The sequence below is a fragment of the Scleropages formosus genome, chromosome 23 (genome assembly GCF_900964775.1).
Source record: "Scleropages formosus chromosome 23, fSclFor1.1, whole genome shotgun sequence".
In the NCBI taxonomy this organism is placed as follows: Eukaryota; Metazoa; Chordata; class Actinopteri; order Osteoglossiformes; family Osteoglossidae; genus Scleropages; species Scleropages formosus.
The window spans coordinates 19,254,796-19,363,342 of record NC_041828.1 but is presented as its reverse complement, the minus strand read 5'-3'; the positions used below and the strand labels follow the sequence as shown (position 1 = coordinate 19,363,342).

The following is a 108,547-nucleotide window of genomic DNA, read 5'->3' as shown; positions in this document are numbered from 1 at the left end:
AAATTTCTTACATTTATCTATTTATCTGATAATTTTCTCCAAAGTGACTTGCAGTATTAACCTGCTTTCTGTGATTTATCCATATATAAAGCTGGGTATTTTTCTATAATATTGGATATAGAAGGAAAGCTTTTATTTTTCAAATGTACTGTTCTTTTCATTGTGACGGGATCCACTTTTTTCCTACTCCTGTTACATGCAAACAAAAGTGGATCAGTGTGGCCTTCCCTTAAAAAGGGGCAGCAGTAATGGCTGGAACATGATGTGCTGAAGGTTGCATACGGAAGTTGGAAAGTTGCAACTTAAAGTTGTATTTAGTTCACGTTTTCAGTTCAGCTCTTTCTTCTTCCAACACTCCCGCATTCGCTACACATATCAGCAGTGATTTGCATCCGCTGTAGATTCTCATTTAAAAATGGAAGCAATTCAGCCTGAATGCCCTCCTTAAGAAGAAGTTGAACATGCGTGTCTTGCTACTCCACGCTCTGCTCCTTTGCTGATATTCCGCCTCGCTAATCATTAGGACACCACGAGGTACTGGGTGCACAGAATGTGACATGATGAGGAGTGAAATATTTGTAGACCGTAGCGCCTCTCTATGCGCTACCTTTTCGCCATACTACTCTGGTACACAGTGATGGTCACTGAAGGACCGAACAGGGAACACCTGAAACCAGACAGGGTGCTCGGATTCATGGAAATGGAGGAGGAATTGCAGTGAAACGTACAAATGTCATCCAGATCAGCCAGAATTCAAGTGTAGAAATCTGGCGCTGCAGTCATAACAGTACTACACAGCAGTACTGTTTATTGTAAATAGCCACTGGTCCAGTTCAGGGACACCGAGCCTATAACAGAAACATAGGGTGCGAGGCCTGGAAGGGCCATCACGGGCAATCAGACACTCTCATTCACTTAGATTTACATTTATGTTTATTTATTTAACAGATGCTTTTCTCCAGAGCAGCTACCAGTTTACACTATGTAGTGTTATCAGCCTACACACCTTATTCACCAAGGTGACTTACACTGCTAGATACGTTACTTACAATGGGTCACTCATCCACTTAAACACACTGCATATACACTAAGGGCTATGTAAAGTGACCAATTCATCTGAAACACATGTCTTTGGATTCTGTGAGGAAACCAGAGCACATGGAGGAAACCCATGTGAACACTCGGAACAGATGAAATCTGCAGTCTGAGCTGGTTTGAAGCCACAGCCCAGGAGCCATGAGGCACCACCTGCTGTGCCCCTGCGCCACCATGCCGGCCTTCAACGCAGCATTTATGTTATGATCCAAGATTATTTATGGAACCTTCCTAGACTGTCCAAATTCACCGTCGTTGAGTATGAGCTGTCGAATCTGTATGCAAACTCTTCCCAAGCGGTCTGGAAGTTCTGAGTGCTTCTAGAAGAAAGGGGCTTGTAAGCAACTGGTTTGTTTTAGTTGTTGCCAAGAAAGCTCATGGAAATGCCTAGATGAAGACATGCTGAGATGTGGGAAGGAAGGTGTGTGTCACTGTACCAACATGTGGAGTAACACGGAGATGGCAAACGCAGGGAACACAATATTAGCACTGCTAGTTCTGCGGTTTTCTGCCCTCTCTGTCTGTGTGGCTCATAGCATTGTTCACATCATGTGTGAATTCGTCACATTTACTTTCGAAAGGCAGGTTGCATAGTGGTTAAGAACACTGGATTATAACTTGGAAATTACCTCTCTGAGTAATGAGAGGGGCCTTAGTTCAGCACACTTGAGTAATTGAACCAAACCAGTGAAAATATCAAGGTAAAACTTGAAATCACTGTAGAGTCAAGTGTAATCCATTTTTTCATCATTCCTTCTTGAGGATTTATCAACATGTTGTATATATGGTCTGAGCTCATGGGGAGCCAGAGCTGGTGACCATTCACCCAGGGAGGAGGGAGGGTGGTCAGCCAAACTTGGTCAGTCAAATCTACATTCCGATTGACGGTCCCCCCCTGAGGTTTGTCTTCTTTTGTTTTCCTCTCCTATGTTGCCAGCTGGCGACTTCATCAGTGTTTAATCATCACTCTCTCACCTTAATAAATATCTGTGTTGAACTCTACGATTTCTAATGGACAGAGCGCTGTATAAAAATGCATTCTATTGTATTGTATTGCAATAGAGAGACAGGTATGGAGGACCAGGGGTTTATGGCCCCGCTTTTGTTGGCTTTTTTGGTTTTGTTCTTTTTTTTTCCTGTCTAGTTTTAGTCATCTTGACTATAAAAGCACAACTGTTTTTGGAAAACCCACCTGTCCTCTCCATGTGGCCACCTCCACCCCACAGATGGTGGCAGTGGTCAATAAAAATGTAATACTATATACGTACAGCACAAAAACATAGAGATGTTTCAGTTTAAGATGGAAAAATAGTTGAAAAACTGTATCAGTGACATTAGATTCTCTTTAAATTCTGCCTGTTTCCAACTACTGCAGGGTTATGGGAATCTGTGCCGCATGCATTTACTCATTTAGCTGACGCTTTTCTCCAAAGTGAATTACGGTGTTAAGCTGCTTACAGTTATTTACCCATTTATACATCTGGGTAATTTTACCAGAGCAATGTAGGGCAAGTAGCTTGCTCAAGGGTACTACAGCCAGAGGTGGGAATCACACCTGTGACCTTTGGGTCCAAAGGCAGTAGCTCTCGATCCTTACCGATTACAGTGTCCTATTAGTCCTTACCAACCTAAGGAGCTTTCAGTTTGACCTCCCATTTACCACATGGCAAAAAAAAAAATGTTAATTCAGGTTCCTTTCTCAGCATCAAAGCTCCAGGGGATCTGCTCCTGGGTTGTGACACCCGATGGCCCTGTTGTCAGAGGAACAGCAGCAACAAGTCATTAACACAAACAAACCGAGCGGCAATAGCCGTAGCCACTATACTTAATTATCAGTTACATAGCTAGAGTTACGGTAATTAAGTGAAGCCATGGGAATAATAGCAGTGAAATGCATGTACATAATGTATGTGCATAATTATAGCAATGATCAAATGGAAATGTCCATTCTTCATGTTGGTTTGTTTAACGACTAGAGGTGAGATAATATGCAAAAGTTAAGCTATGATGTTTTCACCTGCAGAAATTATAACGCTCATCACAATACAATGTTTTCCTCATAATGACACACACACACATTTTCGGAACCGCTTGTCCCATACAGGGTCGCGTCGCAGGGAACCGGAGCCTAACCCGGCAACACAGGGCATAAGGCCGGAGGGGGAGGGGACACACCCAGGACGGGATGCCGGGACGCCAGCCCGCTGCAAGGCACCCCAAGCAGGACTCGAACCCCAGACCCACCGGAGAGCAGGACTGTGGTCCAACCCACTGCACCACTGCGCCACCGCGCCACCGCCCCCCCCTTTCTCATAATGACAAAATATTAAATATGTTCTTAAAGAAGAATTAACATATGTATATTCTCATAGTCTGTAATCCATGTTAGTTCACTTATTTTCCGAGTAATAAATCTGTTCTATGAACGGCATCAAAACATTTTTTCAATTTAGGTTTGTAAACTTCAAGAGAACTTTACTTTGAGAATTTAATGTAATGAACAGCACTCAGTGACATAATAAAATGACTGTTTAAAATGTTCGTCCTGGTTGTGATCCCTACACTTTTTGTCTTGAATGCGTTAGCAGTTAAAGCCTTGAGGAAACATTACAAAGGAAAAAATTGTCATAATTTTATCTCTGTATGGGGGGCATGGTGGCGCAGTGGGTTGGACCGGGTTGGACCGGGTCCTGCTCTCCGGTGGGTCTGGGGTTCAAGTCCCGCTTGGGTTGCCTTGTGATAGACTGGCGTCCCGTCCTGGGTGTGTCCCCTCCCCTTCCAGTCTTATGCCCTATGTTGCCAGATTAGGCTCCGGCTCCCTGCGACCCCGTATGGGACAAGTGGTTCAGACTGTGTGTGTGCATTTTATCTCTCTCTGCAAAGAATTAATACTGTATTTTTAAGCTTTTTTTTTTCAGGGAAACCTTTGTTTGAACTATAACCCCTTATAGAAGAAAGTGTCATTCAATGAGTACTGAAGTAGCAGTACCAGAAATTATGGACAAAAAACATTAGACATATGACCACATGATCCTTCCACCCATTACTTGAATATTACTGATGAAAAATGTGATGTCCGAAAGGGTTATAACTCTGTAGTTCTTTAAAAAAGTGTCTCTTAAATATTCCATACTTTGATACAGATTTCTAGCTTGAAACCATGTTTTGTGATGCATTTATATTTCAGTATTGAAGTTATCTATATTTTATCTTCATGTTTAATAACATTTAAAGAATCCAGTTTCTCATTGCCGATTTTGTCTTGTCAGGGTTGTGGTGGTCTGGAACCTATCCCAGAAGCATAGGGTACAGTTTACCTGAAACACATGTCTTTGGACTGCTGGAGGAAAACAGGGCACCCAGAGGAAGACCATGGAGATTCAGGGAGAACATGCAAAGCAGACTGAACCCATGTCTAAGCGCAGAGCCCAGACCCCATAGGGCACCGGTGCTACTTGCTGTGCCACCTCACTGGCACCGAAACACTGCGCTTGTAAATGACAGTGGGGCATGACTACAGGTGAGCACAGCACAGGTGATGAACACATACAACGCACTTCAAAGTGTTTATTTTCATGTTTTACTGTTTCTCTGCTTGTCCTCACCTTAGTTCCTTAGTTAGATGTTTCACCAGCAACACGGCAAGTAGTGCTGCTGTCTCACAGTGCCTGGGTGATGTGAGAGGACATGGGTTTGATGCCTGCTCAGCCTGTGTGGAGTGTGCATGTTCTCCCTGTGTCTGTGTGAGTTTCCTCCGGGTTCTCTGGTTTCCTCCCACACTCCAAAGACATGCTGTTCAGGTTCCCCCATAGTGTGAGTGACAGAGAGAGTGTGTGTGTGTTCCGCTGATGTATGGATGAGTGACCCAGTGTAAGTAGTGTATCTAGCAGTGTAAATCACCTTGGTGAATAAGGTGTGTGGGCTGATAACACTACATAGAGTTCATTGGAAGTTGCTTTGGAGAAAAGTGTCTGCTAAATGTAAATTATGATTTTGTTTATTGGAACAGGTTATTTCAACAAGGAGATTCAGGAAGGTGCCTTGTGCAAGAGTACAGCATCGCAGTCCTCCAGAGATTTATAGCACCCTTCATGTTAAAAGTCAATATCTGTATGGTATAATATACTGTATATGGTCCAATAAATACGGTACAGAAGGTGAGGTAATCCTGTAGCTCCACTGCAGCTTAAATCAACATGCTTTACATACACGTGTGTCATTCTCAGGTAATAAATACCCCTCTTACTGCGGATGGTCTCACGAGGAGCAGCGAACTGCATCACCTGCACACTCAGCCTGGTGAGAACGTGTGACATCCCACACAGCCCTCATCGCTGCCACAATATGTTCAGTTTTCCCTATTTATTCAGAGACAAAGTGCTTTGCGACAGTTGGTTGTTTATCAGCTGCAGTTATTTATTTGCTGTGAGTAACACGCAGGAGTTTCTTGATTGCTTTTAAAGGGTTTTGGTTTATCTGCCTCTTTTAATCGCACAGATGGGTTTCTTCGTTTAAATGGGGTCCCCAAATCCTCTTTATGTCCAGATATGCTCTTTTGTATGAATGGAGCCTTCGCTACTTATTGGCAGAGTTGCGGGTGTCTTCCTGGAGACAGACTCATTGTTGGAGAATTCCGAGGGCTGATATTATGGGTTCCTACAAGTAGAGCAGCGGCTGAAGAGCTGTGCAGAAAGGCTGTGCGATCAAATCCTTGACGCAGCTGTCGCAATCAGTCATGAGTCACGATTCTCCGAAAGTGTGAGCACGTTGTTGAGGGCTGCAGAGTGGAAGCTCCTCCTGTCACAAGAAAAAACTCTCTACTTTTAAATTTATTTATCTAGCAGATGCTTTTCTCCAAAGCAACTTCCAATGAACTCTTTGTAATGTTATCAGCCCACACACCTTATTCACCGCGGTGACTTACACTGCTAGATACACTACTTACACTGGGTCACTCATCCATACATCAGTGGAACACACACACTGTCTCTGTCACTCACACACTATGGGTGAACCTGAACAGCATGTCTTTGGAGTGTGGGAGGAAACCAGAGCATCCAAAGACTTACACTGCTAGATACACTACTCACACTGGGTCACTCATCCATATATCAGTGGAAGACACACACTCTCTCTGTCACTCACACACTATGGGTGAACCTGAACAGCATATCTCTGGACTGTGGAAGGAAACCAGAGCACCCGGAGGAAACTCACACAGACCAAGCTGGGATCAAACCCACATCCTCTCCCACCACCAAGGTGCTACTCGCTGTGCCACCGTACCACCCATAGAAAGCAAAGCACTCTCAGGGTTTGCAGTGAAAAATATTTTCAGTTTCTGCACTTATTATATGTTCAAACTCCCAGCAAAAGTCTTGTTGTACCCTGAAGCTAAGTGTTGTATTCAAATCCTCAGATGACTATCTTGTGGCCAGGTGTGGCAAGGTGATAACAAACAGGGCTTCGGCCAGAAAATACTCTTCCTCATGCAGTTTGTTCCAATGGGGCAATTCCAGGTGACAGACAAAAGAGAAAATAAAAACAAGAGCAATGTTGAAGAAAAGAAAAATGTCACCATGGGTGTCACGTGGACTGGTGTTACAGAGCAGCCAACGGGTGGTCCGTTTCACACATCTGCACGTTGCACACGGTATTTACATCAAAAATCCCGATGGAGAATGCAGGCTGTTTCTCACCATTTTTACAGGTCTTGTTTAGGGAAACCCATTCAGAGTGTTTATGTATTCAGTGATGCATAAGCACGGCATTAAAATTATTAATGTACGAAAGAATAGAGAGAAATGACGGACAAACCCTTCGAGTGAACAAGACACCCTTGTGCTCTAAAAGAGAGAAACTCTTTTCGGTATGTTTCAGACTGCCCGATTCGTGTTTTAAAAGGGAAGGGCTGTGCAAAAATATACTAAGGCTGTCACAAGGACCCCCACTTATTAATAAGAAGTACTTATAATAAAAATAATTCTGCTGAGTCCCTCTCCGTATTCAAGATGGGTTTGAAAACAAAGCGGGAAAAACGTGGCTCTGAAAAAGCTATTTTGGACCCACTTCCCTCCTCTTCTCCCATCTTACGCCATGAACTTGCATTTGTTTAAAAAAAATAAAAATAAATAAATAAAACAGTACTCTACCAGTTCGACATGCAAGTCCTGTAATGTATGGTGGTTAAATGGTGGTTTTGGACTCTGAGAGTTTTGTGTCTCTAGCTGTGTCCCTCCGTCTGCCGATGAAATGGAGCAAAGTGCTTTTGTTTACTCTGAGATGTACATCACTTGATTTTATATTACATTTCACACGATTTTGCAATGAATAAATGCAATTTAAATGGGAAAAAAAAAATAAAAATAGAAAATAATCAATACATATGATTACTTTGACCCAGGACAGAACCTTAAGATTTAACATGTATAGAAAAAAAAAATGCAATCGCACATGTTCACTTTCCAGATGTGGATGTTGAAATGGATTTGTTTGATTTTTTTTCCAGTGTTTTTCAACAGCAGAAAAAAAAATTGAAAGGCAGGTGCTAAATTTTTAGCAGCATGTCACATTTAATTCAAGGTACAATGGGGGGGGGGGGGGTGCTCTGTGCAGGGTAGGTTTATGCTAATGTGTTTGGTACCCAGGATCAGTCAATGCAGGTAGCACCTCAACACCCCCTCCACCCCCCCCCCGGCTGTAATTACAGTTCTGGGCTCAAGCACTGATTGCAAATGGTGCTCCATTTCACTTCCCATCTTGCTCCCTCACTGCAAATTACCCACTGGTTACCATAGAGACCAGTGTACAAACCTGCCTGTTCTCTTTCAGTGTCCTTTTGCTCTATTTTGTCTTTGCTGTCCCTTCCTTCCATTTCCTCCTCCTGTGTCCCTGAACTTACGTCTTATTGTGTTTCTGTCGTCTTCGTGGCATTTATGTCCCAGTCAAGAGGTTCTTTCTCCTGCTCCTTCCATTGTAGGGCATCGTTTCTCACAGTTTCTCCTACTCTGTGGTGTTTCTGGATGTCCCCCCCCCGGTCCTCTTGTTGCTGTTCCGTCCCCACCGTCTTTTTTGTTCACGCCACGGAAAAGTTTCTTTCTCATTTATTTGGAGATACTTCTTTCAGGCTGCTCAATAATCCCCACCCCCTGCAGTGAATTGCCTGAGGTCTGCAGCTAAACCCCTAAAAGTATCTGCTTCCTAGATCACAGATGTCACAGATATTTTTTACAGTTTTTTTTTTTTTTTTCCCACATGCACATTCTGGTGGAAGCTCTATTTGGCAGAACAGCATCCAAATAGCACCTCGTAGTACAGCCCATCCATCCATCCATCCGTCAGTCAGTCAGCCAGTCTATCTATCTGTCTGTCATTATGCAAGTAAAACAGAATTAAATCTGTGCAAGTTCCAGAGTGGGGTGCAGTATATAGATACAGAATAACTATATTTAAATATTGCATTGATGCTAAATTCTAGTTAATGAACATTTTCATATTAGACATTTTTGGTGTTTTTGAGATTGTTACCTATTTCTGAGCGGAGTTACATTTGATAACCGTGATTTGGACTCCGTGTTGACAGTTCTCATCTGCCCTGTCAAAGGGCTTTCTCGATCTCCTGCTTATGAGGGCACCAGGCTGATGAATTTTGGAGAAGAGGTACAACAGATGGAGCTCATCAGCTTGTGCTTAGTCTGAATGGGAGCTGAAACCGTTTACTATCTTTTTCCTTCATTCACCGCAATGTTAAAGGGAGACATGCCAGTAGAGTTAAGGTTACGGTTAGACCGTATTAAAGGTGTACTGGGTTTCTGCACCTGCTTTGACCCACATCGCTGCAAAAAATGATAATTGCTGGACATCCTTCACCTGCATCTACAAGTGACACCTGAGGTGGGTGCTGCCTCAAACCAACAGTCTTGTTTGTTCATTAATATGTAACACCATGTGGGGTTCTTGCTGTGAAGAGCTGGTACGATTTCTCATTGGTATTCAGCTGACTGTGGGACATTTGACACTTTTGATGTACAGAGCCTGGACAACCTGGACCTTGGGGGCGGTATGTCCAAAACATTTAGCCTTCCAGTCAGGAGATCAGTGTTACTCGTATAGTATTTCCCTCCGTTTTAAAGGGCAGAGTGAAGAGAACAGATTTGTGAGAGAGGAACCCAGGTTGATGTCGGTGGAGAATCAAATGCATAGTAGCTCTTTTGGTGTTGGTGTAGTTACTTCCTGTCATAATAATCTCCCGTTGGTGGTGGGACATACATACGCAGTCAATGGCTAGGTGAGATCCGTCCAGCAGACCCCAAACCAAAGGCTGTGCTCGCTCTAAGCAGTCCACCTTAGATCAGCAGACTCGCACCCCGAGTGGTTTAAAAACTGGCAACTACTGAAATATTATGAGGAAGCAATGCACAGCATCAGCTCTGCTCAGGATGGCCTGTGGCAAGAATCACATCCCCATCTCCCATGGCAATGACAGAAACCTTAACTACATCAATAGGCTAAGGCCTCTAGCAAGGCTTGTAGGGTTGCTGCACTGCTTCCTCCCATGTGGCGCCACCACCTGCCCCCCACATCGATCTTACATCGGATTAATGTCGTCGGCAACCGCGAGGTACGCAGAGCGCAGCGTTCCCCGTGGCTCTTACTTCCCACCTATAGAGCTGCCAGGCATGGGCTCATTTTATCGTCCTGACACCAGTGTAGCAACTCTGCCGGGGGCAACCTGTTGGGAGAATGAAATCCTGCGTTGCCACAGCAGCAGGTACCACAGTGGTTAGTCTAGCTTCCTTTGGGTCTGACAGTTATTGGGTTTGAATCCCACCTTTTAATGTAGTGCCCTTGAGCAAGGCTACTACTCTCATGCTCATCTCACCTGCATGAATAGGTAAAGCACTGCTGGTCCCTCAGCACGGTAAGTTGCTTTAGAGAAAATCATCAGCCGAACAAATTAAAAAATGTGGGCGATTCAAATGATTCACCCACAGGCGGAGGCTCCCAGGAACACTAGAGCGTGTTTGCAAAGATGTTATCACGCAAAATAGTCGACATAAGCGGTGCAATTTTGTATATTTACAAATGATTCATTTTAATTCGGGCAGAGTTTGACTGAAAAAAAATCACTGCAATATACATATAAACAAAATACGCAAAATACACCATCAAATGTATTTCTACTGATCTCGGATAGACAGGCGTTGTGGAATTTTACGCTTATCCTGCTGCTGCTAGAACAACATTTTTGCCATTACTTGACTACTGAGGAGAGAAAATGTTTTCTTCTTTGGTAACTGTTTGGCTTTTGACAGGTATATGATGAATGGCCTGGTTTGCTGGACAAGAGGACACCGACTCGGGGTTTCTGGGTTCAATAATTTTTAGTTCTCGAGCCCTTAGGTTGGATGAGGTGTCAGGGAGAAGGGAATCAGACGGTCTTGATCTTTGGTTCTTCTCGGTCTCTGGCTCCAGGGCAAATAGCAGTGGCTTGAAACGGGGAGTCGTGACAACTAGGTGTATGTCTTACATTTACATACATTTACATTTATTTAGCAGACACTTTTCTCCAAAGCGACTCCCAATGAACTCTATGTAGTGCCATCAGCCCACACACCTTATTCACCGCGGTAACTTACACTGCTGGATAGACTACTTACACACACTCTCTTTCACTCACATGATACTTAAGTGTGTCTTAAGATGTCTTACGGTAGCATGGTAACATTTAACATTTTTGTCATTACTGGACCACAGCAGAAAGAACCTGGCTATTTTTTTGGTAACTTTTTTTTTTTTTTTTTTTTCCACAGGCATCTTACCTAATTTTGAGGATTTTTTTGAGCAATGACGATTTTTTGGAACTGTTGTGAGAATGGCAGGTTCGGTTATTATAAGAGGAGGTCAGTCCGCGGTTGACGCCAACATTTGATTGTTAGACGGAAAAGCACAGTAGTGGGCAGCTGAGCTCCTGGACTGTCGACTCGCTTTGTTTTCCAGGGAAGGGAACATCGACTGCTAAATGAAACGAGTCTTTATCGGTTCCACCGCACCGCTGCTCTGTTCCAGCAGAAGAAAAATGCCTTACATTTGCTAAATTAAAGGAAAACACAGTGTTCTCTTTTAAGGTCATCCTGTTTGGTTATTCTATTTGGTTTCTTTTTCTGTTCTGGGTAATTACTGGGGAGAAAAACAGGGTTTTATAGAAAACTCATGATCAACCTTGTTTTTAAACGGCATTATTTGCGCCAGAGGGTTTATTTGTTGCGGACAAAAGCTGTGATTCACGATGGCGTCATTTGGCGACCCGCATGTCACCTCCTTTGTTTCCCTTTGATTCTGGCCACCTATTTGGCCTCCAGATCCTCATTTCCGCTCCGAGTCCGAGCTCCGTCGGTCCTCATCACGTGGGCGCCATCCTCCTTTCCCTCAGCCCTCAAGTTCATCATTCTGTCCCTCTGTGTCTGTCCTGCTTTCCCTCCCTCCCACACTCTGTCCCTTTCTCCATTTAGGAAAGAAAATCTTTTCTGATTTTAGAAGGAGATGCATCTTTACTCCTTGATGCACGTGTAGGCGGTCTTTTTTGGTCTTTGCCTAGTTCTGCCATTTTTATGGTTTCATTTTATCACTGTCTTAGATTTACATTTATTCATTCAGCAGACGCTTTTCTCCAAAGCGACGTACATGTCATAGAAAATACAGTTTATCCGTTACATTATGAGAAGGAGACACTTGGAGGCCGGCGTGTGATTCGAAAGTGCAGTTAATTTGTTTCTTTCACCATATGAGCCAATGCTGATCACACAAGTTTCTGCAAAATTAATAGGAAGGTCATCAGGAATCGTCGATATCAGAATCGTATTAATTTTTTTTTTTTTTTTGAGATACGTATTAACATTTACGTTACATTACAGGAGTAGCAGCATAAAGGTTTATCCGGGCACGATCTTAAAGTTAGAGTGCATGAATATTTACACCTTACATGAACTTAAGAGATCATGGGCAAAGTGAGTCTGGAAGAGGTGAGTTTTAAAACCTTTTTTAGATGCGGACAAAGATTCAGCAGTTCTGAGTGAGAGGGGGAGGTCGTCCCACCACGACGGAGCCAGAACCGAGAACCTCCGTGCTTTACACTCTGCAGAGTTTTAACTGGATGCTCCTCACAGTCTTTTTTGTATCTGACAGAAATGATGCTCTGCAAAATCTTTTTTCTGACCTTCACACACACACACACACACACACACGCACACACACATTGTCTGAACCGCTTGTCCCATACAGGGTCGTGGGGAGCCGGAGCCTAACCCGGCAACACAGGGTGCAAAGCTGGAGGGGGAGGGGACACACCCAGGATGGGACGCCAGGCTGCCGCAAGGCACCCCAAGCAGGACTCGAACCCCAGACCCACCGGAGAGCAGGACCCAGGGCAACCCACTGCGCCAACCGCACCCCCCCCACATGACCTTCAGTTCTGGTTAAGAAAAAAAAAAAAAAAGTACTGTTAGCGTTCAGATAGGTTTAAAGTTGTGAATATATTGGGACCTGAAACAGAAATATAATTTCTTCAATAATGTTCAGTTTAGCTCTGCATACACTGTCAGTTATTATTTTCTCTTGTAAGATTTCTCACTCTGCAGCGTTTTAACTGGACGCTCTTCACAGTGAGTGTGTGTATGTCTGTATGAGTCTCCAAATCTCACTTTCATACAGTCCAATTGGCTGGAGGACAAATCAGACTTAGCAAGTATCCGCATTTCTATCTGGGCTTCTTTTGAAGGATAATACACTCTTTCCCTACCTTACGAAGGGGACGTGTTCCTGAAAAACCCTCCATAAGGAGAATTCTCGTCACTCAAAAACGTAATTACCGTTACTTTGAATGGTAACAGTTTTTTGTCGTCGACATGGGAAGCATCTAGAGGAGAGGGAGGATGAAAGATGAATGAAATAAAAGGAATATGTTGTGCAGAAATGGACTGTAAGAGAGGTGCATAGTGGTGTTGCAGTTAACGTCTTGCCTGAACACATTCACACTCGGTATTTTCTATGAGATGTGCGTCGCTTTGGAGAAAAGCCTCTCCTAAATGAATAAATGTAAATGAAAATGTGTCGCTCACAGCAGCTGGGTTGCACGATCGGGTTCGATCCCTGCTCAGTCCATGTAGCGTTTGCATGTTCTCCTTGTCTTTGTACTCCTGTTTCACACCCCCCCCCCCATCCAAAGAAGGGTTTCAGGTGGCTTATTCACTCAAAGTTGCCTGTATAGCATGAAGGTCATTACCCTACAATGGACTGGTACCTTGTCCCAGGGTTACCCCACCAAGCCTTGTGCCCCCTGCTTCTGGGACCAGCTCTGGATCACTGGTGACACTAGGATCATGGGAGCAGCTGGTGGCTTGTTGTGAGATCTAAAGACCACCCTCATTTACATTTATTCACTTAGCAGACGCTTTTCCCCAAAGCAACTTCCAGTGAACTCTATGTAGTGTTATCAGCCCACACACCTTATTCACTGTGGTGACTTACCCTAGTAGATACCCTACTTACGCTGGGTCACTCATCCATACATCAGTGGAACACACACACATGCACATGCTATGGGGAACTTGAACAGCATGTCTTTGGACTGTGAGAGGAAACCAGAGCACCTGGAGGAAACCCACACAGACAGAACATGCAAACTCCACACACTGAGCAAGGATCGAACCCACATTCTCTCGTACCGCCCAGGCGCTGTGACACAGCAGCACTACTCGCTGTGCCACCCACTTGTAAAATGCTTAAAAAGTGAAACTTAAAAAGCTCGAGGCTTAAAAAGCTTGACATAACCTTCCATATCATACATTTTCTGGAAGCCTAAATTTTGCACATCAACATGCACTTGTAGTCACAATGGTCATTTTAAATATTCAATTGTAAGGTTTGTGTCACGACAACTTCCAGCGCTAAATTTATTTGGCTTTTTCCAGGTTTTACCGGTATTCCGATACGTGGCCAACGCCCGCTGACTGGGTCGAAGGAAACAAAGAAAGGCTGGAAAATCCCAAAATCTGGAGTGTAACTCCAGCGCGGCTCTGCGATGCAGCTCGCAGCGGCTGTGACCATCCCCACGGTGCGGAAGGACGTGAGTAGGTCATACCTGATGCCAGTCTTTGATATGCTAATGCTAACGTGAGCGCTCACCTAGCCGCCCCCCCCCGCACCCCAATACCCAGGGTGATTAAAGCATCAGCAGGGGGCTTCTTTTAGCAGATATGGATCTCTTTTTAATAAGAAGCTTATTAATTTACGAGAAAACTATTATTCTCTCACAAAATTAATACATTATTGCAGTGACATACATGCAAACAGTTTCCAAACAGGAACTTGCTTGAAATATTAAGAATAACAATAACAATTGTTTTTTTTCTTTTTACACGCCATGAATTCTACATGTGGTAAAGGTGCAATGTGCGCTAGCAAAAACAGTTCTTTTGGACTATTTGACCATGTCTGTAGCTCTGTGTCCGTGTGTGGAATGCACGTTGGTTTACTCTGAGCTGTTTGTCATTTTGGAGGGATTAGAAAAATAACTGTAAATGTACCCTTACCAGTATGTCCAGGACACATGAGCACACATTTTGCCCAGAACTGAATTTGAAGTGTTTTTTTTTTTTCTACTCTGTTGCTCTCTGAATTTCTCTGGCACTAATCTACATATGGACTCATGCATTTAGAAAGAAAATATAATGAATGGACTTAAGTTTTAAAGGTTCATTAAAATATTACATACGGATGAGAGGTACAGGATCAGTCAAACACCATATTGTGTAAATGAATGTGTTTATTTTACCCTGTTTACTTACACACACAGAGTCTGAAACTGCTCATCCCAAGCAGGGTCGCGGTGAGCCGGAGCCTAACCCAGCAACACACAGTGCATGGCTGGAGGGGGAGGGGACACACCCAGGACCGGACGCCAGTCCATTGCAAGGCAACCCAACCAAGACTCGAACCCCAGACCCAGCAGAGAGCAAGATCCAGCCAAACCCACTGCACCACCACACCACCGCATCCCCCACAAAAGGAATAGTGAGTCCAATTAAATCCAAAAGCCTGTTGTAACATTTACCAGGGTCTTGTGGTGTTCAGTCCATAGCTGCACAATCCTGGACGCCTTTGTGTGTGACTGTGCGAGTGTGTGTGTGTGTGTGTGTGTGTGTGTGTGTGTGTGTGTGTGTGTGTGTGTGTATGTGAGAGTGTGCACGTACTCTATTGTTGTACTGAAAATGACGACAGAGGTTCCAATGACAAATAACAAGTGACATGCATGAATAGCACAATCTGAGCAGTGAGGCCCAGAGCAATGACTACAGCAGGTTCTTCAACTTTTATTACACCTCTGGGAACTTAGAGAAGAACTTAATTGGGTTTAATTAAGACAAAAAAGATGAATCTGGTACTTCACTGCCTGGCCAAAGTAAAAATGGAAAAATTGTTCCGTCTTCAGTTAAAGTTTCCCTTGTTCGTGATGAGTCCTGATGGACCAAATCAAAGGGAAAGGTCTTGGGTGGCAAAGAGTCTCAGGGGCATTTCTGCACATGATGGCAATGGAAGTGGAATCCAAAACAAGCCAAAAATCAGTGCATGGTCTTGGCTGTACAGTACAATATATAAATGTATGTATTAAAGCACCAGGACAGAAAGTGTAGCAGTGTTTTATCTCCAGTATAAAAACTTGCACTCAGCTCCATCCATACAGGACATCTATTTGTCCTTTATTACCATGACACTTGCTCTTGTCAACAGCATTTTTAAACTGTGTGTGTATCTTCGTTGCATATTGTTTGCTGCTGCAGCCAAGTGGAACTTTCCTGTGGATAAGTCTCTTCCATTGATTGATTGATTCATTCATTCATTCATTCAGGCAACAGAGGCAAAGTCAATAATAGGGAATGTGGCAAAAGTTGAGTGAAGAAGAAGGGGAGGATGAGGAGGATGAGGATGAGGAAGACGAGTTTCCACCGTGTTCAGAAGTAAAGCCTGGTGTGAATCTGCGGCGCCAGCAGCGTTACAGCACTACTGATGCCAGAGTAAGAAGAAGGACCATCATCCACACAACGAACATCACGGATCCTGCTGAGGATACCGAGGCAGCAGATGCTTCGGCAGAAACTGCCAGCAGCAAAGCTGTCACCACAAAGGGAAAGAGAGACGAGTGGTGACAGAACGGAGCGCCACGCGAGGACTCGTTCCTCCTGACGACAACGGCGGCGGCCGCACGGCGCTCTGCCCGCCAGCGTCTCCAGATATCACCAGACACGTGCCGTGAGTCCTTATAAGGGACGATTTTGTATGAAAAGGAGTCGTCTTGACTGTTCGCGTCACATTGGCGTTGGCCTAATCATTTGACAGTTTCCTCAGGTGTGAGGAGCTGTTCTTGCTTAAAGCTCATCAGCTAAACCTGGGAAAGTTTGACTTATTTAGTAGTAAAAGGAAAAAAATTCTATGAACTGCTCTGGCTTTGCGTGGATCTGCGTGTGGGAGTGTGTGAATTTGTAGCCATGTGTGCAAGATAGCAGTCAATGGCACAGCGCTCATCATTTTTTCCCCTCTTCGTGCAGCGTGTTTTTCTACAAGCGCAATGCAGCTCGTTCATTGAGAGATGTAAAATCACTCACTCGCTTTCCTTAACTGCCTGTCCAAGTCAGGGTCCCTGCAGTCTGGAGCCTGTCCTGAAAGATCAGGGTACCAGGCGACACAGGATGTTAGTCCATCATAGGGGCGCCGCTCCTGCACGGATTCACACGCTACATGATTTTCAGTCCCGATTTCACCTAAAACATGTGACTTTGGACTATGGGAGGTAACCAGAGCACCCAGAAAAAACTCACAAATACGGGGGGAACATACAAACTGCACTGGATTCAAACCTACACCCCACCAGCCCGGGTGCAAGGAGGCAGCAGCACTTCCATGCCACCTGACATACGGCATGGAACTTAAATACATTTGTCATCTAATTCATGTTTTTCTAAGTATATTTTCTGTGCTGTTTATCGATACCGTAAGCCGTAATGCAGCTGAATGTGTAGTTTGGAAAAGGGCTGTTGTCTCTGAAAACACTGTAAAAATGTTTTCTTCTTGCTCTGAGGAGGCTGGTTTTACCCAGGGCCCGAAACCATTAGGAGTAAATCCAGCGAGTTCAGTGAGCCCTAAGGTTCCACCTGAGGTACGAGTGATGTCATCCTTCAGCGCACACAAACGATAGAGGATCAGTTCTCGCCACTCTTGTTGTTTCTGCATCCCCGCCTACGCAACTCCCCTCTAATGCACCTGTTATGTAAGTAGTCCTACACAATTACTGTACAAGCAAGCTGGTGGAAGCTGCTGTGAGGTGATGGACGTACAAGGGACGAGAACATAAAAACCCTGATGCTGGTGTTGCTGTGCTGATGCAAATATGTCATCTTACTACTTTCCCATGTTTTTTTTTTTTTTTTTAAAGTAAAATTGAGTATGGAACATGTGGCTTGCATACAAAGAGTAAGTGGTGGTATGGGGGCGGAGGGGGTGGCACTGCCAACTCGCAGGACCCAGGCTGCTGAGGCGTAGGTTCGAATTCACCTCAGTCTGCAGAGTTTGGATGCTCTCCCTGTGCTTGTCTGAGTTTGCTCTGGTTTCCTCCCAGAGTCCAAAGACATGAGGTCAGGTGAATTGGTGGTGCTAAATTGCCCGTCGTGTGTGTGGCTACTCTCTGATGAACTGGTGTCCCGTTTGGTGAGTACGAGATGGGATCTGGACCAGCACAGCAGCCCTCATGAGGAGGAGTAATTATTGAACGTGGGTGAGTATATCGTGAGCGAAATTGCTGGGCATAAAAATAAGATTCCTCCCCAAATTCCTTTTCAGTTCTGACTGTTCGCCGATTTCAACGCCGTGACCACGCGTGAGGATGTCAGCATCATCTCGTTATTGCGATCGGCACGCAAACGCCAGACACAAGGTGTAAACACTGCAGCAGCCAGTACGAATTAACCCGGACCCCCGTTCCTGCTCTGTTTGGGGGCTCTGTACTGCCAACTAACGCTTGGATGTGGAAACAAGTGACGCTCGCTCTACGGCGCAAGAAATCCAATTAAAAATAATTAAATAAATGGGAAAATGTTAATATCGTTGAAACTTCGCCACTCAGATGTTTAAGACAAGGGCCAAGTGCATGCAAATTATATCCTCCATACTATTTGAATGATTAACTTTCCTTTACTGTCATTCATGGCATTCAGTATTTTAGCCTAGAGTGCTCTTATGCTCACCTGGAGAACAGGTGTCAACTCAACCGTCGTAAATTAGAGTTAAGTAGCACCCTCACACAGTATCCGAAAAAGCGTTTAAAACTCTTAGATATTACTGTTGAAACGAATGAGAATTTACCTAAATAAGAAATTTTGGCATTTTGCAATCCATAATACAATTTTTATAATGCAAATGAGAATTTAAAAAAAATTACGACTTCAATATACAAATTAATGTTGTAGATAGCATTTTTCAAAGCACTTTAGTTGAAGTGAAGTCTATGTAAAAATGACACCAGGCTAAAACGTATCGCATTCTGATCCTCTTTAGCTCTCAGATCTCCTCACCTGTACAAAGACCTCTTGACTCGTGGAAAAGTGAGAATTTCTTGCAGACTGATTGCAACAGCACTAAAACTGCTGGTTCTGCTCGGCGATGCTTTTAGTTACAACACCTGTATTTTCCTCCCTCTTAAGCAAAACCGTTTCAGTCAAACCAAAGCACATTCCACACCACAGTATTTCAGTGTAAGTCAGAATTGCCATTGACTCATGGTCTCACCAATGCATAACAGGAGCAGCAGCCAAACAGAGCTGCGGGTGACATAATTTATGTTTTTATGATCGATGGAGAACCTTTAAATGGTCAACTTTTAGGAAACAGATATGGATTAGGTAGGGGGCGATATGGAACACATATAAACTGGGTCTTCAACTTGCAAAGACAACGGGACCAGAAGTTTGTTTGTAACTCTATTCGCTAAATCCAAATATACCACGATATCACAATCAATAAAAACACGCAATGATACAGACATCCCTTCATCGATTCGTGGCTTAGTTCTCTAAAATCTATACTGAATGAAAAAAGACTTGTTTGTATTTCATGAACTGATCGTTGCAATAACGGGGGATGCAGTGGCGCAGCGGGTTTGGGCGGTGCCTGCCGTGTGGCGGGTTTGAGGCTTGAATTCTGCTTGGGGTGCCTTGCAGTGGACTGGCGTCCCATCCGAGATGTGTTGCCAGGTTAGGCTCTGGCTCGCCCTGATCCCACTCAGGACAAGCGGTTGTTGACATTGGTTGGTTGTTTCAATAGTCCAGAGCCTATTCCAGAACGACAGTGCAGGCTACACCCCGAACGGGTTATTATCTTTACTTCAAATTAGATTTAATTAGAGACTTTCCAACAGCATCTTTTTGTCCAATACAAATTTCTCTGAGAAATATTTTGTATTCAATTTTGCCCATTCCTCGTCAAATTTGACTTCTGAACTTTTTGAGTAACGAAGCAACTCTTGGCCCCAGTTGAGTGCGTGAGACTGGAACCAGCTGTATTGTAAATTCTTTAACACTTTCAATATCCAACACGTCACACTTCCAGTGTAAGCAGAAGTACTCGTATGAGTTTCGTGGAACATATACGTACACGGAAACATATATGTGCCGTGGTACCCTTGAGCAAGGTACTTACCCTAAATTGCTGCAGTAAAATTACCCCGCTGTATAAATGGGTAATAACTGTAAGTAACGTAACACCGTAAGTCGCTTTGGAGAAAAGCATCAGCTAAATTCATAATTGTACATAAACATGATCTGTGTGGAATGTGTACTACATGCTTCACTTTTGTTTAAAATCAGTGCAAATGTTTAGTTGATTGGAAGGTTCCAGACTTGCAGTCACAAATGAGCTGCACTGGCCCTTGATACAGCACATTCTCTTGGCTCTAGCTGTGCTTTCCTGCTGTTTGGACCCAGACCGGCATATGCGCACCGCACTTATTTTGGGTCCTTGCCTCTGTAAGAAAATGCAGCCTGCATATGCTCCGATAACACATCACAGCTGGGAATATATTTCACCCGTGACCCCTTTATCTGCAGGTTTTCGCTGATCACAGCGAGGTCTTCCAGCCATTGGCGGGTGGTGGCGGAGGGTAACGTCTGTTTTTTGCTGAGGGTCTGAGAAGGAAGGAACATCATAACTAGGCGATAAACATCATAAATGGATCGGGGGGGATAATCTCTCCTATTTTGGCTAATATAGCAGGCGACGCACCCCGGGAGTAATCTGTGCGCAGGGAAAGCACATGCGGTACAAAGCCGGCTGACCAGGAGCCGTGCCGTCGTTGCCGTGCGCGCACTTTGAAATGATAACCCGCGTGGTGCTGGAAGGAGACGAAGATCCAGGAAGAGAAGCGAAGACACAACAATGCGGTAAAATGGCCAGCGCTCGTCCCACATCCGCAGTGCTGACAATGAAAGAGAGCTGTGGGTTCGAAAGCTGGCGACCTCATTACGCCATGCTGCTGTCCGCAGCGTGGCTCTGGATTGATCATCCGGTAGGGCGGCGAACAAAGGAGCACAGACAGCAATAATCTCCCGTCGGCCGGGGGGAGCGGCCCTCTCCCCTCGGGGGGGGGGAGGCTGCAATTATCTGAATGCCTAATGAGGTCACACAGCTGATTCCCCTGCTGAAGCATGGATGTGCCAACCCTAACTAAATTACATCGTTCAAAATAGGACATTAACTGGGTTCGCTGACAGCTCGTGACTGGATCAAGCGCAGAAGTAACATGTTCTTGGTCGTTAGCCGCCCGGTGAAAGCGAGACGAGTGACGCTGGGCTGTATGGCTCTTCGCCGCTCACCATGGGCAACCATCCTCTTATAGACACGCCAACAGTTTTTTCCTTAAATTCATAACATTGTTCTGTCTCCTTAATTCAGGAAAATGATGTCTGGTGTCTCTGTACTATATTGTCAGACTATTACACTATTATTTAAATTTACATTTACATTTATTCATTTATCTGACACTTTTCTCCAATGCGACTCGCAATGTTAAGGTTACAATTATTTACCCATTTATACGGCTGGGTAATTTTTTCAGAATAAATAAAATAATATATATTACACAATAATATAAAAAATAATTAATAGAAAAAAGAAAGAAAAATTGTACAATAATATAAAATTATTTAATTATTAAATTATTTATACAATTCTCTTAATTATTAGGGGCGCGGTGGCGCAGTGGGTTGGACCGGGTCCTGCTCTCCGGTGGGTCTGGGGTTCAAGTCCCACTTGGGGTGCCTTGCGACAGACTGGCATCCCATCCTGGGCGTGTCCCCCTCCCCTCCAGCCTTTTTTCCCTGTGTTGCCGGGTTAGGCTCCGGTTCCCCGCGACCCCGTATGGGACAGGCGGTTTCAGATGAGGTGTATGTTTTATTTATTAAAAAACATTATGCCTTTCACTGATTCTTTTCTCCAGAGCAACCCACAATCAAAAGGTCGTACACTAAGTTTCTTACACTGATTTACCCATTTATACAATCTGGGAAATTTTTACTGTTTCAATTCAGGGTAAGTACTTTGATCAAGGGTAGTACAGCAGGAGGTGGGAGTTAAACCCAATGATCTCTGATCTGAGAAGCGGCTGCTCTGTTACTGCATTACCTGCTGCCCGCATGCAGTGTAGTTAAGGGTCTCCCTTGACGCTGTCCTCCTTTGTCCTGCTGACTTCTACCAGGGGAGGGGTGAGAATGCAGTAAACGGTTTATTGGTTGCCGCCATCCTGCAACCTCGATCGATCAACTGTCACTGCTTTGTGAGGGAGGTGAATAACTCAGGTGACTGCCCTCCGAGAACATAATGAACCAGTGGGAAAATGTGGCCAAAACAGGCTTGTAGCTTCAAATTAAAATTTCATTTCCATGCCTTGTTGGCCTGTCATGTGTTGGGGTGTTACCAAAAAAAAAGAAAACCTTGTGCTCATTAATCATGTAGTTCCCCACAGCTTTCACCTCACCGCCCTCTCAATGTAAAGAGACCCGATGTACCAGCGCGTCGAGTGTACGCGCATGTTACGTCCTTCCGTTACAGAACCGGAATATTCCACTGCACCGCATTCATATTTATTCCATCAGCTGATGATTTTCTCCACAGCAACTTACTGCGATTCACCTGTTTGAACAGCTGGGTTATTTTTACTGCATCCATTCAGGGTAAGTACCTTGATCAAGGGTACTTCAGCAGGAGGCAGGATTTGAACTTGCAACCTCTAACCATTGCACCACCTGCTGCCCTCGGGGGAGTGTCCGGAGTTCCCAAGGTCCCCTGCGACACTGATGCCTTCACATTGCAGTGCGCTGCCAATTACTGTGTTTTTACATCAGCACATGTTTGGTCTGAACATGAAAAATGTCTCGTGTACAGTTGAACATGTCCAGTGTGTTTTGCGCAGTAAATCTGTGCCCCAAGTGGCCATAGACACAAATCTGGAATGGAGTTGTGTTAGTATACACACACACACACACACACACACACACACATACACACACACACACACATTTCCTTTAGTCTTTTCTTTCAGTCACAGAAACGAGAGAAAATATTCTCGATATCCCTCAACGATCCTGCCGACTCGGATGTGTCCTCTTGACTCTGTCCCCCCAACAGTCACTTTTGTCCGTCACACACTGATCTGTGAGTCACACGCGAGCCACAATTATATTTTTGTTTACTGAGTACACACCCTGAGCCTCTCTCTTGTTGTCTAGATCTATTGTTTAAAATTTTATGCTGTTGAAAGTGCTGCTATTCTAGGCCGTCTCTCCCTGCACCCTCTGCGCCCTCCTGTCTAACACAGAGAACGCATTCCGCTCACTATCGTTCTTTCTGTCTCCGGCTCTGCCTTTGTCTGTCACTGTTCTCTCGATTCATGTTTAATATTCCGAGGCTGTCACGGGCTGCTTTTGCTCCGCTAACTCATTTGCTGACTCTCGCTATCCCTTTCAAAGTGATACGAAACTGCTGTAATTGGTCCCTCGTTGTCCTTTACCTTATTTCTCTCTGATACACACCTTCTTGACTATACCTGGGAACTCAAGTGCATCTGTCAGCCTCATAACTTCCCTCATTCTCCTCTCGATATAACTGTCCTAACGACTGGACGTGTCCATCTTTGGGTATGGGGGGCAGGGTTGCCACTAGTGGGGTGAATGGTGGTGATGGCAGGTACATTAAACATAAGTTATGGCCCACAAGGCCATCAGTGTATCTACTCCGCAATATCAAGGGAACCTGATCACTCACTATGCCCCAACCAGACTGCTACACTCCTCCTCCTCTGGCCACTTTGTGACCCACTTCTCAAGCGGTCCAAAGTCAAAAGCCTGGATGTTCTGGGTTTTGGCTCCAGTGTGATGGAATGAGCTTCCTCTGCCCCTCAGAACTGATGAGTCCCTTTTACCTTTAAGGAAGAGTCTCAAAACACATCTCTCAAATCTCGATCTCCTATCTGCTCCATAATCGTGCTCTAAATTATCTGTAAAAATCATCCTACCTGTCCAAACCATCCTACCTGTCCTATTTGGAGGAAAGTGTCTGACAAATCAGTAAATGGAAATGTTAGCGTAAGTAGTATAGTCACCCAAGAGACATTTGGAGGCAGAGCTGGGAAGGGGAATGGAGAAATCTGGAGAGTTGTATGAGTTACATGGAGGAAGAGGATGGGAGGGAGAGGAGGGAAGGAGGCTGAAAGTAGAAGGTCGTAAGGAGAAGGCAAGATGGGAACAGGACCAGAGGTCAGGAAGGAATAAGAAAAAGTTGGAAAGGAAGGGAGCTGGATGGGGAGACGGCAAGGGGGAAGGAGAAGCGAGGTTGGCAAGGAGAAAAGGAAAGAGTTGGAAAGGGTGAAGAGGAGGGTCTGTAATGGCAGAGGAAGGGCTCGCTGTCAGAGGTGTTAGCACCGGTAAGGAAGTGGAAAAAAATGAGCCATGCTGCTCATTGTAATGCACCGCATAGAAAGGCTTATAAATCATACGCAAGTTTTTAACATTTCAAGCACATGCTGTATCTTCAAGAGCTCAACCTTTGAGATCTGTGTGCACTTTTTACAGAGAGCAAGAGAACATAAATTATAAATAGACAGCAAATACAAGTATTCAAGTGTCATTTAAAATGAGTTTCTTAAACCTCCAATGTTGATGCACATCTAATTTGGTGTAAATAATTCTAAATCATCTAGTTTGACCGAAACTTTTTTCTGGCGACAGACATCAGAGGTCAGATATAATTTAAATGAAAACATTTCAAATGGCGGAAATTCTGCGGTGAATAATCGGGGAAGAAAAACGTAGACATATTAAAATCAGGTGTAAAAAAGGTGAGTGCTGTTTGTGGCTGATAGTGTGGTGGTTAGAACTGTTCCCTTTGGACCCAGCAGTTACAGGTTTAAATCTCACATTCAGCTGTTGTGCCCTTGAGAAAGGTACTTACCCTAAATTACAATAGTGAAAAGTTACTCAACTGTATAGATGGATAAATACTTATAAGTTGATGCACATCTAATTTGGTGTAAATAATTTTCTGCCTTTCTCAACTGGTGTCCCGCAGGGCTCAGTACTGGGTCCTCTGCTCTTCTCAATCTACACGTCTTCCCTCGGCCCTGTCATCACCTCCCATGGATTCAAATACCACTGCTATGCTGACGATACCCAGCTCTTCCTCTCCTTTCCACCTGGACCATCAGACATTTCCCCACGTATCGCTGCCTGCCTGTCGGACATCTTTGCATGGATGTCTGATCATAAACCACAACTCAACCTCTCCAAAACCGAGATCCTATGCCTCCCAGCTGGCCTGTCTTCCTGTCACGATCTATCGATCAAACTGGACAACTCACTCATTTTGCCTACCTCCTTGGCTAAGAGTCTGGGAGTGATGATCAGCTCAAGTCTATCTTTCTCTCAGCACATGGAAGCTACAACTCGGACCTGCAGATACATCCTGTATAACATCCGCAGGATCTGTCCCTACCTCCCAACAGACTTTGCCCAACTACTTGTCCAGGCCATGGTGGCATTCCGTCTGGACTACTGCAACTCTGTCCTGTCTGGTCTTCCTGCTACTGCCATCAAGCCTCTACAGCTGATACAGAACGCAACTGTCCGAGTTGTGTTTGACTTGCCGAAGAGTTCCCATGTATCTCCTCTACTCGTTTCTCTGCACTCGCTTCCTATAGCCACCCAGATCAAATTGAAGACCCTCGTTATAGCCTACAAATGCATCAATTAACTGCTCCCAGATATCTACAAGACTTGATCATTCGCTACACATCAACCAGACTGCTACACTCTTCTACATCTGCCCTCTTGGTGGTCCCACGCACGACAGGTAAAGCACGGAGGTTCTCGATCCTGGTTCCGTTGTGGTGGAACCACCTCCTCTTTTCACTCAGAACTGCTGAAACTGTCCACATTTTAAAAGGGTCTGAAAATTCACCTCTCACGTTTACTTTATTCATTTAGCAGATGCTTTTCTCCAAAGCAACGTACATCTCAGAGAAATGTAATTTATGTAAAGGGAGAATCTTTCAGACTCACTTTGCCCATGATCTCTTAAGTTCATGTAATGTGTAAATGTTGAGATCATGTCTGTTAAACAATAGGTAAACCTTTAAGCAGCTACTCCTGTAATGTAAGATAAATGTTTTTAAATATATATATATATATAAAAATTATTACTAAGAAGGTGATAGGAAATCGTCGATATTTGGATAAAGTTTTATGCAGCTACTCGTGTGATGAACATCAGTTCATATGGTGGAAAGAAAAAACTAAGTGCTCTTAAGAATTGCATGTCTGCATCTAAGTGTTTCTGCTAATGTGATGAACACATTGTATTTTCTATGAGATGTACATCACCTTGGAGAAAAGTGTCTGCTAAATGAATAAATGTAAGTGTAAATGTACTTGTGTGACGTATACTGGATCATTTGGTGGAATGTGACAATATAACTGTACTTAGGAATCAAGTGCCTGCATCCACATCTCTCCTTTTGTTCATGTAATGTACTTTTTGTGTTGTTCTGTGATGTTTATGCTTTTCTCCAAAGCAAAGTACATCTCAGAGAAAAATATGAAGGGTGCATTACATCAACAGAAGGAGAAATCTGAAAATGCACATTGTTTGGAGAAAAGCATCTGCTAAATGATAAATGTAAATACTGTGAAGTATTTGACCGTTTTCCCATAGGCCACATTCAGGTGGACCCAGGCTTCACCCTAGAAGTTGACCCCCTGCAGAGCATAGGCGGCATCACGGGATGCTTGGGAGGGAGTGGGAAAACTGTCACACTCTTGGATGCCACTCCATGCTTGTACCTCTAAGGAGGAGGAGGGTGGGTGGGAATGGAGGTGATAGCATCGCCAGTGCAACACCATGGCCAAAAACAAATGGTTCTTGGAAGAAAGACTGGATTTGGCACATAAATTTTGATAAAAAACAATAGTCCAGCATCCCCATTGTTCACAAGTGGATGTCTCCTACTGAGGTCTAGGCCAGGAAAAACAGCACTTGAGCTACTTTGTGTTCTTTTTGAAAATTGATCCGGAGTGCTTCGGCACACGTGGCCTTCAGAGAAGAGATCAACAATATTGTCTGACGTTATTGAACATTGATACTGTGCTTCTGATGAAGCTTTGTTACATAATTTACATATTGCCAACTATTAGCAATAGGTAGAATTTCGTGTGTTCGTGTGCACCATGCATTTGAAATGGTTTTCATTTTTTTTTGCACATTCCTCAACTTGACTCATGACACTTCAGAGTCATAATATATTTATTAATTATTCCCTGTAAATAAACCACTGCACTTGGATGCACCAACTTGCACTAGTCAGTGTCGTTACATCTGGAGGGTGTTTTGAGAAGAGAACAATTCCGCGCTTTTGCTCTGTTGGAGTTTGTGTCAGTTGTGCTTATAATCGTTAATTTCTCGTTACTGTCGTCGGTTGCTTCGTCTAACTGAAAAGCCATTTCCACTTTTGACTTATTTCATTTTGAAAGGAGACGTCTGCTTCGTGAATATGTGAATGGAAAATAAAACAAGCACAGACAGTAATCTCCAGCTAGGCACGTAGCAGAGTGACATAACATAAAAAGACAGCATTTACTGAAAAAAAATGATGTACTAGTCTGTCATCCTCATGTACTTTTTGTTTCTAAAACTGCTTTTCCAAAGAAAGAAATTTAAATATCTGAGGCAGGGCTGTAGAATGTTATGCTCCTATTATCTGCTTAATTTGATAATAAGGTCCCAGAGGGCCACAAATCATACTCATAAAAATGGAAACGATCCCAAAAGTTACTTAAGTATGCATGGAGACCAACATCTAGGGTACATTTTCTGTATTGCAATAGAGTAACAGATGATCAGAAACCTTCCTCATGGAGACCAATTACTTAATTCAGTGTGGATTTCTATCAAAAGTGAAATAAATAAATACACTTAAGAAGAAGTACCTTAAAGACAATTTACGTTCTTACTTTCATGTTTAGTTGTTTACAATAAACCCATTTTTCTGCCCAAACAGGACACTCCCCAGTGACACAGGTTGTTACAATACTATAAATTGTATAGAGTAATGTGATTATACAGTTAGACACACACCTGAACACACATAGCACTAGTGAGATAAATCAGAAGTTTTCAGTTTAGTCATATAAGATTCAATGTGTCATGTACTGTGATTTAAACACACATGGGCCTCGGAGGAGTTTACAGTAATGATCGTAGCCCTTGGCGAGGAAAGGTTCGAGGCCCCCTGGTCTCATGAATGCACTGCAGTGTTAGTGCAGAGCCTGGTTCCAGACCTCCCAAAGCAGGACAACAACTTCCAGATCATGCTGTGTGAAGATGACTCAACCTAAACAGTAAGTCGCCTGAAACTCGGTTCATTAACATGTTATATAAACATTGAAGGACTGTGTTCTACCGTGTATGAATCACCTTCAAATCATGATCTGTAAACCCAACATTTTCATCTTCGGCTTCAGAGCCAGTGATCAGGCTTTTGGGCCCCTGGGCAAGAATCAATCAGCACCAATGAGACTTCCATCTCCAAATCTGTGTTGAAATATAGGACAAAAAACATCACAGCGCCTCGGTGGTGTGAGAGAATGTGGGTTCAATCCCCGCTCAGTCTGTGTGGAGTTTGCGTGTTCTTCTCGTGTCTGCGTGGGTTTCCTCTGGGTGCTCCGGTTTCCTCCCACAGTCCAAAGACATGCTGTTCAGGTTCCCCCATAGTGTGTGTGTCATGGAGTGAGTGTGTTTCACTGATGTATGGATGAGTGACCCAGTGTACAGTAAATAGTGTATCTACCAGTGTAAGCCACCTTGGTGAATAAGATGTGTAGGCTGGTAACACTACATAATATCCGTTGCAAGTCGCTTTGGACAAAAGCGTCTGCTAAGTGAATAAATGTAAATGGATACAGACACAGATCATGAGGAAGGGCAAATAAAAATCAATTTATAGGGTATTTTTTATGTGATGACTTATGAAGATCCAGAAATATCCATCCATCCATCCATCCATCCATCCCGCTTGTCCTAATAGGGTTAGGGTGGACCGCGATCCAGAAATATATGAAACAATGAATATTTATACTTGCACAGAATGCAAACTTATGCGGAAATGCTGAAAATAAAAGTTATTTTCAAGACTGAAGTTAAGGGAACAAATGATATTCCATTACTCAACTGTGTAAAGCGACATGTCATTGGGTTTCATAGAAAATGTCAGCGTTTCAAAGATGAAATTTCTTACAATGTTTACATCAGGGCTCGATTTTCTAACAAAATCTTTTCTTATTGAGCAAGATTTTATGGTTCGATTTTCCAAGATTTCAATTCATTTGTCCTTTGCAGAATTCGGCACCCCCACCCTCCCAGCACTGGACCACACGCAGCTTCGAGCTCCTCCTCGAGCGGGACGCGCGCCCGACACGGAGAAACGGTTAACGGGAGGGGGCGGAGTCAGCGGCCGGACAAGTGGAGCACCTGGCGGGGCGCCGCAGCAGACGGAGGCGCGCGCGGACGGGATGGAGCGGCGGCGGCGGCCGGTTGAAGGTGAGACGCTCCGGGACGCGTAGCGCGAGCGGCGGACGCACAGCTGAGCTGAGACTCTGCCGCACGACACATCCCGGCGGCGCGGTGTCAGGCAGGGACACGTGAAGACAAGACCGCACGCGATTTTTTTTTTGGTTTTCAGGTGTGACCCCCCCCGTCCGACCGACCCCCGCGCTGCCTTCAGCATCCTCATTCTCTCCACATCCTGACACCTCCTTCTGCTCGTTTCTGGACGCGGATCATTATCAATGATTATGATTATTTTTCGCCCATCGCCGCGGCTCGTGAATCTTTCCAAAGACCCTCTTATTTTTCAATAAATAATTTTTCAATAAATGTTTGCGCGTTGAAGCCCCGAATCAGGTTTTTGCGGGCGATCGCGTTTCCAACAGGACTTCCGATGGGGGGCTTCGCGGGGGGGCGTCGCCTCCATGGGTCTGGAATACCAAAGTGAGACCCTGAACTGGCCTTCGAATAAAGGGGCGGGGGGGGGGCGCTGGGCTGCGCGTTTCTCTCACCTTCTGCCTCTCCTGGCAACTTTTGAATGGACTGCGCCGCGGCTGCGGGGGGTGGAGAGAGACGCGGGGGGGCTATGGCTCTCGCGCCCGTCTCCCTTTTCGTCATGACGCTCACCTGTGCGAACCTCTACCTGGCGCACGGCAGCAACAGACACGCCGTCCACTGGAACAGCTCCAACGTACAGTAAGTAAGATGCGCGCGCACCGCTCACACGCACTGCAGCGCGCGGACAAGCGCTGAACCCTGTTTACACTCACTTGGCGTTCGAGGCGCTGTCCGAGGGACACTCTATTCCATGTATCTACATATCTTGCACGTTTTTCTCTCTCTAATATATCTATATTCCATCTTCCGCGAGGACACTTCCATCTGAGCTGCTCCTGGGTGTCTCGCGCTCACTTTACTCATATTCAGTGATTTGTGTTTCCTATTGCTTCATCATTGTGGTTCTTTATTTCACTGTACAGTACTGTGCTTTTCAGTGTACACTGTATTCCAGTTGCTCAAGGGTACTACTAGGTGGGGATCAAACCTGCACCCTTTGGCTCCAAAGGCAGTAGTTCTAAGCAGTATGCTCCCAGTTGTCCCCATTCCAGTAATTATAACACACGCACGCACGCACGCACGCACACACACACACTTGTCCCAAGCAGGGTCACAGCAAGCCAGACCCTAACCCAGCAGCAGAGGGCATAAGGCTGGAGGGGGAGGGGACACACCCAGGAGAGGACACCAGTCCATCACAAAGCCCCACCCCAGCAGGACTTGAACCCCAGACCTGCCAGAGAGCAGGATCCAGCCAAACCCGCTGCTCCACCACACCACCCATAGTAATTATAACTGTGATCTAAGTTCTGCTTTATATCCCCAACAGCCCCCCCCAACTGCCCTTCCATAGTGGCCATAAACCCCAGCTTCAATACCTGGCCCATTTTTTTTTCATGCAGAAGGACTCTTAGATCCTCTCATTTGTCGTGTCCAAATTTTTTCACATTCTCTATCTTTTCTGATCCATACTGACACCTTCACTCTGATGTCTTCCATCTGTTTCTTCCCTCTACACACTCCATTTCCCCTTCCCCCTTTCTGACAGCATTTTCAACTCAAATCTTTTAATTTTTGCCCTTTAATTTATTCCAGGCCTTGTTACCTGATTGGTTGCCACAGTTACATCAAAGCAGGCGCATACATTATAGAGAATTTAACTTAATTTTGCACTTAAGTGTTTTTTGTAATGTCCGTGTTTTGTGGTGTCTCTTTGCTATTATGGCTGCAAGGATTTGTAGCGCTTTTCTGCAGCCTCACCGAAATCATGTCACTGAATCTCATGAACTGCTTCGTTTTATTTTATATTCCATAAGGAACTGGTGTCCAAAAAGTAACCACTTACACATTGCGTGGTTGTTTGCTGCTGTGGTTTATTTTTTCCTTTCCACCAAAACAGGATGGGCTTCCTGATACTGTATACAGTATTTGAGAATAAATGTTTATACACTTTTTTGTGGTATCTGTTCACACCGATACTGCAGATGGTGCTTGAAATGTGCGCGATGCTGATGTCCACGTGTTTTACCCTCTTGCAAGTGCTTTTGTTTTATTCTGCGCCCGTCTCGTCTCGCTCTTTGTCTTCCTCCTTGATAGAATCCGTGAAATAATGAGGAAATTGCCCTACTTTGCAGCAAGTAGACTAACTCAGCCAATTCATCTAAGAGACGGCAGGAATAGGAAAAAAGGTCAATGTTATAGAACGGTTAGGGTTTCGGCATGTTGTAGCTCAGGATGGAGCAGTGTGTGAATCAACAAAGCAGTTGGCTGAATCTTGGTAGATAATAGATAATAATCAATTAAAAATTCAGTTTTATGGACTTGTCTTTACAGTGGTGCGATATTTTACTCAGCAAGCTTTTCTAGAAACCTGTAGAATGTGATTCTGTGCAAGAACTAAGACGTTGACTATTTAATATAGAAAAATACTGTAACTTCTCTTTCGACTGGGTAACAAGTACAAGTAAGTTGTTTTTTTTCTCCATTGAAACAAGTTCCCTTTTGACTTTAACGTGGAAGAATTTTGTGAGATTTTAGGCAAGTGTGGAGAACGTAAGTAGAACAACATATGAATCGGGATTAGCAATCATCGTAATACTAATAGCATTAATCTTCATCATGAAGAATTTAAACTGTCACCTGAATGGTTTTGAGCTGAGATTGTTGTCAGATCCTCACTTGTAGTGGTGTGAATGTGCTGCTTGCATGGAGTCTTCTGGGTTTTCATGCTGCCCACACACAGGACAGGCTCATTTATCAGCATGTGGCATTTCATAAAATTTGAAAGTGATGTATTAATTTTTTCAGGGAGAGTATACAGAATTTGTATGTTGACTAGGGTGCAGGGGAAATATATCTCTTCCTTCTGGGCTTCTGGCTCACAAAAAAAATCTGATATATTAATAAAACATTTTATAGCCAAAGTTAATATTTAATATATGGCTTTCTGGCTGTGAACACTTTATCAAGAGTTTTCTCCTGTTGGAAAATCATTTAAAGGGGCTGGAACTGCATTTTACATTATGAACTTACTCATAAGAATGCCTATATAAGAAAAAAAATTTTCCTTTGAAACTGAGCTGTTTTTTCTTCCATCCAACTTTATTTTTTTCAGCCTTACTTACGGTAAGGAGAGGGAAGTGACCTACACCGTGTTTCTTAAGCTGGCAAAGACTTTGGAGTGTTAAAAATTGGAACATCTGTCTTACGCTGCCTGTTAGTGTAATAATAAGGTCTCTGTTTTCAGTGCTGCTGAACATTTGCTGTATTTCCTAGTCCTGCTTAACATTTTCCATCAAGAGGCGCTTTAGCTATGTATGTGATCTGCATTGGAAGCCCTGACAGGCACAGTGCTTTATGATGAAGATGCTGCCTTTTTTTTTTAGCATTATCCCATTCATCTTTTACATCCTGGACATATGTAGGATCTGATCTCTGGCCTTGGGCCTTTTCGTGTGCATGACGTGTTTGCTGATCTCAGCCCCCCGTTCTCCATCCACAGCTGTAATCGTGGGGAAACTGGGCAAGATCAGGGTTCTGCACCTCGATTGCTCCAGCACAATATTCAGTTTCTTACTTGACTGTAAGATTGGAAGATTGTCTGCAAGCAGTTAAATATAACAATGATCACTGAGACCTTTTTTGGTATTGGGGCCAGTTTATAAGTGTCCCCGTGACCCCTCTCCCTGTTCTTACTAAACTCCCTGCCATCTTGTCTCATTACATGGGAAGGTGGGAATTGCACATTCATGGCATGACTTAAGCTAAAAAAGTATGACCTGCATTGACATACAAATAGCTACCATCTGCTTAAAATGGGTCAGATGATTTACACGTACATTGCCTGTATAGCAAGTTGTGTCTGCTTCTGTTATTTTTAACTATTTGGACAATGTGGATGTGATTTCCTGGTATTTGACACACACGCATCAGCCGAAGCCGCTTGTCCCATATGGGGTCACGGGGAGCCGGAGCCTAACCCGGCAACACAGGGTGCAAGGCTGGAGGGGGAGAGGACACACCCAGGACAGGACGCCAGTTCATTGCAAGGCACCCCAAGTGGGACCCGGTCCAACTCACTGCGCCACCGTGTCCCCCCACCTGGTATTCACCTATTAAAATTAAGAATAAATAGTTTATATCGTAAAAAGCAGATGCAAGTATATTTTTTTTCATATTAAGAAACAATCTGACTGTTTTTTCTCATCTATTATGAAAAAAGTAATTTTCTCCCTTCTTAATTATATGTGGTCCTGAAGGTGAATTTGCTGTTTGTACTCTGGGGGGGAGGTAAAAAACAACTGGTGCGGAACAAAACCCAGTGAACAACTTCAATATTTAAAAAGAACTGTCTAAAATTAAATATTCAATTATTCTCATTAATATTGTTCTCATTAATATTGTAAATTGATAACAGTTGGAAAAGAGTGACTCCTCCATCAAATCAAAGTAAACACAAGATAATGAAATGAAAAAAATCATAGTAACAATTCAGCACAGCGAATATTTGTTTGTTATGAATAGCAAACATACCGCAGGGCTGAATTAAGGTTTTTCGAGCTAGAAGTTTACAGAATTTTGTACTTACGACTTGATTAGAAGCAACAGTGCAAATATAGTGCTGGTCTTTTTCAGATCAGTTTTTGCAGTTAAAAGGGAAGGATTTCTAACTTCAGAGTCACTATTAACAGACCACCTCATTTCTGAACAGAAAATGATGAAGTTACAGTTTAATGGATATCACAATATTTTAGAAAGTGGCACAAAATCATACAGGGCTACATCAGTGCTTTAATGACACAGTTTGAATTATTCATTAATTCATTCATTATTCATAACTGGTTGCCAAATGCTGGCTCACAGCAGTCCAGGGCATATCCCGAAAGTATTGGGCAGTGGGCTAGACAAGGTACACCCTGGGTGGGGCACCAGTCCATCACAGCGCAGCCACACTCGTGCACACACACACATATATGTGTGTGTGTGTCTGTCCTCAGAGGTTGTGGGTTCAGATTCCACCTCCTGCTATAGTGCCCTTGAACTGAATATTTACCCTGAATTGCTCCAGTAAAAATTCCCTGCTCTACACATAACTAAATAATTCTAGATATGTGGGTGGCTGCTGGAGCCCCATGCAGTTTCCTTTGGGGTTAAATATGGGTAGCATGGCAACAGAGTGAGTAGCATTGCTGTCTCACACTGCCTGGGTGGTGCAAGAGGACATGGGTTCAATCCCTGCTGAGTTTGCATGTTCTTGCCGTGTCTGTGTGGGTTTCCTCTGGATGCTCTGGTTTCCTCCCACAGTCTAAAGACATGCTGTTCAGGTTCACCCATAGTGTGTGAGTGACAAAAAGAGTGTGTTCCACTGATGTATGGATGAGTGACCCATTCTAAGTAGTGTATCCAGCAGTGTAAGTCACCTCGGTGAGTAAGGTGTGTGGGCTGATAACACTACATAGAGTTCATTGGATGTTGCTTTGGAGAAAAGCATCTACTAAATAAATGTAATCCAGTTTTTTCTTTAACTTTTTCAAATGATAAATTAACATTATTTAATTCAGACAAGCTGACACACACAATGTGATAATATATTAAATGACCTCACTGAGTTGAAAACAGCAATACTTTACCCTTATGAAATACTGTACACCCACTCGATAGGTGAGAGGTGTGTTGCCTGAACCCTGGTTTCCGTGCGGTCAATGGCGTCACAGTGGCCCCGAGCAGTGCCTCAATGAGATGTTCAGCACACTGGCTGTAAGTCTCTCATGTAGTTCTCATCATCAGAAACCACCTGGCTGACATCACACACACACCTTCTCGTGCACCGCTTCCCCTATGCACTGCGGGGGAGTACAGTGATTTTCAAGCAGTGTTGCTGATATTGCCACAAGATTCTCAATAATTTTACCTTGACTTGACCACTTAATTATCCTCATATATTTTTTTAGACGAGTAATAACTGAGATTTAATAATTTCCTTGAATAGTTTCCCTTTCTTTTACACAAGCATGATTAACGATTAAAGTAAAGAAATACAGTAGTCACCGTTAGTCATCAGTTTCTTTGGTGTTAGTTGCCCACCGTCAAAAATCAGTTTCGGACGGGAGCACCAGCAGTAGACAGGTGTTTGGCTGTATACAACCCAAGAGTTAACCGGCTGTAGACAAAAGGATCCCGAAATGCGACGGTGTAAAAAGAGCAGCGGTGTTTGAGGAGCTCGGTTCAATCTCTTCTCGGTCAGCTTTCCTAGTGGGAGTCGCTCCGTTGGCATCGCTGTTATTGGAAGCTGTTTCCATGCAAACAACTGCGGCTCGCTGTGACAGACAGTCGTAAAACTTCTATATTTTTTTCTATTATTTAAGAACAAACATGGATTTGAACCACAGCTTATAAACAGAGAACTTCTAGCTAAACAAGCCGGAGTGCAGATTTTCATGCCATCTGGGGTGTGTGAACTGAGTGAAGATCAGTCCATATTGAGCTAGGCCGACAGTGGCAAGGAGGAACGGGCAAGGCAGCAAACACACCGATATGTTATCGAATATGTTCACAATGTCTTGATCTGCTATAAGGCAGTGATTTTTCAGCTCAGGGAGCGACTGCAGTTGCGGGCAAAAACCTTGGCACCATTGTGCCTTTTCCAAAGAACTCACAATTTTATCGAAAAAACAAGTTAAAATTGACCAGAGTATTTACTCTCCTCAGTTCTTCATTTCAGTAATATTACAGAACTTTTGCTTCAAATTCAGAACATGTAATTTGAAACCGGAAAATGAAAAGAAATGGGAGACGCTTCGCTATAGTTCTTTTGACCAAAGGTTGTGCTACCAAATATTGTCAGGGGTGTCAATAATTTCGTAATTTTGTCTGCCGTCTTTTTTTTTCCTTTTGTAATATTAACAGTAAAATAAAGAACTGTGGAGAGCAAATATTTTTGGCAAGTTCTTTTTGGAGAAGAAGTTATTTGCAAAAAAGTACAAGGGTGCCAATATTTTCGGCCACGACTGTATGCTGCTTTCTTTTACACATCTGCTCCTGAACTGTGCTGGACTTCTGGCCGTGACTGGACATACTGTATTGCAATGCTTCAAATATGGTCTGCGTGTGCTTAAAAACAATTATAAAACATTTGTTAGAACGCGAAGTCTCACGGCTTTTAATAAAGTGAATTGAAATGATTATTTCATAGATCCCAAATAATTAAAAATTAATAAAGAAGCATATGGCATCAAACAGGGTACATCTTTGACAGGATGCCAGCTCAGCCCAGGGCAGTGTCTCTCACTCTCTCTCTCTCTCTCTCTCTCTCTCTCTCTCTCTCTGTCTCACACACACACACACACACACACACACACACACACACAGACGGCAATTTGGAGACACCTGTGTACCTAAACAGCATACGTGGCTGCAAAGTGTAGCCTCTGCAGAAAAATGGCACAAATAAGCCGGAAAGTGCACACACTGAGAAGAGAGAGGTGTCAAATCTACCGCCCTTAAGCTGTGCGGCGTGAGCAGTAACCGCTAAGCGACTGCGCTGCAACGCTGAGACAGATTAATCTTAATTAAAGCGAATACTAATTTGAAGTATGCTGTCTGAACACAGATCAAGTTATGCAAATGAGTTTTTTCATTGGATCTGTAGCTTGTAACCTCCATAGCGTCTCGCTACTTAGAAATGCAACAGCCTAATGAAAGTACCTGGACAAAGGTTGACTGCAATGAAAGCAGACACCCGGGGCCATTCCCCCAGACCGGGGCAGAGGAGCAAGGGCCGAAAGTAAATGTCACGTTACAGAGTATGTCACTGATGCATACAGACACGTCGGATCCACTGAAAAAGACGGCATCGCGTGGTTTTGTCACGTGGGATGCTTGGAATTGAGAAGGCACAGAATCACAACGTGAATCAAGATAGTTGTTCTCTTGCTCAGTATGACATGAAAAGAATAGCTATATGTAAGAGATGAGGCGGGAGACAAGAAGTGCAGTTGCCTGTTGATGAAGGCTTTTATTTGCCCTTAGGGCGGGGAGAAGGAAGCGGATGGAAAAGGGGGACCAGGGAACAGGTAGGATGAGGTCTCGTGCGGGTCGGGGGGCTGGGCATCGTCCCTGGGATCGGGTTCGAGCTCGGGTTCATCTCTGTCTTTTCTCCTCCTCGATCTCTTCTCTCTGCTGCTGGGCACCGGGGAAGAACTAGGGAGTGTAATCAGCCCCAGCTGTGGCTGCTTTGCCCCATCTCCGCCCCCTCCCCGGGTAGCCTCGGTGTGCTACAGTACATTATGGATATTTTTAATCGTTTGCATACCTCCTTGCATCTTTAAATACATTTCCTCATTTTAGAATTGTATTGTTTCATACTGTATCTATTCAAAGTCAGAAATATATGATCATCACATTTAGACAATAGCCGTAATGAGTGCCTCGTGATCTCATATTTGTAATATGCAACGTGTTTGACAGCCTGTAGTGCACTGTGTAGGATGTAGTGTGTAGCCTTGCCATCGAAGGGCGAGTTTAGGATCCCACCTCCTCAGTTGTAATCTTTAGTGAGGTACTGAGTTTCTCCAGTAAAACTTACCCAGCTGTCTGAATGGGAAAATAATTTTAAGTAGCTTAGCATACAGACCTAACATTGTAAGTTGCTTCGGAGAAAACCATCAGATAAAAAAACTTAAAAAGCAATCTTCCCTGATTTTGTGTTTTCCTTCACGTTTTTTTACAGAATAGAAATAAACGTGAAACAAACCCATCCTCCCTAGTATATAAGATCAGTTTTTGTTTGTCCAATGTTGATATTTATAAAGCTTGGTCGTAAATAATACATTTTTTTTTTTTACATCATGAGAAGGATCATAGTTGGCGTTGCTGTAAGCTTGCGTAAAAACAGGGAGCCTTTATTTTCTTATACATTGGCAGAATCACAGGAAATTGAACAAATGGCCGAGGTCTTCTTTTCAGAAGATTGAAGGGATGCAGAACAAAAAATTGAACCGCTTCAATACCTGTTGGTGACCTCAGTTTGACCATGAAGGGCCGAAATAGGCGGCAGTGAAAGCTCACTTTTGAGCTGCATATGATTTTCAATCTGGAACGTTCAGTAGATCTCCTCTGTAACCGTTAACAGGTAAAAATAGGCATGAAAGTTCCTCGCATTTCTGAAATAACTAGTACTGGATATTTATGGTGACAAATAAATAGTGATCTTTCGCACTGATGCTGCTGACTTGTACTTGTATTTGTACCTGTGAGTGAAAGTAATGTTTACTTAGAGGGATGCAATGTAAAGCAGTAAAAAGCTTAACAAACCTTTAATACCTATGAAACCATTTGAAAAAACTGAATATATATACAGTATATATATATGTATGTACGTATGTATATTCTGTGGGGGGCGCAGTGGTGCCCGGGTTGGACCGGGTCCTGCTCTCCGGTGGGTCTGGGGTTCGAGTCCCGCTTGGGGTGCCTTGCGACGGACTGGCATCCCGTCCTGGGTGTGTCCCCTCCCCCTCCAGCCCTACGCACTGTGTTGCCGGGTTAGGCTCCGGTTCCCCGCAACCCCGTATGGGACAAGCGGTTCAGAAAATGTGTGTGTGTGTGTGTATATGTATATTCTGTGTATTCTGTGTATTCTGTGTAGTACTTAGTGCAAAAGTGTCAGACCAGCTTTCATTCATTCAACCAACAATCATTCATAATACAGAATAAATACACAAGGCACCCCAAGCAGGACTCGAACCCCTGACCCACTACAGAGCAGAACCCGGCTAAACCTGCTATGCCATCCGCGCTCCCCGAGAATAAATACAATAAAAATAATAAAATAAAATTGTAATTGAGTGAAAGTAATGTGTTTACTTAGAGGGAAGCAATATAAAGCAACGAAAAGCTTCACAAACTTTTAATACCTATGATACCATTTGAAAAAACTATATATAGATACTGTATGTATGTATATATACACACACACATTTTCTGAGCCGCTTGTCCCATACGGGGTCGCAGGGAACCGGAGCCTAACCCGGCAACACAGTGCGTAGGGCTGGAGGGGGAGGGGACACACCCAGGACGGGACGCCAGTCCGTCACAAGGCACCCCAAGCAGGACTCAAACCTCAAACCCACTGGAGACCAGGACCCAGGCCAACCCAATGCACCACCGTGCCCGCCCCCCCCCCCCGAATTCAGATATAACAATTAAAATTGCTAATTGGCTACTGTTTCCAAGATATTCAAGTTTTTACATTTTACATACTAGTGGGGGGCATGGTGGTGCAGTGGGTTGGACTGGGTCCTGCTCTCCGGTGGGTCTGGGGTTTGAGTCTCACTTGGGGTGCCTTGCGACGGACTGGCGTCCCGTCCTGGGCGTGTCCCCTCCGGCCTTACGCCCTGTGTTACTGGGTAGACTCTGGTTCCCCACGACCCCGTATGGGACAAGCGGTTTGGACAATGTGTGTGTGTGTGTATTTTACATACTATGTGTATGATGTACAAAGCATATTTTTAATCATGAATTGTAAACCTAGGTCTTTTCATGTATTTATGGCTGTTTCACTTGATATTATGTCACCTGCTATGTTTATGTAACACTTACTATGTATCAGTTCATAGTTCAGTCTTTATTCAGTGTCTGCTTTGCCCTTATTGGCTTGTCTCTTGTAGTCATTAATTGGAGCATCTCTTGTCACTGCCCAGAAGTAGTCTGCAAGCACTGATGGACTCCATTTGCCCTGAGACAGTTTCTCCGTGGATGAAATATCTTGGTGAAATTGCTCACTGTGCTCGTCACTTACTGCTCCACAGTTCGATGGATAGAAATCCGGATGCGAGTCCAAAAAATGTATCTTGAGGGACATGTTGCAGCCCGGGCATTTGTATGCATTGAGGAGGTTTTCCACCAACTTCATGTAGTTTTCTGCCTTGTTGTTTCCAAGAAAACTTGTTGCCACTAACTTGAAGGCTTTCCGCACCTTCTCCTCCTTGCCATGCGGTGCACGGTCAAATCCATCATCTCGAAGAAGTTCACGAGTCTGAGGACCAGCAAAGACACATTCCCTTGTCGTCGCTTCACTTAACCTACGAAACTTTCCAATGAGATGCTTGAAAGCTGCATATGTTTTATCCAGGGCCTTGACAAAGTTCTTTGTCAGACCCAGTTTTATGTGTAAGGGTGGTAACAGACTCTTGCTTGATTTACCAGATTGAGGTACCAGGATTAAGGAACCAGGATACCAGATTTAGATTGCATCATTCATTAATTTATCTAAGAACAAGTATACTGTCCAAACCAGCCACTTATTTATTCATAGATCCTGTGAAAGATGCTGATGTATTTAATTGAGATCCGAGTCCCTTTTTAACTCACTTATTGTGTGCTATTCCCATATGTCACGTCCACGCCCACAAAACAAGCAACAACACCTGACTCCGCACTAGCTCATGAGTAATCGCTCACCCTATAAAGACCCTCTTCAGCTCCCGTACCGTTGCGGAATCTCGTTTGGGACAACCGCCCTTCCTCGTGTTACTGCACTCTTGCTCTGTCCACGATCTCCGGGTTTTTTTTTGACTCCTTGCTTCGTTCTCCGACCACGTCCATGGATCTTCGTTCCTGTCCTGTTCGCCGATCGACCGACCCTTCGCCTGTCCCTGGTTTTGAGACCTTGCCTCTTCCCTCAATGTCTAACAAGCAACGCTGCACTTGGGTTCAGCCGTCTCGGCTCCCTGTGTTCCGCGTGACACCATACGTGTACACATCTACATGTAGAAACTGACAGTACCGTATCTTGACAACTAGAGCCAATCAACAATTTTAAGCATCATTTCCATTCTCAGCGAACCAGAATTAGTGAAGTTTAACTTCATTTGTTTCGGAAGCATTTTCCCTGTAGACAAGTGATAATACAGAATAAATACAATAAAAATTCCTATGAGAAACATCTATATTTAAAAGCATCTTTAAAGAGCATCTATATTTAGTCTCTGCAATAGATCAATAAAATCTAAGAATGCTTTATATCTGGCAAGAGACACCTGGGGCAGAATGCCTTCATTCTGCTCAAATGTGAAGTCAATCTAATCTAATGTCTCGTGGATATTGTGCTTTGTTTAGACAGTTCCTCTCCATGTACTTGTTAATCTCTCAAACTAACCGACTCAGGAGTGCAAACAACAACAGGCTTTGTGGGATTTAAATCTGCAGCGTGTTGGTCATGAGTCTAAACCCGGATGGTGGTATTTAAAGGTCAGCGTTTTGATGTTTGAAGTTCGGAAGGATCCTCTGTGACCTTTTGGAAGGAGAATGATGTCCACTCCGAGGTACAGCTTGATGCATTTTGGGATGTTTCTGATTTTGTGAAGCCTCAGGTGACTTTCAAGGGCCTCTGTTAGCATATTTTACAGGGATCTGTAAAAATAGCACATACTGTAACTTTTCAGCTGGATATTGATTGATGAATATGGTGAAATACACATTAAGCTGGTTAAGGTACAGCATCCATTCCTAACCACCACATTTGTGTGTTCATGGCTGTTAAATATGTTGAATCCTTAAACTACGCTAACTGGTATTTAAATATTTCTTTTTAAAAAATTAATGTTATTCAGGGGGGTGCGTTGGTGCAGCGGGTTTGACCGGGTCCTGCTCTCCGGTGGGTCTGGGGTTCGAGTCCTGCTTGAGGTGCCTTGCGACAGACTGGCGTCCCGTTCTGGGTGTGTCCCCTCCCCCTCCAGCGTTGTGCCCTGTGTTGCCGGGTTAGGCTCTGGCTTGCCACGACCCCGCTTGAGACAAACGATTTCAGGCAATCTGTGTGTGTAATGTTATTCATTTACACTTCATACACAATTCATAATCACATAACCCATCCTTTTTTCTTCTTGCTGGATCGGTCAGTCGTGCTTTTTAGAAGTTGGCGACACCGACACACTGGTCTGGGGAGAGGGTCCAACCATTGCTGGTGCTAGCTGAGTCAAGTATACGTGGATTTTTCCTGAGAACCTTGGCAATGGAAAGCTTCATAGGGACCTGTCCTTGATGAGAAAATGCTTGGCATTGTCAATAAAAAATGAATTCAGTTTTTCTATTGACTAGCTACTTTTCATATTTCCTACAATAAAGTAAATTGGCATAGAAACTGATCGGAACGTCATTGTTTCATTAAAAATCCTATCATTTTCAAACAAAATTTGACATTTCATGGAGCCGGCAATTTATCCAGCTCCGCGTTGAGCGGTGGACCTGCACCGATGCTGGATTTCAACATTTCACACAGGAGAATGATCACAGCTCTGTTATGCTGACCCTGAGTAGCTCCATGTCTTTTGCTCAGTTTTACACATTAATGTCAGTTTTACCACAATTCCAATTCCCCTCCGAAGTGACTGTAAACTTTATTTCGTCCTCTAAAGCTGGACGACATTTTCCTTTCTGTATGAATGCACAAGCTGTCCTTGCTGGATGTAAAACGCACACAACTAGGATTTTTTATTACATTGGAAAGATGGCAAAGCAGGTCAACCAACTCGGATGGGGAAGCAGGCAATTCTTCTTGTTCCTCAGTGTAAGTTCCACAGTCTAATTTTGCAGATTTCCCCATTGACTGATGGCAGAGTGCAAGCCTGGAGCTCCGGACCATTAAATCAGCCTTTATAGGATCCCATCTGCTGACTGAGGGAGGCTGTTAAGAGGGCGTGCAAGAATAGCTGGTGTCAGTGTGATCTGCATGGAGATGGTCCACGAGTAAGCTCTGTCCAACACGCTCGCGTCCACTCCGTTGAGCTGAAGCCTGGAATCCAGAGCTGCTGAAATACACACTGGTGAAGAGCAGCTGAATAAACAGTCACAGAGGCCTTGTACTGATGCCTGGCATGCAACCTCTTAACATTGCCCGCTGACAAACAAATCCCCTCTGCTTGCAGAGTCTCTCTCTTCCAGCAACGCCACCAGCTCACGATTGGTGCCGAGTGTGAGCCACCTTTTTTTCAAGCACCTCATTGGGTTCTTCTGAGGCTGCATGGAGGCATGGCCAAGGCGGGAAAAGGTGACTCGCGCTTTAAAAACAGCACCCTTGAATGGAATAAATCAGATGTAAAATGTGGGGGAGTTCCATGCGGTGTCAACTGGTGGAGCTGAGGTGGAGACCTGCCAATGTTCATGCTCATGAGGCAGTCTGCAGATAACACACAACACTTGGCTGGTGTCAGTTGGTTACATTCAAGTTTATTAATCAGATCTCAACAGGTTTATTCACTAAAACTCTTTTCCCTTCTGCTAGGTAATCCAAATATATTAATGCAGCTTTTTGTGATTTAGACAGACATCATGGCACAGCACAGGCATGATTGATGTGTAAAGGCTGAGTGATATCTAATTAAATCCAGGCGCATTGCGAAGCCCTTGGGACCAATAATGGAGCAGCATTACTCTAAAAATGATAATAAATGGGTTGTGGGTTTGAATGCACTCCCAAGTGTACAATTCAAAAATGATAAAAATATTTCGGATTGAACTCATAAGTTTTTCATTTCACACGTTCCTGGTACCGATGAAACATTCTCATTCTGTTGGCATGTGTTTCATACCAGTGAGTTGACTTTCACGCACAACGTAAAGACATGCAGTTCAGGTTACATCTAATTCAGGCTGCGGACTTTAAATAGCCCTCAGGTGGTGTGTGTGTGTGTGTGTGTCTATGCATGTGTTAGTGAGTATGTCCCATGATGTAGAGGCATCCTCTCCAGGTTGTATCCTGCTTTGTGACCTTTCCTTCCCACAATAAGCTCCAAATCCCCACAGCTGGATAAGCGGATTCTGATAATGGATGTGAAGTTGGATGGAAATGTTCATTTGACCTTCTGAACATCATATACTTGCAGGGTTTAAGACTGTTCAATAAGAAAGTTAACCAGAATGTTCTAAACAGTAATGACCTAGGTACAATTTGTACATATTATTATTATTATCGTCATTTGCTGGCACATTTGTCCAAGGCAAATTAGAAGGATTGCTTTAAACAAGGCAAAAAAAGCACAAGGTTGCAAAATGTCAGTTGATGACTACATTCTTTATAAAGTGTTTTTTTTTTCCAACAAGGGAACATTGCACATACAGTGAACGCAAAATGATAAAAGATCGCAAAGAAAAAGAATGAGGCAGTTGCTCAGGAATTACACAGAGATAATTCGGCAAGCAACCGAGGAAAGGAAAACAAAAAAACCCCTGGGCGTGGAAAATGGGAGAAAAATTCACCCCTCAGGGTCAGAGGACCACAAGCCTGTGCTAACTCAGGTGAGAGGTTTTGACTGGCAGCATCAGTGTGAGCAAGATCCATAATCCAATAATGTCAGACAACCCAACCTAAGAGGCATCAGTATGTAATCACTGCCAGAATCTTCCCAGGTGGCTCAGGAAGGTGCCGTGACACCCCAGAAGGACAGGAAAATGAAGAAAGATTTATGTAACTAGTAAAGGGAACAGAATGACAGAAAAAATGGTTAAATGAACAAGAGAATCATTAACCTCAGGAATTCATCACACGTTAACAAATGAGCAGGGAATGCTGTGAAATACTATGGAGACAATAGGATAAGATGTCCAAGATAATGAGTGAAATGATTACTTTTCAAAAGGTGGCAGAGGATCAGATCAGTATCACACGTGATTTTGAGATGAAGTGAGAATAAGTGGCATTTCTTTCATGGGTTAACATACAGGTACAGCCTTAGACTTTTTCATGCATATATTTTTACTGAAGAATCTTACAAAAGAGTGTAGGACATCTGCTTTTAACCTGGAGGACATAATGAATCGTTATGCATTATTAATCTGAATTCTGTTTAGTAGTTCCAAGGTAGAAACTTTGATTACTGCTTAAATGCATTTGTATTGATCAATACCTTCTTCTCAATGCATTTCCCCAGTTGGGGTGTATGTGTGGTAACAGTGTTTAATGTGGTCCATTAGTATGAGATGTAGGAACAGGCTCAATCAGTCTGTCAAAGCACTTGTCCTTCCGAGAAATTAATGGAGTTCCAGAAACTTTGTGCCAAAGGAGAGGATAAAGTGACACTTGAGAATTTCTTATGAAAGTCAAAGCAGTTTTCAGGACTTTGATCAAATTGTACAATACTCATGTTTATGTCCAGTATTTCATGTTGAATCGAATGCAATTTTTGCTTGCCTTTCCTTGTCTTGAAGTGGTTTTTCACTTCTTCCCAAAGTGCTCTTTACTGGAACACTGTAGTCTAATTATCAGAAAACAAAGTTAAATCTCTATGAATAATGAAGTATTCAGTCATAATTGTGAATATGGCTATTGAAGCCTTAATTACACTTTAATTAAACTTAACCTTCTTAGCTGCAATCAGCTTTGTAATTAGAACATCTAAAAGAAACGGCAAGGTCAATCCAATGCTTTTGAGTGATGAACAAATTCTAATCCGCCACTGAGCTTTGACCTTGTCCAGCAGTATTCTACAAACTAATGCAAACTTGAAAAATCTTGTTATCAGAATGATTGGCACATGAAGTCTATCTCATGTATTGGTTGATGGGCACAGGAAGTGTATGAGTTGGAAAGACTTGGGTGAAGGGCTTGAGAAGTTTATCACACGCCTAGTGTGGTGACATAGGGCATTTGTGAGAGGCAATGGAAATGTCACTTACAGGAATATTTTTAATGAGCATAGGAAGCATGTCAAAGACAATATGAGCTGGATGAAAAAAAGGTTATCATTAGGCTTGTGGGATGGATGCAGAAAAGGAGTGGAATATGACAGAGGCTGTCGACTCAGAAGAGACTTACCCACATAGACTCACTTCTTTCATTGCAGCCAATGGTGGCCCTATCAAGATACAGCTCTGGGGGGTGAATATTTATGCATTTAAGTATGACCTGTTTCTTAATAAAAGGATTGGATTTTTTTTTAGCCAGTTTCACATCAGAGAGTACTTAGGGCTTATGAGAAGAAAACATTTTCAGATATATCATCATAATATGTCATTGTCCCAGGCTGTGACACAGTAAAGTGCAAAAAAAGTCCAAGGGGTATGAATACTTTTTGTAGGCACTGTGTGACATTTTTTTCAATGTAGCTATATTCAAATCAAAAGTATTTTTTTATTTACTTGGTGTCATGGAGCCTGTAGAAGAGCAAGTGCCTGCGCGTTGCTTTACCTTTCATTAGCTCCACAAACTTTCAGATTGCTTATTTTCAAGAACAGTTTTATTAAATAAGTCCCTTTGCTTTACCCGAGACCTAGCTGTTCTCTGGAACAACGGTGAGTTTGAGCCTGCAGCATGTTGGACGTAGCGGCCACCTTGAGGATTAACAGTGCTGCATTCTCGAGATTACAGTTCAGAACCGTGCATGAATATGAATTTTCAGTCCAACTTTACTGCAGTGCTCCTTTTCTCCAGCACATGCAAATGGTCCCATTTGCACACAGATGGTTGGAGCTGCAGGCGAAGAAGCTGCAACCCAAGAACTGTGAAAAGTGAACGCTATGCACTTGTGTATATTAATGTGATGCTTTAGGAGCTGTGTCCCACAGGTCTACATTTTAAGAGCCAACTTTCTGCAAACTGCGAGGGAGCCAGAGGTAAAGGAGAAGCCTTTCTTACCACATGGGATCACAATCAACTGCAGTTTTGAACCGCTGCATATGTTTGCTGTGCCATTCACAAGGTTTCTTCGCCTTTTTAGCTTTAGAGAAAATAGCTTCTAGGTGTGCTCTGTGTGCAGAGTGAAAATAACAGGTATCTGCAGCCATTGCACAGGGAGCTCTTCTTCTAGCTATCAAAAATACCCACATTTCTAACCCTAGCTAACCCTAAGATCCCGTTATGCCCGAAACCTGTGGCTCCCAGTAGATTTATTTCAGTGAGGGGCCTGGTTTGGGATTGCAGTGCTATCAACTGAGTCCATGTGCATTCAGAGCGAGCTAGGCATAGAGCCTATGAGCAACTGGCCAATACGCCGGGGATTTCGATAACTTCAGAGAGATGTGAGGATTCCCTGATTGAGTCGGGAAATGCAGATACATAGTTGTTTCATGTCAAACATGCATAGACTGCAGAAATGAAATGAAATACCCTTGGGTTACACTGTTTGCAGAGAGACTATTGACTGAAGGCTCCGTGCACACCACATACCTATACACACTTTACTTTGTTTTACTCATTGTCTACTAAATGAAGCTGCTAATCGTTGCTGATCTAGAGCAGGGCTGCTTAACTTTTTCTCCAATCCACCTTAAACCCCTAACAGCCGAGAAAGGGAGTTAAATGAATTCACTTGAAGTGTTAAGTTGAATCAGGTGCTTCAACTGCTTTATTGTATCAAAAGGCTCTTGAATCCAGGCCTCAGGGACTATATTTGAATACTCCAGATTTATGGCTTTTCACTTTCAAGCCAGCATTCAATGCAGGCCATCCCACAATTCCTTTGCTTGCAGAAACACATGGAAATTGTACATTTCCTGTTATGTTCAGTTTGACACAATTACATTGCACACTTCATGACTACCAAATGATTACCAGCATCCAAGTTAACAAAAATACAAACATACATTATAATGGCATTTTCTTATGTTACTTTCATTCATTTAGTTGAAACTTTTCTCCAAAGCAACTTACATTGTTAAGGTTACAATTATTTACCCATTTATACAACTAGGTAATTTTACTGGAGCAATTTAGGGTAAGTACCTTACTGAATGGCACCGCAGCCAGAGGTGGGGATCAAACCTGTGGGTCCAAAGGCAGCAGCCCTAACCACTACACCACCAGCTGTCTCTTGTTCAGAATATAGTAAATTGTAACCATATATAGCAGAAAATCTAAAAAGGCCAAGGTGGCACAGAGGGGTTGAAAATATGAACAATAAATAAGACTCAATGAGCTGGAAATCTCCAAAGATGCACTGGGAAGTGATCTGCTATCTGCTGCTTGAAAAAGAATAGTTTGAAAAGTTCAGTCTGATCAAGTCATGGAATTGCTTTGGCATCTGGAGTTATGTGTGTCCAGGGGATTCTGCACCTCCCATCTGTTTCAAGCAGGTACTGCTGACTGCCTTGATGACAGATGCTGCCAGTATTGGAGTGGACACTGAAAACAGGTTCCAGGTACTAGAAACAAGGAGCAAAGCTCAGCAATTTACATGTATTAATTTAGCAGACGCTTTTCCCTGATGCAACGTACATCTCATAGAAAATATGTGTTCATTACATTAGGAGAAAGAGAGAGACACTTAGGTGCAGATGTGTAATTAAGTGCAGTTAGTTTTTCCTTCCACCATATGAACCAATGCTCATCACATGAGTGGCTGCATAAAACTTTATCAGAATATCAAAGATTCCTGATCACCTTCCTAGAATTCTTATTTTTTTTAAAGATACATATAAACATTTATGATACATTACAAAAGGTTCTTCTTAGGATGATCTTAGAGTTATAGTGCATTAACATTTACAACTTTCATGAACTTAAGAGATTTTTAAGAGAGAAATTAAGATCCTTTTTAAATGTGGACAGAGTTTCAGCAGTTCTGAGTGATGGGAGGAGGTGGTTCCACCACAGCAGAACCAGAACCGAGACCCTTTTGTGCGTGGGACTACCAAGCGGGCAGGTGTGGAAGAGCGTAGCAGTGTGGTTGGGGTGTAGCAGATGATCAGGTCTTGTAGATATCTGGGAGCATTTGATACATTTGTAGGCCATAATCAGGCTCTTAAATTTGATCCGGGCAGTGCAGAGACTCTGTGAATATTGCACTAATTCCAAAGAGTAATTTTGTTCTACCATTTTGCATGGGAGGTTATGAATATGCCCGTCCTGGGTGTGTCCCCTCCCTCTCCAGCCTTGCGCCCTGTGTTGACGGGTTGGGCTCCGGCTTGCCGTGACCCCGCTCGAGCGGTTTCAGGCAATGTGTGTGTGTGTGTGTGTGTGTGTGTGGGTTATGAATATGAGCATGCTTAGAGAGGATATTTGAGTAATCAGTGTGCTCGGGACACTGTATAAGTGATCAGTGTGTTAGGTACAGTGTTTGATTGTGTTTAGTATGCTTGGCAGGATGTATGAGTGCTTATTGTGCTTGACAGGGTGTATGAGTGGCCAGTGTGCTTTTGGCAGGGTGTGTGAGCATTCGGTGTGCTCGGCAGGGTGTGTGATGAGTTATTAATGTGTTTGGAAGGCTGTTGATTCCGCAATGGTAAGAGCCATTGCAGTTTACGTACAGGCTTCCCTCATACCGAAGGCTACATTTATGAGAAGTCTGCCGTTCGAGCAAATCGAGTTTGTACCCTAAAATCTCCATAACGAACTGTCAACTGAGAGAAATACCGTACAAGAACTGAGTTTTCGATTCAGTGTAAAAGCCTCGCGATGCTGAGCGCTGCACAGGGTGAGCAGCCTCCATCCATGTGGGACATGGCTTCTACTGATTTAAAAAGTAAAAGAGTTGTAAAAGTTGAAAAAGAAAGCCTTAACTATCAGTTTAAAACTTGAAATGATGCGATCACATGGCCTGAAAGGAAAGAAGGCCACTTTTCTTCTCGCTGCGCTCTAGAAACCGACAATTTTGATCTTTTCCTCCCCTTGTATTGATTTTAAGTGCTCACTTTTGGCAGATTCTGCAGTGCAAGGACATCAGGTATTATCTAACCTGTACTCAAGAAGGAGAAAAGGAAAAGGAATCACATCGGGTTTCGCAGTCTGGCACGTTGTTACGGACAAATTGGCGGAAATGGCTACGTCTGCTTCAAGTCCTGCTAGCTTTCCGTTAAATGAAGAATTCGTATCGTGCATGAAATCCACAATACAAACACATATCATGGTGTCTGATCAAACGAGAGGTACGGAAGCTCAGCTCACAGCTCGATGATGTCATTGCGGAGCTGAAGAAGCTTTCATCCTCTATCCCTGCCATAGAAACCAAACGTCCCAAGACCCAAACGCACATGGATGGCTTTCAAAAACGTCTTGATACAGCTGAGAGCAGGAGTTCTGATGTCGATATAGCTGAATCACATGCTGCCATGAAGGAAGAAACTAACCTGTGCTGGGAGCAAGTAAACAAATTAGAATACAAGACGGGTGCAATAATCAGAAAATTGTGGGCGTACCTGAGAATGCCGAAGGGAATATTTCACTCATCTGACTTCTGTAAAACAAGTTGCCTTCCTGGGTGGCCTGTTGGCTTATTATCATCCAACTGAGATAGATTTCACTTGCAGATACTCCTTCGCTGCACCTGACCTGAACATCCCCAAAAAACTGAAAAGTAGCTGTTGTATTTCCTATAGGTGCCCTGATCAAATTCAAGACCCTGGTTATGGTCTGGGGTTCGAGTCCTGCTTGGGGTTCCTTGTGACGGACTGGTGTCCCGTCCTGGCTCTGTCCCCTCCCCCTCCAGCCTTGAGCCCTGTGTTGCTGGGTTAGGCTCCAGCTCGCCGCGACCCCTCTTGGGACAAGCAGCTTCAGCCAGCGTGTGTGGGTGTGGTTATGGCCGTGGTTATGGCCTGCAGAAGCATTAATGGAGCTGCTCCCAAATAGCTACAGGATTTGATCATTTGCTACACCCCAGCTAGACTGCTATGCCCTCCTTCTCTGCTAGCTTGGTGGTCCCACACACAAAAACTCCAAAAGCACGAAAGTTTTCGGTTCTGGCTCCGTTGTGGAGGAAAGACCTCACTCAGAACTCCTCATTTTCTGTCTACATTCAAAAAAGGTCTTAAAACTCACCTTTTCCAGACTTACTTATCCCATGATCTCTTATGAACATTTACACATTATATGAACTTGTTATATAACTTTGAGATCAAAACTGTTGAATAACAGATGAGCTTTCACGCAGCTACTTGTGTAATGTAAATGTTTAATAAAAAATGTAAAGGAAGGTGATTTGGAGTTATCGATTATTTGAATAAACCTTTATGCAGCTGCTTGTGTGATGAACATTGGTGTAAAATAATGAATGACCTGTTCTACAGGATCACGCATCTGTGTGTCTCTTTCTCCTAATGTAATGTACACATTGTATTTTCTATGAGATGTACATCACTTTGGAGAAAAGTGTCTGCTAAATGAATAAATGTATTACTGTAAGAAACCCACCTTTGTAACAAAGCATTTAAAACTAAAATAAGACTGGCTTAGATCTTTAATTTTCCAAATTTTTTTTTTTAACCGAAGAAGTACTTCCATTTAATTAAGAGAAATATTCCTTTTATTCTTTATTATCAACAACATGACACAAAGAGTTAGTTCATCCTGAGCTCTGGCTCTTGTTGTGGACAAAGTACTACAATATCGATTCCTCGGAATTGCTTTCCTGCATGGTGTTATTTAATTAGTATTTTAAAGAATTTGGTTGCCTTGCTGGTGATTCTAACTACACAATATACTGTAATGTAGTACTATCAGGTATGATATTGATTAACAATTTACAATTAACATTTTGTTCTAACTCATAAATCTCATTTTAAATTTGATTGTACATTTATATTTGCTAAAAGCTTCATTCATATAATCACATTGGCCCCCTTGAGCTTTCAGATCATGGACCAGTGCATTTGGACTTTGACTTTGAGAAGATGCCTCCAAGTTCTAAACAATGGAGCTCTAACTCTAATCTATCCTGTATAGATTTCTGAGGAATCTTTGGCTTTGTACTGGTGAGAAAATCAGCATTGACCATCTTTACTATCTTTGAGGATGGAGCAAAACCCACATTCTAGTGTCGCCTTATCCCAGCCTTCTGTAAAGGAAAAAAAAGCTGTAAAAGAATGCAATAAACTGTGGACTATGAAAAAATGAGACCTGTTAAATATATTAAATAGCTACTGTTCCTTACAAAACAAAGTTACTAGGAACTTGGAGTAAGCCTGGATGCCTACTGGTCTTTCAGTTGAAGTCACAGCAGAATAAGATGTCTATCACAGCTCTACAGATGCCCTCAGGCCTAGTTACACATGACCCCCAGGAGAGTTTTACAGGTCTCTTTGTACTCCTCAAGGGTAGGGTTTGACTGATGAAGAACAGTTGTATCTGGAAGGGTTTTCACTGCCAAGTGTCTCCAAAGAGAACCGTGCTTTTTAAATGTCCCATTTACTCGTGGGGGCATCTGAGAAAACTGTCCAATCAGTGCCTTCAGAAAAAGCCCCGGGGCTTGATGGTTACCTGCAAAAACGTTGTGCCCCTGACTCTTGTATTGCAACCTCCATTAGTCTTATTTTAAAGAAAGACTAAAACCCATTAGAATCCTCCTCCTTTTGACCTTGTGTAGCTGTTTGCTTAAAATCGTAACCAGAACTCTGGCTTGGAAGCTTGAGATTCTCCGAAAAATCATTAAACCTGATCAGACTGGATTTATCAGTCTATGCTCTGCTTTGATAACATACTTCACGTTGTAAATAATATGATACATTTTATTGCCAAGAAGCAGGAGCTTGTCTTGGTTATTTCATTTGATGCAGAAAAGACATTTGACAGGGTACAATGGGGTTGCTGTTCTGGAAAAAATCGGTAATAATTTTATTAGCCTAATTAAGTTTTTATATTCTAGCCCTGTAGTAAAAGTTAATACAAATGGCTTGCTGCCAAACATATTCTCTGTAGGAAGAGGCTGCCAGCAAGGCTGTCCTCATTCTCCATTGTTATTTACAGTTATGACTGAGCCTTTAGCAGAAGCTATTAGGTGCAATGAAGCTATTTCCATTATAGGTCTTTGGGAAGAGGACCATCGTATTGCCGTTATGCTGACAATGTACTCTTGTACCTGAAACCATGAAACGTCAGCACCAACAAGGTGATGTCCCCTTGTTATAAACTTTCAGGATATAAAATGTATCTCTCTGTAATGCAGCTGAATACGCCTCCAAATTCTAAATGGCGCTGTCTTTATCAACTGGCAAATTCTGTTTTTTTTGTTACCCCTTGATCTAAATCAGCTGCCATATCCCAACTATTGACCAATAATTTAAAGATTCAGGACAATATTGCTACTCGGGCCTCCATAAGGTTCAGGGAAAGTGTCGACAAGTTGAATTTGACTTTTAACGACCTATTAGCATGGCTTTCTTGGTAAAGCAGAGTGCAGAAGTGGTTTATCATTGCCTTCTACCATGCATATTTTGGGTTGCTAAGACAGGGAGAACATGCAAACTGCACAGTCCGTGAGCTGCATTCAAACCTACATCTGACCAGGCAGCTCAGGAAATGTGAGGCCCCAGCATAAAACATAAAACTTACATAAAACTGTGATATGAAAACCCCAGTCTCTAAGTTCTGTTGAGAAATTCCATATGTTTCTATTTCTTCCTGAAAATGTTGTGGTGTTCAACTCTCTCCCAGCCTGGGGAGCCATTAGGAGATATCTGCTCTGTTATCGCCCTTAACCCAGCTCTCCCCTTGACACTGAGACAAAATGGGCTGTGGCAATGGATGCCTAAGGCCATGGTGGATGTATAAAGGGAATATTTTTGGGAATGATTTAGTGTGGTTTGATTTATTATTGTAGGGGGTGCGGTGGGTTGGACCGGGTCCTGCTCTCCAGTGGGTCTGGGGTACGAGTCCCGCTTGGGGTGCCTTGCAACGGACTGGCGTCCCATCCTGGGTGTGTCCCCTCCCCCTCCGGCCTTACGCCCTGTTTTGCCGGGTAGGCTCCGGTTCCCTGCGACCCCGTATGGGACAAGCGGTTCAGAAAGTGTGTGTGTGTGTGTGTGTGTGTGTGTGTGTGAGATTTATTATTCTTTTATTGCAAATGAAACTGTACAGGTTGATCAGCAGAGGGGTTAAGTGTGATCACAGGACTTGATTCATTAGGTAGTGTTCCAATAATAAGCCTGTTTAAAAAATTTGAAAGCAGCTTTCGAAAGTGCATTAGAATATAGCAGATATATGACATGCAACTTTAATTGACAGTAAAAACCAGCATTAAAAAAATAATAAAAGGAGAACAGAACACATCCATCGTTGATGATCGTATGTGCGCTGTATGGTACAATGCTCTCGGAATCATGTAGTGTGAGGAAGAGACTTGAAACACAAGGCTTTGGGCTGTAGGAGGAAACCAGAGCGCCTAGGAGAAACTGATGCTAACATGAGGAGAACATGTGAACCCTGCAAAGACTAAGATTCCATTTGAACCCATGTTCAAGCCCTTGGCTCATGAGCTATTCGTTGCATCCACTTGTCCCCCAGGATAAAAAAGAACAAAATTAAAAAGAATGGCAATGGTAGTAAGATGAATCAGAAGGTGGAGATTTGGATTTAAATGTATCTAGTATACTTCTGGTTTTCTGGACTTGGGTTTGAATTGATTTGTCTGCTTAAAAAATAAGGCTGGAATTTTGGATGCTTGGGGGGAAATGGGTAAATCTTTGCTCAGGAACACATTATTTATCTATCCCATTTAAGATAATGCTAATAAATGTGGCTTTATAGGCAAATCTGCAAGAATAAATTACTCGATTATAAATTACAATGGAAGAGAAACCTGTTGGCTCCATGCTACTCATAGGGACTCTTCCGCAGAGCATTTCCTAGCACATTGCTCCAAAATCTGGCCATTCTTTGATCTGATCAAGTATTCTGGGAACCACAACATCACCAGTATCTTGTGACCAATGTGCATGTTCTTAAATGTTTATGAATTTATAACCCTTAAGGTTCATTAATGTAATATACTGTAGTATTTGTGGTTAGTTCTGTTGTAAGTTCAATCTAGAGAATGGATGTCAGTACATCAATAGCCTTAAGTGACCTTATTTCTTGTACTCATATTGATTTTGGCTGCAGCAGTTTGAATTAGATGACGGGTAGAGAAGTTGTACTTTCGAACCCTTGAGAAAAGGTTTCTGATGGTAATCAATTCTGCTGGACACTGTCAATTTAGAAATATATCTAGACTTTGTATACGAGTGTCAAAAGCTGAGATAACAGCTAAAATATTTCTCAGAATAAAGTCTACGTTTCTCACTGAGTGTGAAGGTCATTAATAGGTGGGTATCGTTGAATATTATAGTGTCGTTAGATGTGTCTGTCATCAGCATAAGGGTGAATGTTCACGACGCTGTGGCGTGTAAGAGTATCGTCTCTGCAAGTAGGTGCACGTAAAAAAAAGTACATTAATGGATTAATGGTCTCATCAGCAAACCCTGCACCTGATTTTTAACCTGAGATATGAGTGATGGATTACAGCTGTCAGTTTTCTTGCAGGATCAGAATATATTTCTTAATAAGGCAGTGAGCATCAAGAGCTCATTGTGCCATAACTCTGACGGCTGTATCTTTCAGAGTGTCATAACTACAAAGGAGAAATATTGACTACATATGAAAAAAAAAGGGGGGGGCAAGAAGAGAAGGGAAGTGTTGTATAACAATGTACCTCAAAATGACAGAGAGCACACATTTCTATAAAGGTGGTGCTGATGGAGCCCAGAAGGGTACATTTCATCGCTGATGCCCTCTGCGTGTTTCGTTTTTGCGTGTGATCAGTTTGCAATGAGAGCCTTCCATTTTCCTATAGGAGGAAGGATGCATTACTCCTTTGTTTGTTTGTGTCACTTTGTAGTCTCCTCACAGCCACACCAGAAACACACACACACACACACAGAGACCATTTAGAGTTAACCTCGGTACAGCCTCCGAGACAGATGTGCCTGATAATGTTGATTTGCCGGGAAACACAACCAAATGGTAAATTAAACAGGATAATAAAACTCCCACACCATATCAGATGGAAATGGAGCTGTGATGTAGAACGTAATTACATTTTTAGAAAGTACGGTGTGCACAACAGTCGTATTGAATTAGGGCAGTTTTAGCGCGGCACCGGTTTTTTTCTGCGTTATGTTGTGTGACTAAATTAGCTGTAATTGCCAACTGAGTGGACCGCAGCCACCATTTTCATTAAAACGGAGATGGCACATGAAATATGCATGAGCTCGAGCTGTTTTTTTTCCCATTGTGATAAACAAATGAATTGTTTTACATATGGGTCTGTGCGAAATAATGGGAAACCTGATAATGCAAATAGCAGGAATATAACACGTCACAGGTTATTAAGAAACATTAGAATAGATTTGCAATGCTCGAATGGCAATCTCTCCATTATTATTAATAACCAGCACTTATACAAATGAGCGGAGGACGGATGTAAACAGGGAGCTCTTGCTGCAGCTCATCGCCCACCTCGGCCTTTCGGACTCAACTTGCAGCCTGTTCTTTAACTGCTGTTAAAGCTGAGCGGAGCCGAGGTGACAGTCTCGTCATTTACAAAGAACGTCCAGGTTAGCCTCGGTCAGCAACATAGTAATATTGTCAGTTTATCGCTTTGATCTTCGATGCTGTAACTTTCTAATTATAACCTGGTGGTTTAGCTATACATGGAGAAAAATAATATATGAGTTAGGTTGAAGATAACTGATTTTATCTGCATTGTAAATTTTTAGTTAATTACTTTTTTCATGTGATAGCAGGACACCGCTTTAATGTATGGGACTGTTTGTGTGGGGGGTGGGCAATGTTATGGAGGTTCAGTAAGGTCTATGTGAGTTGACTGTACTTGATCATGATGTTGCATATTTTGAAAGATCTGGTTGGGTCCTTCACCTTTCCATCCATCCATCCATCCATCCATCCATCCATCCATCCATCCATGTTTATGAATAAGTACTTTGTGGTGGTCTGGAGCCTATCTTGAAAACATGACGCACACCCTTCATAGGACAGCTGTCCATCAAAGAACAATCTCTCTCTCTCTCTGTCTCTCTCTCTCTCTCTCTCCCACACACACACACACACAAAATTTAGAGTTGCTGGGTTTCATTGGTTGCTATTGAATGCGTGCTACTTGTGCTGTGTATTGCTCGTTTTTTTGGGTTAGTCTGTATTAATGACTCTGAGTTGACCTTGTAGGAAGAGCACAGTAAAAAAAAAAAAAAAAGTCTAACAAACGGAAATATATCATTTTACAACAAGCCAAAGCCAAATTTATTAAAAGACTATCAGTGAGAATAATATGTATGCCTTTTGCTTTTATCTTACTTTTTTCTTGAATTTGTCGGCACGGTGGTTAGCGTTGCTGTCTGTAGCCTTGGAGGTTGCAGGTGTAAATCCCAGCACCGCTGTAGTACCCTTGAGCAAGGTACTTACCCTGAAGTGACACAATTAAAAAATTACCCTGCTGTGTAAATGGACAAATAATTGTAAGTGGTTTTGGAGGAAAGTGTCAGAAAAATGTAAATGTGTTACATGGCAAGATATTACCATGGACACGTGCTGCTTTGTAGAAACAGGAGAAGTACTATAATGATATGCTTATGAATAGCAGAGATTTGCAGCAGCAAAATCTTTTAATAGATACTTTTCACAGTCCTTTGGCAGAGATTTGTCAATGGTACGATCTTTTAATTAACACGTACAGAGAGAATTTCACAGCTCAGCCAAGCTGCAAAGTGACGCGACCACAGACCACACACCACAGACCACCAGTCTGGTTTTCAAAGTCAAAGTCAAGTCAAAGTGGCTTTATTGTCATTTCAGCCATGTTCAGCTGGTACAGTATACAGTGAAACGAAAACACGTAACTCCAGGACCATGGTGCTACATAAGACATCAACTCAGAGCTACCTATACATGTACATTTATGCATTTAGGAGCTTTTCTCTAAAGTGACGTACATCTCGTAGAAATACAATGTGTTCATTACATTAGCAAGAAGAGAAGCTTAGATGCAGACATGTGATTCTTCAGTGCAGTTAGTTTGTTTCTTTCCACCATATGAACCAATATTCATCACACGAGTAGCTGTGTAAAAGTTTATTCGAATATCCAGGATTGCAAACCACCTTCCTATTAATATTTTTTTGAGATACATATAAACATTTATGTTATGTTACAGGAGTAGCTGTGTAAAGGCTTATCCAGGCATGATCATAAAGTTATGGTGCATGAACATTTACACCCTACATGAACTTAGATTATAGGAGAAGTGAGTCTGGAATAGATGAGTTTTAAGACCCTTTTTAAATGTGGACAAAGTTTCAGCAGTTCTGAGTGAGAGGGGGAGGTCGTTCCACTACAACGGAACCAGAACAGAGAACCTCCATGCTTTACCTTTCATGCGTGGGACCACCAAGTGGGTAGATGTGGAAGAGTGTAGCAGTCTGATTGGGGTGTAGTGGTTGATCAAGCCTTAACTGAACTGCTCCCAGCTATTTATAATACATGTGTAGGACATAACCAGGGTCTTAAATTTGATCCGGGCAGCTGTGGGAAGCCAGTGAAGAGAAACGAGTAGAGGAGATACATGGGAACTCTTCGGCAAGCCAAGCACAACTCAAGCAGGACTACATAAGGTGCACGTGTGCAAGACGTGTCCAAACAGCGCTAGAGAGTACAGTAATTACTCAACAACACAACAGACACAGTAAAGTACAGTTCACTTTTTTCAGCTAGAGTATTGTGTAAAACGGACTGACCGTACCCAGAGATGGTAACACTGGTCAGTGGTGAGAAATGACCTGTTAATCTCCGGAAAATTCTGTAGTGGATGAAAAAATGGCACATTTATTCAGGTAATGACAAGAAGCTTATTATTTCCCATAATCATGTGACCCCTGGAGAATGATTGAGAAACTTATCTCCAAAGCAGTTTGTGCTCACTAATTAGCTCCTGCCTAATGAAGCGCTCCACCAAGCAGTCTTGTTCAGTCTAATTACAAAACAGAATAAATCAGCATCCAGCTTGTAAACTGTTTGAATGAATAAATTAATTAACAGTGTTTGCTGACTGAGAGAAAGTTTAAATGTTGTTAAAGGCCCAACAGTAGCTACAGTGAACTCAACTCTTATGTAACAGTATCCCGTACGATGAAAAACGCAACAGTTTATGAAAACATACACCCTTTCTTCATATGAAAAGTTTATTATTCAGCAGAACAGCATTTTTTTGGAGGGAGATACACTCCATACGGGGGGGCACGGTGGCGCAGTGGATTGGACCGGGTCCTGCTTTCTGGTGGGTCTGGGGTTCGAGTCCCGTTTGGGGTGCCCTGCGATGGACTGGCGTCCTGTCCTGGGTGTGTCCCCTCCCCCTCCAGCCTTTCGCCCTGTGTTGCCGGGTTAGGCTCCGGCTCCCCGCGCGACCCCGCATGGGACAAGTGGTTTCAGATGGTGTGTGTGTGTACACTCCATACTTCTGACATAGGCTCCGCAGCACTCATTTCTTAATAAAAGATGAATGAACGGAAATGTAACACTGAAAGATAAACTGGAAATGGTCATTTTTGTTACGAATATTATGAAACATTTTTTGCAGTTCCCTTGCCATGCATAAGTTATTTGTCTGCGGTTTGCTGAAAGGTCATTTTTATTTATGATGGCTGGCAGCTGAAAAGGCGAGTCTTGTGAGTGGTGCGGAAAATGAAAACCAAAAGAAAATAGATTTAGAAATGGAAGATGAAATAATAGTGCATCACGAAAATAAAATTATAATATTGCACTGCATTTATATTATTTATGCTATATTATTGTAATCATTACATGAAGAATATTATTTAATTACATGAAAATATGTGTGAAAAGTCTATTACATACTGTATCATTCATTTCGCTAATTGTTTATATATCTTCATGGTTCATATAAATAAAATTAAAAATAAAATAAAATAAATAAATTTTTATAGTACTGTGCAGAAGTTTTAGGCACTACGTTGGGGAAAAGGCTATAAAGTGAGAATGCTTCCAAAAATAATGCTCTTAATTAATAAACTTCCTAAAAAACTTAGTAATTCGTCAACAACCGCTTGTCCCAAGCGGGGTCGTGGCGGGCTTGGCCGGGTCCCGCTCTCTGGTGTGTCTGGGGGTCGAGTCTTGCTTGGGGTGCCTTGCAATGGACTGGCATCCCGTCCTGGGTGTGTCCCCTCCCCCTCCAGCCCTCTGCCCTGTGTTGCCGGGTTAGGCTCCGGTTTACTGCGACCCTGCTCAAGCCAAGTGGTTTCAGGCAGTGTGTGTGTGTGTGTGTGTGTGTGTGTTTAATTTCTTTCTTTAACGACATATGAAAACCCTTATTGTAACGCTGTAACTTTTTGCAAAAGGAATGCTGGGAAATCTAAAATATGCTCTTTCACATTGACACTATTGCAGAAAACATTAAATAAAAGCAAATATTTTTGTGAAGCATCCTGTGCCTAAGACTTTTGCACAGTACTGTACATGATTCGTATCAATGGGCATTTTTGAGGACCACCTTTGTTTCAATTTGTCTGTTCGCTGATCAGTTCACTCCTCGAGGCGAACAGGAAATATTTATAGCTTTCATTGCATGATTATATTGATGTTTACAGTGGTTCAGTTCTGTAAAAACCCAAACGACATGAAATACAAGATCAGTGAATTTATTTTGACAGCTTTCTCAAAGCCCGAACTGTGTGAGAAGTGTTTATTTGGTAGAAAGTGACATGGGCTTTGTGGCTTATTCCTGCAAAGAGCACTCGAGTGTTTGTGATGACAATTCTGAAGCTCTGGTAAACCCTTCTCACTCTTCACTTTTCCGCCCGAGATGAGAATCTCGACCCGAGGTGAAGTTTTAAACGCTGATGCCAATCAGGGTTCGCTCACCTGGGACCGAAATTCTTATCCCAGATTGAAAATGCCAGTGTGCGAACACATGTGTTTACACCTTGGTTTCCCCAGGCTGGAACTGTTTGGATTTGAGTTGTCCGACAAACCAAACCTCATTCGGTGCAAATTTCAAAATCTTACAATTCAAAATAAGTAAGTTGTAACTGCCTTTTTAATTTTTGTCTTCATTTTAATCTTGCCCACCTTAAGCTGTTCCTGGTATCCGCACCATATTTCTACAGAATACATGATCCAGGGTGGTAATTTATTTTTAATCCCAAAGTGAATAACCCTAATAATTAAGTGAGACAGCAGGTATAACAGTAGTTAAAGAACAGCAATTTTGTCCAGACAGCCTCCCAGGAGTTTTAAACCGCTTTGGATAAAAATATGCTATGCAACTTAATACATGAATGCAACTAATTAATGACTTAATACATTTTTTCCAGGGGGTGTAGTGATAATAAAAATTATTTTGGGATTGTAACTGATGCAAAAAAGTTTACCAAATTGTACTGAATATAGTGTGAATAGATGGTGACTCTAAATTGCTAGTAGTGTGTGTGTGTGTGTGTGTGTGTGTTCCATTACTTTGTCCCATAGATGATTAATGATTATAGTGAGTTTACTGCGGTCTATTTGTCATTGCAGCTCCTCCTTGGATCAAGATGTTCGCTAAATACTACACAGTAAATGCTGTATGTCGCTTTGGCGATAACTGTCTAAATGAATAAACATAAATTTTTTTCGCGACCTCTAACATATGTGGCTCACAAAGGGTGCCATCACCAGAATCTTAAAATCAGAGCTCTGCAATTGCTCGCCAACTGCTATGATCTGCTTCCCACACCGTGCCATTACAGCCAGCTGACCCTGAGTGCAACCGTAAATGGGTATCTCCAGAGCGCTGAGCTGTCTTCATTTTACACATCATGGTCATCAGACACCTGATAGAAAGGCTGACTTGGCAACCAGACCTTCATTCAGTAAAGGAAGTTAATGAGATATTTAAGAATGTCAGCGAGGTTGTTCAGCATATTTCCAGGTTTGGGAATGTGGCAATTAGCCCGGCTCCATCTAAGCTGTGTCCATTATCTATGCTCTGTCCATTTCATTAGTCCAGCAGTGTGTGTATGTCCCCTCGTCCAGATGTGCTCATTAGCATAGCCACTTTACCCTGATTTGCCGGTATGCAGCAGTGTTGAATAGCATCAGTGTAAGTAAGTATAGGACACTCACTACCCGATTTTGGTACAGAATGCGGTACTGGATTCATTCAACTTGCTTCCACAGTGTTTACGGGTGTTGGCTTTGGTTTCTGAGGGTTAGAGGTGGTGCCTTTGGACTCAAAGGTTGCAGGTTTGAACTCCACCTCCAGCTGTAATACCCTTGAACTTAAAATTAAAATCACCCAGCTGTATAAATGGGAAAATAATTGGAAGTAGCTTTAGAGAAAAGCATCAGCTAAATGAATGAATGCAATGGAAATGGATCAATAACAGGATGATGAATGCTGCATATGCTGAAGTTATTGATTTTTCAGGATTGGAAAAGGAGGTTCTAAATTGTTTATTTTCGGTAAATTGAAAATACAGAATTTACATTTACATGTATTCATTTAGCAGACGTTTTTCTCCAAAGTGATGTACATCTCAGAGAAAATACAAAGAGAGACATACTTGCAGACATGTGATTCTAAACTTAATTTCTTTCTGCTTTATGCACCGATGTTCATCACACGAGTAGGTGCACAAAACTCAGGATAGACGATTCCTGATCACTTTCCGACAATTTTTTTTTTAGATACACAAACATTTACGTACATTACAGGAGTAGCGGCTGCGTAAAGGCTTATCCGGGTATAATCATAAAGTTACGGTGCATGAACATTTACACCTTGCATGAGCCTTAGAGATCGTGGGCGAGGTGAGTCCGGAAGAGGTGAGTCATCAGACCTTTAATAAATGGGGACAGAGTTTCAGCAGTTCTGAGTGACAGGGGGAGGTCGTTCCACCACAACGGAGCCAGAACCGAAAACCTCCGTGCTTTGCATTTCGTGTGGGTCGTTCAATTTTAATGTTGTTTCAAGTTGATCAAAGAAAATAGACTGGCATCCTGATCCTGAGTGGGCACCGTTTTCTTGACAGGCTACAGAACACAGCAAGTGTGCATAGGAATAAATAAGCGAGTGTTACAGTAATTTTTAGTTTATAGCTTCATCAGAGGTTTTCAAAGAACTTAACCCATAGATAAAGCCAGCAACATCTGTTTCATTAAGATTTTGCAGATAATGATGTCGAGGGAGTTTGGATTCCTGGACATGTTGAGTTACAAATGGACTTCCAGATCCAGTTGTGTTCGTAAGTTGAGGACCCGCTATACTTGGGCTCAGCATGGCTTATCAAACTTCAACATTAGGACCCATTATTATTGTTCCGTTAGTTATTTGTATTGAGTCATTTGTCTAAATTTGGTGATTTAAATTTCTCAGCTTGTGTTTCATTCCGAGAATTTATCACAATGATGCAGACAGTGGGTGAAAGTGCCTCCCCACCGCTCACTTTGCCCTCTCTGTCTAGTCTTGGATTCGTTATTTATACCAGTCACGTTCCTTACTGAACAATCTTTACAATAATCCCTCAATTTCCTCCAGTTTCTGCCCACTTTATCAGCTCTTTTTATCCATATTTATTTATTAAAAAAATGCCATTTCTGTCACTGCTTATCTCCCTGGAAAGATGCCCTTGTCTCTCTTGCTTCCTTGCTACTTTACTTTTTTTCTGCATCCTTCTGCCTTCCCCGATCCCTCACGCTCTTAAATACGGAATTAAAATCCAGCTTCCTGCCTTCTTTATTGTCACAGAATTCTGAACCACGAATGAATAAAAAAATAAATAAATAAATAAAAATTAAAATATATTTTGCAACATTAGAAACATTCTTTGTCTGTGCAAGAAACATTAGAAGTTAAGCGTGAAAGTTGACAATAGTGCCATGACCTCGCAATAGCCGGGTGTCGGCATTTTGTGTCGATTCATGAACAACTCCATCCACGACGATTTGTGATTAGCTGCTGAAGCAGGTGCTAATTAAGTGCTAATTGCATATTTAAAATGTCTTACTTTCAGTGCTTCTGTTCTGCATAAGAGAGAGCCATAATCAAGTTGCACCGGATCGGAAGTGAAATGCATTGTTTTCTGTATTTGAGAACACCTTGTATTTCATAACAACCTCTTCTAACTTGTTTGAGGAGATGATGGAAAGTTGAATATGAAAAAAAATGCTGATCATCTGCTGAAAATGTTAAGGCAGTATATAATGTGAAATGTATCCAGCAGACTGAAAGGCTGTCATTTTTAAATGCGTGTTCCGTGTCCTCCGAGGGAGTGGCTCATAGCGGTGGGGGTTATGGAATATCGAATATGGTACAGTAAATAATGGCAAGGCTTTTGGGGCAAGTGATTCTAAGTGAAACATGCTTTGTTTTCCAAGTTTTCCTCATCAGATCCTGGAAATTCAATGCAGTGTTGTGGCTGCCTGGGCGCAGAATCAGCAAATCATGTGTCGTATTTGGATAATTTGCTTTGCGTGGTTATGCTGAGACCCAGATTGGAACTACATCAAATCTTGTGTCTTTGGCTATTGAATCTGAACTGACTCCATCCGAGAAAAAGTTTCAAGGAAGTCCAGTTGGATGATCTCCGTTCTTCAGATACCCCAGACGTGAGATGAGATTTGGAACAAATCAGGTTTTGGTATTCTTCAAAACATGCAATGCATAAAATACTGTACAGTCGTTGGTTAATAATTACATGTTTAGGGCTCAATAGCCAAATGAGCATAACCTTTCATTTTTTGACCTATGCATAGGGTAAAAAATACTAGATTCTAGTGCTGAGCAAATGTTTTGTTTGCTGTACATTTTAAAGCAAATTTTAAAGTTTATCAGCCTTCATTTTGTCTGTGATAAAAGACAAATTAGCATCTCCAATACATACATACGTGTATATATATATATATATATATATATAAAATATACGGTATATATACACACACAGACACACACACTTTCAGAACCGCTTGTCCCATACGGGGTCACGGGGAACCGGAGCCTACCCGGTAACACAGGGCGTAATGCCGGAGAGGGAGGGGACACACCCAGGACGGGACGCCAGTCCATCGCAAGGCACCCCAAGCGGGACTCGAACCCCAGACCCACTGGAGAGCAAGACCTGGTCCAACCCACTGCGCCACCGCGCCCCCTACAATATATATATACATATATATATATATATATATATATACATATATGTATATATTTATATACAGTACTGTGCAAAAGTCTTAGGCAAATATTTGTTTTAGATGGTTATTTAATGTTCTCTGCATTAGTGTCAAATGGGAAAGAGCATATTTTAGATTTCCAAGCATTCCTTTTGCAAAAAGTTACAGTATTACAATAGGGGTTTTGTATGTCGTTAAAGAAAGAAAATACACACACACACTGTCTGAAACCACTTGGCCTGAGCGGGGTTGCGGTGAACCGGAGCCTAACCCAGCAACACAGGGCAGAGGGCTGGAGGGGGAGGGGACACACCCAGGACGGGACGCCAGTCTATTGCAAGGCACCCCAAGAAGGACTCAACCCACAGACCCACCAGAGAGCAGGACCCGGCCAAGCTCGCCATGACCCCGCTCGGGACAAGCTGTTGTTGACAATGGATGGTCACTAAGATTTGTAGGAAGTTTATTAATTAAGAGCATTATTTTTAGAAGCATTCTCACTTTACAGCTTTTTTCCCTAACAAAGTGCCTAAAACTTTTGCACAGTACTCTCTCTGTGTGTGTGTGTGTGTGTGTGTGTGTGTGTGTGTGTGTGTGATGTTCTGTGTTTGTGTAGTGAGAGAGAGAGAAACAGTTCACTTGTCAGTGTGCCAGTGAATTAAAATCTCATTGCTTGGAATGTAAATGTTTTTGCATTTAGCCATAACATGAGTCTGTTTCACACATTCGAAGGACCTGTAAAATCAGGGAAACAATTTAAATTAACTTAGGAACTCAAATTGAGGGAAAGACAAGGAGATTAGCTCCTTGTAAAGGTTTTGTCTCTTCTGCTTGTAGCATCTGCTTTCTCAGGGATTTTCTGTCCTTGTTTTCCTGCTAATTTTGTCATACAATGTTGTGAAAGTTTATGGAGCAGATCAGAAGGGAAGTGACTCGGAAAGGGATGCGCTTTGAGACTCTTCTTGAATGTTGAGAAGGATCCAGCAGTTCTGAGACACAGTGGGAATTCATTCCACCACATTGGACTCAGACTTGAGAAATTTTGAGATTTTTGATTTTGGTCTTCTTGTGGTTGGGGATTTAGAGAATGATCAGAACCTGCAGGTACTGGGAAGCAGATCCATGTATGGTCGTGTAGGCCAGAACCAGAGTTTTAAATGTGAAGAACATTCACCTTGGATGGAAAGGTAACCTAATAGTACTCATTATAAGACCCTTTGGAGAAAAGCGTCGGCCAAAGGAAAAAAACGAAATGTCAACGTCCGTGGAGTAAACTGGTTGTCTTTGCACACCCCCCCAAACCCCACCCCCACCCCTGCATACACACACACAATATGCCAAGGCTGGCCCCTAGACTGAACGTGGAAAAAAAATAAAAGGCCAAATTTTCCAGAAAGTTGGAAGGCCAACTACTTTCCCTGATGGACTTCACATTTATAGAGTCTCCTACTGTGTAAGAGCAACATCTTGATCCTGTTACACAATAGGAGGATCACCAAGTCTTTCATGCCTGGAACAAGGAGATTAATTCTGCACAGGGATAAGGTGTTCAGCAGCAGCCCATCCCAGTCCTGTTGTACCACATCTATGACTGTGTAGGTTCTGGAGCTCATTTCCATCAAGGTTTGTCGTTGACGTTTCTTCGTTTCCACCCTCTTCTAGAGCAGTAGCAAATCTCAGTAGTTGCAACTGAATGAGGAAGGCATATCTTATTCTTCTGTTGGAGCCCCGTCTTTGTAACACAGATGTCCCACAAGCTCGGTCATAGCTGGGACCACTTTTCCACAAAGTGCACTGGTTCTCGCTTCAGTCCCCTTCTTTTTTCAGGAGCTTAAGCCATATATTTAAGTGTATGAGAAGATATGGAAAGAGCTCATAACTGGTCAGTATTTGCCAAGTTTAATTCAGAATCACAAAGTGCAATTTTCCTTGGAATGTAACATTAGGAGCTCAACAGACCTTGAGGATAAATGAACCTGGATGTGTAATCAATAGCACACACATTCTCGTTCCAACATGTACTATGTTTTCATTAACTTCTAATTACTACAGTGAGGAAAGCTGTAGGCAGAGCAGCAGATAAGGACATTGTATCACGCCCTCGACCGCACTTCAGCTCAACACACCCGATCTGAATCAGCAGGGTCGAGTATACGAGTACAAAGGATGCCACACCACCACTCTCAGGTTGTGGAATCTCAGTGAGACAGCCATCCCCTTGGTGGTCATAACCTGACTCTTTGTGCTCCTCGATCCGCATGTCCTATCGCTTTGCCCTCACCCTGCCTTCCTGCCCCCGCTCCAGACATCCTCGGTTTCGACCGCAGCTCTGAACGTTGACAACGAACTGGGATTTACCCCAAGGATCACGTTTGCTCCTTGATTGCTTGATTCACGCCTGACCCTGATGATGATTCCTGTTTTCGCCTCTTCGGTTCACAACCCATCAGCTTGCACTTGGATCCTTCTGCTTGTCTCCTGGCTCAGTGGCCTTGACGCATTGATTCCACTTTTGTAATACCAATGAAAATTGTGTTTATCATCAATTGCTGCTGTCAAAGTGCTCAGCCACACTAATGGGCCAAACACTATAAACTTTATGTGATTAAAAGCAACAGGCACTTGAATGTATTAGTATTAGACAAAGCCTAAGTAAAGAAATATGCTGAATGCATTATACACCACATCCTTATTACCATTTTTGTAGCTCTACTACCATACTACTGAGTTTTGAAAATAGGTCTTTTGGTCTTGAGAAAAAGGAGATTTTGATATCATTTCACTGAATACATTAATAGAAATTAACTGAAAATTTCGCAGAGTCAAGTCCTTACTGTTAGTTCACATTATAGTCTATGGGAAGGAGTCATATTTGCATGTCTTCTAAGAACAAGCTCTAGAACACATTCAATGTTCTCTTTAGTTTGATTGTCGAACCATTTTTGAGCTGGAAGCCCTTTCAAGCTAAATATTTTTCTTGCTTTTTGTGAGCACTTCAGATTTAGCCTTGAAAGTACCCTTTAAAATGAACAGGTTTGTCAGCATATTACTGAGCCATGTTTGTTGAAATGTAAAAATAACATGACATGATGTTTGGATTCGCTGCATCTCCACTGGCCTACAGCTCCTCTTTAGCTGTCCATGTATTATCCTGTCAACTGTCAGATAAAACCAAGAAGGAGCACATGAATTTGTAAAGTGCTGTAGAACTGAATGAACAAGTGGGTCTTGAGCTTGGATTTAAAGTGATCTGCAACCCGCGGGATGCAGGGAATATTTATGCTAATTTGAATGAGCTGCTGCCTGTGGATTGGCTGTTAATAGTATGAGGAAAGTAACCTGAGGGACCATCCACAGGATTGAAAGGCTAAAAAGGAAACATTATTAAAATAGACTCTGCACCAAGATATATAAACTTTACTGCGTATGGTGGGCAACAAGTGTTTTGTCTTACAGGTTAATTTTGTAGAAATAAGTACAAGCCTCCCCCAATTTACTAACTCAATCCTGAAAACGTTGAGGATATCGAAATTTCAGATAAGAAAAGGCTATTTCTCATTAATTTGAAAGGGGCAAAAAAAAAAGAAAAACATGTTCCTAGCCCATGTAACGATTGGTATATCAATCAACCTATGATCCATCCATCCACTTTCAATAATGATTTGTCCTGATCAGCATTGCTGTGAACCACAGTCCATCCCAGAAGCACTGTGCACAAGGCAGGACCAGGCACACCGTGGACAGGGCACCAGTCCATCACAGAGTAGCCATACACACACAATCATTCACCCATTTACACAGTAAGGGCAATTTAGAGACACCAGTTCACCTGAACTGCAGTCTTTGGACTGTGGGAGGAAACCAGAGCATCCAGAGGAATCCCATACAGACATCTACATTCATTCATTTGGCTGATGCTTTTGTCCAAAGTGACTTACAATATTAAGGTACCTAAAATTACTTACCAATTTACATAACTAGGTAATTTTACTAGAGATACTTAGGGTAAGTGCTTGCTCAAGGGCACTACAACCAGAGGTGGAATTCAAATTTGCAACCTTTGAGGCCAAAGGTAGCAGCTTCCCACTGTCCCCAACATGGGGCCAACATGCAAACTCCACACTAACTGAGTAGGGCTCAGACCCACATCTCCTTCCCACCACCCAGGAGTTCTGAGGAGTTGTGAGGATGCAGCGTTACTTGCTGTGCCACAATGCCACCCTCCACCGATGATTTAAGCAGTATAGAATATTTACATTCACATTTAAACAGTATATGGTTATTTACTGGCACGGCAGGCTTGGTCGGGTCCTGCTCTCTGGTAGGTTTGGGGTTCGAGTCCCGCTTGGGGTGCCTTGTGATGGACAGGTGTCCTGTCCTGGGTGCATCCCCCCATCCCCCCAGCCTTATGCCCTGTGTTGCCGGGTTAGGCTCCGGTTCACCGCAACCCCGCTCAAGAGAGACAGCTTCAACCAATATATGTGCGTGTGATTATTTACCAGATGGATTTTTCTGAAGAAAATAATACAGAAGTGCATTTCTCCTGTTACTTTTGCTGTCCTGCTTCCAGACTGTGCTCAGCAAACTTAGGGCAGTTTTTACTGCTTTGAGGTATTTGCCACTTTTCTTTTTAATTGATCAACTCTTGAGCAATAAACCAAGCAGGGATCCACCGAATGCTTCTCATTTATTCTGAAAAACATTCTAAAAGTGCACACTGCTGGTAAAATGCACATACACACCAGAAGAACCATCAGCCAAATTCTTCCTGCTAATAGTTCTGCTGTCATTCAATTAAATAACACACACAGTATGGTCGACACACAGTTCTGTGGAATTTTATACACTTCCCATAATGGCCCACTCTGTAAAAGAAACATGTTCAGATTCCTAAAACACCAACAGTTGGAGAGATCTGGATGTAGATGTGCCATCTACAATGCATAAATGTACTTCTTCACTCGCGCAATGTGGAACTTTCCATTTTTTTGGATGCACTTCGAATGAATTTTGTTACGCTGATTTTTTGGTCCGTAAATCAAAAATTGGGTATTAAAAGCCAAGGGCAGTTATGCTGAAATTTCGGATAGAATTTTGAATGGAGGGATGCTCGAAGTTGGATAATAACGTGAGAACCAAGTGCGTGACTGTGTCCTGTTGGAACACGGTGCGATACGGAGCTGTGTATCGGTGTATCTGTGCACATGAACAAGACGTGCACGCTTTGGGGAGACGGCAGGTGTGTGTCTTCTTTGTGCACCGTGTGCAGGAGAAAGTCAGAGAGGCATTATAAATGTGTAATGCAGAATTCAGGTGTATGCTTCGAGGGCCAGACGATGGAGGGGTCTGTGTGTCGGGGTGGGGGTGTCTGGTTTAAACAGTGTTCAGGGCAGCTATGACACAGGCCTGTTTTACACTTCTGAAGGAACTGCAAGCGCTTGTAACATCAAGGAGAAAATTTACATTCATCAGGAAGCTCTGAGCCAGAGAGAAGATGCTCTCCTCATTGCCATAGAGTTCCTTTGGGAAATGCAGAGAAGCACACGGTGCCTTGACCCTTTCCTCCCTGCTCTGCGTACTTGTACTCAGAGATGGAATGTGAGTGGACCCCAGGCAAACAGACCCTCCTCATTAAAGTCACAGAAGCCTAGTTTCTACTATGCGGGGGGGCTTTTCCAGCTGCAGGTCTTCTGTCTCCATCTGCTCTCTTGACCTGGCAGGCAGCTGGTGGCTTTTGCTGCTTTTGTTCCAGTAAAACCTGGTGGGGACAGTCATGTGTGCAGGGCTGTATGCAAAACTGCGGACAGAACAAACAAGCAAACATCCCATAAAGAGACACAGTTTGCCAACTGGTGCACATCCCACGGAGGAAAATTTACCGTTATGTACCACGCTGGGTCATGCCAAGAGTGTCCAGGGAAGAGGGGGAGGGGGTCAGTGAATTTATGTGATTTTATATTTCCTTCCCATCAAATTTACATATCACTCATTTTACATTCATTTATTATATTCATTCACCAGATGCTTTTCTCCTAGACAGCGTACAAACACGAGGAAACAAAAGTGCATTTCACCAACAGATGGAGAGATGTAGAACTAAACACACGATTCCCGAACGGTATTTCTGTAAAAACTAAACATCTGGGATTTTAGCAATATCAGAAAGCAAAGCTCACGAACAAACACAACTCAAGCAACAATTTAACACGGAGCTCCCAGCAACTGACTATAAAATGCAAAACGAAGAATGGGCCCGCAGTTCAAAATTCGAATTATAAAGGAGTCTTCGCCAGGCTCCTCTCCTCCTAAGAAGAAGAAAAAAATACACTAGTATTCTTAGTAAGGGGCGTGCGGTAACACATTGGGTTGGACTGGGTCCTGCTCTCCAGTGGGTCTGGGGTTTGAGTCCCGCTTGGGGTGCCTTGTGATGGACTGGTGTCCTGTCCTGGGTGTGTCCCCTCCCCCCTCCAGCCTTATGCCCTGTGTTGCCGGGTTAGGCTCCGGCTCCCCGCGATGTATGGGACAAGTGGTTCAGACAATGTGTGTGTGTATTCTTAGTGCCCAGTTTTCCTCTTAAAGTCCTTGTCCCTCCAGATTGGCCACCCCTGGTGCTTGTTTCCTCCCAGTGAGGCCACACCAGGTACACCTGTGGGTCCAGACACGGCGAGGCCATGGGCTGGTTTCCTTTCAGCCGAGTCCAGTACTACTAAGTGCTAACCCTTCACGTCCTTGTCATTACTGTAATGTCACACTTTGTCACCGGCACTTTGCCTACTTTTCGCTGCTGCTGCTGTTTATCTCTCTGTACTAAACTGGCATGTTAACATGAAAGTGAAAGCAAAGCATTTAAAACTTTTTTTTTTGCTTATACGACGTTTATTTTCATCCAGACCTACTGAAATTCATCAGTATGTAAAGATTAACCATAGGGTCACACACACACACACACACGTCTCAGCTTGGGTACTGCGGCTGTACCATTCACACACACACACACACACATTTTCAGAACCGCTTGTCCCATATGGGGTCGCAGGGGAACCGGAGCCTACCCGGCAACACAGGGCGTAAGGCCGGAGGGGGAGGGGACACACCCAGGACGGGACGCCAGTCCATCGCAAGGCACCCCAAGCGGGACTCGAACCCCAGACCCATCGGAGAGTAGGACTGTGGTCCAACCCACTGCGCCACCACGCCCCCATCCTGTACCATTCAGCATTGAGAAATCACCCACACAGCTCAGTAGCTCTCATCCCTGGTTTGGAGCTGGTACCCTAATGACTCTGTAGTTATCGAGAAGAAAATCTGCTGTGACAATGAAGAGTGTTAAGTCATTTCACGCACACAGTCTTAAACTGCTTGTCTCAAGCGGGGGGGGGGGTCGCAGCAAACCAAAGCCTAACCTGGTAGCACAGGGCACAAGGTTGGAGGAGGCACACCCAGGACAGGATGCCAGTCCATTGCAGGGCACTCTAAGTGGGACTCAAACCCCTGCCCCACCGGAGAGAAGGACGCAGGCAAACCTGCTGTGCCACCAAGCCCCCCGTTAACTATTTCTTTTCTAAGTAAAGAAAGGTACTGGACAGTAGTTCTCTTTTCATACATATAGCTGATGCTTTTCACCGAAGCAACTTGCAGTATTAAACTGCTTACACTTATTTAGTGGAGAATTTATCTAGTGGAGAAAAGTGTCTGATAAATAAAGAAATCTACTCAACCGGGGAATTTTACTGGAGTAATTTGGAGTAAGTAAGTTGCTCAAGGAGGATATGGGATTCAAATCTACAACTTTTAAGTCCAAAGGCAGCAGCTCAACCCACCACCCTACCAGTGGTTCATATGCAATGGGGTAGAACCAAACCCGGCTGTACAAAATCGGCCTCCGGAACTCTTGTACACTTGCCTGAAATAACATTGTGACACGGAGAGAGAGATGTAGATGTTGGAACCGGGCGTTTGTGGTTCTTTAATAATGAGGCACAATAAACCTTTAAAATGCTGTATTACAGTTCCGTACAATTTCATCAGGTGTTATCCATCGCAGATGTACACCCCTGCACCACCTTTTTATACTTCCTGAAATTCACCTATCTGCTATTATGAAAAAAAACCACCCAGAGTCTCCTGCACTCAATCCCGGTAAGGGGGACTTACAGGCGGCAATGGAGACGCTTGCTAGAACTTTCTACAGGAATAAAGTCATATAACGCAAGACACAAATGAATACCATATAGTGAAGAATAGATATAACAAAGAATAATGCTGAATAAATCATAGTATAATAAAGAGTAAAGAATCAGTATAATAGGGTAAAATAATACAAAGTGGGAGAAGAGAGGAGGAGCAGAGCAGCCATAGCAGTTTATTTTCTACTTCAGACTACCTCAGGTAAATTGCTGTACCCCCCCACCCCCACTTTGTCAGGTCCCTTGTTAGGTTTAAAAATAGTTGTTCTCACCCTCTCCTTACATCACCCACCAGTCTGCTAGCCTCTCATCCATTATTCCTCCCCATTATCGTTGCCCCATCCCTCCCACCAAGCCTAAAACTCCCACCTTCTTCTGTGCTTTACTATATAAGAGATGGAATGGAAAAGAGAAAAAAAAAAAAAACATTTATTTGTCTCTCTGATGTGGTAACGTAGCATTGGGATGCATCACCAAATGGTCGTATTACAGAACAAGAAAATATTCCCACACACCCCTACCTCCATCTGTCATAGTTCACATAACACGCACTCCTCTAAATCCAGCTGTACATTACCTATACATATACATAGTTCTTCTATATATACTGTATATACATACACACATCGATTCTAAACATGGTCACAGTTCTTGTACATATGCTTAGTTCTTCAATATATTTGCATCGACATACACACAGTTTCTGTACATATACAGTGGCGCTTGAAAGCGTGTGAACCCTATAGGGATGGACATTATTCTTGTATGTAAATATCAATTCCTATACACTATACATATACAGAGTCTCTATACATGATCCTTCCTTCCCTCCCTGCATCCATGCTTTCGCTGCCTCTCGTCTCTCGTTCCGTCTCCCCCTGGTTGGTTTCTGTGGAAACACGGTTTCCTGCCATGCTGATGGAGGGAACTCGGTTTTATGGTAGTGGCGCTGCAAGAGAAAAGATATACAGCCACATGTGTCTGTTACACAGAGCCCACGCCATGTAAATAGAACAACAAATAAAGGAAAAAAATGAAGGAGAGAGAAAAGCTAAGAAATGAGAATGATTTACTATTGAAATGAATGTCCCCCTGGATCTCTGACCTAGAATGGAGAGAAAAAGAGTTTGCCTTGCGTCTCTGGCACGTGCAACTACTGACACCTGCTGCCGGATCTCTGCTATTCACATTTATTCATTTCGTTGTTTTGCTGATGCTGCTGTCCAAAGCAAATTTACAGTGATTTACCAGTTTTATACACCTGGTGTATAGGTTCAGGTGTAGACAAAACCCCAAAGCATAAGCAGTTCACACGTAACAGAGTAAACATGACAACGAAGAATTTATATTTGCAAATTACAAATACAGGGATGTTTTATCTCATTACGACTGACAACGGTTTACTTCACCCTACCTCCTCTTGTGACTAAATATGCTTGCTTATGCATTTACTTATCTAATAACTTATCTACTTATTTATTTCAGTTTCATCACTGCATGTATGTATGCTGTATACAGCATGCTGCTGCAGCTAAGTGGAATTTCAATCAGGGATTAATGACCATTCATTCATTCATTCATTCATTCATTCATTCATAAAGATCCAGCAACCTTTGGGACAGCAATTTCTTCATTTTTATTAAGTTTTCTACATTTAATTAAAACACTTGCTCTGGACATACTCAGGCTATGAGCTCATATGTTGGACGAACCGACCGTCCCTCAGGTACACTGCTTCTTTTCAGCAGTGTGTTTATAAACCAGCGAATACAGCGAATACTTAATTACAGAGACTTGCGATGATTAAAATCCAAATCTGAGCGCTTAATAGAAATACTGAATCCCTGCTGCTGCGTGCCTTAGTACTCTTACATTTTCGAATGTTGTTTTGATCTATGTATTTTGCCAAATGCACCTGGAATTAAACAGCTCCATCCTTTATGCCTAGTTATCCAGAGGCTTCAGGTTACCATATGTCAATTTAAACTTTTCCACCACCAAACCTCTCTTTTCTCATCTTGAGCATTCATAACTTGTGTATATCTGATGGTTACTTATCTTTTTGTGTTCTGTTATACATTTTGTGGTTGGTGTTCCAGTGGAAAGTGAATTGCATGTGTAATTGTGGTTTGTTTTGTGTCCTAGCCTGCAAAAAGAGGACTACACAGTCCAGGTGAGTGTCAACGACTACCTGGATATCTACTGCCCCCTCTACAATGGCAGCCACCATGGGGGAACGTCAAACGAGCAGTACGTGCTCTACATGGTTAGTTACCGTGGATACCGGACCTGCGACCCCAAGTGGGGCTTCAAACGCTGGGAGTGCAGCAAGCCCCATGCTCCAAATGCCCCCAATGTGCCCATCAAGTTCTCAGAGAAGTTTCAACGTTACAGCGCCTTCTCCCTGGGCTACGAGTTCAACGTGGGCCATGAATACTACTACATCTGTGAGTCCACCGCCTTTCATACCCTGATACAGGCTTCCCCCACATAGCGAGCATACTCCACTCATGAAAATCTGCTTGTAGGGTGAATTCTTGTGAAGCAGACTCTAATTTACCACGGGAAAAATAAATAATGAGTTCCTAAGGCACAAAACAGAGTCGGTCCACTCATATTTTTCTCGCCAAAATGCAGAATTCCTGCCTTATCCTTTAAACACAGAGATAACCTAATTCAAATCCAAGTTCCGCACAACAAAAGTGTTGTGCACACCCTTAAATCAAGTATTCGGACCAACGTGTTCAAAATTTCTAATACATAACGCATACTGTGTGTGCACTTCTTTTTCTCATCATTTACTATCATTTTCTTTTTTTCGCTTGTACGCCAAGGTACACCTCAAGAAGAGCTAAGAGAAAGAGAAAATAGACTTGCTGAAGAGCAAAACCACAGCATGGGCAGTTTTTCAGAAATCTTGAAAACTAGGCATTGACAAAAAAAGCAACAATGATGTGGTTATGCAGTTTCTCACTTAGAGGAGAGACAGAAAGCATCATTGTTGCAGCACAGGACCAGACACTGCACAACAGGCACCGCCAGAAGAACTCTTTGAAGCACCGAGTAGACAGCAAGTGCAGAATATGCAACAAGGAGGAGTATATAATTCACATGGTGGGAAGTTGCACTGCTCTAGCCCCAACAGGCACAGTGGCTACCTATGTCCGATAGACAAAGGGGGTCCAAGTGACTGATCATTACTATGAGCGTAAGCCTGAAAAGGTTGTCAGCATCAGAGATATTACCATCACTTGGAACCTATCGATAGTCACAGATGGTACACTATCAGCAAACTGCTCTAACATAGTGCTGAGAATAGTTGCCTATTGATGATGATGCCAACATTATGGTGAAAGAGGCTGAAAAACTGTGCAAGTATAAGGACCTTGAAATTGAGGTCACTAGAATGTGAAACGTCAAGACCAGGGTGGTACCAGGTGGGGTGGGAGTGTTAGAAACACTCAGGAAGGGCTTCAGTAACTACTTGGAGATGCTCCCAGGTCAACCAAACACCCCTGAAGTTGAGAAGTTTGCACCGGTGGCGACTGCACATATCCTGTGCAAAGTGATGGAATGAATTTCTTCCATCTCTTCTTGAGATCTGAAATCATCAATAACCGGTCGAAACATCGAAGAGGAATGATGAAAACAACATAATAATCATAGCGTGATGCACGTTGCCATCAAAGGTCATATTTTGAATGGAAGTTTCTGTTCTTGTAAGTTGTTTATTGAGTGATCTGACAGCTATTTTTCAAAATTTGCAATGCAAATTATATGTTCTGATAAGACAGTCCTCATAATATGAGCACTCATTATGCAGGGGAACACTGTATTATTACTTTGCATCTGTGAGTTTTTCATTTGAATGGTATTATACCGCAGTACCAGCTGTTGAGCATGCATAGTTATACAACCAAGTATATAACTACTCACGACTTCTGTGTGCCTTGGTCCTTTACTGTAATACAACACATTTCTGAATTTGGTTCTTTTTCTGCGTTTCTTCACTACGCTTTGTAACCAGGATGCACCGATCAAACTTCCAGCAGCTACTGAATATCAGTTTTGTATCAAAACCAAATTTCGAATTCAATTCAATTTCAATTTAATCAAATTTCAATTTCAATTAAAGCTGATCATGTGACACTTCTACGCACAATTCAGCATTTTATTTACTTTACACATTTTCTTTCAGTACACACACACACACACACACACACACACAGAGCTAGCTGGTACAATATCTTAACAATGCATAAAGAAAAAAACGCCAGATTACCAATTCACTGCCATATATGCAAATATTTCTTTTAGCAAATATTCAGCAACTTTTGTAGATGAATAAAAAAATTTAATTAATTTTAATTCTAATTCAATAATTGTAATATTTTTACAGTTGACGAAAACAATACTGACTGTTCCTTCGTCTCAAATGTCACATGAATAATTTGCAACGTATCGAAGGCACAGGCTGGCGATGCATCTTACGATGTTCACGTAATACACTGTATAAAATACCAATATACCCCAGTTTCCTAATAAAAGTGTTTCTTTTATTATTAATCAAGGTTTTAATTACGTTTTTCTTTGGATTTTAGTAGGAAAATTTGGCACCTCAAATTCTGGCACCCGTAGACAATTGGCAAGGTTTGCCTAATGATAAAACTGGCCCTGATTTCCTGCAGTCTTATCGCCTTGCTGATGCTCATCACTTTACAAAAACTGTTCCCTAGTCCCTGATCCATCCACAGTTAATTGGCATTTCTCTATTCAGCATTGTTACCCAGGCACCCATGTACATGTATGAGTAAAATGATTTAAGAATGACAGTATGTATTCTTGGCACCCCTAGAGATGGGCCATAAAACCAAAATTCAATCCCTCACTATCATTACTGCTGTCAAAGCTAATCTAGCAGATGATCAACACAAGAAAGGGCACCGGTATGAAAGAAATAAACCACAATGCCACAAAATAGTGCATGATGTCGAATATAATTGAAGCGGTTTATACTTCTTATGAAATGACTGCTTAGTTCACGATGCATTTGTTGGCTGATTTTATTCTCAATGTGCTGCAAATTGTACTGCTGAATTTATGTCAGTTTTTTTAATGTACTGTAGCTGCTCATCAGTTTAAGCAGTTAAGGAAAAGTCATGGTAACTTTCCTTGTTAAATTCGAACTTCCAGACTGAAATTTAACGTGAAAAATGGAGCATGGATAGCCACCTACAAATAAATATTTAATATGATGCAAGAAAATAAATGTACCAATGACCTGAAGTGAAATATTCAGTTCTTCAGGAGAATTAAATGTTATGTAATCAAGTTAGGCAATTTGCAGTACAACTGCTAAACGTTGTTTTTTTAAGTACGGTTTGCAGAAGTGATGGTCAGATCTACACAATACTAATTGATAATTATAGGCAACTGATATTTTTGTGGTTTGCTTTTGCTTAGTTTCATTGAAACCTTCCAATACCATGCAGGCACTCATAAGATCAACACAAACTCACTGGCTGACCTCACTATATGAACACCGGGAGATTTCGGACCATGACTGATCGATCGGTGCATCCCTAGTTACCGGCTTTCACATCAAGCGAAACAGTGCTTCCTCCACTTCTAAAGGGAAACAGCTTTGCCTTCAGCACAAAAGTGGTGCTTTTCACTGAAACTGTGGTTTGGGATGTAGAATCTGCCAGCCTTGTAGGTGTGGTTGCGGAATCTTGTTTTCAAACTCATGCGAAGCTGATGTGTTTTGTAGCCACGCCCACCCATCACCATGACCATAGCTGCCTACGACTGAGGGTGTACGTCTGCTGCTCCACACGTAAGTTGTCCTCGCTCCTCCTTCGCTGTCCCTTGTTTAAATCTTTTTCCTTCCTCCACCGATTCCTTCTGACTGTTGCACTCATTTCTTCTTTCTTTCACTTTTGCACCCATTTTCACTTTTGTAGCCCAGGAAGTAGACCATGCCAAGACACTCTGTTGACATTAATCCAAGCTGGGACACAGTGTGATCAGGAGACCAAGTGTAGATCCCTGCCAGCAGATCAGGTGGAAACCTACTATAGTTGCCATGCCAGCCATACTGTGTTCAGCAGCCCAGATGGACATAGTTCGATCAACAGGTCTGGCTAGAATAGACAGCGGTCAGTAGAAAATGTGGAGAAAGTCCGTGGATGCTGTTCCATTTTGTTGTTTGGTCAACTGCGCTGTGACCATAGTTACTACGGTTAGGTTCAGAGCCAGCACTAAGGTTTTCAATTTCAATAATCTCTGAATTAATGAAGAAGGGAAATTGGAATATATATATATATGTGTAGTTACTACATACAGTATAGTATGTAGTATATATTAGTATAGTTATATACATTACATAAATCATAAATAACTACATTTTATATATATATGTATATATACACGCACACATTTTTTAAAATGTAGTTTTTTACGAAAAAACTTATGTGGACATTATACATGTCTTCCACACAAGGCATCGGATTGTGTAGTGCTCAGAACTACCACCTTTGGATCTGAAGGTTGCCAGTTTGAACGCTGCCTTCTGCTGCACTACCCCGGAGCAAGATACTTACTCTAACTTGCGCCAGTAAAATTGCAGTGCAGTGTAAGTGGCATGTAACCTAAATTGCTCCACTAAAATTACCCAGCTGTGTAATTGGGTAAATAATTTCAGGTAGCTCAGCATTGTAAGTTGATTTGGAGAAAAGTATCAGCTAAGTGAGATATGATTATAAAATATATCTGCAAAGCAGAAATGTATACTTTGACAAGTGAAAATGAACGGCAGTTCATTAAGGGAGCAAATAGATATGCACTATTTAACGTGTAGACTGATAGCTCCCTTAATTGAAAATGTTACCTACAAAGCAGCAATATTTCGAAGACATGGGGCAGTGATGCGTCATATGATGTTTGCATCATATATAAGGTAGAAAAAAATCTTCAATTTTCTACCAAAACTGGTCCAATTTTCTGCTAAAATTGATTTTTAATTGTACACCGTTTTGTATTAATTTTTATTTATTTTTTTTTTCCACAAGATCACAGATTACATTTTGGTAGCAAGATTTGGCACTCCCAAATTTTGGCACCTCAGGCAATTGCCCAGGTTTGCCTCATTAGAAAACTGACCCTGGATAGACTGACACCTCGGTCACTTTGCCCTGCCAAGAAACACAAACTTCTTGACATTATTTGTATCAGTCAGCCAGTTGGTGTGTCTTGTTGAATCGCTTTCTTTGTATTTATCAGCATCTCACGCAGATGATGACTCTAATCCGGCAGTGCCAGACTATACTGTCAGACCCAACATCAAAATACATAGCATCGGTGAGTGTCCCTCAATCCAGACTGTCCCTCTGTGCTTTTCTAATGTCTTCACATACCACTCCATATCAAACACACAGGCTGTCACAGTGTGACATTTAGATGCATACGTATGGTGTGTCTGCACATGCGTGATCTCAGTAGAAAGCTCGCTTTCTCTCTGTAAGAGCACATTTTCCTGCAGTCCTGCTCAGACTGAAATAAATCAAATGCCTTTTAGTTTTTTTTTTTTTTTTACCAATATTCTTGTGCTTTATGTGTGTCTCATAACCTTCTTCGAACAAGGCCCAGGGGCTTCTTGGTGTTCTCTGGAGTTGTGCTGCGGCAACCTGGCAGCTGTTTAAGGAGGAAAGAAAAGTGGGTTAACACATCCTCCTCCTCCGTCAGAGCCCGGCACTCTATCTCTTTGTCCTGGCCAGTTGTGAGGAGGCCCAGAAGAGTGGAGATGGACACTGAATGGGCCTGTCCCAGCTTGGCATGGCCCGGGCTAAAGCAGGGCATTGTGTCCGACCTCTCTCTTCCCCTCGACACAATGGACTGTAGTTTCCCCGTCTGTCCCGAATTGCCCCCTTCCATGAAGCCTTAATAGCTGAAAAGAGTTGTTACCGCGGCACCAGGGGGAAACTATCGGTCCGTATGACAGATTAACTTAACTATACAGATAAATCATTAAATATACTTCCCCCCACATACACCCGCCTCCGAGCACATTCATAGAACTTTCCCAGAAACCATATGCCTTCCTGCCTGCTGCTAAAAGTATAAACTCATGTGTGAAAGCACTTTGTGTGGGGTATTGGATAGGATCTGCTGATGGCACTCAGCTCTCGGGTGCCCTGGCTGTTCCAAGAAGTCAGCCAAGCGGTTCTGTTCACCGGCCCACAAGAACGTGCTGCACACGTCTGACACACCCACCACTCAATGTCCACGCCTGAACTTCCTCTCACTTCCACATACCACAGCCTCACTGGTGGCCAAATGTCCAAGCGACACGGCGAAAGCCATATGGAACTCCTACAAAATGCAACTGTTCTTTCTCCTGCTTATCCGCCTCTTTCTCATTCTGTCACCCATCTGTCTCTTTTATTCTACCTCATGCGTGTTTCCTACACTCATTGTGCAGATGATCCATTGTTCTCTCATATTTCATCTATTCTCTTTTTCATTTTACCTCATACCTGTCTCTGTTCTTACCTGCCTTGCTCTCATTTTCAGTATTACAAATCTCTCTCATTCTACCTTCTGATCCATTTCTCTCTTTCATTTGCCTCTTTTTCTACTTCCATTCTCTCTCCATGTTTTAATTCCAAACAGGTTTTTTTTCTTTAAACTGCAGTATACAGGAATTCTTTCTTTCCCTTAACCTGATCGTCTCTTCCATTAATGGTTTCTTTCATATGATAGCCATAAGTCTTCGGGACGTCTTCCACACCAGACATTTGAACAGAGTGGATTAAGAATCACCGGTTTCATTAAAATTTACACGGCTCATTCCCATTTGTACATGTGTGGTGTGTGGACCGCTCTGGTCGGCTGCAAGAATCAAATGCATAAGACTGTCTCAAAGAGCAAAGAGGCAGGAACACCAATAGAAACCTGTCTCAAACACAACCGAAGGGTTAAACACAGGATATCACTCACACAAACACAGGCCCTAAGTGCTGACCTGCATCAGGACTCCAGTCATCTAGTGTTTTTCTCAGGGTCCCAACAACAAATAGCACAGATAAATCTGTGATCTGGGCTTTGCCTTTGGTGACTCTTTCTCTACTCCATTAAAGCCCAGTATTCTCAATTGAATCTTTCTATATGTTTTTGCATTTGTATTTGGCTAATTTGTACCAGTAACAATTCTGTTGTTGCCTTTTCTGGATATGAAAATGTAATAATTCTTCGAAAAAATTCTGAAGAACAGCAGCTATGTAAGTCACGACAATGAAAGAATTGTATTTACATGTGTTCATTAGGCAGACCTTTTCCTCCAAAGTTATGTAAAATGACTATTAGCTGGTTTTTGGCTAAAACCTTCGTCTGACATGACTGTTAGTGCTATGTACAGCGGACCAAACCTACAATCATTCACACATTTACAAACAATGTACTACACACATTCACACATAAAGGGCAATTTAAAGACTCTAGTTCACCTTGGAGTGTGGAAAGAAACCAGAGCACCTGGAAAAAGCCCAGGCAAACGCCACATGAGCTGATTCAGATTTTGAATCCATGTCCAAGTGCGCAGCCTACGTGCCTTGAAGTACCAGCACTACCTGCAGTGCCACCGTACTGCCCATATCTAGTGCACACAAACTGATTAAATTTAATTTCTCAATTTCTTTATTCTTAAACTACAGCTGAGTGTGGAATAGACTTGGAATAGCATTTTAAATTTTAAGGTATAGGGGCAGCTTGTAGCATAGTGGTTGGCGCTACTGCCTTTAGACCTGAAGGTCTCAGGTTTGAATTCCACCTCCAGCTATAATACCCTGGAGGAAGGTAAGTAACATAAGTTGTACTGGTAAAATTGCCCAGCTGTATAACTGGATAAATAGATTTAGGTAGCTCAGAATTATAAGTTGCTTTTGGAGAAAAGCATCTGTTAAATGAATAAACTTGAAACTTTCAAGTATAATGAGCCACAAGCATTTTCACCTGAAATTGTGTCAATCTAAGGACAAGGGCTGAAGCTTGGAAGTTAGAAATGCAGTTCATGTTTTCAATCCTTGTCAGTAGAAAGCCCTTTCATTCACTGAATGCCTGGAATTCTGAGATGAGAACAGCACAACATGTCTACTGATGTTGGTGTGTGGCATGTTAACTGTACCTCAGACCTTCCCACAAATACCCCCTCACGCCGCTGGATGCTGGAGATGCTCTGCTTTGACTGACATTGTGTTGGGACTACATCAGGTTTGAGCTTCCTGTCCTAAAACCCTCTACTCTTTCTTTCCCAGAGGAGTTCAGCCCTGAGGTGCCCAGGTTGGAGAAGAGCACCAGTGGGAGTAGCCCTTCCCATGACCGCCTGTTGCTGACAGTGGCCACCTTCTTCCTGGCCACTCTGTCTGTCTCCTAGCAACCATCTGCCTGATGGCATTGCAAGGGCACTGGGTTGACAGCTGCTAGAAAAACGTCAGAAAAGGCCTGAGGTGCGAACTTAGAAGATGAAGGTCAGAAGAAGAGGAATAGGAACCTGAAAGTTAGATTGAAGATCAAGGAGAATGCAAACTAAACCAATGATAAAGGCAATCTGGGAAAAAGGCAACTGGCAAACTCATCCAGGCAAAGTGAACAGAAGAGGCTCTCGACTAAACCAATGAGAAAATGCAGCGAGTGGAGAGTTTACAATATTAAGGGGTGAATGGAATAGGAATATACACATCAATCAGAGGAGAAAATGGACCTCAGTGTAAGAAAGAATGAATGTTGCTTTGACAATAATATATATTTCAAGTGCATAAATTGTTAGAAAAAGGCCTTGAATACAGACAATCTCTGGTAAAGACAAAAACACAAACGAATGTAAACAGACTTGATTTTAACGTTGCAAAGCACACTTTTTACCGCTCGTCGAGAGCTGTGATGTATACGTGATACAAATGGTGAAACAGATGTGCAACATGCATAAATGAACAAACAGTGACGCACGCAGAAACGCTGATGCATGAAACAGGAACGTACCTGAGCAACATGTTGGGACGTACAATGCTGCTTTCTTAATTTTTTTTTTTGGTTAAATTGGATGCGAACGGAGTGCAACTCGGCCAGCCTGCGGTGGACAGTCTGACCTGGAGGGGAATACCCTGTTCATTTCTTTCAGATTCAAAAAGGGCGAAACACTTGTCATGTGGTTGTCATAGACTGACCGCAAGTGATTCACTGGTGTGGATCACCAAGCGACCGTGCCTGTCCCAGATGAACCACAAAGTTGCATGACTGTTTGACACAGACCACACAGTGATCATCTGGTTTTTCGAGATGGACCACAGAGCACCAGTATTGGTTGTCTGATGTTGAAGACATGATCGCTGTTTGGGTTCGACGAAATGAACTGTGTTGTAACCATGGTTACGAGGCAAAAAACTTACAGTAACTTTGTTGGTGGTCCAATGCAGATCACGCAGTATGGATGCGATGAGTTTTCAAGGAAATGTTAGTTAAGTTAACACAGACGGGATGTGCTCTGCCTGTATAGTTGACCATAATGTATTGATAGTTCCATAATGAACACATTGAATATTACAGATATGTTGCACGGCTCACCAGTTGTATAACACATTGCTTTCCCCCAGCTTTCTCCCGGCAGCATTGTTAGCGGCAAAGCAGAAGGTCGTGCAGATGAAGAGAAACTGTCGACCAGCTAGGTCCTAGGAAGTGTCATTGTAACATCGTGTACAGTAAGACTCTTATTCAGATAAGTGTTGTTTACGGTCATTGAATGTGAGTTTTTCACAATCAGGTAGCTATATTAGCTTCAGAAAAAAGTATTTTGTTTATTTTATTAGTAAAAGTTTTATAAAGGAAAAAAAAACACTGCTGGTAGGGGCACATTTTTATTGTAGACTATGTAGATAAATGTTTCTCAAGGAGACATGATGAGCAGCGTTAGCTGGCTGGACAACTGGTCTTCTTCGCCGAAGTGTGAACCCGTGAGGAGAACTGCGAACTGTCGAGGTTATGTGCGGAGTTATTGAGTGCTCTGTTCTATTGAATGTGCTGGCGAGGCTTTATTCCATCAATCTCGCGTTTTCCAAGGTCAACAAAACCCGTCAAACAATATATATGGTATTTCAGCTTATGTTTGTCAGTACAGATGCATTGCTTAGGTTTTGACGGTGGAATCTTTTAGAGAAGGTTTTCAAACCCATTGGGAGTTGGACCAGCCCTGCAGCAAGCAGTCCCCAATATGATGCGATCATTCATATTCTCCTGGTAGGATGTGCTACACCTAGGTTGGTCAAGTCAGGTTGGTTCCAGACATGGTTTGTTCATATTAGGAATCTCCCAGGTGGGACTTAGAGCTATTCCTCTGTTGTCCTGTACCATGGTTCGTCCACAATTCCTTGCTGTCAGTCCAATTTCGCTATGTCTGGGAACATCATCAGATAAGTACACCGAAATCTACGGTTCTCACACTTTTACATTTTAAGTCACACAGAGAGGAAAAAAAGAAGTTTATGAATTTGTGGCGTGAACTACCGTTGTTATTTTATTTATGGAAGCAGAACTTCTTTCAGTGGCACAGAACATTTGTCAGTGAAAATAATTTTCAACTAAATATTTCCTTTGTATGCCTTTGTGAAAAACTTGTCTTGCTTCAATGTACTTTACTGTCAGCTCTGCTGTATTATACTATATACTGTCAGAATTTGCATAGCTTTACCATACTGTATCACGAGGACAACATTTACACTGCTTTACCCTACCATGGTGATTCATTGTGCCAGTATTTTTATCATGTTTTACTGCACTGTTTTCTAACAAGAGGACCCTGTTTACACACTCTTATGTAGTGTCCTGTGTCATGACAACAGCTGTGAATGATGTGTAATTCCACTGGTGCTTCAAGCCAACCCAAGCCAAGTGTTTCTATTCTGGAATACTCTGGAATAGCTAATGATCTAAACATCTCTCCAAACCTGAAGATGGGTTGTGTTAGTAATCTATGTTTTGTGAGATGTAGGGCTTTTGCAAGAGACACAGTCAAAATCAGGAAATGAATTAAAATGACTGGGTCCTATGTAACGGCAATGATAGGTACTAGGTGGGGTGGGGTCTAAAGGACTTAGTGCATGCTATACATGATGGGGAAGAACTGGAGGGGTTCCATAGGAGGACTTGGCATGCTCTGCAGAAGGTAGTGTTTTACAAATGACTGGGTTTGCCTTACAGAACATCTAACTTAAATGAAAGAGCGCTTTGGCTACATAGAAGACGGGCTGATACAAACAAATGAGTGAGCCAGAGGAATGTGAGGCTTCACTGGAACATGTGCTGGACTCTTGGAAGAGTGGGAAATAAATGGACTAGATGGGCCTAGTTGGTTAGGGTTGAACAAAGGGCTGGGGTTTCCTTATGGAATGTGGGATGTAAATGAATGAGTGGCTGAGCCCCACAGGAGGTGGAGCATGAATGAAAAAATTTGTATATAAGGTGGGGCTTATATGAAGAGCTGAGTGGGCTGTTTAGAAAGTGGAGTTTAAACTAAACACTTGGGCCCAGTATCAAGAGCTTTAAAACAAAGCATTGGGTGAAGATGAGATCTGCAATAGGAGGTGCGGCGGGTTTGGCCAGATCCTGCTCTCTGGTCGGTCTGGGGTTCAAGTCCTGCTTGGGGTGCCTTGTGGTGGACTGGCGTCCCATCCTGGGTGTGTCCCCTCCCCCTCCAGCCTTGCGTCCAGTGTTGCCGGGTTGGACTCCAGTTCGACACGACTCCGCTTGGGAGAAGTAGTTTCAGACAGTGTGTGTGTGTGTGTGTGTGTGTCAGAGAGATCTGCAATGTTTGGATCCTCAACAGAAACATTTTCATTGGTTGCCTCGAGGTTAAAACATCAGATATTAGGAGAAAAGTGAGAACATGTGCGTCCCCTGCAATATGTACACTAACAGATTGGTTCGAAATGTGCAACACTTCAGTGTTGAGCAAAATAAATTGAGGAAAAAGATCAAACAAAAATATGTATCTGTGTTTGACGAAGTGGCAATGACTAAAACGGAACATAGAAAAGAAAAATATTAAAATGACTGTATTGTCACTATTATGCTATCATGTAACTTCTAAGAAAAGTGGTGTTTTATGTTAATGTTTGAAGCCATATTGTCATGTTCTCTGCTCAGTGTCCCTCTATCTTTTTTTATGGACTCCCAAGCATGTCCAGCACACCCCTCTCCTCTGATCGGAGCCCACCCTGATGTGCCGGCCCATCCCAGCCGCATGGAGCAACTGTGCAGCGCAGTCTGTCAACCTCTTTCACACACTGCGTTACTGAGGAAAGGGGAACACTGAGCAGTGTAATCCATCAGGCTCTATCGCACGCAGTGTTACTTAGCAACACTGAGCAGTGTAATCCATCAGGCTATGTCAAAAGTATTGTTACCGAGTAGCATAATCCATCACATTCTCACGAGAGGGGAAGCCAAACAAGCCTGAAAACCAACTAGCCAATAATAAGAGGAAGAACGGGGCGGAATGTGCTCCCAAGCATTTTGTCAGCCTTTACAACTCCAGCCATAGTTTCTGGTTAAATTCCACTGAGATTTGCTCATTTTATGTGGTTATGGTTCTCCTTCAACACCATTTAAGGTCAGGTGTCACAACTTGCTCATATCCTCACTCAGCATCTCTGTATGTTTCAGCTGCATTCTCAATAAAGTCTGTGAGCGTGACAGAAATTACATACAAACATTAATGAAAAAAAAATTCAACATTATTCTAGATTATGACAAAGAAATCATAAATTAGTGATAAAATACTAAATAAAACTATGACAAGCTGAATGCAAATGATGACAACAATATGAAGGAATAATGAAACTAAAGACAGCAACCCTCTGGACCACAGACAAATATGAATTTCCAAGCTATTCTGAGACCAAATGAAATGTGCAAGACTTTGTCAATCTGTGAAAAGACTGATCATCTACTCTACACTGTCTCCTCATACCAGTCTTTCTCATTGTACCAGTCCACCTCTTCATCCTCATCCCTCCTGCTCAACTTGTCCATGTTCTGCATCATTCCATTTTCCAAACGATCAACATACAGTTTTTTTGGAGCATCGGTACAAAGAAAATCAGCAACAGCTGTTCCTATAACAGAATCATGTTAACAGTCAATAATAATTTATCATTACAATGAAATGCCTGATTGTACAGTATAATAACATGTCAACAAAATTTTAAGAAAATCTCTAAAAATTAAAAAAAATTATTTTACGCGCATATCCCTTTTTGAACAGCAAGCAGTTCCCAATATGATGGTGACTGTCAGGTGACAGTATACGCTGTGCCGAGGCTGCATCTTTACCTCACGGAGTCACTTTTACTGTGTGTTTCTGTCACTGTCTATCACAATTTTTATTTTTGTTTCAGGCAGTCGCCACTTTTCTCCTTGTCTAACATCTCCTCTCTGCTTCTCCATCACTTCATTCCTCCTCCTCACTCTTCTCACCAGTTTTTTTCTGCTCCTTCTCTCAGTTGTGGACATTCCTGTCCTCCATCTCCCTGAATCGCTCAGCCTTCCTCACCTCCACCTTCCTCACCAGGGCTACATAGCATCAGAGCCAAAGAAAAGAGACTGAAACTGATGTCACACATGGTCGGTTTTCTAACGATGCGAACCCAGACGCTCGCCTAGAGGCCGTGAAATTTTGGGGTGCTAAATTTGTCCTACTAAAAGCAAAAATTAAATTGTAGTCTTGGAAATCATTAATAAAAGCCTTGCTTAATAATGAAGATAGTTTTATTAGGAAATCGAAGTTCTGCTGCCTTATTTTTCACGTCAGCTTCGTATGACACATCTTCACCCCGTGTCTTTGAATCCTTGGAGCTTTATAGGTGACATTTTCTATTAAGCAGACTGTCGCTCTACACAGAAAATAATTTACATATATTTATTCCCTTAACCAACTTCAATCTCGAAAACAAGTTTAGCTTTCAGAATGTTTTCAGTTGGTACAGCATAAATTTGTGCTCTGTGCAAATATAATGTTCACATATGTGTTATCATAATTACATTAAAAATAGCATTTTATTTATAAATTCAAATTTCACTTCGTAGAGATGGATACAGACCCTTCAGTAATGGCCTGTATCCATCTCTGTGTAAAGTAAAAATATTTGTCATATATATATGCATGTGTACTCGTATTAGTTTAGAGGTAGATGTCTAAGATGTGCTGCTCTGATTTTTGCCGAGGGGCACCACAAACCTAACCTCTGCCCTTGGTGCCACGGCAAATCTTACAGACATCGGAAGGAAATAGTGATCTGGTATCTTCAGAACTTCAGACACCATTACTACAAACCCCTGGTCCATTACAAAGAAGTGTTTTGGATTTTTTGTCAGAAATGTTGCTGAGGAGGGGTCAGCTCTGGTGCTCCAGAGGTTAATGGCTATTGAGTTCAACAACAGCCCCTGCTATGGCCCCTGTTGTACAATCTCACGACATGTGTTGGCAGAAGTGTTTTTCTGTAAAATGGTTCCCAGATGTGGCTTCTGTAAACGTGTAATCCGGCTCCAACACATGCTTTCATTCATACTTGTTCATCTGTTACCATCCAGCAGAACTTGCAAGGAATGCAAATGCTGGGCCATTACATGCCTTGCATCTGTGATGAGCCAGGACAGCTCTAAGGGCACAGAGGCGGTTGCCTGGAGACAGCAGTTGTTTACACACCATCAGTTTGTCGTACCTGCAGGGAAGGTTTCGCAGAGGCACACCCGTAGGTCACATCCTCAAGTGCCTCAAGGTGATTGAGGGTGTGTGTGTGTGTTTGTGTGTTTGTATGGTATATTTCAATGACTAGGAGAAAAGATCAGCCTCCGTGCTACCTAAGCGAGGCAGAGTGTTGCGGATGTAGGACAGGTGGGGTTTATTATCACAGAGTGTGGGCATGAAGAATTGGAGGTAAACACGTAATAACTGTAAATGTAAATCCAAACATGCCTTACAGTGAACAGACAGAATGTGAGAGGCAATGTTTACCGTCTTAGAACGCTGCCTGAGTATTGCGTGATGTCGTGATTCTCTCACGTATTCATGTATTAGCATTCAGAGATGTATAAACCATATTATTGGTTTTGCTGTCACTTTGATAGGCAGTGCTCTTTATGCAAAGTATAATTTGTGGAAGAGCCCAAACTATGAGTAACCTGCTGTACTGACTGTTTCCCAGAATGAGGGCTCTGGAATAAAAGCAAACAGGAAGCACTTCCCTGGGAACTGCTCTTTGCATTGTTCCAAAGGCAAATTATCGAAACGGTTTCCCCGGCCCGTCCTCCAAGGAAAATTCAATGGAATCAATGGGAAATATGAGCTATTATGAACTGTATTTATTGCCGGAGGGAGGGCGAAGCTTGCTTCTATCTGCGAAGAGCCGGTTCGCCTTCCCACCTATAGGTGTCAGGGTTGCATAATCCAGTCACAAAACGAGATCTACGCGTCTCGAACGGCAACATTTTTATTGCGTAACAAAACAGACCAAATTTGTATGCATATATAATAATATCCATTGTGTAACATGGTTTAAGGGTAACATTTCCTAAAAGGAGGATTAGTATTAGTTGCTTGTCACATAATGTGGTAATAAATAATTTTTATTCATATTTTAGGAAGAAGGACCTGTGTGGCCTTGCTGTTTCAGGTAGCATTTACATAAGACGTACATTCTGGAGTGAATATTGCCACATCAGGTCTAGGCCTCTTGTCGATGGTGATGCTGATCTGAAGAGCGGAGCAATACATGGCAGGCAGGAATATTTATTGTAGGAAATTGTGAGGTGTCAATGGCATTTACAAGGGTCGTGCTTTGTTACAAATATGTAGATGACCTTGGAATAAGTGAAAAAGAACAGCTTCCCTTAAAATGCTGCAATGTACATGAAGAAAAGAACTTCTCTCTCGATGACACCTTAACAGACTTATTTGACTGAATAAATGCTGCCGGCTTCAGTAATCGCAATGCGAAACATGCTTGACATCCAAGCTTTGTTTGCAATTCGTTCTTTTTCTGTGCATGTGAAGAGCGACGATGGGGCAGGTCTAAATGTCGAGGTGGTCATTGTATAGAGACTGACTCACTCCATTATTTGTTATTGACGTTATTTGAATTTTAAAAAAGTAAATATTCCGATGGCACTTTCCAAGTAAACATGTCACAGTTCTAACTCAACTGGCTATTCACCGTAACCCTTCAACATCAGCAGCGCGGTTACAGCGGCGGAAATCCTCAGATGACCCTAACTTACTGCAGATTCGCGTCTGTAACCTCTGAGCTCTCTGCTACAGGTCTATAAATAGGATATAAAGCACCTTTTATCTGTCAATACTCTCTTTTCCCATCCTGTTTTGCATTATGCAAGAATATTAGATATACGATTAAAAAAGCAAACCTCCCTAATCGTTGCACTTTCTGGTTTATACATACTGTACACCCAACCCTTGCATAATGGGGTCAATTTTTAAAATATTTCTTATGAAAATATATGCTCCGTTCCATACAATGGGTTTAGAAATTGAATGCAGTGACATTTTTGCCTGTTATGTGGCTGATGTGCTTCCCGCCATCCTGACAAAGACACAACCACACAGAGGTCCTCATATGACAGTATAACGAAAATCCGCTAGAGTGGCTTGTGAGAATATGACCCGTTTGCCATACAGTACAAAATTCAGTACAAAAGTGTGTTTGCCCATTGCGCAATTTGCATACATGTCCATGTTTTCTTTTCCCAATCAAACATCTCTCAATATTGACAAAGACACAATGAACTGCACAACCACACACAGCAAACTCACACAGGAGATTCCCCCATAACTCCGATCCCCAGATATAGGTCCAGTCATTCAATACAGCAACATGAAATAATCTCTCATGGGGACATTGATGAAAACTGCAGAACACAATAAATGAATTTAATGATGTACACAAACTTAGCTGTGTTTCACACAAAGCAACAGTGAATTACCGCTACTGCATGCACCTTGACAGTCTGAACAGCTGGAGCGAATGAAATGCACTGATTAATATATGTGTGATAATGTACAGTATGTGGCACTTGCAGTGTGACGAGGTGCAGGGGGAGCAGCAGGATTGTCTGAACACAGCTGTAAAATATGAACCTGTTGGTAACTGGCTATTTAACCTTCCCCCAACTTAGTAGGAGAGTGAGTTTGTGCGAGAGAGCTTGTGACAAGCCCTGTAACATCCATACACCTTTGTGCCACCTGGCAATGTCCCCTGAACCACCTTTCCTACAACTCACCTCCCATACTGTAAACACAAGTTCAACAAAAATGACTGTTATTATAATAATTACTATTATTAATTCATTATCTGATACCTTCTCCAAAGTGGCTTGCAGTGTTAAGCTACTGAGAATTATTTGCCATTTATACAGCTCAGGGAGGGGTGCCTTGCGAGGGACTGGCATCCTGTCTTGGGTGTATCCCCTTCTCCTCCAGCCTTATGCCCTGTGTTGCCGGATTAGGCTCCGGCTCACCGTGATCCTACATGGGACAAGCGGTTTCAGACTGTGTGTGTGTGTGTGTCAGCTCAAGTACAGCATTTTGACTGGAGCAATTGAGGGTAAGTATTTTACTCAAAGGTACTACAGCAGGAATGGGATTTGGGTTTAGATTCTTTGTTATATATAAATAAGCTATGCATACACACACACACACACACACACACACAGGACATAAGGCTGGAGGGGGAGGGGACACACCCAAGACAGGACACCAGTCTGTCACAAGGCAACCCAAGCAGGGCTCAAACCCCCAACCCTCCGGGGAGCAGGACCCACTCCAACCCACTGCCCCACTGCACCACCGCACCCCCACTAAACTATAAACATGTAAAATATAATTAACTCTGTTATACAATATGGACTGTTTTAAACTTTTTTCGATGTTATATTTTCATTCATTCATTGTCAATACATGCTTGTTGAGGGGGTCCTGAGTCTGCCCCACACATATAGTGTGAGAAGGGGTACACTGTGGACAGATACATTTTACACTACTGTAAATTAAAGCATGATCTTGCAAATGGTATAGTATCTGCATGTTTTCCAGAGTGAAAGACATAGCAGAGATTTTGTAAACTTTATCATAAACACACCCTATGTGAAACTGCTTGTCCCACCAAACCAGAGCCTAACCTGGCAACACCAGGTGCAAGGCTGGAGGAGGAGGGGACACAACCAGGACGGGACACCAGTCCATCACAAGGTACCCCAAGCAGGACTCGAACCCCAGACCCGGCAGAGAGCAGGACCCAGCCAAACCCACTGCACCACCACACCCACCTTATCCTAAACATCCAAGAGCAAAATTAAAATGTATCTGTCCACAGTGTACCCCTTCTCACACTATATTTGTGGGGTAGACTCAGGACCACCTCAACAAGCATGTACTGAAAATGAATGAATGAATGAATGAATGAAAATATAACATCGAAAGACCAGTAAATGTATGTGGGTGTCTCTCTTTTTTCTCTCAAGCTTCTTGTATGTCATTGATTGTGAAATTGCCATTCCTACTTCCTGTGGATTTGATGCATAACTTTACCCCTTCTGCTGTCCTTCCAGTCTGCCTCAGTAAGTCTCTTGCGTTGTCTCAACAAAAAAATACCCAAAAAAAAAAAAAAGACAGAAAGTAAGGCCTAGAACTGGCACCTTGTTTGGCCTTGGGAGATAGAGAGCCAGTATGAAATATACTTAAATCCTACAAATCTCCACAGTGGCCTTACAACGTAAGCTCTGTCCCACAGTTTCTTCTAATGGCCCACAAATGTCTGTAATCAGCGCTGATGTCCCCAATAGCCATCAAGTTGTTCCAGCTCCAGATTGGTGATCTAGTGCCATCAAAGCTTGCTGTGTTTTCTGGATGTTGATGAAGGACTTCACATACATGCTCAAAAGGGCCAAAGTCCCACATCCATTAACTTGGCAGGAGTCTAAAGCTTTCTCTTTACACATCAGACTCTAAAACAAATTCTTACAATAATGAATTTCGATTCATATACACAGCAGCATGTTGAATATACTGAACATTTAATCTGTTTAATTACATAACACAATTAGATTAACAAAAGTATTCAGTGTATGCAAGAAGGCCTTGTAATTAACTTACAATGAACAAAAAATGTGTAATATGTTTAAGAATCTAAAGCTTTCAACATATGTAAGTATGAAATGGTTGTAAAGCCATTGATCTGCATGCATTTAAATCCATTAAAAGGTTCTAATCCCTGAGTGATTTAGCCTTTCAGCTGCTCTGCTGCCAGACACAACAGCAACCCTCATTGCCCCTGAACACTTCTAATGCTGGACAGAAAGCCCAGTGAATCTGTGCCACCAATTAGAGCAGACTTTAATGAAATAAACAGATTGGCCGCTGTGTCAGAAAAGCCTGGCAAAGGGATGGCACTGCACCTTGTAGTGGACCAGAAACAAAACATATGCCAATCCAGACTCAAGGCCTGCACGTAAAAGCTGGGGGATTGAGCTGGGAATCCTCATTTGCCCTCTGTGTAACGGTGCCTTTCTGTGCTTTTTGCTTTGTAATCTAAATCGCCAAACATAAAGCAGAATGTACTTAAACGTACTGAAATAGAAAAGCGCATGTAAACAGGATACAAATGCCATGCAAGTGGGTATAACATGGGAAATGGGGACAGACAGCAATCCAAAGGCAAAAGGGGACAGAAGATTTGTACGAAAATCAGCCAGCGTGATTGATAGGGGATGCAGGGCAGTTGTCTACTAACAGGCTCCTGTCTTCCTTTCAGGGAAGCTAAACCCTCACACACAGAGTGGACATAGGGACAAGGTCACATAAGGACAGAGCATACAGTGCATACAAGTGAGATCAGGGGATTGACAGGTCTGCTGCTGAACAAAACATGTCCATGGTTATGTTGTAAAAACACACACACACACACACACACACACACACACACACACATATATATATATATAAGCTTTGCTCATTAAGAGTTCAGTCATAGAAATTCTTCAAAATTAATTACTTTAATGATTCACATTCTTTCTTACCGGTTTTCTTTTTTTTCTTTTCAACTGACTTTAAGAACTGGACTACAGCCCAACAAGAAAATCACAGTGGTAAAGACTGATGATACAGTATGTTGTTACTTTTGTCATTCTTTGATACTTTCAAGAAAATAACTTACTAGGATGCTGCCACTGATTCTGCAGCAACACTTTTGATTGGCTCCCCTTGTTTCAATTTGCACTATCTGAGCCATGCTGCGATCGCTCTGGTTGGTCGCATCTGCTCAGTGAATTCAGGGTATTTCTTTTTGTTTAATTTTTCTGGTTCCGCTTTCATTGTGTCAGTTCTGATTTCATTCCAGACTGGGCTGTAGGATCTTTGCCTCAGGCTTGCCAGGTTGTCTCAGCTCAGGTGTTCCCTCCTCCGGTCTGCTTTGTGCCAGCTCTGTGGCGTACTGTTAACACAGGTCATAGCCTGCATATTCTGTAGGAGGGAATTATTTAGTGACCGCCCAGATCTCGATATGCTGGGACACTCCCAGGCATTGGCAGCAGATCACATATTTGAGACTCAGAGCAGATTTAGAACAATAGCACAATTTTTGTGCTTGGAAAGAGTAGCTAATATCAGGTCATACTGACAGAGATCACCAACCTGATGCAGAAAGTCCTCCACATCCAGAAGGTGAATTATGGGGATCTGTCAGAGACAGCATCTTCAAGAATTCCATAGTGACGATATGAATAGCTGAAGATGGATTTGGCCACCTCAGGGACTTAGAAAGGCTGTTGAGAGGTAGCAGTTGGCAACACCTGAGAAATGTGTCAAAGATGATCATTGCAATAGTGTAGCCTTTGGACACTTGGAGATTTGCGAGTTGATCAGATGAGGACAAGGGGGTTGAAGAATCAGAATGGGTTTTTGCTGCCCTGCCAGATGCTGGCAGTAAAACTGGGGTGGAACCCATGTTAAACATGACTTCACAAAATCCATTGTGTCCTGTCAGAGGGTTGGCAAGCAAAATCAACCAGAGATTATCTGAAATGTGCATATTATGCCAGGATGGTTTGTGCTTGGAAATTGGGTGGACATATGTCTTATTGGCTGGTTGTTTAACCAGCCCTGGGTTTGCAATCTGAGAAGCCCACAATGTTTTCCATGAATTCTGAGTGAATTGTTGTACCATAAAGGAGTCTATGAGAATGTTGTCTGGTTTGCTTATTTTGTGAGGTGCCTCTTGGAGCTTGCCGTTGTTTGAACCTAGTCTGTATGTCACTGTAAACGTGAAATCTGACAAACACAAAGTCCCAAATGTGCCAGGGTGGAGGTCAATGTTTTAGTAAATCACAGATATTCCAGGTTACAGTTGTTAATAAAAATTATGAATTGATGAACAGTCCCAAATAGCCAGTGCTGCCATTCTTCCATGACTAGTTTTAATCAGGAGGAGCTCTCTATTTCCAACATCATCCTTTAGACATCTGTCCATTTGTACCCCCGCTGACCGAGAACTGGTATAACTGACCTATCGCTCCTTTAACAAACCTGGGATGCTCTGGTAACCAACAAAGCACTTGTCTCACATTGCTTAAATGCTCTTCAAAGTTTTTTAATTGATTAGGATGTTGTCTATAAAGATCAAAACCATCTACTTCTAATGTCCCTAATTACCTCATTGGGGCGTGCTTGAAACATTCACTAATCCAAAGGGCATTACAAAATACTCGTAATGTCCCATTCTTCTGCTAAAGACTATCTTCCACTCATCTCCCTCTCTTATTCTGATGAGGTTGTAGGTGCTTCAAAAATCTGTTTTACTGAATCAGTGGCGCCTGTCACCTGCTTTAATGCTGTTGCTACCAAAGGAAAGGGATGTAGGTACTTATCAATTTTTTCAGATCCCAATAATCTATATCTTGGCTTAGTCTGCCATCTTTTTCTCTGCAAGAAAGAAGCTTGTGGCTGCTGATGAAGTGGATGACCTATTAAAACCCAGCTCCAGAATTTTTCTGAGATATTCCCTTCTTTCCGAGAGTTAAAGTAGAGATACTCAACTCCAAGGGAGAGTGGCACCTCATTACCTCTCTATGTCAAAGTTCCATGACTGGTGGAATGGAAAAGCAGACACCTTAGCTGTGCTAAATACTTCCACCAAGTCATTCTATTAGAATGGAACCAGTGAGGAACAAACAGCATTGGTGACAGTCTCAGGTCAGAAGATTTCCTTTGCCCCATCAGAAAGTCAAGTAATGGGTTCTTAGCCAAGGATAACCTGACACTATAAGATATGTCTGTGTATGGATTAAATATAAATATATCCATGTGACATACACCAATTCTGAGATACACAGGAACCATGGCACAGGTAGTCTAAGATATTTGCACAAATTAAAAAAAATCACCATTCACCACACTGTTGCAGCTGTTCTGTGAGACGTAGGTAATCATTCTGTTCTTTTGGGTTCATCTTTTTCATTCTGTTCTCACTACAAGTTATCTAGGCAAATTCAACAGTGGATCTAGTAGTCAAGATTTCACTCCTCCTCTCTGCAGGATAGCTCTGGAAGGAGACTGTCATGATTCAGGCCCTATCATTAATTACCTTCACAGGATTCTCTACTTTGCTCACTTTTCACACTTTTGATTGAACCTTTGACGGAAGCTCTTAGGAGTAACAAGGACATGTCTCGCATAAGAGTAGGAGAAGAAGACCATCATATTTCACTGTATGCCGATGATGTACTGAGATACCCTGACACATCAGTCTCAGCAGTTCTAAATATGACATCATAATACGTTACATTTTTAGGTTATAAAAGTACGTTTGGATCGTACAATGATTTAAGATTTATGTTCGGATCAGGATGCAAGATTAATCAGGATATAGTCTGAATGAGACTTGTAGGGTAGCTACACACACTATGGGTAAGCCTGAGTCACCAATTCCTCTCAAACAGATGTCTTTCGACTGTGGGAGGAAACCAAAGTACCCAGAGGAAACCCATGTGATCACAAAGGGAAAATGCAAACACCATACAGACTGAGATGGATTTGAATCTGCACCCAAACAGTCCAGGTACCGTGAGGCAGCAGTGCCACCCGCTGCTCCACCCTAGTGTAGTAATAGCATTATTATTATAATTATTTTACTGTAAGATTTAAAGCAAAGATGGACGAGCACACTCGAGATTGCTGAGAAAAGTTTTTATTTTTCATGATGGACAATTTTCAGTGTTAAGCCTTTGTCAGTGTATCCCTACGTTGCAGAAGAAATTACATATATACATTTCTAAGATCATTAAATGGGAAATTATGCTAAACTCAATGAACTAACAGTATGAAAGTAAAACAGGAGTGGACAAAATGCAACTTAAAAATACACCAACATAAAAATTACATCAGACCAAATAGAGAATCAATAAAAACAGATACAGAACTAAAGAGGGAAAAAGAAGCTAAACAGAAAAGATGCTGATTCTGATACAAAAAACCATAAAGGTAACCACAATAACAAGAGCTATACACATATCAAAACAGGTGTCAAGCAAACTGATTGAAAAGAGGGGCGATAAATCAAATAAGAACAGGGTTGCAACAGACAGCATTACAAAAAGCAGTGTAAGGACATTTCTCCATTAAGGCTATTTGTGTGAAGTGTGTTCAGTAAGCGAGTATACAGTACTAAGCCTCTCTCTATAACAGACGTTTGTCCCTGCTCCCACCCCTTTTTGAAAGTTTCACTATCTCAACACGCATAAAATGAAAGGCTCTGTTATCATGTCGAGAAGTATTAAAATGTCTGGAAACAGGCAATTTTCAGCCCTTGTTCCTAATAGAAAGTTTGTGCTCCTTAGTCCTTGTCTTTAGTTGTCTTTTTCTCTTACAACATAATAGAAATTGCAGGGACAACGTAAAAAAATTAACTATTTATGTAGATAAACAAGTGATCCTGCCTTTTATTTTTCTTTTGACGTCTGAATGAGTCATCTGTAATAAAGGCTAGACAACAAGTGCAGCTATAGCATTTAAAATTGCCATCTCAGACAGGTGTTGAGTGAACCAGACGTGGTTTGTAGATGCCCACCTGTACTTGCTGGTCCCAGAGGTTCAGGGCTCGCTTATATGTAAACGTAGGCTTTTCTTGGAAAGCAGCTCCAGTGTGTGAATTATTGCTAAGGATGGACCAGTACTGGTTTACTGGGTCCTTCATAAAGTTGGACTGGAGACTATGTGTGTTTACCAAAGTAACAAGTGCAGGGAGTCTTCAGATGGTTTTCAAAAAACCACAGTGTGTAATACGGAGCCCTCTTTTTAACTGATACATGAAGTAAAGAAATCCTAGGAGTACTACTGGTGTTGTGCACAACTACGTAGGGCGGTGAGAGGCAGGACCCAAGTGCCGTATCTTTATTTGCGGTGCGGAGGACAAGAGAAGGAGTCGTGGTCGGGAATGAGTGAGGGTCAAACAATAGCTGCGCAGACTTCGTCCTTGGGACAGGTCCAAAGTCGATGTCGGTAAGTCAAGCGGTGGTCAGATCCGGAGGAGTCAGGAGCAGGGGCGAAGAGTTTGGGTGCTGGGGTAAAGAGTCAGGATACGAGTGCAGTGGGGACGTTTGTCTCGGTGAGGTTCTGCAACCCAGGAGAGGTGGAGTGGCTTTTTTATACTTTTTCCTGATTCCTGCCAAGTGCGTTCTGCTGGGGCATTTACAACTGGATAGTGTCAAGAAGATAGTGGATAGTTCACTATTCAATGGCTGGTGAAAAACATGTAACGCTTCTGCCTGCCCTGTTAAATAAGAAAAAAAATGGTAGATACATCTAACTATAAAAGGATTATTGTCATAAATGAAATCATTTTCAAACTTCCCCATAAACAGGTTGGCATTATTAGCTGTGACTGGTGAACCCATAGCAGTGCCCTGAATCTGGAAGCCATATTTTTTCTCACGAAGAAAATTATTCTCTGTCAAAATGTGGTGCATGTTCAGAAAGTATTCCGATTCTTGTTAACCGTGTACACCCACATTCCAAAATCACACACTCCCACTCTGAGACACTACGCTGGGTGGGAACACATGGGTGCTCATACACAAACGTGCAGCTATTCACAGGGATACACATGCATAGCGCATACCCTCTCCACACACACACACATACACACACACTCTCACACAGCTTACGGACAATGGCTCCTGTGCATGCAGGGGCCACTATGGGGGGGCGCCCCATTATACTACAGCCCTGTGAGCAGCACCGCTTCCATGGAGGTCTTGTTTCTGCTCCCCTCACAGCTGAGGAATGTACTTCCACTAATAATGCACCCTTTCAGAGAGAAGGAGAATAAGAGCAAGTATGAGAAAGTAGGAGTGTGGGAACATGAGACAGAAGTAGAGAGGGAGCTGGACAAAAGCTAGAGAAGCTTGATGAGGAGAAGCAGTGGAACGGGGGTGCAGTCTTACACCCCAGATTGTCCTCTCTATCATCCTTCAACACCTATCCCATGTGCCACTGAGAAGCAACACATTTCAGCAGATGCATTGAAGCACTTTTGGAATAAACCACCTTGGAACACACCTGTCTGTCTGTGTTTACAGACAGAAGTATGAAGTGTTTGTAGGTTGTAGAGCTGAACTATACCTGCTGTAGAAAACAGCACAATAAAACGTACAAAGGCGGTTCACAGCCACTGAACTTGCTGCCGTGCATGAAGAAAACTGATCGTGGAAAAATGAGCACCAAGTGAGGCCAATGCAGCTCAGTTCTGCACTTTTTAGGAAGAGCTGGGATGGAAATCTGGATTTGGACAGTTTGGGTTTTAGAGTGTTTTTGCAGAGTGAAATATGAGTCGGAATTATAAAACTGATTTGCTGTTGGAGGATTGAAAACATGTGATACAAGTGATGTGTGTTTGTTAGACTGACCCCATGTGAAACCTGACATTCCCCTTTTGAGCAATGCAGCAGGTAGCACTGCTGCCTCACAGCACCTGAGCTGGTTGGGATGGACCATCCTGAATGTGCCGTACTGAGTTACGCTCTGCACTATTGCAACCGCAAGTTGGATGAGCAATTAGAGTTAGTGAGTTATTATTTCGGGGGTGCGGTGGTGCAGTGGGTTGGACCGCGGTCCTGCTCTCCGGTGGGTCTGGGGTTCGAGTCCCGCTTGGGGTGCCTTGCGACGGACTGGCGTCCCGTCCTGGGTGTGTCCCCTCCCCCTCCGGCCTTACGCCCTGTGTTGCCGGGTAGGCTCCGGCTCCCCGTGACCCCGTATGGGACAAGCGGTTCTGAAAATGTGTGTGTGTGTGTGTGAGAGTTACTATTTCTATTTTTCTTACTCCTTCATGAGATTTAATTCTTTTTCTTGATCATTTTTGATAACGTCACTATTTTCTTTAGTGCTGGCTATCATGCTTTTCCTTTCAGTAACGGAAAAGAACAATTAAAAATAGCCTTTTGCCCCCCACCTCATCACTCTCCATACCAGGCAAACCTCTGGAATGTGAGTCGAGAGTGCATCCAAATCAGAATGGTGTAAATGTGATTCTATTGCTGTGATCCTTCATCAGTCATCATCAGCATACTTAATCTCTTTATTCTTTTTATACTATGCATTTTGTAGCCAGGGATGCATTACAGAATTACTGGCACAATATTGATAAAATGCTTTTGACAAAATCGGCGCAAAACTCTTTTATTCTCAAAACCCACAGAACCGAAAATGAACCAGCATTCATATTTTCCATGGTCTGAATCACAGTCATTTTTTTCTCGCAGGATTTAAAAGTAGTTCAGAAAATGTTTATATGCATCATGTATTCTGAAGGGCTGACATAAACAGAGCAAATTCAACATATCGGAGGTTGGCAGGAGGATCGAGAAGTGGCCGGCCTGGAGTTAGGGAATGTGTCAGTGTCAGAGATCTCCATGTAATAGAGTGCTGCTGACCCTCATGATAGTGACCTGGTGTTCCGCCTCAGCTGTGTTATGAAAACTAACATAAAATGTTTCTCATCTCTAGCACACTTAAATAATGAATGGGCGTAAATGGTCACACACGTTGTCAACCAAACCGCTGTGCTTCTGCACCTTTGGCCGCCTTGGTGGTCCCACACATATGATGTCAAAAATTAAAAGTCCAAGAGTTCTCGGATACAGTTTCACTGGGGTGGAATGAGCTCCTTCTCTCACTCAGGACTGCTGAATCCCTCTCAACAGCCAAGAAAGTCTCAAAATTCACATCTTTCAGACCGTTATCTCCTGTCATCTCCATAAACTTTTGCTAAATTACATGTTTTCAAAAATAACTCCTTAAGAATTCTCTATGTAGCTACCTGTGTAATGTATGCTGGCGAAAAACAGTGGTATTGGACTAACTGACAGTACTTCAAGAACCTCAGGACTCCATGTATCGCTCCATCTGCCTGTGAAATGCACTTTTATTTACATTTATCTGAAGCTTTTCTGTTTCTGCTGTTTTACACTTTTTACAGCTGGGCAACTTTTGCTGGATCAATGTTAAGGCAAGTCCCTTCATAAAGGGCATTATTGCAGGAGGTGGCATTCCACCCTACAATCTCAAGTGCAGAGTTGGCAGCTCTAACCACTACACCATCTGCTGCTGTTTCCTTTGAGGAGAAGCGTCTGCTCAGTGAATAAATGAAATGTAAATGTGCCCTATACTGCCAGTGCATATTACATCTGAAACATACACAAAACTGGGTGTGTAGGGGGTAGCTCAGCTGCCTCTAGGGTTGTTGCAAGAGTCGATTCCCAAAGCCTTGTAATGAACGTGCTGTAATTAGCAGCAGACATGTGGCCAGTGCTTACTGCCTGTTTGACCCAGAAAGCACCGCTGCATTCCTACCGGACACCACCCCACCCCGTGCAAAGCTCGGGCTGTCGGAACTGGGTCGGCCCATGTGTAATCGATGGCGGCAGGGTGCCGAAAGGCTGCCGCTCTGCTGCGCAGGTCTCATTCACAAATCAGTGACCTAATACCTACCTAACCACCCCAGGCAAGCAAATGTAAAGGGTTAAATGTCTAGACAGAAGAAAGACTCTTAGAAAATTATGTCAGATGCCAAGTGCATGTGATGGCTGAGTGTGAACTGGGTACTACTGTCCACTGTCTGTCACGCTTTCATGCACAGATGGCTCAAGCTGGCACTGACTATGAGTACTAACTACAGTTATGAGAAAAGTTTTGAACCCTTTGAAATAACCTAGATTTCTACATGAATTTCTAAATAAAATTTTATCTGATCTTCTTCAACCTCATAATAATCAATAATAAATAAATACAGTATTATTTAACAAACAACATGCAAAACATTTTACATGGATATGTCTTTACTGAACAAATTGCTCAGACAAATCAAAGTCATTGATGAAAAGAGTATATGAACCCTTATAAAAGCCCTCTTATGTCAAAAACCTCAACTATACAAATCTTTTATCTGCGGTAGCAAGGAGGTATTTTTGCTCATTCCTCTATACAAAACTTTCAGTTCAAGTATACTTTTGAGATGTCTTGCACATCCCCAACATGGCATTGATTTAATTTTTAGTAGGTTCTTTTTTCAAGACATTCAGGTTAAAGCCCTACCTGACTTGCTGTGAGTCTATGAAGGGTTATTAATGATAAATTCTTGCTTTGCTGCACTCTACACAGATGAGCTGGGTCTGGAAATAGCTCTCACTGGCTAAATTTTAATTATGTGCAAAGTTCATTTCATTTATAGGGAGAGAAGAAGGGGCAGGGCCAGAGACAGGAAGTTATTAAAAACACTCGTAATTTGCAGGAGCCAGAAACAGCTCTGTGGCACCAAGCAAAAATGCATGTTGCAGAAAGAGATATTAGGGAACTAGGGATATCAGTGAGAAGAATACCGGAGGGATTTGTGAGGGAGTGACACTACAGAGACAGGAGCAAGAGGGATACCAGATCTACGAAAAGAGGCATCCCAATGAAAGAGCTTCAATAGGGATGTGAGAGAAAAGGGAAACCAAAGGGATGAGAGAGAGATACCATACCAATATGAAAAGAGGGATACCAGAAAGAGGTCTAGCATAGGTCTACAGGAGCAAGAGAAATCAGAGATATCAGAGAGAAAGTTACCAATGGGATATGAGTGTAAAGGATATTAAAGATAGGAATAACCAAATTTTATTAGACAGGTAGAAACCAGACTGACAGGATAGAGGTATATAAGAGTGATATTAAGAGAAATACATGAGAGAGGGAAGGTTTTCTTGTATCTCTTGTAATATGAAACAATGTGAACCCTCTCTCGTAATATGAAAAGAAGAATACCATAGAGGGGGGTGGCAGAGGCTTATAAGAGCAAAGGAAACAAGAAGGATATGAGAGAGGGGCAGACTGGAGGGATATCGAGGAGAAAGTTACCCAAGTAATATGAGTGACAAGGACATTGGAGAGAGAGATACCATAGGTTGTAAGAGAGTGATAGGAGAGAGGGTTACCAGGTTGATATGAAGAGCGATGCAAGAGAAAGGGAAACCAGAGGGCTGTGATGGGCTGGCGCCCATCCAGGGTGTCTCCTACTTAGCCTTGCTCACTGTCTTTCCAGGTTAGACTCTGGACCACTGTGACCCAAACTTGGCCAAGTGGTTAATGACAGTGATTGGGAAACCAGAGGGATATAAAATGGGCAAAGAGAGATATATGACAGAGAAGGAAACCAGGCTAATATAATTGCCTGATGCTGAAGTGAGAGAGAGTAGAAGGACATGGGGAAGAGGGATCGCAAAGGTGAGAATTTCTACCAGGGGTATGTGACCATACGCTCTAGAACATGACACACAGAGAGACAGATAGAGAGCCATGGAGTCCAAGAGCAAGGCAGAGAGAGCACAGCCCTGAACCGCAGAGCCCAGCCACACAGCAACACTGTAATTAGCCTCCTCCCAGAATAGCGAGGGAACGAGGGGGAACATGGCTGGGAGGAAACACGGGAGCTCTACGGCAGCACGCAACATGTGAAACAAAAACATGTCTGAGAGGCTCACATACAGTATGTCCGTAGGTGAACATGCCGCAGCCAAGAGTGTGGCGAGGGGAACGAACGGAGATCGTCACTGCAGCAGCCAGATTTACCTTGTTCAGCCGGAGGTGCTTACCTGGACCTTCTTGCTCTGCTGTGTGTGTCGGTGTGAACACTGATACTTGATGCACTCATAAAACACTACATTAGATCTTTGTCTGACTTTTTACTCTCTAAACAGATGATATTCTCGGATAAATTACTACAAGTATAACAGTACATGTGGGAGGAAACCCACACAAACATGGGGAGAACATGCAGACTCGACATAACTTGAGCTGAGTCCAGACCCATGCCCAAATGCAAATCCCAGTGCTATCCGCTGCACTCCTATGCCGTCCTGCTTTGCATTTGCCTCCAAAAAAACAATAAAACCCACATATTTCATACAACAGGGGGTGTGGGGGTGTGGTGGTGTGGTGGTGCAGTGGCACAGCAGGTTTGACCAGGTCCTGCTCTCTGGTGGGTCTGGGGTTTGAGTCCTGCTTGGGGTGCCCTGCGATGGACTGGCGTCCCATCCTGGGTGTGTCCCTCCCCCTCCAGCCTTATGCCCTGTGTTGCTGGGTTATGCTCCGGCTCCCCGTGACCCTCCATGGGACAAGTGGTTTCAGATGATGTGTGTGTGTATTTCATATGGCATAGATTACAGTTTCTAGCACTTGAGAAGATAATGTAATAGGAACTGTAGATGTTACTACACTAGAAGAAGTCAGTTGAACCTTCCCAATATTCAGTAAGTGATAATGTTATTACTTAGTTATTTGTTTCTTTGCCTTATGCTTTTGTTCAGCGCTCAGTGTCACCGTGTGAGAAGAGCACTCTGTAAAAATAAAAATAAAATGAAATAAATAAAATACTCCAAAAGTTGCTGAGGTATGGTTGAGTTTTGAGGGCACGGGATATTTTCCCTTCTTTTTGAAGTACACACACACACATTTTCAGAACCGCTTGTCCCATACGGGGTCACGGGGAACCGGAGCCTACCCGGTAACACAGGGCGTAAGGCCAGAAGGGGAGGGGGACACACCCAGGACGGGACACCAGTCCGTCGCAAGGCACCCCAAGCGGGGCTTGAACCACAGACCCACTGAAGAGCAGGACCTGGTCCAACCCACTGCGCCACTGCGCCACCGCGCCCCCTCTTTTTGAAGTATTTTCTTAGAATACTTTTATTACAATACAACTTGGAGCTGCTGGTGCCACCACAGGTTTACAGAGGTTTGTTGCCAATCTCTGGTCCATCGTCTATTACATCTGTACCGCCGACTTCTCAGCCAAGTTGGGTGAATTATGGAAAAAGTGTTTAACGGGGGCTTATCTCCAAAGTGACTTACAGCTCAGAATTACAGTCCAAACCGCAGTCAGTTAGTCAAATACCACAGTTTTGCCAGCATACATTATAGAAATAGTTGGATATAGAATTGATACACTGTAATTTTTTTCAATAAATAACAGAGCTAAAGGTATAATTTGGAACAGGTAGGAGATCATGAGAGAAGTGGGTCTGAAAGAGATGAGTTTTGAGATGCTTCTTGCATGATTTGAGGGATTCAGCAGCTCTGAGGGACAGAGGGAGGTTATCTCACCACTGTGGAGCAAGAAGTGAGAATCTTTGTGCTTTTGATTTTTCACCTCTTGTGTGTGGGACCACCAAAGCAGCCAGAGGTGGAAGAACATAGCAGTCTGGTTGGGGTGTAGCGAATGACGGTAGATATCTTGTAGATATCAGGGAGCAGATCCACTGACTCTGCAATCAAAGCACAGAACTTGATGCAGGCACCCACAGGAAGCCAATGGAGAAAGACGAGGAGGGGAGATACATGGGAACTGGTGAGCTGGTTAACACACCAATGAAAGGAATGGCCATACCAAAAGCAAGGACTTTTGATGTGTACTCAGGCGCCAGCTTCCACTGCCTGGGAGATTTTAGAGACCTTTGAGACATGCAGGGATCACAGTGAGGTCGGGCCTTTGGGTGTCACCGGGCAAAGCCTCTGTTGGACAGCAGCCATAGCTCAGTATAGTGGCCTTGCTGATGTTGAACTCCACATCAAATCAGCGCTCAGCACTCCGGTGTGGCCAGTTTGATAGTATAGTAGGAGACACTTTTGACTGCTTAAAGAAAAGGAAACCATGTGTGTGCCATGAACACACTTTCACAATAAACATATTGGGCTGGGTGGAGAATGGGAGGTGGAGGAGGGCAAGGAGGACAAAAAGAATGAAAAACATGAGACAATAAAGACAGGGAAAGACGAGCGAGAGACAGATGAACAGAAACAGAGACAGAAAGACCATTAGCCCCTAACTTGACCACAGTGACATACTCTGCCTGCTCTGTGGTTAAGGCACCGACGGCACCCTGCTGCATGTATACTTAACTTTGCCATGCTAACAATGAGCACATACTTGGCCACTATACAGGAGAACACTGTGTGTGTGTGTGTGTGTGTGTGTGTGTGTGTGTCTGTGTGTCTGTGTGTCTGTTAGAAATCATCTTTCCACCATCTGTTTGTTTTAATTGATTTGATTTAGTACATTTTAATAGTATCCTTTCTGCTGGAATGTGTCTTTGAAGAATAAACACTTGTTTTTTCATATTTTGGTGTACATTAGAGTGTGTGCAGGATTCAGCTACACCAGTACAGGTGTGTGTGTGTGTGTGTGTGTGTGTGTGTCAGCTCAGCTGAAGGTTCATCATTCAGCTAATGTGGCAAACTAGTCCACATCCTCGAAGGTGTGTCATTGTTGAAAACCCAGATGGTGTAACGTGGGTCATTAGAAGTAGAGGTCTACGATGAGTAAATAATGTGAAGCTCCTACAGCTGAGGTATCTCCTTGGAAAAATCATTAAATGTGGACCCCGAGGGACCGCAAGGTGAGTAATGTACTACAATCCAGGCTCCTGGGCAGAGCACTTGCCCTAGGAGCCTGGATTGTAGTACATTACTCACCTT

At 42.7% G+C, this 108,547-nt stretch overlaps 1 protein-coding gene across 1 annotated transcript; it reads left to right on the top strand.

Annotated features, from left to right (window-relative positions):
* Positions 1-29,866: 29,866 nt before the first annotated feature.
* On the top strand, positions 29,867-83,866 carry LOC108942504 (ephrin-A3-like). Its single transcript, XM_018765908.1, has 5 exons — positions 29,867-29,982; positions 75,583-75,884; positions 79,208-79,273; positions 80,719-80,796; positions 83,748-83,866. Exons 1-5 carry the CDS (start codon positions 29,873-29,875, stop codon positions 83,864-83,866), a joined length of 675 nt encoding a protein of 224 aa, XP_018621424.1. The 5' UTR covers positions 29,867-29,872.
* Positions 83,867-108,547: the final 24,681 nt, after the last annotated feature.

Coding starts and splice junctions, on each gene's coding strand:
- LOC108942504 (XM_018765908.1), top strand. CDS start 29,873: ATGGCTCTCGCGCCCGTCTCCCTTTTCGTCATGACGCTCACCTGTGCG. Junction 29,983..75,582: donor TGGAACAGCTCCAACGTACA/GTAAGTAAGATG, acceptor TTTGTGTCCTAG/CCTGCAAAAAGAGGACTACA. Junction 80,797..83,747: donor CATCAAAATACATAGCATCG/GTGAGTGTCCCT, acceptor TTTCTTTCCCAG/AGGAGTTCAGCCCTGAGGTG.